Source organism: Molossus molossus, unplaced genomic scaffold (genome assembly GCF_014108415.1).
Source record: "Molossus molossus isolate mMolMol1 unplaced genomic scaffold, mMolMol1.p scaffold_m16_p_8, whole genome shotgun sequence".
Taxonomy (NCBI): Eukaryota; Metazoa; Chordata; class Mammalia; order Chiroptera; family Molossidae; genus Molossus; species Molossus molossus.
The window spans coordinates 6016398-6160576 of NW_023425402.1; the positions used below are offsets into that span (position 1 = coordinate 6016398).

Here is a 144179-nt window from a genome sequence, read left to right on the forward strand (position 1 = left end):
GAGGTGGGCACCACTATGATCAAACCCATTTTGCAGATGAGGAAACTGAGGCAGAGGAGAACCCTGCCCCCACATAGCACAACTGGCAAGTCAAAGCAGGGACTTGAACCAGGCAGCTTGGCCGAGAACCACGGCCCTCTCCCTCCCAGCACACATAAAACAAAGGGAAACAATAGTGGACAGGCAGTCCGTACCCACGAGCGGAACGGTGCAGCACACTCTGTCCGCCCCGGGGAAGCTGAGCCGGAGGGAGATCAAAGCCTCGGAGAAGAAAGCCCGAGTCCTGGCACTGAGGTGTTGAAAGGGGAGGGTCAGGGTTGAGGCACAGTCTCCTGGCAAAGGGGTTTGCTGCATTCCAGATACCAGGTGCCCACCCGCGGCACTTACCCAGCCCCCACCAGCCCTGCCACTCCATTGCACAGATGGGAACACGGAGGCCCCAGCTCCTCCAGCAGGGCCCCCGAGAAGGGTGGGAGGGATGGGGCGGAAGGCATGAGGCCCCAGAGGGCCAGGAGCAGGGAACCTTGTCTGACCTGGGACCTCAGCTCTCCTGTCTTCCTGTTCCTGCCCACATGGGGAAGAATCACCCCTCCCCCACCGCCTTGCCCCTCCCCCACCGCCTGCCCTTCCCCTGGGGCCTCCGCACTCCTTCAGCCCTCACAGGCAGCCCAGCAAGGAGGCCATTTTACCAGGAAAAAGTGGAGCTCGAAGTTTCAGTGGCTTGTTCACGGTCACACAGCTGATAGGCAGTGGGCTAGTCTTCCTCTTTGAGAAAGGCAAGGAGAGAGGACAGAGGGTGAGGAGGCGAAGGGGGGGGCGGTCTCGGCGCCCAGGTCTGTCTCCTGGTCGGCTTCCCCTCCCTCTCAGGAAGGGCAGACCACAGCCTCCATCCTGAATTGCTGCCCCTCACACCTGGCCCAGGCAGGAGGCAGCCTGCTGCAGGGGGTCCCTGCGGGGAGGGCTCCAGAGGGTGTGGCCTCCTGGGAGGGGCTGTTTGTTCCTGGGCAGCCAGGTTCTGGGATGGCTTTATGGTGCCATCTGGAAGATGTGACATGGGCGGGCCTAGGTGGCACAGGGCCAGGGCAGGGCCAGGGGCACTGGGTCACAGTGGGTAGCTGCCCCCCAGCTGTTGCTGGCCCATGAGCCATCGCAGTCTGAAAAAGACCCTATGAATCGAGAACAAGCCTCATTTCATGGGTGGGGACACCAGGGCCAGCAATCAGCCAACTACCCAAGGTCACACCTGACCCGGTATGAGTGACATTGTCCTACCTGCCTCAGCACTGCCACATGGGTGCTGGGGGCCAAGGGCAGGCCTAGAACTGGAGGACCTGGCCAGACACCCTGAAGCGCAGGCAAGGGTCACCCCCCTCTCTAGGGCTGTTCCTTGTACTGTAAAATGGGGATGATATACAGGGCGGGGTTAAAGTAGGTTCACATCAGTGAGTATGGGAGACACAGAGTTTGTTCTTATACTATATTTATTAATTACTGCATTATTTTCCATACGAATAACTGTGAACCTACTTTGCCCACCCTGGTGGCTTGCAGGTGGAGTGATGGGAGAACAGCTGACAGTCTGGGAACCCTGTCAGGGGCAAGGGACAGCAGTCCCAGGTGGGCGTGTGTTCTCGCCGCGGGGGTTCACAGCTGACCCCCACAGTGCTCACTGGGGCCACAGGGTACAGTCCCAGCCTGGCATCCTACACCCTTGACTGTAGGAGCCACCTCTGCCCCCGACCCCGCCACTGCCCCTGTCCCTCTTGGGGGAGTTTGAGCAAATTTATCTCCTCTCTGACCCTTGGGCTTCTCACGTGTCAGAGGGTAGGAGACATAATATTATCCACTCAGGGTGCACGGGAGGCTCCAGGGAGCCCTGGATGAGAAAATGCATCACAGTCCTGGCCGGGTGGTTCAGTTGGTTACAGTGTCATCCTGATGGGCCAAAGTTGAGGGTTCGATCCCCAGTCAGGGCACATACAAGAATCAACCAACGAGCCCTGGCCAGTTTGGCTCAGCGGTTGGAACAATGGCCTGCGGACCAGAGAGTCCCAGGTTCGGTTCCTGCTAGGGGCATGTACCAAAAAAAAGAAAAAGAATCAACCAATGAATGCATAAATAAGTGGAACAACAAATCAATTCTCTCCCAAAAATCAATACATTAAAAAATTTATTTTTTCCTTTATTGATTTTAGAGAGAGAGGAAGGGAGAGGGAGAAAGACAGAAACAACGATGAGAGAGAACATTGACTGGCCGCCTCCTGCATGCCCCCCACTGGGGATTGGGCCCACAACTTGGGCATGTGTCCTGACTGGGAATCAAACCGGCAACCTCTGGGTGCATGGGTCAATGCTCAACCACTGAGCCGCACCGGCCGGATTCAATACATTTTTCAAAATGTTAAAGAAAATGCACCACATACACATAAAGTATTATTACTTAATAACAATAGCATCGACTTAGCTCAGTGCTCAGCTCCTTCCCCAGGCCTGAGATGTGACGGTGAGACCAAGTGTGGGGCAGCAGGACTTGCAGAAAGGAACAGCTGGGGAGCTATCGGGTCTCCTTCCTTCCCCAGCACCCTGAGGCAGTTTTCTCCAGCTTTTCCACCTTGGCGTGAAAGTTACCTTTTTCACATGGCCAGTTTTGGGGTAGGACTGGTTCCCCTCCAAGCCTGGTGAGCTGCCAGGAGGGTCTGCCTCCTTTGTCAATATTCCTGGGGTCCACCATTCACCTGCAGCCTGGGACACAACCCACAAGGGAGGATCACTCAGGGGACCCACTGGGATCACAATCCACAAAGGAGGATCACTCAGGGGACCCACCGGCACAGTATTGGACCTACAGCATTTGCTGGGTGTCTGGACCCTGCAGTTCCTCTGAACAGCCTCGGTGCTGGCACAGGATTCCCTACACGCACACCACTAATTTTTTTCGTCTCTTCTCTAGGCTTGGGCCAGCCCCTGGGCTGAAGACCCCAGCACCTGACACCTGCCCTGGGGCCTTCCACCTGGGGGTGTGTTCTATCACCTGCCCCTCAAGGGTCTACAGCCTTTGGATTCTGGGCCACTTTTCTGAGGGCTAAGTTCAATGTACATCTACCCAGTGCCAACTGTGTGTCTGGTGCTCTCCGACCAGCAGGTTAATCTCTATCTGCTGCCTTTCCCTGATTTATCTTCTTGGCACTGAGAGGAGCCTGAAATGATCTAGGTTTTGGTCTGTGTGGTGGCAATCTCGCTTCATCACAATATCAGCTCCTCAGAGGCAGGTCTGGACCTGGCCGTGCCTCCGGGGTCTGGACCTGGCCGTGCCTCCGGGTCTGGACCTGGCCGTGCCTCCGGGTCTGGACCTGGCCGTGCCTCCGGGTCTGGACCTGGCCGTGCCTCCGGGTCTGGACCTGGCCGTGCCTCCGGGTCTGGACCTGGCCGTGCCTCCGGGGTCTGGACCTGGCCGTGCCTCCGGGGTCTGGACCTGGCCGTGCCTCCGGGGTCTGGACCTGGCCGTGCCTCCGGGTCTGGACCCGGCCGTGCCTCCGGGTCTGGACCCGGCCGTGCCTCCGGGGTCTGGACCCGGCCGTGCCTCCGGGTCTGGACCCGGCCGTGCCTCCGGGTCTGGACCTGGCCGTGCCTCCGGGTCTGGACCTGGCCGTGCCTCCGGGTCTGGTCCCTGAAGAGCCAGAAAGTGGGAGGTCCCTCCCCTCCCCTTTGATGGACACCATAGGCTGGTATTCTGTGTTCTTACAATAACTCCACCCTCTACTTGAGCAACCCTGGGGGTTTCTGTTACTAGCAACTCCAACAGTGTCAGAAAATGTGCTGTGGGCTCCTTACCAGAGAACAGGTGGGTGGGCATGAGGCCTCAGGGCCTCACAGGCGGAAGGAACAGCATGAGTTTTTCAAGAAACAGAGATGGAAGCCTGCAAGGTATGTATAGGGAAGAGGGTGTGAGTTGTCTCTCCAATGTCTATTCTCTCCTTATTCCTTACCAACGGAATCACAATTTTCTTGGATGGAATAATGCCAGCATTTCTTGCAGATAGAAGAAACAGTTAACCAAGTTCTGGCCAGTGGGAGATACATGAAGTTTTTGGGTAGGGATTCCAAGATAGTTTCTTAAAAGGGGGACTAATTCACTCTTTCCTCCTACCTACCTGGAACTGGGATGTAACAGCTGGAGCTGTGGTGGCTATATGGTAACCATGAGGAGGCCTTCGGGATGAAAGCCAGAACTGTAATTATTTTTAGACTTTACATTTAATGACAGAAAAATAAATCCCATTCTTGGTAAAGCCACTGTCTTTCAGGACTGTTACCTGCAGTTGAATAAAATTTCTAATCAACTCAGTATCTCCTTTGCCAATTTCTTCTCAGATGGTCTTGGGTAATCACTTCCCTTAAGGAGGCCTCTGAGAAGCAAAGGGGATGAAGAGAAGGGAAACAGGGCCTAGTAGTGGAGCCAACTCTGGGAAGAGGTCAGGGTTATGAGGTCCTCTAAAGATATCAGGCCTAGGAGTGTCCAGGGAGGGTGGAGTTTGAAGAGACCCTAGACTCATCTCTCATCCACTGTTCCCTCAACAATAATTTGCAGATAGACATGATATGCAAATGCCCAGGAACGCCACTCCATTCTCCCGGTACTTGACAGTGCTGTGATTTCCAGGAACTTTGCCAGGGTCTCCCTACCGGCCACCCCTGGCCACTGCATCTAAAGCATCGGGGCCTTGAAGCTGTGGCCAACCCTGGAGTAAGGGTAGCCAGGCCTCAAGCATTGCTGTGGAACTCTGCCAAGCCCTGTCACTAAAGCGGGAGTGACCACAGAAACTCCTCTGTGGGCAAGGGCAGGCACTCGAGGACACAGAGGGTGCTCAGGTGGACAGGACAGCTCATTATCGAAGCTTTACTTTCTATAAGAGGAGTGGCTCCATCAAAGTCACACAGCACTGGGCTGGGCAGGGGCCCGAATCTGCACTTCACAAAACCCACAGTGGGCATCTAAATACAACAGGCACCTGGTTTTTTTTGCTTTGTTTTGGCCATTGTCCATGCCTGGAATGCTATCCTCAGGGATATGCACAATGATCACTCCCTCAGCTGCTCGGCATCTGGCCTCAAATGTCACTTCTCAGTGGGACCTTCCTGACCTACCAGGTAAAGTTCAATTTTACCCTCCCTTCCCCAGCCCCTCCTGATTCTCCACATTCCTCTGATCACCCAGCACACCACATAGCTCTCTGTACATCAGCTCCACGATGCACGGATATTTTTGTCTGCTTCACTGTTGCATCCTCAGCACCTGGGACAGGGCTGGGAACATGGTAGGTACATGCTCAATATGTATTTATAAACAGAAAACGAATGATTGAATGAATGAATATCAAGCTTCATCAACAGGGCTTCCAAGGACGAAGGGCACAAAGAAAATGCCTGAATGTCTTCTTCCAGTGCAGAAGCGGCCTCAAAGTGCCCCGCCCCCACGGACACACTGTGCCCCAGGGCAGGAGCTGCAGCCCAGGATCACAGACATCCATTTAAGGGCAGATTGAAAACAATGCTTAAATTGTCTCTGCTGCTTTCCTCATAGAAAAAACGAAATAGGCCCTTCCAGCCCTTTTGTGATCTTGGCCTCTATGAATGTAAGGGTGTGCAGTGCGCATGTACTGGTATTTATTTATGCAACGTGTTTGTTGGTCTGGAGTCAAGAGAGCTCCCAGTCTGGTCACTTGTTAGTACATGACTGTCTGAGCCTCAGTTTTCCCACCTTTTAAATGGGAATAACAGAACATTAGCTCCTCTTGTGTGGGCTGTGGATCAGGAAGGCACACCCGGGAGCCTGCTGAGGTGCTGGGCATGTTCTAGATCAGCAAATGTCAACCTTTTTCATGTCATGGTACACATAAATTACTGAAATCTGCAGCACACCAAAAAATATGTTTTTTGCTGATTTGACAAAAAAAGGTATAATTTTGATTCATTCACACTGGATGACTATTGTGTTGGCTGTTGTCATTTTTTTATTTGACAATCTATTTTTTTTATTTTTATTTATTTATTTTTCCATTTTTTGTTCAGGTAGAGTGGGAGGGAGAGAGAGGAAGAGGGAGAGAAACATCGATGTGAAAGGAACACACCGAGTGGCTGCCACCCGCAAAACCGACCAGGGCCGGGGACAAACTGCAACCGAGGTACGTGCCCTTAGCGGGAACCGAACCTGGATCTCTCAGGACCGCAGCCGACGCTCTAACCGCTGAGCCAAACCGGCCAGGGCTTATTTGACAATCTAAAGGATAAGAGGTCAGTGACCCTAAATAGTCAGGTATTGCATGTTTTAATTCTTACAGCACATCAAATGAAAATCGGTTCTAGACCTTGACCCCAGGTGATTACGCAGGGTATGCATCAAGCTGAACCCCAAAGTTTTGTGTTCTTCACTGTACGGAACGTATACATCAATAAGAAACAATACTTACTTCTGAAGGCTGTCGTGAGGAGGAAATAGAATTTAAAATACAGTTGACTTAGAAGGAAAACTGGTAACAAATGTCAACCATTATTAAGCAGGAATGTGTGCACGTGTGAGCACGTCTGGTGTGAGATTACGTGACCCGCAGGTGTGGTGGTCTATGGTGGTCTATGACGGGGCACCTCTGTCAGCCCGTGGATGCAAGTGTGTTGTGTGACATGATACTGCGTGAGTGGTTTACGGAACATCATGTGTACGTTGAACACATTTGTGAACGTGCAGGTGTGTCGAGGGTTCGGCTCATCTGTGTGCTCTACACAGAACAGAGCCTGAATGTGGAGCAAATGGCACTGGGGCTCAGCTGTGTCCTCGAACAGGTAAGGTCAGGCTGGCAGGCACAGGGCCTGCTCCCCCACCCCGCCATGGGTGAGGCAGGAGACTGCAGACTAGGTTAACTGCTCCCAGCGCTCTGCCCCTTCCCACAGCTGTAACTGCTCAGAGATGCAAATTCCTCTTCGCTCCATGCAAATGAGACCCAAGAGCCAAGCCTACCTCCCCTGGGGCCCCACCACCTTCACTAAGATTGGACTCCACTGGACCCCTCTCTGACTGGCTTGGGGATCGGGGCCAGCTGGAGTCTGTTCCCGTTTCCCAACGACTGATTGTTTCTCTTCCCTGGGGGACTTTGGCTCTCCCTGCTGGCTCAGGTGTCCTGGAGAGAGCCTGGTGGGAGTGGCCCACTGGCTCTGAGACTGTGGAAGGCCCTGCCCTCTCTGACTGAGATCTAAGGCCCTTCCTGGTCTCATGTTTGGGATGCTCTGAGTGGTTACTGTCCTGAACCCTGGAAAGAGGCCTAGCTCTCCCAGATGCTCCTGCATGGCCTATTCACTGTGGGCCCCACTCAGTGTCCTAAGCCTGCCCAATTCCCCACTGATGATCACTTCACCTCCCCGAGGCTCTGTCTCCCCAACAGGGACATGTGTCCTCATCAGTCCTGGATGACCAACATGGGGGGGAAGGCAGCAGGCCCTCAACATATACATAAATTGCCCTCCTGATCCATCTTGGTAACAAATGCCCCAAATCCACCAGCTCTGTGGGCACCCCCAACCCCAAGCCTTTCACCCCCATGGCTCCTGGTTAAACTGTGCTCAGGGAGCTGGCATGTGAGAGAGGTAAGTGAAGGGAACAGCATGAGAGCAAGAGCTGGAGACACTCCGAGGATCTGGGAGCCACCTGACACCAGCATGTGCCATGAAGATGGCACCTCCCCGCGGCCTGGCTCCACTCCTGCCCTGTATCGTCACAGGTCTTTGTGGAAACAGACGTGTCAGCCCCGGTGCTCCACCCTCGGAAGTGGTAAACCACAGTGGCCCAACCAGTTCCCAGGCAGTTTCTGGGCTGTCATTCTGAACCTCGGGCACACCTGTGCCCACCCCCACCCGACCCCTCCAGGAGCCTGCCACTGCTTGGGGGCTGAGCGGGCTGCCAGTCCCGCACAGGCCGTCTCTCCCGGTCTGACATTTGTTTTTACTTCACCCAACAAACACGCATGGAGTCTCCTGTGCACAGCCCGTCCCTCAGAGCCTCTTCTTAGAGGAATTGAGATCTCCTAGACTCTTCCAGCACGGTCCTTTCCTGCATCTCAACTCCCAGCCCACACCAAGAAATGCCCACATGGCAAGAATTTGCTGGAAAGATGGGCTGTGGTCCAGGGAGAGACATCTGCCCAGGCTACAGAATTTTTGGACCCCACCTCCCAAATGCCCAGCGTCCCAGCCCTCTCCTCAGGAGCCCGGGCCTCCACAGCTGGCAGCCCACGGAATACAAGTGGTCACCACATACGGACACTTACCATGAGCTAGGTATACGATGCTAAACTTTTTTTTAAAATTTAATTAACAGGCTTTATTCACTTTTTCTTGTATAAAATTATGTGGTGGCCACAGCTGGAACCTGGGTCCTCTGCACAGAAACTCTGGTGTGGGTCTTTACAAGATGGTCGGTGAATTCCTGATGGGGAGACTTGGTGAACAGTCTCCTTCCAGAGATCGGGGGTGAGATAACTGTAGGTCTTAGAGATGGCATCAAAGGTGGCCTTGGCAAAGTTGCCCAGGGTGGCAGTGCAGCCCTGGCCAAGGTGTAGCAGTCGTCAATACCAGCCATCATCAGCAACTTCTTGGGTACAGGGGCTGAGACTATGCCAGTGCCCGATGCTAAACTTTTACGATGAGTTTTACTTCTCATGATACCTCTGGAGAAAGCTGTCCTCATTCACAGATTAGCACACTGAGGTTATGAGGCAAGCAGCAGAGCCTAGATTCAAACCCACATTTTCCTTCGTGGAGAGGCTACAGGCCTGGCGTGGGGTTTGGAAAACATGCTTGCAGGGGGGAGACCTGAGGCCTGGGCCACATGGTGCCCTCTGCTGGCCTTGGGCCCACCCTGCACCAGCTCTGAGTTGGTCATACTCCCAGCACCAGCTCCTGACCCCAACCCCAGGGACTATGGCTTGTCTATACATTCCCCCTCTCACCCAAAGTGGCCCAGGACAGCCATATCCTGAGAAGGCATTGCTCACAGCTCAGCCGCAATCCCTTCCTGTTTCAGTGCCTGTGTGTGTGCGCGTGTGTGCGTCTCAGGACAGCCATACCCTGAAAAGGCATTGCTCACAGCTCAGCCCCAATCCCTTCCTGTCTGTGCCCAGGGGGTGGGGGTGGGGGGTAGGGTGGGAGTGTGTGTGTGTGTTGGGGGTTGTTCTCAGAGGCTTGGAGCAGTGACAGCCCAACCTTTTGGGGATCTTGGGTGTCTTGGTTGCTGACCAGGAAAGGGAGCATGGTGCAGGCAAGCATGGCCTCCACTCAGACACAGCCCCCCTTCTCTCAGCCTTTTCTTTCCCCCTACAGCCAGTAGGTAGAATTCCTAGAACTTGGCTCCAGGGCCCTAGACTGTCCTTGGGAGGACAGGGCACAGGAGCTAAGCTGCACATGCTGGGGCCCTGGCTTTATTTCTTTATGCCCTTGCATCTGGCTCCTGGCCGGGGGCCACTCCTAGCCTGGACAGCATACATCCCCATCTATAGAAATGACCCCGGGGAGAGGGCTGGGACACGGGGGTCTTGAGAAGGCAGGAGAGAGGTAAGCTGCAACCGTCGACTCTGAGTCTGAGAAGGGTCTTCTTGAAGCTGGGGCAACCAGGAGGCTTTAAGGGGTGTGTGACAGATCAGGTCAAACCCACTGACGCTCCTTTAAGAATCTCAGTCCTAAGACTAAATTACATCGACGGTGGACGACATCCCAATTTGAGCAGCACTTTCCCAGATAAGTGTCTCAGAAATAAGAGCTAAACGTGGTATTAAGAAGACCCATGGTTTCTAAACCAGTTTATCTCCATTTTATAGTCACCTGAAACCCATCCTTCAGTCATGCCAGCCTGTCAGAATCTGTCCTCTGGACACCCTGATCCCCAAGCTCCCTCACACTCTCCCTGTCTCAAAGCAATCTCGCCTGCTCCACTCCCTTTTTGAAATAAAGGGCTGCTGTGAGTGCCTTTGGTGTCTGTCCTCTTGGCCGCTAGACAGGGCTGGACACCAAGTGGTATGGAGTCTGGGAACGTGGCCGGGTCACAGCATGCAGCTGAAGGAGGGGCCTTCTCAAGAACAGGGTGGGAGGCACCCAGGTACAACCTGAGCTAGGGCAGGGAGGCAGCTTGAGACCTGTTTGCTTTGCCAGGAGGGCTGGGCCCAGACCACTGCCACTGCCTCCCCGACTTCTTACACCCAGACAAAAGCTCAACTGAGAGCCCCCTCCCTGTCACCTAGCCCCCGTGGGAATAGCCTGGGCCAGGAGCTACCATCAAACCTGCTCCCTTCTCCCAGGGTCTGGTGACTTCTTGACAGGTTACAGCCCCAAAGACAAATAGATTCTGCCAAGCAAATAACTGTCCAGCGTCAGGGCGGTTGGGGAAGGCCTGAGAGTGGGACTGGGCTGCCAGAAGACCCAGGTGACAGGTGGGGGCCCCGCTCCTGAGAACAAACAGCCGTGGGCACCTGGAAGGAAGCAGGATGCAGACACTGTCACAGTGGCAGGGATGGGCTGGGCATGCACCCCAGGGTCCCCAGGCCATTCTCCTAATTCCCTCACCTTGGGCTGTGCATCAGGCTACAGAGCAACAAGAGTCTTGCAACCAGGCCTTGGGGAAGTGGCCGGGTCACAGCATGCGGCTGAAGGAGGGGCCTTCATTTCTCTCACGCTATCTGTGGACACAGGTCCTCTCACTGAGCTGCCTACAGGGAATCCCCCACCTTGACCCTCACTCCCTAGAGACTAGCTCACATCCAGGTCCACTGTCATTTAGCACAGTTTTGCCAGCCAGGGTGAAGACCCAACGTGGGGGTATGCCACGTCGGTGACAACAATGCCAGCATCTGGGAGTTAGGGCACGGGTCTAACAGCCTGTTAGATCCAAGCAACTCCTCCTCCTCTGACCTCACTCTGCCATCAATGCAGAGGAGTGATGAGATGGAAGGCACACTGGAAGTCTGGGCTATGAATGCTACAGGCAGGAAGGAGTGGATCCAGGGAACCCACCATTTGCCAACTATGTTTCATGCTGACAACTACGTCCTCCTCTCCACCCCCGCTTGGCCAAGGTCATATATGTATGTGGACTAGGATCCAAGTTTGTTTGCCAACTGCATGAAGTGCAGTCCCTACCTGACTCTCAGGATCCCAGGCCAGTCTGTAAAACCTTACTGAATCCATAATATATCAGGAGAGCCTGGAGACCACCATGGGAAACACGTAGGGAAGATACATTCCCTCTTCTACATCTAGGATGCTGGGGCCCAGGGGACTGAGAAGGACTCCCCCAGCTTGGCCGTGTGCTTCCCCTGGAAGAAAGGTGCCCCGACGCTCTGCATTCTTGCTGCGCGGTGTGCCACCCAGTGAGGCTGGGACAGAGTAGTGCGCAATAGGCACCTGGGACCCTGGGGTGCCGAATTATAACTCCAGGACTGATTTCCCAAATATATAACGAACCCCAGGGTCTCAGTTTTCCCAACTGCAAAAGGGAGAGACCCAGAGACCAAAGAGTGCACAGCACAGAGCCCCCGTGGGGCTGTGCAGGCTCACAAGGCTTCAGGGTACCACCGAACCCACGGACACACATGAGAATAGTTTTTTTGTGTGTGTTAATTTAATCATACAAATATTCATTTATACAGTAAGGAAAAACCTCCTCATCTTCATCTCCTCCCAGGCACCCCGAGGCCCCGCCACAGACACCCACCAGGCTTACCACACACCCTGTGCAAATGCAGGGCAGCTTCGTGGCTCCTGCATTCACCCAAGGAAACAGGAAAGGAAAGCAGGGCAGGTGGGGATCAACGTGCCTTTCTGGGCCCTGGCAACCCCACCGTCCTCTCCTGCTGGGGCTCAGATTGAATTTGGGAGGTGTTTATTCTCACGTCCATTTCCCACCTTGGCCACCCTTAGGCCACACCAGCTGTCTTGCTTAGGTTCTCTCTAGGCTGGAAGTGCCTTTGACAGGCTTCAGGTTTACAGCCAGTCCTTATGGAGGGAGAGAAGTCTGTTTCTTATAGAAAAATGCCCCGAATTCAACTGTCCCCATGACAGAAAAAAAAAAAAGCATGCACGCGTGCACACATATCCACACACACCTCACTCCATGCACACAGACAGGCTCTTCCTGAGCCCGAGCCCCTCTGCCTCCCACACTGGACTCAGGCCCCTAAGGATGGAGCCTGTCTCACCTTGTGGGTATGACACTGGTGGTCCTGCCCACAGGCAGCTGCTGTTTGGTGAAGAGCAGAGGCTACTGGGGCTGAGAGAGTAGCCTCCACTACCCACTAGCAGGGAGGAGGGGCTCTAAGCACTCAAACCTGTGAGAGGAGGCAGAATGAATGGTACTGCTAGCCCCCTGGTCCTGGGGAGCAATGGACTCCCTGCCCCTACTCCATGGCTTACGCTTGCTCTGCCCTCTGCAAGGATGTATACAGAAATGGTTTGTTCTTGGGAGAGAAGCCAGCGTGCTTGGGACAGTTACCTTGCCAGGTCAGGTTACCTACAAGCAAGAGGAGCAGGATCTCTGCTGAGTAACGGTAGCAGCCCCTCCTGGGAAACAGTGAAGCGGCACCTTGCGTGGGGCAGATGAGAAAGCCAGGAAACCAGGGGCTGGAAAGCCCCACGAGCCTGCCAGAGGAAGCTGGAGATGTGCTGCTTTGAGGGCTAGCAAATAAGAACGGTGGGCATGGGTGGGCTCCAGGGTGGCGGTGTCCCAGGAGGTTGGCACCAGCAGTAGTTGCAGTTTGGGCCTAACAGGGCCCTCAGCCAAAAATCTATCGTGAGCCCCTGGCTTGGGCACCTGACAGGGACTCCCCTCTGCTCCGCTCAGGAATGGGGGCCCTCTTCGTGTGCATAAAGTGTGTGCTCCAGTGTGAGCCCTAGTCCAGCCCCAGACCTACCCGTACTGCTCTGAAGCAGACTGGCTCCACCTCCCCCAGGGCTTCTCCAGTGGACCAAAATATAACCCCCCTTTTATTTTTTGGGAGGTAGGAGGCAAAAGGGTATTTCATACAAGCTTATCTCCCACAATCAAGCTTTTAAAAAACAGTCTCAGAAGAGGATGAGGAGGAACAAACAACACACATTTTTGGAACTCACACACCCAGACAGAGACAGACAGGCAGACAGACCCTCACCACACCCAGGCTATATGACCCCTTGCAGCCACTCATCACCTGGTCTCCTTCCTTGACTCTCACCCCTGGCATGGGTTGGGGTGTGGTAACAGGCAGGCAACTGCACCCTAGATCCATATTCCTGGCTATCAAACCAACCAACACTCGAGGGAAGGAGGGGGGTGAGAAGAGGGACTTTGCATATTCTTGTATCTTTGGCAGACAGCTGTTCTAGCCTGGTTCAAGCTTCCCATGGAGATATCCACATATCTCACCAGCTCGGAATCCACAGGATGCCAGTGGGGCCACCTGTCCAAGGGAGCAGCCAGCCGATCAGCCTCTGCTCTGGCTGGGTGGCCCCTTGCCCACCACCTCCCCAAAACCAGGCATCATGGCCAGGATGGGGGTCCTCTTACTTCCTTCAAAGTATGGTCTCCAAGATCACACAATAACTCTGGCCCTTCCCCATGGCAAATTCCTCATTTGTGGTTATATTTTCATACTTTGACAGCTCAGCCTCCACTAACAGGCTGTGAAAACACCACAAAAGACAACTGAGAGGAAACAAAGGGAAGGGAGCTGTGTGACAACAGAGAAGCATGGGACCCTCACTTCACACTGCGGGGAGCTGCTCCCACATGAGTGTGTGCACATGGCAGACGAGCACAGAGGCACTGTCCCCGGAGTGAGCAGGGAACCACTGTGGGTGAAGAAGCCAAAAAGCAGCAAGCATGATGGCATTTCTGCCAGGAGAAACACGGGAGAAAAGCAATCTGAACTGTTACAAGTGTGTGCAAAAGGACACCTCTCAGCCTCAGCCACTCCCACGTCACCCGAGACCTGTCCTCAAGGCTTCCTCTGTTGGCTACACAGGGAAGTTTGGTCTTCAGAGAGGTTCTGATGGTAACAAGCCACAGGGTTGACTAATACAAATGTCAAAGGTGTAAATCAACAGAAGATTAAAGAGAAAGAAGAGGAAAAGGGCGATAGCGTAATGGCTGATGCTATTAGAGACTTCTGGGTCACGTGTCACAGCAGATGCCCTCCTGCAGCACCGCCCACGGAGGCCCCAAACATGCCACACCAACTCTGAATCTGAATCGCTCCCAGAGCAAGCAGCTATTCTATAAAGAGTATGTTATCCCTTATCTAAAAAAAATAAAATAGAAGTGCGGAAAGGGGAAAAATTAACGTGTGTTCAAAACTACAACCTGTCTGTAGGCAAAATAATTTTTGTTTAAAAAGATGGCTTTTTTCCCCCATTTTAAACGTTTTTCCCTTCCCGAGTGACCTAATGACTGTTAGACTGACGCCTAATAAACAAAACCCAAGGTGGCTGCATGGATTTCTTCTTGGTAGCCTCAACACCACTCCAGCGATTCAGCATTCACACATGCACACTGAGTTTACTCAAAACTAGTCTGTTCTGCTTCTTCCTCTTCTTCCAGGATGGACGGTCAGAGCCAGAGGTCCGTGCGATGTGGTCTGCAATCCAGAGGAACCCCTTGCCCGCCCCCCACCAAAGTCAGACCTTCTGTCTTTTGTTAATTTTTCTTCTTGCTGACACCCGTTTAAGACTGGCCGAAGGGGTAAGGCCCGTGGAGCCCCTGGAAGAGAGTGAACACAGTCAGTGATGGTAGACACAGCAGGTACAATTTGACAACCAAAACCAAGGAATCTACAGTTCCCAGTGAGCCACAAGGAAGCTCCAAGGCACAGACAAGGCTTAAAAGTATCCTTGCCATGCCAAATATCAGCACATTTCAAGTTGCTAAGTGTTTTCACTCAATCACATCATCCAGAGAGTGGAGAGACTCATCTTTCAACTTCCATCTACCTAGGTCACAAAGCCTTCTTCCTTCTTGATAACAACGTTTCAACCTCTCAGCTAAAGATCCACTTGCTGCCTCTTTAACTTCCATGATGTAGGTTACTGCTGGCTAATGGCACATCTATCAACAAAAACTCTGCAGTAGCAAAGCATCTACTGAGCAGCTACATACCAGGCACGGGACTAGGAGCTTCGAATACATTTTCTTTAACCCTCATCCCAACAGCCAGGTGAATGTTATTACACCCATTTGACTGCAAAGACTAAGACCTGTTTAAAGTCAAAAAGGTAAAGAGGCAGAGCCAAGGTTCAAATTCAAGTCTGATCTTTGTTCTCCCCACAATGCCTCCCCCCTTGCCACATGATGGTTAAGGTTTATTCCAGATTCTCAAAGGCATTTTCTATGCCGCTTGGCTGGGTGGAGAAGGCGTCACCCTTTGGTAAGATGTGCCAAGACCAAAAGCAGCCACATGAATTTGGTGCAGGGTGACCTGTGCCTCTCTCCACTCCCATGCCCCTCCTGGAGTGTGAGCCTTGAAAAGATCTGGTCAGTGGCAAGACCAAGAGGACAAAGGTAACTTGGTGATCAACCTTATCAGTGTCCTACACCCCAAATTGGCCCAGAAGCAGCAGGCCCTTGAACCAAAGGGACCAAATGGGGGCAGAGAGCAGGCACCTCAGCCATAACCACAATACTATAATAAAAATCCTGAATCTAGGCATAACAGGGGGGAAGGAGGCATGAGAATGTCAACTGAGATGACATTTTCCATTAACTTGATGGAATGTGGGCAGTCAAAACTTGATTGCCTTAAAAAATGACACGTTCCTTTGAAAAGACATAAAAGTGCTTTGTTATAGGGCTGCCAGTGATTAGAATCCCCTTTCAGTGTGATTGTTTGTTGCCATCTCCCCAGCACAAAGCCTGACTCTTAGTAGGCTCCCAGTATTTGAATTAATGACTGAAAGAGGACAGGTATTTCTCAGACTATTACCTGGTGTCAGACCCTTGTAAAGTCACAGGAATACGAACCCTTTCTCTAAAACCAAGTTTTTAAACAGCTGCTGAGGCCCAGGGATACAAGAGTCCGGAGTCTCTGAAGGTGGTTAGCTGCACAGGCCTCAGTTCCCACTGCAGTGGATGCAGCTCACGGAGAAATAGGAGAGGAGATCCGGGTTCTGCCTTGAGTAAGATCCTTTCCCCTCACAGGATCTCAGGTTCCCCCCTAAATCCTTCCAGATTTAAGGTTCTAGAAGTTGACACAAAAGCCTTGGGCTCAGAAGGCTGAAAAATAGCACTGCAAGAAAAAATGCCCTTTGGTCATACTTAGGCCAGAAGTCAGAAGCTGTCAAGAATAGGGAAACATGCTCTGGCTGGATGGCTGTTGGCTGGAGCATCGTCCCATATACCAAAAGGTTGCGGGTCAATCCCCAGTTGGGGCATGTATGGAAAGTGACTGACTGATGTTTCTCTCTTACATCAGTGTTTCTCTTTATCTCTCAAAACTCAATAAAAACATATCCTCGGGTGAGGATTAAAAACAAACACACACAAAAAATAGGAAACGTGAGACTCAGGTTTCGCATTTTTTTCAGTGAAAAGCATTGTAATTGCTTTTGCTTCTGCCCCTCACCCCCAACATAAAGGCACCCAAGACCAGATAGAGAGCTGCGCGGAGCTATCACTGAACAAAGAGCCCTAGTGCATTTGGAGGTCGGGCAGGCCAACACCGATGGAGCATCAGCTATGTGCCAGCTGCTGCGCTAGCACTGGGACATGTTCTTTTCAACTTTTATAAAGATCCGCTGAGACCAGTAGGATCCAAACTCAGAAAGGTGTGGTAATCTGATCAAGGGCACAGAGCTGGTGAGTAGAGCAGTGGTGTTTAAAATGCCAAAATGCCCTATCTTGCCAGCCCAAAGCCAATCAAGCCTCCAGCAGGCAAGCTAAGGCTGTAACCATCTCAGTAGTCACGGCACCTATCCACTCAATCAAGTGGGGGTCAGGGTAGCAAAGGGCTTTCAGACTCCACTTTGTGGGGCCTGGTCAGAGAGGGTCACACACAACACAGGTGGCAAATAAAGAAGCTTAAAACAAGTGCTGTCAGCACTTCCCAACAACATTCAATCATCTGGAACAATCCAAGGAAAGCAATAATAAGGCTCAAAGTTTTCTACATGGGAGGGGAAAAAAGGCATAGAGGAAAGAAAACCCCAAAACAAACAACATTGGTTTCTATGAAATATTTTCCCCTTTACCCTATACGAGACTGATTTCCAGACCAGGCTCCACACGCTTCACATGGGCCATAATAAAGTAAGTACCAGCCTTCAAACTTGTCTGAAATGCTTTGAGAAGGGAATTTTTGACTTTTCCCAGGAGTTGTTATACATTCCTATTTTACAGATAAATAAAATAGGTCCTTGGCTATTGAAAGAGATAGAAATAAAGACATGAGCATTTTCAGATTTACACTTGAGTGCCCCAGCCCTTAGACCAGCGGTTCTCAACCTGTGGGTCACAACGATCCTTTCACAGGGGTCACCTAAGACCATCGGAAAACACATATTTCCGATGGCAATTTATAACAGTAGCAAAATTACAGTTATTTATTTATTTATTTTTATCCTTATCTGAGGACACTTTTGCATGTATCTTCAGATAGAGCGAGAGGGAGAGGAGAGAGAGGAGGGAAGAGAGAGAGAGAAACACTGACGTGAGAGACACATCGACTGGTTGCCACTCACATGACCCCAACTGGGGCCGGGGACAAACTGCAACTGAGGTACGTGCCCTTAGCGGGAACCGAACCCAGGTCTCTCTGGTCTGCGGGCCGACTCTCTAACCATTGTGCCAAACCGGCCAGGGTGCAAAATTACAGTTATGAAGTAGCAACAAAAATAATTTTATGGTTGGGGGTCACCACAACATGATGAACTGTATTCAAGAGTCATGGCATTGGAAGGTTGTGAACCACTGCCTTAGACCATTCAGTGTGGTATTTACCTACCTTAGATTCTGGAGTTATCACTGGTCCTCTATTTACTGACTTAGGTTCCATGCCTTTTAGAAAGAAAAATGCTACCTAATTCCCTTTCACCCAGAGAATGGCATATTGGAGTTGCTGATGTTTAACTGGTACAGAAAGGTGACTTCAGAAGCTCTTTTCCTTCCCCCCAAACTAACTACCACCACTTCAATAAGGGAGAGAAAACCAATTCCATTTCAAAACCACTTTATCATCCAGACTCCCCACATGCAGGATTATAGTGGATCACAGAGCACAGGCAATGCAACACCAGTTGTAAAGGAAAAGCCTGGCGGAGATTCCAAGAACAGCTTGTTCAGAGTGTCCAATGGCAGGAGGCCAAGCGGGAAGTGCCTTTCCTAACAGTGGGATGGAGGTATATTAGAAACAGGAGGCCCACCCACATTTCAGGTTCCACTGAATTTCCAAGACCTTGTGTAACTGGTTCTGGTGGTTATGTCTCCAGCTCCAGCCTAAAAGCAGGGTTCGGCAATACAGATAATGTTCACTCTCTTCTGGGGCTTAGCAATTCTACTTTTATCCACAGGAAAAGCAAATGCCAAATATTTTAACTAACCTGGCATCACCAACATCTCTGCTGTAACAGTTGCACCACTACTAATAAGGAAAACAGATCAAGGGGTAGATATATCAGATGGTACTACAGAGCCCTGAATTAAACTCTGACTCAGGCAAAACGGAGGCCATCAGCATGATTACAAAACTCAGTAAGTTTAACATAGAAGGCCAGCCTCCTCTCTATGAGGAACCACTTCTCACCAGACACAGCACTAGCAGCAAGGCTGGGTTTACCCATGCCAACAGGGTATGAATAATCAGACCCAGGATAAAATTCCTGTATCTGACTCGAGTATGAAGGCCAAGTTCCCAGCACCTACCCAAACTTACACAGAAATGGGTTTTCTAAAGCTCCATTTCTTGGAGCAGCTTCACATCTGTTAGGGGGCAACAAAGTGGTCCTGGTGAAGAAGAGACAGTCTTTATGTCCACAGAGGTTGAGGTGTTGCCTGTTTACCTCAACCTTCCTTAAGCTTTCAGTGATCAGCTGTCATAGCTGAGAGCCCTGGGACTGGACCTCTACTCGGCTATAGGGCTGGTGAGCCCTCTTTAGGCACAGAAGCTCCATCCTCACCAGCTAAGACACAGGGGCCTCCCTGCTCCTTGCTGCCTGGGAGGAGACCTGGCCTTGAGCAAGGTGAAAGACCATAGTAGTTGGGCCAGGTCCATGATGGAACAATTACTGCAAGCTACACTTGGCTAATTTTCTATAACATTTTAAAAAGAAAACATTTATAGCCCTGGCCGGTTTGGCTCAGAGGTCAGAGCGTTGGCCCATGGACCAAAGAGTAATGGGTTCAATTCCCAGTCAAGGGCATGTTCCTCAGTTTCGGGTTTGATCCCAGGCCCCAGTTAGGGTTGGGGTTGTGCAGGAGAGGCAACCAATCAGTGTGTCTCTCTCACATCCATGTTTCTCTCCCTCCCTCCTTCCCCCTCTATTTAAAAAAAAAAAAATCAATGAAAAAATATCCTCAGGTAAGGATTTAAAAAAAAGAGAGAGAACATTTATATTGCCCTGGCCAGTGTGGCTCAGTTGGTTGAAGCATCAACCTGTGAACCAAAGGGTCTCAGGTTTGATTCCCAGTCAGGGCACATACCTAGGTTGCAGGTTCAATCCCTGGTCAGGGCATGAATGGGAGGCAACCAATCAATGTTCCTCTCTCTCTCTCTCTCCACCTCTCCTCCAAAATAAAACAAAACAGAACATTTATAGACATAGAAGAAAAACTCAGTCTTGTTAAGGACAATTTAAGATCCAGTACCTGTGATTCTGTTCTCAAAAGCAAAACTAAAAAACAACAACTATGATATGTTTCTCACAGTGGTTTACAGTTGCCCCATGGAACAGCAGGGTTGGTCCCAGCAGTGATTTGATTAACACTGATCTTACATGAGTGTGTACCTGCAGTATCTTAGTTCTTCCTAAAACTTTGCAGATATCAAAGAAACTTTTCCAAAAAGGAGTACTAAATAATTGTTGCAGAGGGAAAACATTAACTGTATGTTAAAGTACTAAAAAACAGAAAACGAATTCTATTTCAGCTAGACTTTTTAAAAAGTGTATCCATCAATTTTCAATAGTAGCAAGTATAGTGTTATTGAAGAGCAAGCTGTCCCTCTAGAAGGGTGGAACCGGCTTTTGTCAACTATCTGTTAAACTCAAATATAAAGTGTGAAATGCTGTGCATCAGTGAGCCAGCTCTGTATTTAACCTTCCAGGGGGAGAAAAAGGCTGAAATTCCTATGGAAACAAGGATGTCTCATGAGGGCTTTCTGGGTTTGCTTTTACTCTATGAAAGCTTGTTGTTTAGAGAAAGCAACACAACACGAACCTTTCATATACCTGTCTTTATTTTGCTTCTATTTATGATTTGATTTAAATAAATAAAAAGGTTCACACAGGTTAACAAAAGACAGAAGCGTTTGCCACATGGTTGGGAAATAACATGCTCTGCCCTGTATGCTGATGGCAGATAACACAGGAGGGCCCTCCTCATTTCCTGGGCCAGTCCCATCTACCTACTGCTCCTTTTCTATTACTTCTGTGCACGGAATACAAACATAGAAGAATACAGGATTTAGTACTAAGTTCTAGCCTGATCCTGTACTGCAAACACGGTGTGATGAGGCCCTGCTCATGGGGTGGGAGGAAGGGAGGGCACTTGGCTGACAAGGGCCAGAGACTTATAACTAAGCCTTGATGAAACTCATTAGTCTCTCATTAATTAGAAATAAAGTCTGGGGGGGCTTCTCGTGGTGTCACATCAGCATGATGAGAAATTCTGCACATGCCTTAACCCTGGTGTTCAAGTCCCTTCCATGTGACAGTCCTCAAAACTTCTAAGATGTGTTTTATGCAATGGCTGAGGATGAGCGTGAGAATAAGCGAAAGAAAAGAAAAGAAACCTACTTTTATGCATGAGGGCTGAGGGAGGGGCAGCTCAGTTCAAACTTCTGGTTGTGCCAAAACTGTACTTAAAAAGCTTGATTCAGTGATAAGCGTGCTGAATAGATTTCTTAAAAGCCCTGTCATTTTTTATACTTACTTCTGTAACACAGTTTTTCTGTTGCTCTTTAACTTCTATAGACCTGTTGGGGACCTTCTCATCTATCCATTCATTCTACCCCTGCCCACCCACCCCCAATCGTTCACCATGCATCCCTCATTCTTCCTCCCTTCATCCCCCATCTTCCTGCCCATCCACAGCTCCCCCTGACCAAAAGCCTCTCCTAGAGTCTTCACCTACCCCCTGACAAATCAAGAAAGTTACCGTAAGGAGTAAAACTCTAACATAATTGTGAATGACAACACATTATTTAAAGTTCTACCGGGAGAAGGACACTGGCTGAGTTTGACTTCCCCTTTCAGTAAAGACTTCAGAAAAAGCTATTTGTAATTCTAGCATCCAGGTGGGATGCTGGCAGACAGAGCTCTCTCATGGCCATGTCTTCCAGTAGAGGAGATTCCTACAAAGGAAGAACTGGCAAGAGTCTCACTGGGGAGGACACCCAAAAGGAGAGAAACTTATCCAACTTCCTAGCCATGTGGCCACTGATGCTGCACTGCGGGAGACCTGCTGAGGCACAGGGCAAGGCTGCTGGTCCCATCTCCTCTCGGAATTTCCATCCGGGCCTCTGGAATCATCTGTCCAACTACCCTTTCCTCACATGACATTGCCTCCTCCATCTCTTATAAATTACACCCTCAACCCCCAAGTGGCTGGCTGGTTGAGAATAAGTTATCTTTCCTTGGTCCCATTCAGCCATATTTGGTTTCATCTTGTCACTCCCCTGCTCAAAAGCAACGTTGGTACTGCTTCCTTTCATGTTAAAAGTAAACTCTCCTTTGCTTGGCTTTCAAAGATCTTCCTCCAAAATTCGCCCCACCCTCTTTAAGCACATCTCACTCACCACGTCTGACTGGCCAGTGTCCCGTGAACACACCTTGCCTGTGGTTGCCTCTGGGCCTTCCTGTATGTGGTTCCTCTTCCTTCCAATTCAGCTTGAATCTAATATCCACGAAGGCATCATTTTTCTGGCTACTCCAAACTTCCCTGCTTTTTCTCTCCTCAAAACTCCTATGAGCCTTATAAGTCAACTGAGACTCAATATATTCTATCTTTACTGACTCTCATTCTTTCCTATGAGCTAGACATGTCTTTGTAGTTAGAAAGTAAATTCTTTGAAGAAAGGGATTAACACAGGCTGAGCATCTAGGAGGCCTCACTAACTGACTAATAATATCGAAGCTATCTCTGTGTAAAGCAGTTTTAAGTGACCCTTGAGCAATGAAATCACAATAAAATACCCAAGACCCTCTTCCTCTACAGGTGAACGACCGCAGCTTTGGAAAGGGTCTCACTTTCAGCTGAGCACTAACAAAGCCCATTTTCCCTGTAACCTTCCATTCTGCACCTGGTCCTGCCAGAACGCAGTTACAGCAGTCTTAGCTGAGGACAAGTCATTTGAAACCTGAGCATCTAGATCAGGAGACAAATTCTCACACTTGTGAATTATACTTATCGCTTGGATCCTGTAATTTCACTAGTCCTGCTTTGAGAACTTTCATCAGAAATTAAAATGCTAAATTCCGAGTATAGACAACAGCATGTATCCTTACAACCAAAATAAAACATCCTGACATTGGGAACAGTAGATCTGTTTTAGCTCTAAGACTACCCAGCATCACATCAGTCTAAAAACAATGCTCAGAGCCCCCAAAACAAATAAAAGGGAGCTAAACAGCTTTGAAGCTTTTGAGGTACAAAAGAGAGTTCCTGGAGATAATTTTTATTCTCAGACAGTAATGTTATAAACAAAAGACATTTTCTAAGGCTCACAGTGTTTAATTTATTTTTAAATGCACACATGACCCATGCCAGTTCAAACACCAGCAAGGCTGGCAGGGCTTTACTGGTTCAAAAGAGATTCATCATAGTATCATTAAACCAGAGCCTCCTGGCAAACCCCTTCTGGTACAGAATGTGCTAATCTGCCAGAAAACTTAAGGTGGGGGTGTGGCGGGGGGCACCCACATGCAGGTTCTTCAGTTGCTTTGCATTGCTTCCTCCATGGCCATAAAGTGTTTTGTAGCCTGAAGATGAACAAGGAGATCTGTCTCTACAACCTGACACTAAGTATATAAACTACCCTTAGAGAACAGCCAACAGACTATGCAAACCTCATCACAGTGTGGTCTATAAGAAAATTAGACTCGCCCTGGCTGGTCTGGCTCAGTGGTTAGAGTATTGGTCCTCGGACTGAAGAGTCACAGGTTTAATTCCCAGGCAAGGGCATGTACCTCGGTTACAGGTTTGATTCCCAATATGCAGGAGGCAACCAATCGATGTGTCTCTCTCACATCAATGTTTCTCTCTCTTTCTCTCTCCCTCCCTCCCTTCCACACACACACACACAAAGAACATTAGACTCAAACTGGGTCCCTGGGTTCCGGTCCATGGCTCACCCCCAATTTGCTGTATGAATGTGAGCAAGTCATTTACAACTTCCTGATTAGTTTGTCAAATGAAGAGTATAACTACAAAACTCACAAGAGTGTTGTGAATTAAGAATAAGAATAGCCCTGGCCAGTCTGGCTCAGCAGTTAGAGCGTCAGCCCACAGACCAGAGAGTCCCGGGTTTAGCTACCGCTAAGGGCATGTACATCAGTTGCGGTTTGTCCCTGGCCCCAGATGGGGTTGTGTGGGTGGCAACCACTCGATATGTCTCTCTCACATCGATGTTTTTCTCTCTCTCTCTTCCTCCCTCTCTCCCTCCTGCTCTATCTGAAGATAAATGTAAAAAAATGTCCTCGGGTGAGGTTAAAAAAAAAAAAAAGAATAAATGCATTAAAGATGCTCTGGATAACATGAAGTGGTGTGTCTACACATTAGACATGATATTATTATGTCAGTTCTCTTTGCTATCTATATCAGTGGATCACTGGTAGGGAAATTCCCCTCACTCCCACAACCCCCACACACCCCCTAAGACATTTGGCAATGTTTTGAAGACATTTTCAGTAGTTAAACTTGAAGTTGGGGAGGTACTACTAGCCAAGGATGTTGCTAAACATCTTACAATGCATAATCCTCCTCACCTATCCATGACAAGCCAGCAGTGTTAGTTCATTGGCTGAGACACCCTGCTCTAGATTCATCATTCAGTGGACTGTAACCAGTCTTATAGCATTAGATACTATCCATACAACATGTCTCCCAAATTTACATTTCCGCCCAGACCTCTCTCCTAAACGCTGTACCCAACTTGGATATACAACAGCCCACTTGACACCTCCATTTGGATGTTCAGAGAAACCATCCATATGGCCCAAAAAGAACTCCTGATCACTTTCCACCTCTACCCCAGTCTTTCCCGTCTCCTCTGATGGCAATCCATTCTCGATTTTAGTTGCTCAGGCCAAAAACCTTGGTGTCATCCTTTACTTTCTCTTACATCCCCCCTTCCAACCTACTATCAAATCCTGTTGGCATTAGCTACAAACCAGATCCAGACTCAGACCTTCTCCTCCACAGCCACCACTCTGGTCCAAACCTTCCCCCCTCTTCCCCGGAATGACTGTGCTAACGTCTCTACTGGTCCTCTGCTTCTATCCTTGCCCTGTGTTCTCCACACAAGAGCCAGAGTGATCCTGTTACAACACTAAGACAGACCACATCACCCCTCTGCTCAAAACCCTTTCATGGTTGTTCTGTCCATCAGAACAAAAGCCCAAAGCTTTGCAAGGGGCCATAAAGCCCTCCACAACTTGGTTTCTGTCCTCTAACTTCATTTCCCTCATTCTGTTCCTTGAAGGTAAACTTCCACTTCAGAGCTTGTGCTGGCTATCCCTTTGTCTAAAATATTATTTTGAGAGCCATTATAGAAACAAAATCTGACTTTAAAGGGAGTAAGATAGCCCCTAAGTATGTTCTAGTTCTATCATACTAAGTACATTCAAGAGAGATTTTACATTTGTTCCAGAAAAAATAAAATTCTAGAGACTACCTTTTGGCAACAATCAAGGAATACAAACAGGTTTTGTGACCGCAAAAGGCATAGGTGTTGCCTGTCACAAGAGTGAGTTAATGGAAATTTCAATGTCAACAAAAATCTAAACCCAAGTGACGAGGGAGGTTCTAGCGAATCTTTTCCCTTCCTGGAGGCTAGAGATAGAAGCTGATTTCTGTAGCTTCCATTGTACTTGTAGGGAGAGGGGAGTTAGTAAGCAGAGAAGTCACATAATACCTTGTCAATAATTGGCTTGCACCTCATTTGAAATGCAGCAGTAAACTATAGAAAGCATGCTCCCCCTAGCCTACAACTGTTAGCTCAGCTGATAAAAATGTGTGCTTGAACACTCTTTATGATTGAGAAGCAATGGAATGCACTGTTAGGAGAGCAGCTCGAGAGTAAAAGCCAACTGCTTTTGTTCATATCCTGGTTTCACCACTTTCTAGCTATATGACTTTGGGCAAGTCATGGAATCTGTGTACCCCAAGTCTCAACAACTGTAACGTAGAGATAATAACAGTAGTTGTATCATGGCACTGTTGTGTGGACAGAATGAAGTAACACACGTCAAACACTGAGCCTACTGCCTTGGGGAACAAATACGGGGCTGGGAGGCAGGGAGGTGACTAGTATTTTTTGTAATAAGCTTTGTACAGCTACTTGGCTACTTAAATTATGTACACTGGTAATTTTGACAATAAAAATTAAATTTAAAAAGTCCACAGCATAGTGCCTACCACATAGTAAGTGTTCAATAAACGGTAGTTTTACAGCTCTGATTATTGTACTTTCTGTGGACTCTGCCTGGGAGTAGCATGCTTTTGCTACCTGTCCCTTGTCAGAGGAGAACACAAGCCAGATAAAATATCAAATGAGACAAGTTTTCCTTCCAGCTTCTCCTTCAGCCATCTTTAAACCTTTCGTGGAAAGGGTCTGTATCTGAGAACACTCAGGTTTCACGGCAGTGGGAAGATCAGTCACACTGCCCTCTATCGCCTCACGTCACTATTGGCCCAGCTAAGAACACCAACCAGCTGCTCTCTGGTCAAATTCAGTGCCCTCTAAAATGGATGAATGATGAGCCTAATTCCACTCTCACTCTAAACCTATCCCTTATTATTCTGTTACAATGACTGGCTACTTCAAAGTAGATAATAAGATTCACAAGCCATTAGTTATATCCTCAGGCCCATACAGCAAAAGGCTTGCTTTTTTCCAAAAGTTCCCCTGTAGTAGCCTCGACTATGATTTTTAAACCCTCACCTAAACAGAGGGAAAATAACTCTTCTACACTTTACTCAACACAAATAAGTAGCAGGTTAGACAGAAGTCAGCTGATTTCTTAAGTAATAAAAACAGACTGACTTCTCTAGCTTCAGATCCAAAACGTACTAAAGAGTGGCTGTCAGAGAGAGAGGAAGAGGAGCAGGTGGGAATGTGGGCAGGCAGGGCAGATGGCATCCGACAGTGATGGACGCTGGAGGAGTGTGAACCTCCCCACAAAGATAATAACACGTTTCTCCTTCTGAACCAGCAATTGGAGGAAGTAATAACAGTGGCTCAGACTGTAATCCAGTTTAAAGGAAGAGTATATGACATATACCAGTTTTTGTGTATGTGTTTTTTTAAGAGAAACTCTCTCTCCCTCTCTCTCCCTCTCCCTCTCCCCCTCTCCCTCTCTCGGCTATAGTCCAAGTAACAAAATAAATAAATTTGGGATTCTTTTCAGCTCCCCAGTGTAAACTGTTACTTAGAGATCTGGCTGAAGATCCTGAAGAACAGCCCCTTGGTTTTTACCAGCCACACTCTTATTACCAGCTGTCCTGAATCAGATCATTTGGTTGGTGTCTTATTCTTCTGTAAGTCCTTCTTAGAAAACATTTAGAGATTTAAAAAAAGTACTGGCAAGTAAGAAAAAGGGGTTTCTAATTTTAACAGGACTTATTTTCTCCGTCTACATCTCTGAAAGTTATTTTTTTCACTACTTTCACATTGTCCCAGCAGAAGCTATCCTGGCCTCCAGAGATAAGTCAGAGAGCTACAATTCATGACAAGACTAGCCTTGAGTCAACAGAGTGAGCATCTACCCTACTGTGAATGTTTGTCCTCTGAGATTCTTGAGCTAATAACATAAAAATGGTTTCTTTAAAACAGCACCTGACTGTCACCAATACTTGATGTGACTGTTCACCTAGGACAGGTTAGCCACAATTGAGCTGACAATGAGGCCAGCCAATTTCTAACAAAAGTGAGGAGTCAGATTTATGAATCTTTGGAGCTGGTCCACATATACTTACTTTTCAGACTCCCTCTGACAGCTTTCACACAGGGAGGGGCCAGGCCCTATGGGCTGAAGGATGGAGCTAGGGCTGGCGTTCCCACCCAGAGTTGCCCCCAGGCACAAAGCACTGAGTCCAGAAAGCTAATGGTTATTCAAGGGCAGCTGGGGAAGGGCTCCATAGGTGTCCAGTTCCTGGCACTGACAGATGTGCCATTATGTTGACACATCCACCCAGCCCTCATAGAGCAGGTGCATGAAGCAATCTTTCCATTTCATCCTACCAACCTTAGCAAGTTAAACTGTAACTATGGAGGCAGCAGGAAACTGTATTGGCCTACTAAAACTGTGGTCATGGGCTTCCAAGGGCATTGTGTTCTTTCCCAGCTTAATGGCAGGCAGGGAATTTCTTTAAAGTAACTCAAATCTTTTGCCAACTCAGTGATCCCTAACACGAGGGCATCAGGTACTCTCCTATCCACCCAATAAAGATGGCACCTGGGGTGAAGTGAAAACACTTGTCCCAACTCTAGAGCCCAGGGGTTTCATTATCCTTTCTACTCATTCGTAAGTAAAAAGGTGCTATTTATTATAAACAGCACAAGGTTTATGTACTCTGAGAGTTATAAAAATCGTTTTTATTTTTATCAAACAGGAAAAGAAGTCAATACTTTAAAGACTCAACAAACAGGAACTTTTCAAAAAGAAGATGCAAAGGCAATCCTCAGTTTACATATCAGAGCCATATACTGACTGTTTATTTCAACTCTACTGCCTTCACGCCTTGATAACTGATACTCAGTTAAATGCTTTCGCTCAACATATTTTAGTAACATGGCACCTGGATTTGAATCCCAATTCTACCTCTTACTATGTGTGTGATACTGGGCAAGTTACTTAGCCCCTTGAAGCTTTTCTTATCAAAAATTGAGATGAGGCTTGTAAAGTACCTGGCAGCACACCTGGCATATAGGAACAGTTAAAAAATATCTCTGGCCCTGGTCAATTTGGCTCAGAGGTTAGAGCGTCGGCCCGCAGTCCAGAGAGACCTGGGTTTGGTTCCCACTAAGGGCACGTACCTTGGGTGCAGTTTGTTCCCGGTCCCAGTTGGGGTTGTGTGGGTGGCAGCCAGTTGATGTGTGTCTTTCCCTACCTCTGCTCTCCCGGCGTGGCTCAGTGGTTGAGTGGCAACCCATGCACCAAGAGGTCGCCAGTTCGATTCCTGGTCAGGGCACATGCCCAGATTGTGGGCCAAATCCCCAACATGGGATGTGCAGGAGGCAGCCATTCGATGTTCTCTATCATCGATGTTTCTCTCTCTCCCTCTCCCTTCTTCTCTCTCTAAAATCAATAAAGGAAAAAAAAACAAAACTCTGCTCTAAACTTGATCTCATCACTTTGTAAAGTATATCATACAGAACCTCAAAATTGAAGGCTTTTCTTATACAACAACCAAGTGTGATATATGGTCTTGATTGGCTCCTGGTTTGAACAGACAAACTCTAAGAGCTATTTATTTATTTGTTTATTTATTTATTGTTAATCCTCACCCAAGGATATTTTCCATTGATTTTTAGATAGAGTGGAAGGGAGCGAGAGAGGGAAAGAGAAAGATTGATGTGAAAGACACATATCAATCGGTTGCTTCCTGCAAGATTCCAACTGGGGCTAGGGATCAAACGTGCAACCCAGGTATATGCCATTGACCGGGAACCGAACCCTTGACCCTTCGGTCCTCGGGCCGACGCTCTAACCGCTGAGCTAAACCGGCCAGGGATCTAAGAGACATTTAGAGGCAAAGAAATCTGAATGTGAACTGATATTAGATAATATTAGAAAATTATAGTTAATCATTAGGTAAATTAATGGTATTTTTTAAAAGTCCTTATTTCATAAAGAAGCATATTAAAGTGGCATGATGTCATGAGATATATATAATTTCCTTTAAAACATTTAAAATATTTCAGAAAACAAAGGATGGTATATTAACAACAGTTAAACCTAAGCAATGAGTATACAAATGCTTCTTATACACTATTCTCTCCATTTTTCTGTACATTTGAAATTTTTCATAATACAAAATTCCAATAAAGCCGTTTTCTAACATAAAAAAGAACCTCAAGCATGTCCACTTTTATGAATAAATCTATATTCTGAAGCCAAAACAAATGTTTAGAATTATTAATTATCCCTGCTTTAAGATATCCAGTAAGTGTGGTCCCAATTTTTTTCAAAGCCATTATTTCATCCACTGTCCCTCCAAGGAACACAGTGCAACCAGCTGAATCTATCTCCCATTGTCTGTTACCCATAGGACCCTTCCTCATTCTGCCCTCAGCAGTTCAACTGTTCTGCAAACCATTGTTCTTCCTGTCTTTCCAAATCTACCTATTCTCTGAAAAGCCCTTTCCATCCACTCCAGCTCTGGTTCTCTATGTAATCTCCAGGCATATACACAAATTATACATTTGACTGTTATTCTGTACTGACCAAATTCACACTGGTCTTGACTGAACTCTATGCATGTTTTGTCATTCCCACTGTACTGTAAGCTACTGGTAGGCAGGGGTCACTCCTTTTATTCTCCAAGTCTCCTGTGGAACAATGTACCACTGCTCTAAACAGTGCAAAATTCTGTTAATAAATACCTACTGATGACTGTTTATACCTGATCCCACTCCTTAGGAGCCTAAGAGGCAGAGCTGACTCAACTTTAACCAGAAATGCTTACAGAGAACTTCCTGGATGTTCACATAAATGCTTTATGAATGAATGAGATTCTACTTAAAGTAAGAAAAAAGGGAGGCTCCAATATCTCTATAGGATCTTAGTGCCACATTCTCTCTTTTTTAAAATATATTTTTATTGATTTTTTAGAGAGGAAGGAAGGGAGAGAGAGAAACATCAATTGGCTGCCTTCTGCATGCCTCCTACTGGGCATAGAGCCTGCAACATGGGCATGTACCCTGACTGGGAATTGAACCGGGACCTCTCAGTCCATGGGACAACTCTCAATCCACTGGGCCACAATACAGGCTAAGTGCCAAACTCTCAATGCATTATAGCTGATAGTTTCCTTGGATACCAACTCCAAAGAGAACCTTACTCTGTGGTTCACGCAAGTGCTACTTCTAAACGATCCTACAGTGTACATGAAAGGAAATTTAGGTAACACACCAAGGAGTTCATCAACCTTAAGAAATCTTAATAGCCTCACCACAGCCCAGCCCTTCCAAAAAAGCAGTATGCTGGGATCTCAATTAAGGCTAGTAGATAATCCATTCTGACACTGTACCACCCCCCACCCCTTCACTAAACACACCCAGGGTTGGTTAAAAGGTATCAGTCCCTAAAGCCCTAAAGGAAAAAAACAACAACAACTAACAGATTCACAATTCAGGAAGATGAGTACAGTGCCCTAGCCAGGAATGCTGGCCCTCCTCTAAGACTACAGTGATGGCTGAGCTAAGCAGTTCACAGTAGGTCAAGGGACTTCCATTATAGAAAGCAGTGGAGCAACTAACTGGTTCTGCCTCAACTCTCCATTAAACTCAACTGCCTCAAGTTCCCATTCTAACAAGGCATTCTAGAGCTGGTACCACCCAGAACAGTCATACTCTGAAGGGTTAAAATTAAGAAAGACAAATATGACACAATAGGAACTTAGAGATAAATCTTTGATTAAGTGTTAAGATGTGAAGTCTTTCCTCAAATACAGGCAATTTATTGACTTATCAATTTACTTCTCTTATTTCCTGGAGAACTATCGTAACTCCATAGAATCTTTTATGACTATTCAACCAACCAATAAATCAACCCTTTGCTACACTACTACTAAATGAAGTCCCTCTTACTAGACCATGTGACGGAAGAGAATTCATATCACCTGGTTTCTTTTCTTAAATTACCTCTTGATCTAGACCATATATAAAGCATTGGTTAGAAAAATACCCTTCTTACAACAAAGCAACTTGTCCCTCAAATACACATCAATTTTATTTTTTTTAATTTTGAGGGTGAATGCCAATATGAAGCAAAGACAGACCTAACAGTTATATGGTTATTATATAGGTGGGTGCAGGGCCTAACATGCAGCATTATTAATCAGAGAAGAATGCATGGGAATGCTCACAGGCTCCCACCACATGAACCACCTACAACAGTCAGCTCTTAGTACAGGACTTTATTCAACCAACCAAAACCAACAACCAGGAACCATCATCACGTTAGCAGTATGTAAAGGTACTGTCAATCAACTAGCATAAAGAGAAATAGATCAAGAAATCAAACACCTAGAAGAATGTCTCAGAACAATTATAAATTTAGAATCATGGTTAAGCAATTCTCTCACTTATTCCTCACACATGAAAAGTCAAAATATCACTTGGGCCACTCTGGGTTGTGGATGAGGAAGTAGATGGACCACATAGACTGAAAAGACATCAACAGGAAGACATGCAAACAAGGCAAATTAAGTGAAATCCCAACAATAGTTAGGATAAATAATTGAGCTTGCCTTTTTCCTCAGGGAAAAAAACAAACAAAAACAAAAAAAACACCCAAACCCAAAAAAATCAAAGTAGGAGCCAATTCCAAAGGTGTGTTGTTGTTGTTCTAAGCTCAGTATTCATTTAAAATGAAAGCATGGCTGGCGATATTTTGACTTTCTTTTTTTTAAATGTAAAGGTAAAGAATTTTGTTTTTTCAACACCCAAACCAGAGCAGAGAGACAGTAGTAAATTATAAATGTGGATGAAGTAATATCCACAGGACATGAAGATGGGGGGGTGGGGGGAGGGGAGAAGGGGTAGGTTTTGTGTTGTTGCTGTTGGCAGGAGAGCTAAGCAGTCTTAAAGAACATTCTAGAATTCTAGGTTTGCCATGAAGGGGTATCACAGATCCCAAGGCCCACCACCTACCCCTTCTCCTCTTCTCCAAGGGCACCTACCTTACTGTAAGTCACTACTGATAAGTTGTTTGCGTGACTGCTGGGGGACAGATTTACAGAGTTCTGTGAGAGTCTATTCTCATCTTGCTCGGTTTGGTCAGGAGCAGGAGCCCATGTGTTTTTGCTGATCGAGTCGAACTCGGAACCCCCAGGGTCTTTTAAGTTGTTTTCATCTGATTGTCGGTTCTTTTGGGGAGAGGCAAACGGGTTGAAGTTTCCTTCTACCTTGCGATGTGGCTGTGTGTTGAACTCCGTTTCGAAAGATGACAGCTGCTGCGTTACTCCTAAAAGTCCACCCACCTCCACACTGAGAATCACCCAGATGACATCTGAAATAAAAAAAGGCAACTCATGTCAATGAGTTGGGCCAGATATATCCTCAAGGCCCAAAGCAGCTACCTATGAGAACCTCAACCACCACCCACAACAGACGTAACTGTTCTTCTATATGCTAGTTTAGAAGCTTGCTGACAAAGTAGTCCAGTACATTTGCATTGCATAAAGTTCTACATTTTTGGTAATGTCAAGTTCAAACTCTGGCACAAATTTAGTAGAGGTTTGTGGTGAGAACATAGAAACTATTTGTAAAAAGGTTACTCGTTGATTCTGATACACAGCCATCTCTGAAATCATTACTCCAGAGAACAATGATCAATAGAAACCTAAGAGCTATTTTCCCAGAACTGCAAACTCTTGGTGGTTTTTGCTTTGTTTTACATGTGTTTAACTCAGAAAACTCAGAGCAGGTATAATTCTTGAGTAAAATAATTCTTATAATTATAAAATTGGAAATTACAATTGCTCCCACCACCTGGGCAATTTAGACTGACCATACTGTTCAAACTAGGTCAACTAAGAGTGAAAGAAAGAGGTATTAATAATTGCACCAAGACACGGGTGTAAACCAGCACTAACCCTGACATATTAGTACAGATGTCCCCCAGCTATTCCATAATCAATGTGAGCAAAAGATACAAAAAATTTAGGACATCTCAGACTTTCTAAAATAATCCCATTTAACACCAACTTTTCCTGTCAGATAGGGATGCCCTACTACTTACACTGAAACCAGAAGATATTTTGTTTTTAAAAGATACACCACAGAACGTTCATCCTAATTATTTTGTCAACTACCAAAGCTAAGGATTCAAAAGAAGAATAAAGAAAGTGGTAGTTTCTTCTATGTTCAGCATCTAAATTCAGAGAATAGTGGCATCTACTTTCTTGATGGAAGTTCTTCAAAACACAAGCTACAGAAAGTTCAAAAAGCATTTAAGTGTGAACCCTGTTGAAGACAAATATAAAAAATTGTCCAGGTTCCTAAATAATTGCTGTAAGGCTGATTTAAAAAAAAAGGCAAATAAACCTCATCAGTTAGCTACATGAAAATACAGACAATATATAAGTAAAGAGGATAGTGAAGGAATTGAAGAAAATGCTCTTAGGCTGTGTTTATTCTCAATTTCTTTTTTCTTTCTTTCTTTTTTTCAATTTCATTTTTTTTTTTAGTCCTCACCTGAGGACATTTTTCCATTTTGTGTTCAGATAGAGTGGGAGGGAGAGACAGAAACATCAATGTGAAAGGGACACATCAAGTGGCTGCCACCTGCATAACCCAACCAGGGCCGGGACAAACTGCAACCGAGGTACATGCCCTTAGCGGGAACCGAACCCAGGTCTCTCCGGACCACAGGCTGACGTTCCAACCGCTGAGCAAAACTCTCACCCGAGGACATTCTTCCATTGACTTTCAGGGAGAATGGAAGGAAAGAAGGGAGAGAGAGAGGGAGAGAGAGAGAAACATCGATGTGAGAGAGACACATTGACTGGATGCCTCCTGCACAACCCCAACCAAGCTAGGGATTGAACTTGCAACCCAGGTATGTGCCCTTAACCGGAATCAAACCCTCAACCCTTCAGTCCACAGGCCAATGCTCCAACTGCTGAGCCAAATCGACCAAGGCTATTCTTAACTTTCAATTTGGGTTCTGTATCTGAGAAAGGGGATTTTTGGGTGTCAGAGAGCCATAAATACTCAAGCTGAAGTTAGTGGTTTGAGAGCTGTATTAAGTAAGAACTGGATGGGTTGCATCCAAACAACTATGAGCCAGAACCCTAGTTAGTGGAGATGCAGTGACACCTGCTGTTCACTTCTAGAAATAGCAACTCGTTTCACCTCAAGAATAGGAAGCTAAAGCCACTAGCAGCACTAGCACAACTTCTTCTTCTTCTTCTTTTTTTATCCCCACCCAAGGACATTTTTCCATTTTTTGTTCAGGTAGAGTGGGAGGAAGAGAGAGAGAGAGAAACATTGACGTGAAAGGGACACATTGAGTGGTTGACACCTGCACGACCAACCAGGGCTGGGGACAAACGGCAACTGAGGTACATGCCCTCAGCGGGAACCAAACCTGGGTCTCTCTGGACCGCAGGTCAATGCTCTAACCACTGAGCAAAACTGGCCAGGGCAAGCACTAGCTCAACTTAAAGCAGCAGTTCTCAACCTGTGAATCACGCGCGACCCCTTTGGGGGTCAACCGACCCTTTCACAGGGGTCGCCTAAGACCATCAGAAAACACATATTTTCTATGGCGATTCATAACAGTAGCAAAATTACAGTTATGAAGTAGCAACAAAAATAATTTTATGGTTGGGGGTCACCACAACATGAGGAACTGTATGAAAGGGCCGTGGCATCAGGAAGGTTGAGAACCACTTACAGGAATGGGCATCCATTCCAGACACACTCGTCATGAAAGCAAATGTGAAGCCTCATGGAAACTAGTACCATAAAAGATCTACCTGTTGATTTAACACTGTAAGGCAGGATATGCAGTGTACCACTCCACTTAGAAACCTGGAACAGGTATGGTGGGTCAGAGGACTTTCATTCAGGGCTCTAAGTCAATCTCAAGAACCAGTATGATGTGGGCCTTAAAGAACAACTCAATGGCAGGCTGCCTGAGAGAGATTTATTCCATGCTCTTCTAATCTAGCTTTCTAATAAAAACAACATTCCTTCACTCTACTTTTGTTTTTCCCAAATGAATATGCCGTTACATAGCACATTAATTCCTACTTCTTGTCCTCCATCCATCTGTTTTCCAAATCTTTTTGTAAGTACATGATACGTTTAACATACTTAGCTACATGCTTCGTTCTCTTAGCTCAGGAAACTAAGTGCTTATGAGAAAGGACAGTCTTCTGAAGGCTGCTATCAATATATGACCCTAATGACATTCTTCCCCCCAGCCCCTCTGGCTTTGAGAACCAAAGCTTCTTTTCTAGAACTCACTAGGCCTTATCATACTTAAGGCACTGCACTCTATTCACCTTGGCTACTTTGCTATACTGTTCTCACACTCTACACACAGTAGCTGTAAAAGGAATGTCATTTAAGAAGCCACTGACTTATACATACCAACACTAAACACTCCAGTTCCGATCCTCCAAAGTTATTACCATGAAGGGTCATTAATGAACAGCAAAATACACCTTCTACACTATACAGTGAGTCCTCTAGGCACTACCTCTAGACCTCACATTTCTGAATATGTTCATCCCATACACTGTGTGTGTGTGTTTAATCAAATAAATATAAAGGATGATAAAGACGAACCAAATAAGCTCGTTTCAGAGAGGCTGGCCATTCCCAATTCGTGCCTTGATTAATGAGATGAGAACTACTAGCCAGATATTTCAAATAATATATACAGAATTTCAAATAACATATACAGATACTTCCCCTTCCAAGAGGTGGGGCTTAATTCTATACATCCCCCAACTCACCTACAAGGTGAGCTAGACTTAGTGATTTGCTTTTAAACAATAGAGTAGGAAACTTATGGTGGAGAAATTGACAAACTACTTGACCAAGTGGTCATGGTTAACATCTCCAATGAAGTTGTAAAAATTTCAAATATCCCATAGGGCACTTCCCCTCTACAGTATTTTCCCCCAAACCCGTAACATCAGTGTAATCATGAGGAAAATACCAGACAAATTTAGATTGGGGGAATTATAAAGGACACATCATGGTATTTCTCAAAACTATCAGAGGTCATGAAATACATGGAAAGACTGAGAAACTGTCACAAAACAGAGAAGATGGAGACACAACTACTAAGTGTAATGTGGCACCTAGACTGGGTTCTTTTTTTTTTTTCCTTTTAGAGAGAGAGGAAGGGAGAAGGAGAAAGACATAGAAACATCGATGAGAGAAACATCGACTGGCCAACTTCCGCATGCCCCGCACTGGGGATTTGGCCCACAACCTGGGCATGTGCTCCGACCAGGAATCAAACCAGCGACCTCTTGGTACACAGGTCAACGCTCAAACACTGACCCACACCGGCAGGGCTAGACTGAATTCTTGAACAAAAAGAGGGATGAGTGGAAAAACTGATAAAATCTAAATAAAATCTGAAGTTAACAGTAATGTTTCAATGTTGATGTCTTCACTCGAACAAGTGTGCAATGGTTATGTAAGATGCTAATGGGGGAAACGGGTATATGGGAACTCTGTATCATCTCTGAATGAAACTACTGTAAGTCTAAAATAAATTCAGAGTAAAATCTACTAAAAGAAATTAGTATAGCCCTGCCTGGTTTGGCTCAGCAGTTAGAGCGTCGGCCCGCGGACCACTGATCCGGGTTTGGTTTCCACTAAGGGCACATAGCTCAGTTGCAGTTTCTCCCTGGCTCTGGTTGGGATTGTGTGGGTGGCAGCTGTCAATGTGTCTCTCTCACACTGATGATGTTTTTCTCTCTCTCTCCCTCCCGCTCTATCTGAAGATGAATGCAAAAATGTCCTCGGGTGAGGATAAAAAAATAAAAATATAAACAAACAAAGGAGAGGTCTTTAATCCAGTAGTGGGCAGAACAGGTTGTAGCAGGGCAGGGACATGGAGCCCATCACAAAGTCAAGTTCTTCAGAGGCCTCAAAAAACCTACCTTATCAACTGTACACAAGTCACTCCTATCTACAAGGAGATTGCTCTTTTCCAGTGCAACTCATCAGTACAACAGTAAGGGCCAATTAAGTCTTCAAACAGGGGCAACAGTACAAATAAGCCATCGCCTTGATGTGAATGTTGGGCTGAGGCTGCTTAATTCTACAGTCTACCCCTGACCTATGCAAGAGGCAAACAGAAGCCACTTAAAGCAAGTAGTAACTGTGGCATCAATAGGTTCTATCTGGTCTGGACTTCCAAAGGGGAAAGACCAGGTGACTTGGGAAAGCAGCACTGTCACAAATCTTGTTTATGAGGAAAATTTAAAGTAGTTCAAATTGTGGCTAGGACTAAAATCTTGCAGGCTTCTGATCTCTAGAACCACCACCACAGGCTTATCCCCAGGAGCTTAAGACAAGAATGCCATAGCACCAGTAGACACAGCCTGGCTTAGTTGGCATATACATGGGAGATTACCATGGAGGCTACTTATAGATTTGGAGGCTAGGGATTCTAATCCTTCCTAAAACTCAATTCACCTTCAAAGCACAACAGGAACCTCACATTTCCCCTGAAGATTAAGAAACAACTTGTGTCTGGAGAGGTAAACAGAGACCAATCTTGCTGGGCCACAAGCTATGGGCTTACATTTCTTCTCTGGAGGAAAGCTGGGTATGTATTGCCTAGCTTCAGTAAGAAAGGCTTGAAAGGAGAAAGTCTGAGCACTAGTAATCTCGTGGACTGAAACAAGACCTGACAGTGCATAGATCAATACTATGAGTAGGTCTTGACATCTTTGGGTCTCTCTTGGAACTACCAAGGTAACAGTGTGTTTATCACTGTAAGGAGGAGGCACTTCCGACTGTCCTTGCACTAATCTGCCTAGTCTCAACTTCCAGCCTGCATTTCCACATTACTCACTCAACACAGTAGCCTTGCACCCATGACACATGCTTGGGCAGGCACTCAGATGCTTTTACTATGTCTACCTCAGCATCTAAAGGAGAAGAGACTGGAGACAGATACTACCAGTCATCCGATTCTCAGAAGACAGACAACTCATGATTTCAGGGGCTTAGGCCCCATTTATAGCAGAGTGACTATTGAAGGCCTGACCTCTACTCAAACACTGCTTCCTACCTATCCTCACTCCCCACCTCATCTTGCCAGAAATGTACATTAGAAACATGTTCCTTGGTTGCAGTATTATTCTCAGGAATTTCCTTTTAAAATGCAAATGTCCCTCAAAAAAACATAAGCTGCCTTAACCTCATTATCGGGTCAACCAATGGGCACAGATTCACAGACGGGAGAAGAAAGAGCACTGGAAGCCTAGGCGAGATGAGACAGTAAAGGGCCCAGGTGTCTGTAAGAGGGAGAGGGTCTCAGACAGTAAAGTGGAAATAGTAACAACAAATGAACAATTCCTACTTCACAATTTTTTCAAATCATGCTCTATTTTAATAATCATGAGCTTTTATCTTAAATGGTGTATGTGTGTGTGGGGGGGGGGATTAAGTACAGCAGTCATTTAATCACTTATTCATTTGCTTCAGGTCTTAAGATACAATGATTCCCTACTTCCCAAATCCAGTAAAATCAGTGCCATGAAACTGAAAGAGTAGAAACATGTCTGAGACAAAACATAAAAATCAGCTCAGAATGAAAAAGAAAAAAATAACCCTGCCATTAATTGGGCTGGGAGAACACACACAGATAAAGGCAGATGCGAAGTTAACAGGACACTACTTCTGCCAAGGTCATAAGCAGCTGTAAAATGGCTATAACAGCCCTCTCTGAGTGGCTACTGCCTTCTTATCAATGATGTTCCCAGATCCACTTTGTATGAGGACAGTACCCAAACCCTACTACTCCCTGCCTCACAAACAGCGGCCAACCAAAAACAAATCCCCACATGCCTGAAAGTCTCTTCAAAATCATTCAGCAGACCTAAGGCAACAGAAACAAAGGAGAAAATGAACACATGGGACTACATCAAACTCAAAAGCTTCTGCACAGCAAAAGATACAACCATCAAAATGGAAAGGCAACCCACTGTATGGGAGAGCATAACTGCCAATGATGTATCAGTTAAGGGGTTAATTTCATATATATATATATATATATATATATACACACACACACACACACAGAGAGAGAGAGAGAGAGAGAGAGAGAGAGAGAGAGAGCGTGCTCATACAACTCAACAAAAGAAAGACAAAGAACCCAATTAAAAAATGGTCAGAGGAACTAAATAGACACCTCTCCAAACAGGACATACAAATGGCTAAGAGACATATGGAGAAATGTTCAACATCACTAATCATCAGAGAGATGCAAATTAAAACAACAATGAGGTATCACCTCACACCTGTCAGAATGGCCACCATCAACAAATCATCAAACAACAAGGGTTGGCAAGGATGTGGAGAAAAGGGGACTCTAGTGCACTGCTGGTGGGAATGCAGACTGGAGCAGCCACTATGGAAAACAATATGGTGTTACCTCAAAAAATTAAAAATTGAACTGCCATTTGACCCAGTGATCCCACTTCTAGGAACATACCCGAAGAAGCCTGAAACACCAATCAGAAAGAATATATGTACCCCCACGTTTGTAGCAGCACTATTTACAATAGCTAAGATCTGGAAACAGCCCAAGTGTCCGTCAGTAGACAAATGGATAAAAAAGCTGTGGTACAAATACACAATGGAGTACTATGCAGCTGTAAGAAAGAAAGATCTCTTATCCTTTGAGATGACATGGAGGGACCTGGAAAGTATTATCCTAAGCGAAACAAGCCAAACAGAGAAAGATAAGTATATGATCTCACTCATCTGTGGAATATAATGAACATAACAGTCTGAGGAATGGGGTAGTCCCAGAAACGTGAAGTGGGGTACAGAATGACAATCCCCAGAAGAGGGGGTGGTAGGGAAGAGAGAAACCACAGAACTTATAGGCATGCATGCATGAACAATGGACATGGACAACAAAGCTGGGGACAGGCTGGGGGGTGAGGGGGGAATCAGTGGGGGGAAAAGGAGAAACATCTGTAACAAAAATAAATTAGTTAATTAAAAAATAAATAAACAAACAAACAGAATCTTCTCCGAGTAAAAAAAAAAAAAGAATCATTCAGCAGGAACCCAAATCTTACAAAAGCCTCTTCCTGCCTTCAATGTGGGAGAGAAACATCAATTGGCTGCCACCTGCACAACCACACTGGGGATCGAGCCTGCAACCTGGGCACATGCCTGACCAGGAATCAAACTGGGACCTCTCAGTCCATGGGATGATGCTCAATCCACTGAGCCACACTGGCCGAGCTGGTGCTTCTTGATACCTGTAGTATTTTCATCAAAGTGTAATTAAAAATGGAATATTCAAACAGAAGTACTTCCAAATATCTTCATTTAAAAAAAAACAAAAAACAAAAACACCACTCCTGCCCTGGCTGAATGGCTGTTGGTTGGAGTGTCATTCTGTACAAAAGGTTGTGGTCGATCCCCAGTCAGGGCGAGGAGGCACCAATCGATGGATGTTTTTCTCTCTCTTTCCCCCTCTTCCTCTCTAAAAATCAACAAAAAAACATATCCTTGGGAGAGAATAAAAAAAGAAGACTGCTCCTCTTGGTACACATGCTTCTAAGGTGAGGTTTAACTAAGGACTTCCGACACCTTTCCATAGTTAACTACGTATGTTTTGAATATTTAACAGCATAAATAAGATAGAAGCCCTAATTGGTCTTTTTTTAGCAACTCAAAATCCTAACTTTAACACAAATTAGGGGCAAAAGTATGAAACAGCATTGCTGATGGGAGTCATTGTGAAAGCTTTCTGACTTAGAGATTTCAGATCATGTACACTACATTAACTCTGTTCTCCCTTCCCCCTCCTCCTAAAAAGACCAGCTTTGTTTCTGGCTTCAGGGAAACTGCTCCTGGTCAACATCATCATCCTAGTTGGGCCAAGGCTGGACCAATGCAAGAATCACTAAAACAAAACAGTAACCCCTCCCCCTCAACATTCTTACACATCACATTCACAGATAAGTCACAGTCAAAGATAGCAATAAAGTGGAACTTCCTGAATGTTTCATTTTTCTCCCCACCCCACCACCCTCGTTTTTTCACTTTCTTCTTTATTTCTTTGGTCTTAAACAACTTTCCCAAATACCCCTATTCCTCATTTCTACTGTATGCTTTTAACAAGCCAAAATATTTTCCAGGCTTGAATATGAACATTGAGTTTCGGGGAAATGAATGATTTTTCATCCCTAAACTGAAGTAGGTCTAGCAACATGCACACTCAAGGTACCTTAGGGCTCACTCATAGCCATCTGGACGTCTCAATCCTACAAAAGGAAGCCAACCTCACCACTCACTCACACTGGAAAGTGCAGAGCACACAGATGCCCTCTTGAACCTCTCAGTCTGGGCTGTGATACTACTCATCTTTCTTCCAGATGACCTGCGGGTATAAATATTCCTCAGAGTACTAACACTTCAAATCTATCTCCCAGTTTTTCACAAACAGAACCCACAAATTATGCCAAAGTGCACTAGTCATGCTCAACCAGAGTTTATGCTTATTTACTGCAATCTGAAAATGTGGAACCTTCTCTGTCGCCAATCTGAGTCAATTTAGTTAAAATATTGCATATTTGCAAAAACCCTTCTAAGACCATTTGAGCTAGAAAATTATTTCCTAATGTTCATTGTTTTTCTCATTGAAGAGATGCCTTACTCCTTTTAAGATTTTTAGAGCAGTTACAGGTTTACAGCAAAACTGAGAAGATACATAAATCCTCTGCCTCTACAAATGCACAATCTCCACTATCAATATCTCACACCAAAATGATGTATTTGTCACAACTGATTAACCTACAGAGACATATCATTATTACCCAAAGTCCATAGTTTACATTAGTATTCACTCTTGGTGTTGCACATTCTGTGAGTGTGAGAAAATATACAAAGACATGTATCCACCACTATAGTATCACACAAAATAGTTCCACAGCCCTACAAATCCTCTGGGCTCTGCTTATTTGACTGTCCCTCTCCCAGATCCTGGCAACCACTGATCTTTTTACTGTCTCCAGTTTTCCATTTTCCATGTCATACAATTGGAACCAAACAGTATGTAGCCTTTTCAGACTGGCTTCTTTCAGTTAGTAATATATGTTTACGTTTCCTCCATGTCTTTTCATGCATTGATAGCTCATTTCTTTTTAGTGTTGGATAGTACTCCATTGTCTGGATGCACCAGTTTACTTACCCATTCACCTGCTGATGAATAGCTTGGTTGCTTCCAAGTTTTGGCAATTATTAATAAAACTACTATGAATATAGTAAGAGTATTGTAGTTTTTTAAGACCTATGATATTCAGCATCTTTTCATAGATGCTTATTTGCCATCAGGTATCTTTGGTAAGTTTTCCGTCCAACTCTTTTGCCCATTTTTTAACTGGGTTTTCTTATTCTTGAGTTTTAAGAGCTTTCTGTACATTTTGGATAACAGTTCTTTTGCAAATTTTTCTCCCAGTTTGTGGCTTGCATTCTCATTCTTTTTTTTTTTTTTAAATCCTCACCCAAGGATATTTTTTTCCACTTATCTTCAGATAGAGTAGGAAGATGGGAGAGAGAGAGGAGAGAAACATCAATGAGAGAGAGACAGTGACTGGTTGCCTCGTGCATGACCCCTATCAGGGCCAGGGACCGAACAGCAACCGAGATAATGTGCCTTGGCCGCAATCGAACCCACAACTCTGGTCCAAGGGCTGACGCTCTAACCGTTGAGCCAAACCAGCCAGTGCATATTCTCATTCTCTTTTTGACACTGCCTTTCAGAGATTAGAAGTTTCTAATTATAATGAAGTCCAGCAAATTCTGTCTTTTATAGATTATGCCTTTTGTGTTGTATTTAAAAAATCATTGCCATACCCAGTTACTGAGATTTTCTTCTCAAGTTTTATAGTTCTGCAGTTATGAATAGGTATAAGATCCATTTTGAGTTAATTTTTGTGAAGAATGTAAGGTCTGCCTGTAAATCCACGTTTTTGCAAGTAGACATCTGGTTATCATTTGTTGAAAAGATTATCTTTTCTCCAATGTACTGTTTTAGTGCCTTTGTCAAAGATTAGTTGAGCCCTGGCCAGTTTGACTCAGCAGTTAGAGCGTCGGCCTGCAGTCCAGAGAGACAGGTTTGGTTCCCACTAAGGGCACGTACCTCAGTTGCAGTTTATCCCTGGCCTTGGTTGGGTCGTGGAACTGGCACCCACTCTATGTGTCTCTTTCATGTCAGTGTTTTTCTTCCTCTCTCTCCCTCCCACTCTATCTTAACAAAAAATGGGAAAGTGTCCTCGGGTGAGGATACAAAAAAAAAAGATTAGTTGACTACATTTATGTTGGTCTATTTCTGGATTTTCTATTCTGTTCCATTGATCTATTTATTCTTTCACTGTTATTGTACTATATTGATTAATGTAGCTTTATGTCTTGAAGTTATATGCCCCTTCATATAAAATTTAGAATTGCTTATTAGTTTCAAGAGTTTTTGTTCTTTCAGATTTTCTATATAATCATGTCATCTGTAAAAAAAAGAGACAGTTTTACTTGTTCCTTTCCATTCTGCATAACTTTTATTTCCTTCATCTTACTGCATTAGCTAATATTTCCAGTATGATGTAGAAAAGCAGTGGCCTTCCTTTGGCTTATTTCTGATTTTAGCAGTAAACTTCTAATTTTTCACCTTTAAGTATGATGTTAGCTGAAAGTTTTCTGTAAATGTTCGGGAAATTCCCCTCTATTCCTAGTTTACTGAGAATCTCATCATGAATGGGTGTTGGATTTTGAGAAATAATTTTTCTGCATCTATTGATATGAACATGTGATTTTTTTCTTCTTAGCCTGTTGATGTCATGGATTACATTAATTGATTTTTGAATGTTGAACCAGCTTGGCCATGTATACACAGAGGCATACAAAAGTAGGTTTATAGTTGTGAGGACACTAAACAGTTTATTCTTGTAGTCTTTATTACTGTAGTATTTGCTATTATTAATTTACTTTTTGCCCACCAGTGTATAATTATTTTCTGTTGTTATATTTAACTTGCTAATATTTTGTTGGGGAGTTTTCTATCTATGTTCATGAGAGATAATGGTCTGTGTTTTTTTTTCTTATAATGTGTATGTCTGGTTTTGGTATTAGGATAATGCTGGCCTCACAGAATGAGTCAGGAAATATTCCTTCTGCTTCTATTTTCTGGAAGATTCTAGAGAAGTTATATAATTCCCCTCTCTCTTTTTTAAACGCATTTATTTATTTAATCCTCACCCGAGGACATTTCTCAGTATTTTGTTCAGATAGAGTGGGAGGGAGAGGGAGAGCAAGAGGGAGAGAGAGAGAGAGAGAGAGAAAGAGAGAGAGAGAGAGAGAGAGAGAGAGAGAGAGAGAGAAACATCAACATGAAAGAGACACATCGAGTGATTGCCACCCACACGACCCAACCAGGGCCAGGGACCCAACCGAGGTACGTGCCCTTAGTGGGAACCGAACCCGCGTCTCTCCAGACCGCAGGTCAATGCTCTAACCGCTGAGCCAAACCAGTCAGGGCTATAATTTCTCTCTTAAATGTTTGGTAGAATTCACCAGTGAACTCACCTGAGCCTTGTGCTCCCTGTTTTGTATGGTTATTAATTACTGGTTCAATTTATTTCATAGATACCGGCCTATTCAGATTGTCTATTTCTTCTTGTGTGAGCTTTGGCAAATTGTATTATTTCAAAGAACTGATCCATTAATCTAGGTTATTAAATTTCTGGGGACAGAGTTACACATAAAATTCCTTTATTATCCTTCTAATGTTCATACGATCTGTAGTGATGTCCCCTCTTTTATTTCTGCTATTAGTGATTCGTGTCTTCTCCCTTTTTTCTTAGTTAGCCTGGCTACATGGAGGCTTATTGATTTAATAGATCTTTTCATTCAAAGTACCAGGTTTTGGTTAATTTTCTCTACTGATTTATTTTGCAATTTCATTGATTTCTACTCTAATTTTTATTATTTCTTTTTTTTTCCCCCTGCTTACTTTGGATTTAATTTGCTTTTCTTTTTCTCATTTCCTATGGTAGAAGCTTAAATTATAGATTGCAGGTCTTCTTTTTTTTCCAATACAGTCATGTGCCACATTAATGACATTTTAGTCAACGGACTGCAAATATGATAGTGCTCACCTAAGATTATAATGAAGCTGAAAATTTTCTATTGCCTGCTCAAGTTGTAGCTGTCATTATGTCATAGTTCAATGTACTACTCATGTGTTTGTGGTGATGCTGGTGTAAACAAACCTATTGCGCTGCCAGTCAAATAAAAGTATAGCACATACAATTATGATAATACATGACTGTTACTAGTTTATGTAGTTATCATACTATTCTTTTTATCATTCTTTGAGAGTGTATTCTTTCTACTTCCTAAAGAAAAATTTTGCTCCTGGCTAGTGTGGCTCAGTGGTTAAGTGTTGACCCATGCACTAAGAGGTCGCTAGTACAATTCCCAGTCAGGGCACATGCCCAGGTTGTGGGCCAAATCCTTAGTGGGGGGCATACAGGAGGAGGTCAATCAATGTTCTCTCTCATCAATGTTTCTCTCTCTCTCCCTTTCCCTTCCTCTCCCTTTAAAATCAATAAACAAACATTTTTAAAAAGCCCTGGCCAGTTTTGCTCAGTGGTTAGAGCATCAACCCATGGACCAGAGAGACCTGGTTCCTGCTAAGGGCATGAACCTCAGTTACAGTTTGTCCCCGACCCTGGTTGGGGTCGTGTGGGTGGCAACCACTCGATGTGTCTCTCCTGTGTCGATGTTTCTCTCTCTCTCTTCATCCCTATCTGAAGATAAAAGGCAAAAAAAAATGTCCTCAAGTGAGGATTAAAAAATAAATAAATAAAAAATTTGCTGTAAAACAGTATGCCATGTTATGCTAGCAGAAGCAGCCTCCTACACCTTCTGCTTGCCTCATCTCAATTGCACCATCTTCTCTTGTGCTTGATTAAATCTCATGCTCTGTAGTGGCATGATATACCAGTTTGTAGCCTAGGAAGAATACGTTATACCATATAACGTAGGTGTGTAGGAAAGCTATACCACCTAGATTTATGTAAATACACTCTATGATGTTCACACAATAACAAATTAGCTAAATCCCCCATTGCTAAGTAGCACATGACTATATACACTATAAATTTGTCTTTAATCACTGTTTTTGCTGCATTTCACAATTCTGATAAGTGTATTTCTACATGGTTCACAGTATTTTTATTTTATTTAATTAATTAATTAATTAATTAATTTTTACCCTCACCCGAAGACATTTTTTGGCTCAGATAGAGTGGGAGGGAGAGAGAGGAAGAGGGAGAGAGTGTCGACGTGAAAGGGACACATCGAGTGGCTGCCACCCACACAACCAACCAGGGCCAGGGCCAAACTGCAATAGAGGTACGTGCCCTTAGCGGGAACCGAACCCGGGTCTCTCTGGACCGCAGGCCGATGCTCTGACTGCTAAGCCAAACTGGCCAGGGCAGTTCACAGTATTTTTAAATTTCCTTTAGATATTTTTTCTTTAACCCAAGTGTTATTTTGAAAGTGTTGTTTAATCTCCATGTATTTTCCTGTTGTTCATTTATAGTTTAATTCCTTTGTGGTCTAAGGGGATACATCACATGATTTCTATTCTTTTAAATTTGTTAAGGTATTTTATGGCCCAGAATGTGGTCTACCTTGATGAATGCTTCATGTGAGCTTGATTAAAATGTATATTCTGCTGTTGTTAGATGAAGTAGTATGTAGATGTTAAGTATATCCAGTAGAGTGATGGATGCTGTTGAGTTCAACCAAATCCTTAATGGTTTTCTGCCTGCTGGATCTGTCCACTTCTGATAGAGGACGGTTGAAATATCCAACTACAATAGTACATTTATCTATTTCTCTGTGCAGTTCTATCAATTTTTGCCTCACGTAGTTTGACACTCCGTTGTTAGTGCATATATGTTAGAAATTGTTATATTTCCTTGGAGTACTGATGCCCTCTTTATCCCTGACAACTTTCTTTGGTCTGAAGTCTGCTGTGTCTAGATAAAGCTACTTCTGCTTTCTTTGGATTAGCATTAACATGGTTTCTTTTTCTCCGTACCTTTATTCTTATTGTATATGAATGTTTATAATCAAGCTACGTTTCTTATAAACAACATATAGTTTGGGCCTTTTTGGTGATCCACTCCAATAATCTCAAAAAACTGGTGTATATACACCATTGAGGTTTAAAAGTCATTGTTGATGTAGGTGAATTCATATCTATCATATTTGCTACTGTTTTGTATTTGCTACCCTTGTTCTTTGTTCCTGTTTTTGTGTGTCACTACTTCTGCCTTATATGATTTTAAACATTTTATATGATTCAATTTTGTCTCCTTTTTTAGCGTATCAATTGTGCTACCTTTTTTTAGTGGTTGTCAGTTTGCAATGTACATTCACAACTAAACCAAGTAAAGTCTGAAATGACACTATACTACTTCACAGGTAGTACAAATATCTTTTTTTTTTTTAATCCTCACCCGACGATGTATTTTTACATTTATCTTCAGATAGAGTAGGAGGGGGAGAGAGAGGAAGAGAAAGAGAAACATCAATATGAGAGGGACACATCAACTGGTTGCCTCCTGCACGACCCCAACCAGGGCCAGGGACAAACCCCAACCAAGGTGCGTGCCCTAGGCTGGAATCAAACCTGAGACTCATTGGTCTGCAGGCCGACGCTCTACCGCTGAGCCAAACCGGCCAGGGCACAAATATCGTATAATAACAAAATATTTGTAATTTCAACCTCCTGTCCTTGTATCACTGCTGTCATTCATTTCACTTATATACCTGCATACATACACACACAAGCACACACAACTGAACAGAATGTTGTGATTATTTTGAACGAATTGTTCTCTGTTAAAACAATTAGGAAGAAAAAAGTTTTAGTATTACCTTCATTTATTCATTCTCCAATGTGCTTCCTTTCTTTGTATAAATCTGAGTTCTGACTTAGATAACTGTCCTTCACTCTGAAGAACTTCCTTTAACATTTCTTACAAGATCTACTGGCAACAAATTCCCTTAATTTTGGTTTGTCTAAGAAGATAAATACCTCTCAACTTCTGAAGGATAACTTTGTAGGGTATAGAATCCTAGGTTGGTAAGGCTTTTTCTCTCAACATTTTAAATATTTCACTCCACTCTCTTCTTGTTTATATGGTTTCTGAGAAGAAATCATATGTAATTCTTATCTTTGCTCCTCTTTTGGTAAGCTGTTTTTAACCCTCCAGTTTCTTTCAAGATGTTTTATTTTATTTTTTAAATGTTTTTATTGGTTTCTTTTGCTTTTGTTTTTTTTTGGAGAGGAAGGGAGAGAGAAATAGAAACATCAATGTGAGAGAGAAACATTGATCGACTGCCTCCTGTACGCCATTCACTGGGGATCAAGTCCACAACCTGGGCATGGCCCCTGACCGGGAAACAAACTGGCGATCTCTTGGTGCGTGGCTCAATGCTCAAGCAATGAGCCACACCAGCTGGGCCATTTCTGTTAGTTTTTTATCTCTAACATTTTTAGAATATTATCTCTCTGCTTACATTATCTACCTGTTCTTAAATGTTGACTTCTTTTTACATTAAAGCTCTAAGCATATTTATCATAGATTTTTTAAAATTCCTGGTTTGATAATTCCAACACTTTTGCATGTCTTGACTCTGGTTCTGAGTTTACAATATTAAAACTATTTTGCCTTTTAGTGTACCTTGTCATTAATGTACAAAAGGAACGCAGAAAAGAGCCCTTTAGTAATATATGATAAGATACAGGGAGAGGGGAAGCATTCTATAGGCCTATGATTAGGTCCCAGTCTTTTGGTAAGCCTGTGCCCCTGGACTGTGAACTTCACCAATGCTTCTTAGGTTTCTTTCCTCCCTTTAAAGGGACAACATGGCAGCTGGGTATGTCTCTCCTCTCATATGGAAGGGTAGAGCCAGCTGGAATTTGCTATTTCCTTTTTCCCAGGTCAGTTAGGCTCTTATAAAACCACAGCAGGTTAAGTTCTGATAAAATAATTTCTCCTGAGGGCAGGCCTTGATAAGAACAGAATGCTCTGGGTAATTTCAAAACAGTTCCTTTCCCCTTCTCACTGCCAAAAGAATTAGGGGATTTTGTCCAATATTATCCACTGAACCTGGTACCGATCCTTGAGGTAAAACACACAAAAGTGTGGGAACAGCCCTGGAGTTTTCTCTCTGGGTTTGTCCACACTAAGCCTCCAGCAATTTGTCAATTACACTTTTGGATTTTCTAGCCCATTACTGGTTCCTGCAGAGGTTTCCACTCCAGTAAACTGTGATCCTCTGTGTAATTTTCAGTGCACATTAAGCTGTATATTCTTCCACCTTGGGTACTCCATACAAGCATTAAACACCATTCTGGTTTTATGACCTGGAATCTTTGACTCTACTCATAAGATCCCACCAGGACTCCAAACAGATCACTGGTATTATTCTGAGACTGAAAAACTTCAAAGAACCTTTAGTAAGAAAAGTTCATACAAGACAAGTTAACAGTTGAGGAGGGATTACTACACAAGGATTCATGATATAGTTAGATCTTTAAATGATAACAGTAAGAATGTTAATAATAGTAATCATCATCATCATCATCTAACAATTATTCAGTGCTTACTTATCACGCACGCCAGATGCTCTTCTAGAAGCTTTTGCAAGGCATTAACTCTTAATTCCCTCAAAATCCTATGAGATAAGTATTGGTTTCTTCTTCTTCTTTTTTTTTTTTTTTAAAAAAAAAATGTTTTCATTGATTTTTTAAGAGAGAAACATTGATGTGAAAGAGACATATTGATTAGTTATCTCCCACATGACCCCGACCAGGGCCAGGGATCCAACCTGCAACCAAGGTAGGTGTCCTTGACAGGGAATCGAACCCAAGACTCACTGGTCTTCGGGCTGACGCTGTAACGGCTGAGCCAAACAATCTAGGGCAAGGACTGGTTTCTTTATTTTATAAGTGGAAAAACAAATTTCTGAAAGATAAAATAATTTCCTGCCCTGGCTGGTTTGGCTCAGTGGTTGGAGTGTCGGCCTGCGGACCAGAGAGTCCCGGGTTCGGTTACCGCTCGGGGCATGTACCAAAAATAAAAATAAATAAATAAATTGTTTGCCCTGGCCGGTTTGGCTCAGCGGTTAGAGCGTCCACCTGCGGTCCTGAGAGACCCGGGTTCGGTTCCCGCTAAGGGCATGTACCTCGGTTGCAGTTTGTCCCCGGCCCTGGTTGGTCGTGCGGGTGGCAGCCACTCGATGTGTCCCTTTCACATCGATGTTTCCCTTTCTCTCTCTTCCTCTCTCTCCCTCCCACTCTATCTGTACAAAAAATGGAAAAATGTCCTCGAATGAGGATTAAAAAAAATAATAATAATTTCCTAAAGGTCATACTGACTGCTATTACAGTGTTAAACTAGAAATTAAACCCAGATGAAACGATTTCAAGAGCTCATGCTGTTGCTCTAATGTCTTTTTTTAATTTGGAAAAAAAAAATCTTTAAGAATTTAACTATAAACGAGCCAAGTAAGTTATGGTTTGTTCTTTCTTAGCAAGCAGGCCAGATTGTGTTTTTGAGCTGTCTAACACATTTTATTATTTGATCACTATTTATATATCTTGCCCCAACAAGCAAAAAGAATTACTGACTCATAAAGACAGAAAACACATTAGTGGTTGCCAGGGACTAGAAAAATGGGGAATGACTACTTAATGGGTATGGGGCTTTCCTTTTGGGGTGATAAAAATGTGTTGGAACTAAAAAGATGAGGGTTGCATAATACTGCAAATGTATTAATTACCACTGAATTGCACACTTTAAAATGGTTAACTTAGCCCTGGCCGGTTTGGCTCAGCGGTTAGAGTGTTGGCCTGCAGACCAGAAAGTTGCAGGTTCGATTCCGGTCAAGAGCATGTACCTCGGTTGCAGTTCATTCCCAGACCGTGGTCAGGGTCATGTGGGAGGCAACCAGTTGATGTTTCCTCTCTCTTTCCCTCCCTCCCTCCCACCCTATCTGAAGATAAATAAAAAAATATCCTTGGGGAAGGATTAAATAAATAAATAAAATGGTTAACTTACTATATATGAATTTTATCTCAATTTAAAAAAGAATGATCAGCCCTGGCCAGTTTGGCTCAGTGGTTAGAGCGTCGACCTACGGTCCAGAGAGACCCGAGTTCGGTTCCAGCTAAGGGCGCATACCTCGGTTGCAGTGTCCCCGGCCCTGGTTGGGATTGTGTGGGTGGCAACCACTCGATGTCTCTCTCTCAAGTTGATGTCTCTCTGACTTTCTTCCTTGCTCTCCCTCCCACTCTATCTGAACAAAAAATGGAAAGAATATCCTCGGGTGAGGATTAAAAAAAAAAAAAAGATTTGTAAAAATGAATGATCCTATCTATCTATCTATCTATCTATCATCTATCTATCTATCTATATTTGGTTAATCCTCACCTGAGTATTTTTCCACTGATTTTTTTAGAAAGAGTGGAAGGGAGGGAGGGAAAAAGAAAGAAACATTGATGCAAGAGAGAAACATCAACTGGCTGTTTCCCGTCCAACCCCAAATGGGGCTGGGACCAAACCTGAAACCTAGGCACGTGATCTAACTGCTGAGCCAAACCGGCCAGGGCTGATCTACAATATTTGGTTAATAATAATTCAACAGAATGGTATGCAACTACTAAATATTATGTTTTTCTAAAATAATGACAAGGGAAAAAGGTTCTAAGATATGAGTAGGAAAAAAAAGTAGATTATACAACTAAATGTAGCACAATGACAAATTTGAAAAACAAATTTTTTTTTGTTTTTAATATTTGGATACATACATTAACAGTGTCTGTATCTGCATCCAGAATAAATTTTTTTCTTTATATATTCTATGTCAAAAATTTCATTCATTATCAGAAATACATTTTTAAAATAATTTTTTTTTTTTATCCTCACCCGAGGACATTTTTCCATTTTTTTATTCAGATAGAGCGGGAAGGAGAGAGAGAAAGAGAGAGAAACATTGATGTGAAAGGGACACATCGAGTGGCCGTCACCCACACCACCCAACCAGGTCCGGGGACAAACTGCAGTCAAGGTACATGCCCTTAGTGGGAACCGAACCAGGGTGTCTGTGGACCGCAGGCTGATGCTCTAACCGCTGAGCCAAACTGGCCAGGGCCATTTTAAAAATAATTTAATCACAAATATCTAGTAAGTTTAGTGATGTAACTGATTTTAAAAGTCCAAATAGGAGAACAAACAAATACTATGGTCAAATTAAATTCAAATATATCAATAATTATATTAAATGTGAGTAGTATAAACACACCAATTAGAAGACAGAAATTATCTGAATGGAAAAAACAAATGGCTGGGGGAGCAGGTCGCTCAACCATATGCTGTGCACAAGAAACTCAAAACATAATGCTTTAGGTAGGATGAGATTAAAAGGCTAGAAAAAGATAATATGCAAACCCCAATCAAAGAAAGGTAGAGTGGCTATATTAGTATCAGACAACACAGACTTCAGAGAGAAGGAAACTGCTAGGGAAAATATGAATACACACTAATAAAATGGGTCAATTCACCTAGAAGACTTATCTTAAATGTGTATGCACCCAACAACAGATGTTAAAAATACACTAACCAAAAACTGACATAACTAAAAGGATAAAGACAAATCCAAAACTGAATGAAGTTGGAGATTTCAACATTCCTTTCTCAGTAATAGATACAACTAGTAGACCCACCCATACAAGAAATCTATAAAGATATACAGGAAATGAACAATAGTACCAACCAACTGGATCTAAATGACATTTCAAGAACACTCCACCTGCCCTGGCTGATATGGTTCAGTTGGTTGGGCTCCTGTGCATCTAGGAGTCACCAGTTCAATTCCCTGTTGGAGCACATGTCTGGATTGCAGACTCGATCCCTGGTGCAGGATGTGCAGAAGGCAGCCAGTTGATATTGTACTGTCACATCTATGTTTTTCTCTCTCTCTCCAAAAATCAATTTTAAACATCTCTAATAAAAAAACACAAAAAAAAACCACTACCCAGCATTAGCAAAACACACATTCTTTTGAGGTACACATGAACTATTCACCAAGATAGACGATATCTCCTGGGTCATAAACACCTTATCAAATTTAAAACCATCTAAATCATACAAAGTATGTCTGTGACCATAATGAAATTAAACTAGAAATGACTGATTCAACAAAATTAACAGAAAAACCATCAAACATTTGGAAATTTAACAACACACTTCTATATAATCTATGAGTCAAACAAGAAGTCTTGGGGGAAATTAGAAAAGATTTTGATATTAATAAAAATGAGCCCAGCCAGTGTGGCTCAGTGGCTGAGTGTCGACCCATGCACCAAGAGGTCACCAGTTCAATTCCTGGTCAGGACATATGCCCAGGTTGTGGGCTAAATCCCCAGTGGGGGGCATGCCAGAGGCAGCTAACTGATGTTCTATCTCATCAATGTTTCTCTCTCTCTCCCCCCATCCCCTCTCTCTAAAATCAATAAAGAAAAAAATTTTTTTAAAAAATGAAAATACAGTATTTTAAAATTTGTAGTATGCAGCTAAAAGCAGCGCTTAGAGGGAAATTTATAATTGCTATTGACTAAACTGCTTGTGCCCCATCCCAATTCTTATGCTGAAACCTAATTCTCAATTGTATTTGGAGGTGGGGCCTTTGCAAGGTAATTAGATCATAAGGGGAGGTAGGGGTTCTCATGAATGTGATTAGTGCCCTTATTTAAAAAAAAAAAAAATCCAGAGTGCTCCCCCACCACTTCCACCAGGGGAGGAACATAAAAGAAGTCAGTCCTGTACAAAATAGGAAGCAGCTCCCACCAGACACCTAATCTTCCAGCATCTTAATCTTAGATTTCCCAGCCTCCAAGACCATGAGAAATAAATGTCTGTTGTTTACGACCCACCTAATCTATAGTAGTTTGTTATAGCAGCCCTAACGGGCTAAGAAAATAGTATTAAACACCTACATTATAAAAGAAGAAAGATCTCAGATCAATGACCTCAGCTTCCATCTTAAGAAACCAGCCCATGCCGGTTTGGCTCAGCGGTTAGAGCGTTGCGGTCCAGAGAGACCCGGGTTCGGTTCCCGCTAAGGGCACGTGACTCAGTTGCAGTTTGTCCCCGGCCCTGGTCGGCCATGCGGGTGGCAGCCACTTGATGTGTTCCTTCACATCAATGTTTCTCTCTCTCTCTCTCTGTTCCTCTCTCTCCCTCCCATTCTACCTGAACAAAAAATGGAAAAATGTCCTCAGGTGAGGATAAAAAAAAAAAGAAACCAGAAAAATAATGAAACAAACAAACCCAAATCAAGCAGAAGGAAGGATATAATAAAATTAAGAGCAGAAATCCATGTAATTAAAAACAGAAGAAAAAAGCAATAAAACCAAAAGCTGATTCTTTGAAAAGACCAATAAAATCAAGAAATCTATCAATAGTAAAGAAAAAAGAGAGGAGACACAAAATATTATCAAGAATAAAAGAGAAAATTATCACTACAGACACAGAAGCCATTAAAATGATAACAAATGACACTATAAACAACTCTATGCTCATAAATTCAATAATAATGAAAAGGACCAATTCCTTAAAATTACCCAAAGTCACCCAAGATGACCCTGAGCAGATTTGTAACTATAAAAATAAATTGAATTCGTAATTAAAAACCTTCCAAAAAAGAACCCTCCATCCAAGGCCAAACGGTTTCACTGGCAAATTCTTTAGAACACCACCACCAATTCTACATAACTTATTATAGGAAAAAAAAGTAATACAAAATGCTAGAGTTTATAAAGCTACACTGCCGAACAGGGCAGGACACTAGTAATATGCAGCTAATGAGTACTTCAAATGTGGCTAGAGTCACATGTTGAAATGATAATATTTTGGCTATGCTGAGTGAAAATAAAGTATATTATTATAATTTTTAAGTCCTCAAATAAGACTTAGGTAAAAAATAAGAACTGCTTTATCAATTCTGATTTCTAAATATACAAGAGAAACTGTAAAATGAATAGTTTCAAAGGAAATTTGAAAATATTCTACTAAGGAAAAATGACTTTGAAGTGGCTACTAGCCAAAGGCTAACCCACTCTAGAATTCAATTGTTTTCAAGACTATCTCAAAATAAACTAAAAACAAAACTCTTAAATATTATAAGAAAAAAATGGAAGAACACTGATCACACAAAGCAAAATCCAGAGGTTAATAAGCTCACAGCACTGGCATTCTCCTTACAAAGAAAGAAAAGTTTAAGCTCTTCAAAGATAATAGGATAAAAATAAAGAGAGCTTTTAAAAATAAAGTGCTTAGAGGGAAAATTATGAAAAATATTTTTCAAGATAAAGATTATACATAGAATGAACTAATTTCTAAGTGATAAATACCTTAGAGCATTATGTGGCTAGTGTCAAAGCATCATTTCAGGAACAGAATGCAATTTGCTTTTTAGTAAGAAAATATCCTCTTCAATGACTCACATTTCACTACAAGACTACTGAGAGGTTTCTAAAATTACACTTCCTTATTTCCAAGAGATATAATTCAGTGGCAAGGGTACACAATGGCATTTACCAAAAATTCCCATCATACAACTACTCAGTAAAACCTTAAGAATTTCTCATCTGAAACAATTTCAGCATACATGTAAACATCTTTCTGTAAAGGGAAAATGTATGGCATTGTCAATCTTACTTTCTTCCTCATTTTTAATATTTCTGAAATCAAAATGTATCATATAATCAAATGTATTCATTTCATATGATAATGGCTCTACTCTTCCTCCCACAAGAAAAGTGGTAATTAAACCAATTAATACATATTAAAATTACTGTCACATAAGAATCAAAGAAGTGCAGGAAGTTTTGTGTGTCAATGTTTTACTATGATAGGGCTATACTCTCTAAATAACTGAACAATTTTAAACTACATCCAGCCTCAGCTATAACCCTTACCTCACAATGCAAACATACAAAAATTAAGGATGGGCCCGGCTGGTGTGGCTCAGTAGTTGAGCATCGACCCATGTACCAAGAGGCCACCAGTTCGCCCTGGCCAATTTGGCTCAGCAGTTGGAGCGTCGGCCTGTGGTCCAGAGAGACCCGGGTTTGGTTCCCGCTAAGGGCGCGTAACTTGGTTGCAGTTAGTCCCAGGCCCTGGTTGGTTGTGCGGGTGGCAGCCACTCGATGTGTCCCTTTCACGTCGATGTTTCTCTCTCTCGCTCTCTCTTCCTCTCTCCCCCTTGCACTCTATCTGAACAACAACAAAAATATTATTTTGTACTAGTTTCAGGTGTACAGTGTAGTAGTTAGACAATCATATATTTTACAAAGTGTTCCCCAGTATACACCTGACACCATACAGTTATTCCAATATTACTGATTATATTCCCTATGCTGTACTTTACATTCCCTTGACTATTTTGTAACTACCAATTTGTACTTCTTAGTCCCTTCACCTTTTCACCTAATCACCTTACCCTACTCCCCTCTGGCAACCATCAGTCTGTTCTCTGTACCTATGAGTCTGTTTCTATTTTGTTTGTTCATTTATTTTTGTTGTTTAGATTCCACATGTAAGTAAAATCATGTGGCATTTGTCTTTCTCTGACTGACTTATTTCACATAGCACAATACCCTCTAGGTCCATCCACATTGTTGCAAATGGTAATATTCTGATACCTGATTACATGTTGATTTGTTATACAACAAATAGTTCACAGTCTAGTAGGAGAAAAGGATAAGTAAACAAACACCTAAAATACCATGTGTGAAGTATAACAGTAAGCATGTGTATAATTTAATGAAAAAGGGAGGGATAAATTTCCTTGGAGTGGTGGGAAGAGTAAACAAGGGGAAAGAAGGGAGGAAGGAAAGGTAACTTTAGGGCCTTGAGGATGAGCAGGAGTTTATTAGGAAGAAGAAAAAAGATGTTTCAGGTAATGGGAACAACAGGAACAAAGGAGAAGTGAAAGCAAGTGGCATCTTCGGAGACTGGCTGTAGGGGAGTAAGGAGGTGACTGAAGATGAAAGTAAAAATGGGGTCAGGCCAGATGGTGAGGCGCTTTAAGCCCCATGCCAAGGAGTTTGATTTTATTACAGTAGGTACAAAGGTTTTAGGCACAGAATGATGTCACATAAGCACTACAAGACACCTTTTCTAACATTAAACATTTTTGAGGTCGTAAAAAATATTTAAAGTTCCCACTGTCTGAAAACATTAATTCCAGGATTCCTTCAAATAATTCCAGAGGTCCCACTGGTCATGAGTCCAGTAAAAAGCTCCCTTAGGGCAAGAACTATTTACTATCTATTTTTCTTTGGATTTCCAGGACATGGAATATAGTGAAACCAACAAAGATTCATCTGTGATTAAGGATAATAAGAATACAAACGATGACTCCAAGGTTTCAGGCCTGATCATCTTACTGAGGTGCTGATCAGCAGAATGTAAGTTTGCCTGGGAGATGTTAAAATTAAGAATCTACAGAATATCGAGGTGTTCTGCACATAAGCAGTTAAAACACAGGTTTGGTGCTCCAAAAAGAGTTGGCAGAGCTCTGGCTGGTCTGACCCGGGTTTGGTTTCCACTAAGGGCACGTACCTCGGTTGCAGTTTGTCTCCGGCCCCAGTTGGGGTTGTGTGGGTGGCAGCCACTCTATGTGTCCCTTTCACGTCAATGTTTCTCTCTCTCTCTTCCTCCTTCTCTATCTAAAATAAATGCAAAAATGTCCTCAGATGAAGATAAAAAAAAAAAAAAAAAAAGTTGGTAGCCACAGATGTGAATTTGAGCATCACCATATATGCTCTACTGATGACAGCTGAAGCCATGTGGGTAGATGAGGCCACGGAGCATAATCAAAGCCCAGATCAGAATCTAGTAATCCTAAAGCAAAGATGAGACTAGAAAGAGACAGAATAAGAACATTCAGAGGGGGGAAGAGAAACAAGAGAGGTATTATGTGACTCTAGGAAGGTACACATTTCAAAACACATTTCGAATATGGTGACAAATGATAGAAGGTCAGTTAAGTATGAAGACTGTTATATCTGCTAAATGGACAGTCACTGATGAACATTTCATTGGAGTGAGTAAAAAACAGGCTGCACTTTGGCCAGATTGGCTCAGTGGCTGGAGCAATGGCCTGCAGACCAGAGTCACGGGTTCAATTCTGTCAAGGGCATGTACCTCGGTTGTGGTCCCCAACCCCGGTCAGGGTCATGCAGGAGGCAACCAGTGAAAGTGTCTCTCTCATGTTGATGTTGTTCTTTTTCCTTTTCTCTTTTTCTTTCTTTCTCTCTCTACCCCTCCTCCCTCCCACTCTACGTGGGAAAAAAGAAATCCTTGGGTGAGGATTTATAAGAATTGATTGGGTTGAGCCATGGCCAGTGGCTCAGTTGGGTGGGTGTTGTTCTCTGCATCCAAAGGTAGCTGTTCTATCCTTGGTCAGGGCACGTTCATGGTAGAGAGTGTGCAAGAGGCAGCCGATCAATGTTTCACTCTCACACAGATCTTTCCTTTCCTATCTCTCTCTAAAAATCAATAAAAAAAAAAAAAGGACAGATTTGGTTGAAGAATAAATTGAAAACAGAAAGAGGAGATGGTGAGTATATACCACTTTGAAAAGTTTGGCAATAAAGAGAAGGCATGAGCGGCATTAGTAACTTGACAGATCATCAGGTTGAAGGAAGTATGCACACTTTGTGCATTATTTTTTTTATATGACGTGTCTAGAGATTCTGTAAACAAAGACTACCTTCAGTGTTCTCATAGCACCTACTATATTATATAATAAAAACAGCAAAATTACTAAATCATTGTTTAGAATGCAAGATATATCTCATACAATTCACTAAATTTTAACTAAAACTCTAGTGTAAACGGGAGAGCACTAGACTGAACCAACGAGACAGTCATTAATTTCAAGTCATTCACCTGCATGGAGTGACTCTTTAAAAGAGGCCAAGCCCTGTTATGTAATTTACAGGCTCTATGAGCAGCTCTGGGAATGCAGTAACAGTAAGTAAGATGTTACATTAATTCCTTCACCATGGGCTGCACAAGGATATACTCACCTCCATAGTAGAGTCCTGTAGCAGTGCACATCCGCCACTGTCCCTGATACATTCCTGCTCTGCTGGGACTGCACATCTGGACGCTGACATCTGCAATCTCCTGGGGCTCTAGCGATCTCACCATCACCATGTTCACGTGTCCAAACTGGTCTCCCCCGACATATTTAAGACAAACCCCTGGAGGCCAGGCCTCTGCCCCTGAGTTCAAGCAAAAGAAAAAAATGTTAGGCAATCAGTGGTCCCTTGCTGGGTGCAATTCATTACAAAGCCATAGAAAAGGCCTCTTTCTTTGTCTCTCACACATGTAATCCTACCAACATATCCCTAAGCTATAGAATTATCTCACATGACTAGTTAGAGGGAATCATCAGAGTAAACAACCTCTGACCAACAATCTACCCCTAAGTGAAGGCACACACAGCCTTAAAAGCAAGGTAGTTCCTTAAGAAGCATTTCATGTGACCCCAGGGAAGGTAGGTCACACATCTCACTGAATCTGCAGAACTTAAAAATGATACATGTAACGAGCCATGAAAACAAACACAGGGCCGCAGCATCTTTGGAGGACTGCTTTCTCTGCTAACAGTTAACACACAGCCATTTTCACTTTTACTTTTTAAGCTAAAATTCATGGTAAAAATATGTGTGACTCTCCCTAGTTTTTTCATCCAGGCAAGAGGATGAAACACATTAGAAGTAATTTCTACGACACTGTTTTCTTTTTTTTACTTATTTATTTTTTTTATCCTCACCTGAGTACATTTTTTCCATTTTTTGTTCAGATAGAGTGGGAAGAAGAGAGAGAGAAACATCGAAATCAAAGGGACACATCAAGTGGCTGCCTCCCACACGACCCAACCAGGGCCAGGGACAAACTGCAAGCGAGGTATGTGCCCTTAGCGGGAACCGAACCTGGGTCTCTCTGGACCGCAGGCCAACGCTCTCACCGCTGAGCCAAACTGGCCAGGGCTTTTTTTACTTATTTTTTAAAATAATTTTTCTTTATTGATTTTAGAGAGACAAGAAGGGAGAGGGGGAGAGAGACAGACATCAATGAGAGAGAACATCAACTGACCGCCTCCTACATGCCCTCCACTGGGGATTGGGCCCACAACCCAGGCATGTGCCCTGACCAGGAATCAAACTGGCGACCTCTTGGTGCATGGGTTGATGGCTCAATCACTGAGCCACACGAGCCGAACTACATTACTGTTTTCATTTAAAACTGCTTTTTCACCCAGCCAGAGTGGCTTAGTTGGTTGAGCATAATCCCATGCACTGAAAGTTGCCAGTTTGATTCCTGGTCGGGACACATACCTGGGTTGCAGGTTTGATCCCCGACTGGAGCGTATATGGGAGGCAACTGAAACAGCATCAGCCTGAGGATCAAAGGGTCACAGGTTCAATTCCAGTCAAGGGCATGTACCTTGGTTGCAGTTCGATCCCCAGCCCTGGTTGGGGTCATGAGGGAGGCAGCTAATCAATGTCTCTCTCTCACATCAATGTTTCTTTCCCTCTCTCTCTCTTTTTCTCCCTCCCTCCCTACCACTCTATCTGAAAATCAATGGAAAAGTATCCTCAGGTGAGGATTAAAAAAAGCAACAACAACAAAACCTGACAGCAAAGTGTCCTCAACACGACAGAGAACTGTGGCTAGTGGAAAGGTTGTAGGTGATACACTGCGAACATATGCAAATTCTGTTTTTCATTTCTGGGGCCTATGGTCTGGCAAAAGCATATCTCTTTTACGTCCAGAGTAGTAGCAGCTGACATGAAGCATCTTGGGAAAAAATGCTGGTCTCTTTAAAGACCAAGATCCAAGAGAAAAATTTAACTACTGTTAAAAGGCTGAATTCATAATTATGGTTTAACACACACACACACACACACACCCCTGTAACAAGACAATGTCTGCTCATATGAAAACCCAAGAATATGCCTGTTTTTGAACCTCTAAGAAAATAAGAAAAACCAAGACTGTCTGGGTATAAGAAATACTTGGCTATCCAGAGCAGAAAACCACAAGCAGCTGAGAGGGTCAGATCTCTCGGCTATGCAAAAGGAGTGCTGCTATATTCCAGGGAGAATAAGCTGGTTGATAAAATGTTAAATGATTTTTATGTTAAAGTATGCAGCTACAGTCCTGATATTTTTAGTATGCTAGATATCCTATTGATATGGTACTTGAGAGCCTTTTGAAAAAAATGGAAGAGCATCTACCATCTAAAGTGTTAATTTACTATGAACTGAAGAACCATCATCAACCTTCTGAGAGTTACCAATAATTCAGTATGATATACAGTCCTCACAGACCCAACCATTAGGTCAGGTGACTCTGAAGAAGTAAACGATGCTGATTCTTTATACAGAAGGAAGGGAAAGCCATCCAGGCCACCTGGCTAGGTATACCTGAAACCAAGATTTGAGAAGTATAATAAAACATGTATAAAATTAAGTCTGCTACAAACTGGCTTAATGGGAGATGAATATATCTATCAGAAAAGAAAGACTAATCTGTGTTTTATGACTTTCCAATATAAGTGTCACATGCATATGATTAAGTCTGTGATTCTCCAGTTATCATGAAATATAATTTTATTTTAATAAAAAGTAAAAACAAAAAAACCCTGTTATATTGTGATTTTGAGATGAGAGAGAGCACAGCAAAAATGAAATAAAAGCCCATCAGTTCCAGAAAGCCTGGGACTTACTAGGTATGTGATTATAGAAATAATTTGGAGAGCACTGGCCAGTTTTGCTCAGTTAGGCCCGCAGAACAGAGAGTCCTGGGTGCAATTCCATCCAAGGGAATGTACCTCAGTTGCGGTTCGTCCCCAACCCTGGTTGGGGTCGTGCAGGAGGCAACCAATCGATGTGTCCCTTTCACATCGATGTCTCTTCTCGCTCTCTCTTCCACTCTATCTTAAGATAAATGGAAAAGTATCCTCAGGTGAGGATTAAAAAAAAGAAGAAGAACTTGGAGACAGTAAGGAACATTCAAAGAGCAATGCAGAAGTCAACAAATCTCAATGAAGATCCCCTATTGTTTTAACCCCTATAAGTTTAGACATTGCATTTCAAAGTAAGTGACATAAAAATAGGGATCTTCATTGATTGTCACCATTTTCTCCCTATATCTGAAAAAGTGACAACATAATACAATTTGTTGAATGAATGAAGCAGAATGATCTTCCCAATAATCATACTAAAGAGAAAGAAAAAAAACTTATGATTTTAAGGAGCCAAAAGAAAAATGGAGGAAGAGTTATTCTTTCTGAAGTTCTTTTCCCAACTCTTGTTTTATATTCACTTCTATGTAGTTCAAAAACTAAAGATGCCTCTAAAGGCACTCTCCTATAATAATCATATCTACTTCACCAAAGTCAGAGAAATACCAGTCATCACTACATGCTCAGCTTAACATTTACTCCACAACAGAGCATGTTTGCAACAACTGAGAGGCTAGCTGCACGTGTTGGTAAAGAATACTGTTTATGTTCACCTTTAGAGGGACAGTTTCAAATTTTCACTTTAAACTCCAATGTAATTTTTCCTGCTCAAGTTCCCCAAGCTTCTAACACTTAAATAGTGACAAAAGTTTGGATGGTGGGATTCTGTATCTAAGTCATTAAATATCTCACTTCTATTTTCCTGTGGTCTAAATCTAAGGAGTTAAACAGTATTAGGAGTTTAATTTTAAACAATGTATGACATTTATCTTCTTTGGGGAAGCTGTTGGTACAGCTATGCAGTTCCTATTCATCTCTTCTGTTGTATATTTGAATGCCTGGCATGTCTAGAACATGACAGCAGAGAGCAATTATGAAAATTACATATGAAACCCTTGCAGTGAGCACTATCTCTTAGGGAAGATTGTGAATGAGAGTAAGAGAGCCAGAGGAGAAATAGCAAAGGCCTGCCCTACTTCTGTGTTACTACTCCAGTTCCAGAAAGAATTCAGGCCAGATTAGGATGATGCCAAAGAACCAGTGCACGTGCATGCATTTCCTCTCTCTCTTTAGTAACATACCTGTCAGTTATAGGAGGCCAGGTTCTCCTTAATCAAATGGAAAGCATTTAGCTTATAGATAGAAAACTATTTTACAACCGGCTGAACAAATTCCAGAAGAATAAATAAAACAACTATTTGTTCAAAGTAACCTGAAGTAAAATCTCTAGCAATTTTTTCCCAACTTCTCAGGAACAAAAATGCCATTTATAGGAAAGGCTGCAGATCCAGAAGCTGTTTTAAACTGGAGTTACTGCCTAACTGGTGTGGCTCAGTGGTTGAGCATCAATCCATGCACCCAGAGGTCGCTGGTTTGATTCCCAGTCAGGGCCAATGTCCAGGTTGTGGGCCCAATCCCCAGTGGGGGGCATGCAGGAGGCGGCCAATCGATGTTCTCTCTCATCAATGTTTCTATCTCTCTCTCTCTTCCCCTTCCTCTCTCTCTAAAAGGCAATAAAGAAAAACAAAATTCAAACAATAAAAATAAAAATAAACTGGAATTACTATGTAAAAACAAGAGAAAAAGGTGGCCAGGCTCACCAATACAGATTTTCTCCAAATCAAAGTGAAAGAGCAGTAGCTCTTTGGAGTTCTGATTTTACATTCTGGCCATTTTAAATCAATACCTTCCAAACCCTCCCATTAACCCAAGTGACTGTCTAGTGAGTGAGCAGAAATATCAAGAGGTCTTTCTGAAATAAATCCTATAATCTGCAACAAGGTAGTATTTAAAATATTTCAACAGTACTCTAATACCTTTCAGTATTTAAAAGCACTATAACAAACTCATGGAAGGACAGGCCATTTTCACTATACGTAAACAAGGTGTTAGTATTAATTTTTAACTAAAACTTTTGAATAGCTCATACTTTTCTTTTTTTTTTTAAGAAACTTTTTTTTAGCCCTGGACGGTTTTGCTCAGCAGTTAGAGCGTCGGTCTGCAGTCCAGAGAGACCCAGGTTCGGTTCCTGCTAAGGGCACGTACCTCGGTTGCAGTTTGTCTCTGGCCCTGGTTGGGTTGTGCGGGTGGCAGCAACTTGATGTGTCCCTTTCATGTCGATGTTTCTCTCTCTCTCTCCCCCTCCCACTCTATCTGAACTAAACATGAAAAAATGTCCTCGGGTGAAGAAAAAAAAAGAAGAAACTTTTTAAAAGTCTGTTTTTATTGATATTTTAGAGAGAGAAAGGGAGAAAAAGATAAAAATGTCAATGTGAGAAACGTCAATCAGCTGCCTCCTGCACACCCCCACAATGGGGATTGAGCTCTCAACCTAGGCAAGTGCCCTGACTGGGCATCGAACCAGGACCTAGTTCTGAGTTCATGGGAAGACGCTTACTCAACTAAGCCACACCGGCCAGGCTAAACAGCTCATACAATTTTTTGAAAAATATTTTTCTTTATTAATTTTTGAGAGAGAGAAAGGCAAAGGGAGAGAGAGAGAAAAAAAATCCACGAGAGAGAACATCAATTGGCTGCCTCCTGCATGCCCCCCACTGGGGATTGGGCCCAAAACCTGGGCATGTGTCCTGACCGGGAACCGAACTGGTGACCTCTTGGTGCATGGGTCAACACTCACTTTCTTTTTTTTTTTTTTTATTTATTTTTTATCCTCACCCGAGGATATTTTTCCATTTTTTGTACAGATAGAGTGGGAGGGAGAGAGAGGAAGGGAGAGAGAGTGAGAAACATCGACGTGAAGGGACACATCGCAACACTCACTTTCTAAACATACGTCACTCACTGAAAATTTTCATGTGTAAGTTTCAAAAGCATTTTTGGTCAGTAACAACAGGTTTTAGTAATACTACAAAGGAGAAACGTGAGAAACAGAAGCTGAACTCAAGAGATTGTTTTCATAAATTTATTTTTGTTACAAATGTTTCTCCTTTTTACCCCATAAACACCCTCCTCCCGACCCCCACCGCCCCACAGCATTGTTCTCTATGTCCATTGGTTATGCATATAAGTTCTTTGGTTTATCTCTTCCCTCCTTCCCACCCTCCTACTCTGAGGTTTGTCAGTCTGAACCCTACTTCTGTCTATGACTCTGGGTCTGTTTTGTTCATCAGCTTATTTTGTTCATTATATTCCACAAATAAGTGAGATCATGTGGTATTTATCTTTCTCTGATTGGCTTATTTCGCCTAGCATAATACTCTATTTTTTTTTTTTTTATCCTCACCGGAGGACATTTTTCCATTTTTTGTTCAGGTAGAATGGGAGGGAGAGAGAGGAACAGAGAGAGAGAGAGAGAAACATCGATGTGAAAGGGACACATCGAGTGGCTGCCACCCGCACAACCGACCAGGGCCGGGGACAAACTGCAACTGAGGTACGTGCCCTTAGCGGGAACCGAACCCGGGTCTCTCAGGACCGCAGGCCCACACTCTAACCGCTGAGCCAAACCGGCCAGGGCATAATACTCTATTTTTAAAAGCAGACAATATTAAGAAAGATAAGAAAGAAATTGGGCAAAGTAAAGATAATCAAACTTCGAACAAATAAGAATTTCAAGCCCTGGCCAGTTTGGCTCAGTGGTTAGAGCGTCGGCCTGCGGTCCGGAGAGACCCGGGTTCGGTTCCCGCTAAGGGCACGTACTTCGGTTGCAGTTTGTCCCTGGCCCTGGTTGGTTGTGCGGGTGGCAGCCACTCGATGTGTCCCTTCACGTCGATGTTTCTCTCTCTCCCTCTCCTTCCTCTCTCTCCCTCCCACTCTATCTGTACAAAAAATGGAAAAATATCCTCGGGTGAGGATAAAAAAAAAAAAAGAATTTCAAGAAAAACAGAAAATATGAGTATTTTCCCATATTATATCATATGCCTCTCAAACTTACAATGTACCACCCTGTTACAACCAAAAGGGAAAAGAAGCTAATGAAATTTTTACATAGCCACAGATGTCCCCAGTCACCTACAACACTAGGTCAATTCAAATTATGTGTGTTTCGCCCCGGCTGGTTTGGCTCAGCGGTTGGAACGTCAGCCTGAGAACCAGAGTCCTGGGTTCAGTTCCCTCCAGGAGCACATATCAAAAAAAAAAATTTATGTGCATTTGTTCTGTGACACACTGAACCTGACACACTGAACCTGTTACTTCTAAATAAGCCAGAAAAAGTAAGAATAACAACTTGCTTAGCCAATCTTTCCCCATCATAAAATAAACAAAGAATTAAAAAATAAAGTCAATAAAAAATAACTTTTATGAGGTTTGAGCCCCTAGAATTTTACATCATATCATATCAGATTGCTTTGCTAGCTAGGGTTCCCCCACATCTACCAATTTTTAGCTAAATATCCTTTTGCTTAGTTTCTCTGTCTCAGAATTTCTCTGTCTCATTAATAACAAGGATGTTAAAGCATCTTCACCCAGTCAGCATAAACTGTTATTGGATGGGACAAGAAATACTAAATCCACTCCAATTTAAAAAATTATTAGAAAATAATTTAATAATTAAAAGGTAATAATTAAGAGTTACCAGATACATATTCAGACATCATTTTCAAAGAACTATGGTTAGCTTAATTTTAATCTTTCTTAAAGTCAGCAATATACCAAAACAATGCTTTAAAAAAACAATTTCTCAATTATTCCATCTTTCCCAAATGAGCAAATCCCCATACTCATTACCCTATTTTTGAAAGTGGTACTAGTGTCTCAGATAGGTATCTCAATGAAATTTTAGACAGAATCATCCTCTGGTTGTAAAAAAGTGAGCTTTCAAAAAATCAGGTGCTCACAGCTCTTTCTAGCTACCTTGTTCTATTCACGGCTGTACTTCCTCTAACCTGCTGGAAATAACTGGAAGATTAAGAGCAGAATTAAAGTGACAGAGTAGAACTACCACACACAGGCCTATTTCCTGGTGTCAAATGAATACTGAATTGTGCTTAGATGCCATCAAGACCTAAACTGTTCTTCCTAATCTAGGATAGAGGATAAGTCATTGATGTTTGGTCATCATACCAATATAAGAAATGCTACATCATGTATAAGAAAAACCTCAGAGTTATACAATCACATTTCTAAAACATTGATTTATTTCTTTTAACTACTAAAAAAAAGAAAACTGGACAAGGAGAATTGCCCATTATACATTTACCAGAATTCTGGATCCGCCATGTTTTTATAAACTGAGTATCAGGAGGTATTGACTCCCCTTCTCCTATGGTGACATCTTCAACAAAAGACATAGAGGGCATACTGATGTTTGGGCTCTCGAAGTCATAATAGGCGCCAATTGCTGCTTGTAGGTTCCTACAAATAAAGAGAAAAGGTGAAAAAAACTTTAGTCCTGTCCAGAGCATATCATCCTGTCAAACAAAAGGAAAAAGCCAGTTTCTTAGTGTTTATAATAGAACCTAAGGCTCCTAGTATATAAATCTTCAGAGTCAATGATTCTGGCTGAGGAAACAAGAGGAAAAACACCAGGACCAACAAACCTGTGCACCACTTTCTTCCCAAGATACCCACATAAAAAGCAATAAACACTGCCCTGGGCAATGTGGCTGGGTTGGATAGAGCACTGTCCAGTATACTAAGAGGTAGCTGTTCAATTCCTAGTCAGGGCACATAGCCAGGTTTGGGGTTCAATCCCCAGTAGAGGCCCCACAGGAGGCAACTGATCAGTTTCTCTCTCTCCCCATTCCTCTCTCTAAAATAAAATAAAAAATTTAAAAGCCGAACAAACATTATCACCATCGGCAACAATATGAGGAAATTTCTGTCTTACCCACAAGGATAGCAAGTATTGGGTAAAGAAAGTCAATTAAAAGAGAGCTCCTCTGCAACTGCGACTGAAATTCAAAGCAGCTACACTTGTTAAAACACTCCAATAAAAAAAAAAAAAGATGCCCTGGCTGGTTTGGCTCTGCAGTTGGAGCATTGGCCCACAGACCAATGAGTCGTGGGTTCGATCCCTGTCAAGGGAACATGCTTCGGTTATGGTTTGGTCCCAGTTCTGGTCAGGGTCGTGTGGGAGGCAACCAGTTGATGTGTCTCTTTCACAGCTGATGTTTCTCTCTCTCTCTCTCCTTTGTCCCTCCCTCCCATTCTATCTGAAGATAAACAGAAAAATATCCTCGGGTGAGGATTAAAAAAAAACAAAAAACAAAGACAATAATGCATGCAAATTTCATTAGCTTCTTTAGGAAGTTTCATACAGTGAAAAACACCTATCTTACCTCTTCTTTCCTACACACAATCATTCATATAACTTGGAGAAGAACAAAACTATGAACAATAAAATGGCAATATATATATAGCTATCAACAATTGAATCTACAAACAAAATGAGCAAGCAGAACAGACTCATAGATACAGAGAACTTTTTGTTGGTTGCCAGATGGGAAGGGGACTGGGGGATGGGTGAAAAAGGTGAAGGGATTAAGAAGTACAAATTGGGCCAGGCCAGTGTGGCTCAGTGGTTGAACATCAACCCATGCACCAAGAGATCACTGGTTTGATTCCTGGTCAGGGCACATGCCCAGGTTGTGGGCCCAATTCCTAGTGGGGGGCATGCAGGAGGCGGTCAATCTATGTTCTCTCTCATGGATGCTTCTCTCCCCCCCCCTTCTAAAATCAATAAAGAAAAAAACATTTTAAAAAAGTACAAATTGGTAGACTGATGAACTTCAAAGGGAAGGGGAAAGGGAGGGTGGGAAGAGATAAATCAAAGAACTCTATGCATATATGCATAACCAATGGACACAATGTGTGGAAGGCAGGAGAGGGGTGAGATTGGGGAGGAAGGGTTTAATGGAGGGAAAAGGGGAGACATCTGTAATACATTCAACAATAAAGTTAATATATATATATATATATATATATTTTATATATAAAAACTTCCCTCAAAAGTTGTACACTTAATGATAGCTCTCACCAAGAATCTAAGGTTTATTTCCCTACTTGCTCATCAACAGCGTTTCTCCAACGTTTTGGATTTTTGTCCATCTGATAGGTAAAAAACAAGATCTCAATGAGCATCATAAACTGTTCTTCTCTCTCTCTTTTTTCCTTTATTGATTTGAGAGAGAGAGGAAGGGAAATAGGGAGAGAGAGAGATATCGACGCAAGAAAACATCAACTGGCTGCCTCCTGCATGCTCCCTTCTGGGGACCAGGCCCACAACCTGAGCATGTGCCCTGACCAGGAATGGAACCAGCGACCTCCTGGTGGCATGGGTCAACGCTCAACCATTGAGCCACACCACCCGGGCAGGGTTTTCTCTTTTTATGAGTTTAAGTATCTTTTACATATTTATGAGACATTTGTAGTTTCTTTTTTGGAAGGACATTTTTTAAAAGTTGATGTTTATTATTTTTTTGTTAATCTTCACTGAGGGATATTTTTTCCATTGATTTTTAGAAAGAATGAAAGGAGAAAGGGAGGGAAAGGGGGAGAGGGGGGAGAGACAGAGACATCGACTGGTTGCCTACCTCACACTCCTACACCTGCCCCAACTGGAGCCAGGGATTGTACCTGCAACCCAGGTACATGCACTTGACCAGGAATCGAATCCACGACCCTTAGGTGTGCGGGCTAATGCTCTAACCTCGGAGTCACATGAGCCAGGGCAGTGTTCTCTTTTGTTGTTGTTGTTAATCCTCACCCAAGGATATTTTACCATTGAATTTTTTTTTCAATAGAGGGAGAGGGGAGAGGGGAGAGGGGAGAGGGGAGAGGGGAGAGGGGAGAGGGGAGAGGGGAGAGGGGGACAATGACTGGTTGCCTCCCACAAGACCCTGACAAGGGCCAGGATCGAACCTTCAACCCAGGTATGTGCCCTTGACCAGGAATGGAACCTGAGACCCTTAGTCCTTAGGCTGATGCTCTAACCACTGAGCAACCAGCCAGAGCAGTGTTCTTTTTTTAATTACTCATAAATCCCCTTATGGCAGAAGGAACTACCAAGCACACAAACCAGAGTCCCTAATTGAACAGAATCACATGACTGACAGCTTCGTGTATAAGTGCCAGAAACTAAAGGCCACTAAGGGGTTTAAGTAAGCTGTGTTCATTAGGGAGATCAAAGAAACGGTCAGTAATTACATTAACTGCTTCTCTCCTGGTCTTACTCAAACTAGTGACATCATCCCCAGTCCAGTAGGCAACAACATAAATTGCATTTTTTCTAAACATAACCCAACCAAAATCCAATAGATCCAGTGAATTGTTTTTAATTATGCATAAACATAGCATAAAATAAGCTCTGACAGTATACAACTGTTCAACAGACATGCTATTAACAGCAAATATTTTTCCTGCTGGGGGAGAAAAGCCTGCCTGCTCCTCCAGGTGTTTGAATCAGCCAGAAGGCTGGCTATATTTAGAGCAGCTACCTCAGGTCAAGCCTCATGCAATGGTGGCCTGTTATATTAGTCAGTAATGACTGGAATTACACCACCACCAGCTGCAAGCCAGTCCTTTGTGTGCTAGATAAAATTTACATGAAACAGAGCTGGGCCAGGGGCCAAACTGTGCCCATTTGCTTGACCATTCATTAGGAAGGTTTGTACTTTAGTCTTCCTGGCAACTTCCTGATCCAGCTGCCGGTGATCCAAAGAGAAGACTATATGACTGGTCAAATTTGGGGAAGCCCAGCCCTTTCCTCCTACAAACAGGCTTAGGAGTGTATCTGGAATCAGCCTTACACTTAGGGATCAAAAAAGTTGTTTGCATTTTGTTCTTCTGAAAACTTTTTATAAAAGCTTGTCTCCAGCTTTTCTTTAATCCCCACTTAAGGACATTTTTGCATTTATCTTCAGACAGAGTGGGAGGGAGAGAGGGAGGAAGAGAAAGAGAAACATCGATATGAGACACATCAACTGGATGCCACCCGCAAAACCCCAACCAGGCACATGCCCTTAGCGGGAACCGAACCTGGGACTCTCTGGTCCACCGTCAATGCTCCAAAAACCGCTGAGCCAAACTGGCCAGGGCTGTGTCCAACTTTTTATAAAGATAACTTTTCTGCCCGGTTGGCTCAATTGGTTGAGCATCTTCCTGTGCACTGAAAGGTTGCTGGTTCGATTCCTGGTCAGGGCACATACCTGGGTTGTGGGTTTAATCCCCAGTCAGGAAAAGAAAGGAAGGCAATCAATTGATGTTTCTCTCTCACATGATTTTTTTCTTTCTCTACCCCTGCCCTGACCACAACCCTCTCTTAGCACGTCCTTAGGTGAGAATTTTAAAAACAATCATTTTTCTGCTTCAAGTCTCCAGCAAGTATCCTGCTGACTTGTTTTCTGTTCCCTTGGCTGTAAAATATACTTGGAAGGGAAGAAACTGTGCACTCAGGACAACTGCCAATTCTCATCCCCAGTCTGTGTCATATTTCACCTCTTGGCTCTGCCTGTTACCAGACAGGACTAAGACCACTGCAGTAGAAGAAACACTAACAAGTTGAAAAATCCAGCTACCCTACCTTAGGCAGATTTATTCCCCTTCTCAAATATTGCATACAACCCAACACACCCCAGAGCCAAGCCAACAAAACGGCTTATTTATACCTACATTATATAGGTAATTCAGCCAGAGAAAGATAAAGATAGATTTTTAAAGCCCAAAGTGAAACTGAAAGTAGTAAACTGGACTCCTGGCAGAAAGCAGGAGTGGAGGATGACAAAGCAAATTCATTTCCCTAGTACAAGGTGGAGAGTGGACTTTAGTCCAGTGGTGCTCTGATCCATCAGGCAGGTACAGAGGTCAAAATGTGGGTACATGGCTCCTCTGCACTTGGACCATTTCAATCACTAATTCACTGGGTCAAGAAACTGCAGGAAAAAAAGAAAGAAAGAAACAGCAGGAATACACCAAACAGCTCCAATTCAGTGTAAGAACAAATAGACATGATAGCATATATTCCCGTTCAAAACAACATACTCAGCTATTATTAGCCAACAAGGTATTCTACATGAAACAGAGCTGGCTGAGATGGGAAAGGGAAAACACTTTCTTCCCAGTCTGCAAGTTTAAACTTCCAGGTTCCTTCAGTGGTTTTGCTGAAGTTTTTAATCTGATTTCAGATAGTTAAAAAAGAACTAAAGGAGGCAGTACAACAGTAGAGAAAAAAGGCACAGGCTAAAACGAATTAAGTACATTCACAGTGATTGCACAACACCGTGAATATACTTAATGCCACAAAACTATACACTTAAAAATGGTTAAAAAGGTAAAAATATTTTAAATGGCAAAGAAAACAGATAAAATCAGGAAATCAGAATAATGAACCAATCCAATGAAGCAAGAACAATAGTGTCTCTGGGCTTCAAGCAATACTTAGAAGTTTCCCTCAACAGAAATCAAGATGGTTTTCCTATCTCTGAGTGACTGAAAAACTTGACTAAAAAGGCGATCAGCAAAACAGATGACAGTTCTTACTAGGGCTTTTCAACATCAACTCAACTGGAATCTAACATGGAAGACCAAAAAGAGGGACCAAAAAAATATGTATTTATGACTATTGTGAATTTTAAGACCTGAAAAGGAACTGAGAATTTCATTAAAACAAAAAGATGACTGCAGGTAGAGAATAGGAGTTGGGCTAAATAAGACTCTCAATATTTTAAAACCTAAATATTAACTCATGAATACTATTTAATATATAAAGACAGTAGCCCTGGCCGGTTTGGCTCAGCGGTTAAAGCGTCGGCCTGCAGTCCTGAGAGACCCGGGTTTGGTTCCCGCTAAGGGCACGTACCTCGGTTGCAGTTTGTCCCCGGCTCTGGTCAGTCGTGTGGGTGGCAGCAACTCGATGTGTCCCTTTCACATCGATGTTTCTCTCTCTCTCTCTCTCTCTCTGTTCCTCTCTCCCTCCCATTCTACCTGAACAAAAAAAAAAAATGGAAAAATGTCCTCGGGTGAGGATAAAAAAAAAAAAAAAAGACAGTAAGAAAAAAGAAATAACTTGTGGAAAATTTCATTATGAGGAGCAACAAAGTTCACATCAGCATTTTTTTAAACTGATTTTAGAGGGAGAGGAAGAGAGAAGGAAGAGGGAAAGACAAAGGGAGAGGGAAGGGGAGGGAGAGAAGAACATCAATTTGTTGTTCCACTTACTTATGCATTTATTAGTTGCTTCTTGTGTGTGCCCCAACTGGCGACTGGCAACCAGCAATCTTGGCCTATAGGGAGGACACGCTAACCAACTGAGCTATCCAGCCGGGGTCACACCATCATTTACTCACTTCTCAGAGACCTAGTAAATTCAAGATTATTTCTTCTCTCTTCCTGGCTATTTATTGACCCACAAATCTTATTATTTTGTTAGAACTGGTCCTTCTAATTATCATAGCAATTGTACCTTTTCCAAATAGAAAGTAAAAAACAAGTATTCCACCATGAAAAGGCAAGGTAGTGGCACTGTTCTAGATTTAAAAAGATATAACAACCAAATACAATATAGGACACAGAAATTCAAGACTGGCATTGTAGGAATTCAGTTTCTAAGTGCCTTTGATTAATATGTCAGAATCAAACTACTTTTCCTTTAAAACAAACTGGGGTAAAATACACATAGCATACAATTACTTTAAAAGTATTTAACTTAGTGGCATTTAGTGCATTCACAATGCTGTGAAAACACCACCTCTCTAGTCACAAAACTTTTTCATCACATCATACCTATTAAGAACACTCCAGCTGATCTCCAAAGACACAGGGGTGTTCGGAACCAGACGCCGGCCGGCTAATAAAAGGCTCTTATTTGGACTTCAATTCTCTAGTGGTCTTTGACTCTGTTGTGCCACAACAATATTTTCTCCATCTTTCACAGCCAGTCTTCTCTGAAAACCAATCTATTCTCCCTCTCATTTCCTCACCTCCTTTGTCCACTTTAGCCTGCCACCCACGACACCCCTCTCTTGGATACTGGCGACTGGCTCTCACCAAAATAACCTGTGAATTTCTCATGGCCAAACCCAGCAGACTCATTTGATCTTTGTAGGAGTCATGGTCCCAATAGGAAGGAGATGACCCACTTACATAGCTTTCTCTAGGGTCTCCTCTAGTTCCTTCTCAGGATGCTTCCTGCTTCTATTTCCTGTTGCCCCTTAAAGTTTGGCATTTCCCAGGAATCCACCTTCTGCCATAATGCTTCCTTCCTCATCACAGTTCCCCTTGGATGATCAAATAGACTTACCCCCAAAATAAAAAATAAAAAAAAAAGAACACCCTATTCCATTCCTTCCTCAGTTTTTCTTCTCCCCATCCCCTGGAAACAACTAATCTGCTTTCTGTCTCTATAAATTTGCCTGTTCTGGATAATTTGTATACAAGAAATCATACAATCAATATGCCTGTGCCTGGTTTCTTTCACTTAGCAAAATGCTTTCAAGATTAATTCCAAATGGAAGCATGTATCAATATTTCATTGCTTTTTATGGCTGAATAATATTCCATTGTATATACATACCATATTTTGTTTATCCATTCATCTGTTGATGGACATTGGGATGTTTCTACCTTTTGACTATTATGAGTAATGTTGCTATAAACATTCATGTACGTATGTCTGTGTGGGCATATATATGTGTTTATTTCTTTGAATATATAACCAAGAGTAGAACTGCTAAGTCATTAAGGTAATTCTATGTTTAACTTTTTAAGAACCACCAAACTGGCCCTAACCAGTTTGGCTCAGTGGTTGGAGCATCAGCCTGCGGTCCAGAGAGACCCGGGTTCAGTTCCCGCTAAGGGTGTGTACCTCGGTTGCAGTTTGTCCCCGGCCCTGGTTGGTCGTGTGGGTGGCAGCCACTCGATGTTTCACGTCGATGTTTCTCTCTCTCTCTCTCTCCCTTCCTCTCTCTCCCTCCCACTCTATCTGAACAAAAAATGGAAAAATGTCCTCAGGTGAGGATAAGAAAAAAAGAACCACCAAACTGTTTTCCATGGTAGCTGAACCATTTTATTTACATTTCCACCAGCAATGTATGAGTGTTCCTATTTCTCCACACCTTCATCAACACTTAATTTCTTTTTTTTACAGCCATCCTCGTGAATGTAAAGTGATATCTGACTGTGGTTTTGATTTGCATTTACTAATTATCTTAAACATCTTTTCATGTACTTGCTGGATTAAGAAATTCACACTTACTCCTAAGAGCAAAGAAGAACACCTAAAAGTTTAAAAACAAACAAACAAAACCACACACAACTTCACTGAAGTAAAACTTACATAGCATAAAATTTACCCATTTCAATTGTACAATTCAATGACTTTAGTAAAAGACTAAAACCATGACCATGTTTAGAACACTGTCATCACCTCAGTAATGTCCTAATCCCCATAACGTGTAAACATGTTATGCTACACGGCAGAGGGGAATTAGGTTTGCTAATCAGCTGATCTGAAAATAGGGAAATTATCCTGGATTATCCAGGTAAATTTGATGTAATCACTTCCTTAAGAGTGAGAGAGAGAACTGGAAGATAGAACCAGAGGGACAGCAATGAGGACTTGCACAGCCTGCTGGCTTTGATGATGGAGAAATGAGGCCATAAACCCAGGAATATATGTGGCCCCTAGAAGCAGGAAAAAGCAAGTAATGGATTCTCCAGCAAGAACAGACATGATAACACCTTCATTCTGGCCCAGCGAGACCAATTTTGAACTTCTGTACTCTATAACTATAAAATAAAAAATTGGTGGGTTTTTTTAACCACAAAGTTTGTGGTCATTTATCACAATAGCTAAAAAACTAATACAATGGCTATTCATTGTATTATTCTTTCTACTTTACTGTATATATGAAAAGAAAAAACTGAATATGCAGGCAGATTAAAGAAAGATTAAAATTTTAAAAGGTGCTGTTTTCTGCTGAGTCATTTCCTTCATCATAATTCTGCTTTCAAGAATTCATATATCCATTAAAGATACATGTTTAGAAATAACTTCCATTTTTGTTGCTTCCCCACAGTGCCCCAGAATTTAACTGCCACAGATACTTCCTGAAAATCATTAGGCTCAGTGGTAACTAAAATTTTTAAAGTTACTACAACACTAGCCTAGAGAAGACATGAAAATATATATAACCCAAAATGTGATTCAGACAAACCTACCTTCATAAACAAAAAACACTGTGGTTTACTGCTGTTCATGAAACTTTCATTACTTTTTTTCTTATTTTTTAAAGAGCGAATGGAAGGGGGAGAGAGAGAGAAACACTGATCTGTTGTTCCTCCTATTCATGCACTCACTGGTTGTTTCTAGTATGGAACCCACAACCCTTGGTGTATCAGGACAACTCTAATCAACTGAGCTACCTGATCAGGGCCATGAAACTTTCTTTGGGACATAATTTGAAGCAGCAGTTATATGTCCAGCCGGTGTGGCTCACTGGCTGAGCATCGGCCCTTGCACCAAGAGGTCACTGGTTCAATTCCCCATCAGGGCACATGTCCAGATTGTGGGCCCGATCACCAGTGGGCATGCCAGAGGCGGCCAATCGATGCTCTCTCTCATCGATGTTTCTGTCTCTCTCACCCTCTCTCTAAAATCAATTCAGTAGGAGTTATGAAATGATCCAGTAAATTTATAAATACAGTTTACACAACTGTTCTCACCTAACAAGGAATTTACTAAAAAGATCTTATCCAACAAACTAGTCAGAAAGCTATTTTCTAACAAAAACATAGCTTTTGATTTTTAAAAAAGATAAAAAGTGCCCTAGCTGGTGTTGCACATCAGCCAGTGCACTGAAGGGTCTCGGGTTCAATTCCCCGTCAAGGGCACATACCTGAGTTGCAGGTTAGATCCCTGGCACTAAGCATGAGGGAAGCAGCCAATAGATGTCTCTCTCTCACATTGGTATTTCTCTCTCTCTCTCCCCCCTAACGCTCAAAAATATTCTCAGGTGAGAATTAACAAACAAACAAACCAAAAGATAAAAAGTGCAAAAAAGCTAAACTATAGCCCCGTCAGCCCACAGACCAGAGTCCCAGGTTCAGTTCCCTCTAAGGGCACGTACCTTGGTTGCAGTTTGTCCCCGGCCCCGGTTGGGATCGTGTGGGTGGCAACCAGTCGATGTATCTCTCTCACGTCGATGTTTCTCTCTCACGTCGATGTTTCTTTCTCTCTCTTCCTCCCTCTCTCCCTCCTGCTATATCTGAAGATGAATGCAAAAGTGTTCTTGGGTGAGAATAAAAAAAAAAAAGCTAAACTATAGAGCAAGCACTCCATTCATAAATCTAGCTGTTGAGCCCAGTCAGTGTGGCTCAGTGGTTGAGCATCAACCCATGCACCAAGAGGTCACTGGTTCAATTCTCAGTCAGGGCACATGCCCAGGTTGTGGGCCCAATCCCCAGTGGGGGGCATGCAGGAGGCAGCCAATCGATGTTCTCTCACCGATGTTTCTAGCTCTCTCTCTCTACAATCAACAAAGGAAAAAAAAATCTAGCTGCTGTTTCTACATACATTTAAAAAGAAAGAACGGGCTTTGAAAAGAAATACCCCACACCTTTTACATATACCTTTGATTAAAATGCTCCACACCTGTCTAATGTGTCTTGCCTCTGAGATTTACTGATGGTGTGCTACCGGGGTCAGCTTCAAACCTCTTCAGTTTCATCTCCCCTAGAGAACAACGGTGACATCATCATCTTTGGAGATAATACAAAAGTATACCTCAGTGTATTTCACCTCCAAAATTGCATACTAGGGTACACATATAAAATAATCTAAGGCCCTATGTTATCAATCTTATTCTCTGAGAACAAAATGGTAAATAATCCTTGGTCAAGTTCTATTTAATATGATGAGCAAAACCAAAACAATGTTACCATCACTACCAAATAATGCCACATGGCATTAATGCCAACTCTACTCATTCTGCAGCCAACCCATCTTCAAATACTCTGTAGCTATATTTGTCTGGTACATGTGAGATAGGTACCTTTAAAAAGCTACATACTTATAACTAGGGGACTATATTAAATCAGACTTCACTTGGAGAAAGAATATGATAAGTCAGACTATGACAGTTCACAAACCTGGATACCACTTTTTCCTTTAAAACTAATAAAATTACAGTATAAATACATCAGAGATTGCTGTCATTTTTAGTAGCAAATAATCATTAAGAAAACAAGAAAGACAGTAAAGATTTCCTCCAAAACTACTGTGATACTTGAAAACAATCTCACAAACTCTGTTAACGTTTTCATGTTCTAGACAACCAGCAATAGGGATGATAAGAAGACAGGTTTAGACACCTCATTCAACTATGACATTTCTTATACATTACCAAAATCATTATTTTAAAAAATAGCTACTTTGGCCCTGGCTAGTTTGGCTCAGTGTTTGGAGTGTCAGCCCACAGGCCAAAGGGTCCTAAGTTCGATTCCTAGTTAAGGGCACGTATGTGAGTTGCAGGTTCGATCCCCAGTTCTGGTCAGGGTCATGTGGAGGGAACCAATTAAAATGTCTCTCACTTCGACGTTTCTCTCTCTCACCCCCCACTTCCACTCTATCTAAAAAAAAAACCAATGGAAAAATATCCTCTGGTGAGGATATTTTGTCATGCCAAATAGCTCTTTTGCATGACACCGCATAATTAACACCAGTTAAATTACTACCAAAAAAAAAAAAAAAATCACAAAACCATCCAAAGAAACATGGGGGAGAACAATCCAATTTGGTTTATAAAGAAAAATAAAGCCCTGGCAAGTTTGGCTCAGCGGTTGAGCGTTGGTCTGTGGACCAGAGAGTCCAGGGTTTAGTTCCTGCTAGGGGCACATACCACAAAAAAAGAAAAACTGAGAAAAAAACAACTTATCTGTAGCCTTTTCAGATTCTTCCTGAAAAAGAGTAGTCTCTCAAAGAGAAAAAGCAGCAAACATCCCAAATAATGGAAACACAGCAAAGGAGTTTCTGTATTTCAAGCTTCACAAACTCAAGATCTCTTTCTTCAGATGGTAAGGCAAATACACTTAAGTCTACGCTATTAAGATATACTAAAAAAATAACCAAAAGTTTGCTTCTTTCACCATAAAATCCTTCATGAATCTAATTTGATAAATTCCATTTAAAAAATTAGCAGTATCTTTATAGGCGACCATCAACTAATAAATAAAGAACAACAGAATTAGCCCTGGCCGGTTTGGCTCAGCGGTTGGGAGCGTCGGCCTGCGGTACAGAGAGACCCGGGTTCGGTTCCCACTAGGGGCTCGTACCTCGGTTGCAGTTTGTCCCCGGCCCTGGTTGGTCGTGCGGGTGGCAGCCACTTGATGTGTCCCCTCACATCGATGTTTCTCTCTCTCTCTCTCTTCCTCTCTCTCCCTCCCGCTCTATCTGAACAAAAAATGGAAAAATGTCCTCGGGTGAGGGGAAAAAAAAACAACAGAATTAGAAAATTACTTTTTTTGCAACCACTTATGCAATAAATGACCCAGAAAGGATGGTTAATGGATACTAAAAAAGATGGAAGAAATATTACAGGGGGGAAAAAAAACGATACCCTCACAGTCTCTCATAGATTACTTATTACAAAGGAGAAAAACAGGTGGACATTATCTTAACCAAATACTCTAATTTAGCACATGCCTCCTGATGTGATACAATGAAAGACACAGAATCATCTATGTATTATTTCTAGCAACAACAAAAAAAGTTAAACCTGAATCTAATTGTGAGAAAATAATCACACTAATCAACAATATGGGACACTCTAGAGAACTGGCCTGGACTCTTAGAAAATGTTAATGACATAAAACATTCAAATGACAAAAGTGAGGGAACTGTTCTAGATTCAAGACAGCTGAAGAGACATGACAACCAAATGAAACATGAGATGCTTGAGAAGATGCTGGATTGGGGTGAGGAGGTTTTAAAGGGCATTGTGGGAACAGGAAATCTAGATATGGACTGTATATAAACAATACTATTGTTTACATGCTAAATTCCTTGGGACTGATAATGATAATGCAGTTATGTAGGATAACACCTTTTGCTTAAGGGCCAACAGGTCAATGTCCTGATGTCTGCAATTTATTTCAAATGGTTCAGGGGTGGGGGAAATGTATTAAATCCAGAGAGAGAGAGCTCGCATACATTGCTGGTGGGAATGTAAAATGGTAGTTACTTTGAAAAACAGTTTGGCAATTTCTTTAAAAAGTAAACACAACTTTGCTATGCAAATAGTAACCCATTCCTAGGTAGCTACCCAAAAGAAATTAAAACACACATCCACACAAAGTCTTGCAAGAGAATGTTCACAGCAGTTTTATTAATAATAGCCAAAAAGCACAAACAACCTAAATGTCCATCAACTAGTAAATGGATAAACAAATTGTAGTATATTCATAAAATGAAATACCACTCAGCAATAAAAATGAGCAGAATACTGATACATGCTAAAACATAGATGAACCTCATAAACATTATGCTAAATGACAGAAGCCAGATACAAAAGATCACATAGTATATGATTCCACTGATATAAAAAATGAAGAAAAGGCAATTATTTAGAGACAGAAAAAAGATTAGTGATTGTCTAAGGTTGGAGTGAAAATAGTGATTAACTGTCAATAGGCAGAAAACATCTTCCTGGAATGATGAAAATATATTACTGGAGCATAGTGATGGTTGCTCAGCTCTATAAACAAACAAAATTCAATTATCCCATTAAAAAGGGTTAATTTATGATATGTAAATTATAATTCAATAAAGGTGCTTAAAAATAAAGCAAATGTAGTAAAATGTTACTTATACAGGCATTGCACTAGTCTTTCAACTCTTCTATAGTTTTGAAATTTTTCAAAATAAAGAATTGGGGGAGATAGATCAGAATGATCTCTGCAAAGCACACACACCCCAATATTAGTGTTCCTAGATGCAGATGACTTTAAAAGGTAAAGGACAAGCACAACTCTGACAGATTAAGGATAAAAGAGCACCTAAGACCAATTTTTTTTTTTTTATCCTCACCCGAGGATATTTTTCCATTTTTTGTACAGATAGAATGGGAGGGAGAAAGAGAAAGGGAGAGAGAGTGAGAAACATCGACATGAAGGGACACATCAAGTGGCTGCCACCCGCACGACCAACCAGGGCCGGGGACAAACTGCAACCGAAGTACGTGCCCTTAGCGGGAACCGAACCCGGGTCTCTCTGGACCGCAGGCGGACGCTCTAACCGCTCAGCCAAACTGGCCAGGGCCTAAGACCAATTTTTATCCAAGGATATGATTAATAATTTTCTCTCTACTTAGGTATTATTTTTTCTAATTACAAAGTAATTCATATTCATTGTAGAAAATTTAAGAATTAAAGTATAAAAAAGAAAATAAAAACCAACAATAATTCCATCAGCCAGAGTTAGCCATTTATAACTTGTTCTTTATCCTTCAAGTAAAAGCAGATCCATTTTGGTGAAGGAAAGCTATCTGTATATATTATTATCACAACTTAATCAATAGGTAGCTCAGATTGTTAGAGTGTCATCCCAATACACAAGGTTGTGGGTTCGATCTCTGGTCAAGGAACATACAAGAATCAACCAATGAATGCATACATAAGTGGAACAACAAATTAATGTCTCTCTCTCAAAAATGTTTTTTAAATTATTCTATTGGCATACAGAAATTTTTACCATATCCAATCACATAAATCATGTAAAATATAAAAAATTTTAGATGTAACTCCAATGTTTTCAGCTTCCAATTAAAAATTGCATCACTGGGCCCTGGTTGGTTTGGCTCAGCGTTTAGAGCGTCGGCCTGTGGTCCGAAGAGACCCAGGTTCAGTTCCCACTAAGGGCACGTACCTCAGTTGCAGTTTGTCCCCGGCCCTGGTTGGGTTGTGCGGGTGGCAACCACTCGATGTGTACCTTTCACATCGATGTTTCTCTCTCCCTCTCTTCCCCTCTCTCCTTCCCGCTCTATCTGAACAAAACATGAAAAAATGTCCTCGGGTGAGGATAAAAAAAAAATTTGCATCACTAGTCTCAGCTCTCTCCCCAAACCCTCCTAAAATAGTGTTATTGGCTGAATGAATGTTTTTGTCTCCCCAAAATTCACTGAAATCCTAAGCCCCAGTGTGATGGTATTAAGAGGTGGGGCCTTGGGGGTAATTAGGTCATGAGTGTGGAGACCTTATCAATGGGATTAGTGTCCTTATAGAGAACACCCCAGAGAGCTCCCTCAACCATTCCGCTATGTGGGATTACAAGAAGAAGTAGGTCATCTTTGAATCAGGAATTGAGCCCTCACTAGACATCAGATCTGCTGGCACGTTGATTTTGGACTTCCCAGCCTCCAGATCTGTAAGAAATAACTTCCACTGTTTATAAGCCACAGGCTGTGGTGTTTTTATTACAGCAGTCCAAATGAACTGAAGTAAAATTTTTTTTAAATTCATAAATTCACAAGGACAGAGTGAACAAGTGAGGAAACAACATTTGGGGCTCTGGACAGTAGACAAGTGATAGTGACTTGGCCAACCTGAACAAGCTGAATCCTCCTCAACCAACAATGGGAAATGGTAGAGAAATAACCCAATTTTAAATGAGGATCCCCACCCTGTCTGGTCATTGTGGCTCAGTGGATAGAGCAGTGGCCCATGCACAGAAGTATCGCAGGCTCGATTCCCAGTCAAGGGCATGTACCCGGGTTGCAGGTTCCACCCCCAGAACTGGTCGGGGTCACACGGGAGGCAACCATTCTAAGTCTCTCTCTCTCACATCGATGTTTCTCTCTCTCTCTCCCCCTACCCTCCTCCTTTCCACTCTCTCTAAAAGTCAATGGGAAAAAATCCTCAAGTGAGGATTAACAAAAAAGTAAATAAATAAATACATTTAAAAAAATGAGGATGCCCCAAAGGTTCAGAAATTAACAACACCAGGTTACCCTTCAAGTGAAGGTGAAGATATGCATAAAAATAAAAGAAGTTATGCATTTGCCTAAACCCAACAGTTAGACCTCAGATCCCCTAATATAGTTTAAACACTGCAGGGCCTAGTGACTTCCCCACCCTGAAGGAAATGGGTGGGGCTGTTAAACCCTCAGCTAACAAGCCCTACAGTCAGACACACAGTTTCCAATCCACTTGTGTCCCCTTCTTAAAATAGGAGTATGTATCAAAGAACCACCATATTTTAAGGGAAAGCATCTAAAATGAAAGAAATAGACCAAATTGAGCAAACAGAAATGCAACTTGAAGAACACTGAAGAGATCTCCCTGAAAACTGAGCAAAAAAACTGTCAAAAAGTGAAGAGAAAAGAGGACTAGACCGGAAGGTCCTGTACCTGAAAAACGGGAGATCTAAGAAAAGAGAGCAGAGAAAATAAAGAGGAGGAAATCAAAGGATTGATTCAAGAAATATTGCAAAAACAAGAAGACAGTTTCCAGACTGAAAGGGCTCCCCAAAGCTGAGCACAATGTTAAAAATACATGCTTAAATGCATTAGCATCAAGCCCTGGACAGTTTTGCTCAGTGGTTAGACCACTGGCCAGCAGACCAAAAAGTTGCGGGTTCAATTCTGGTCGAGGGCACATACCTCGGTTGCAGTCCATCCCTTGCCCAAAAATATTCTAGGGTGAGAATTACAAAAAAATGCATTAGCATCAAATTTAAGAACTCTGGGGACACAGTAAAGTTACCAAAAGCTTCTAGAGAGAGGAAAAAACAGGATTTATTCAAAGAACAAAGAATGAAAACAGCATCATATTTCAACATTTCCACTAGGGGGGAAAAACAGACAAAGAATCAGTGCCTTCAAAATCCTGAAAAAAATGTATCCAACCTTGAAACCTGGGATATCAACTAAGCATTAGAATAAAATATAGTTTCAGAATACTAAAGTCTCAAATTTTATTTCTTCTGAACTGTCAGAAAAAAATTTTAAAGTGGGGTCCAAGAAACAAAGGTTCCAAAAAATGTGAAAAAACAATCCCCAGTGTGCCTGAAAGACCTATCAGAGTAGGTCAAATGCTCTAGAAAAGACTTTCAAAGATAAAGCTGATAGGCCACCTAAATATCTGCACCTATTAAGAAATTCATAACTGGTAAGGAGTTAGAGGATAACTTAGTAAAAACAAAAATAATGTCAGAGACTGAGCAAACCAAACATCAAGATAATGATTACACTGAGGCCAGCAAAAGATTGCAAAGAAAATGAATCAAAGTACACTAAAATGGCTCAAATATCATTAAACATTTAAATAGTTAAAACAACATAAACACTGAAAACTGACTACCAAATTACAAATAATTAAAATGGGAGAATGGGAGATGGGTGAGTGAGACTAACAATTACCGTGCACCAGGCACAGCTCTAAATCTGCACACACATTAATTTACCTAATCCTCAAATAAACACTGATATTATCCTTCTATGTGAGAAAACCAAGGCACAGAGAAGGTAAATAACTTGCCAAAGGTCACACAAATAGTAGTAACAGAAGCTCTGAACTTTGTTCTTCACCACACTGGCTCACCCAGAACAAAATCCTCACTGCCCTGTGGGAAGTCAATAGACAATTAAAACTAGGGAAAAAAAAAAAAGCCCCAAAAATCAGTTGAAAGAACTAAAACAGACTGCCTCTGGAGTGAGATAATGAAAAAGGGGTCTAGAAACCCTGTTCCTTTTAACAAGCCTATAGTAGTACTTTACTCTTTAAACTATGTGCATTTATTTATAACTTGGATAAAACAAAAATTGAATCACAAGAAGAAAATGTACTTTACTTTAAAATCACTTTTTCAGTAAATATTAAAACTCTTACTTCAACCATAGAAAACCAGACACACATACCAATACAACAAAGGAAAAAGTACAAAAACAAGTCCAAATGTGTGTGTGTGTGTGTGTGTGTGTGTACACATAGCAAACCAAAAATCAAAGCAATTATTACCCTTGGGACAGCAAAAGGTTGTGCAGAAAAGGAAAATGAATCCAAGTACACTAATGGCTCAAAGGTCAATAAATATTTAAATAGCTGAAATAACATAAACACTGAAAACTGACTTAACCAAATTACAAATAATTAAAATGAGAGACGGGTGAATGAAACTAAAAGTTACCATGTGCTAAGCAAGCTCTAAATCTTTATATATGCATTTGATACGTGACAAAGATAGCAATATCAAATCATGGGGAAATGCAAATTTCTCAATAAATGATGGAAAACTGACTAATAATCTGGAAAATATGTTAAATATCGACCTTCAACCACACTGCCAAATGTTTATTATATCAAGATTTATATGTAAATCATGCAATTATAAAGATAACCAAGGGGGGAAAAGGAGAAACATCTGTAACAAAAATTAATTAATAAAAAAAAAAGGTAACCAAGGTAAATAATTATATAACAGGTAGAGAAGAATATTTCTGAAAGAACAGCAGCTACTTCAGGAGAGTGGGATGAGGGAGGGAAACACAGGGATTTACATACTATCTAAACTTTTCACAAGAAATATGTATTATTTTTATGATTACATATCCAAGTAAAATTTTAAGAAATTAAAACAAATTAGAAACTGGAAAAACATATGCAAAATGTAACTTATAAATATCAGTCTTCAAAAATGATAAAGATGCCCAAAAAAAGGACATTTACAAGTGTTAAAACTAATACATAGCCCTGGCCGGTTTTGCCCACGGGTTAGAGTGTCAGCCTGGAGACCAGAGAGTCCCGGGTTTGGTTCCCGCTCAGGGCACGTACCTTGGTTGCAGTTTGTCCCTGGCCCCAGTAGGGGTGGTGTGGGTGGCAACCACTCGATGTGTCTCTCTCAAGTCGATGTTTCTCTCTCTCTCTTCTTCCCTCTCCCCCTCCTGCTCTATCTTGAGATAAATGCAAAAATGTCCTCGGTGAGGATTAAAGAAAAAAAAACTAAAACATAGAATAACATCCAGAAAGGTGCACAGGAGACTGATAGTCATTACAGCCTCTGGCAGGCTAGAGACAAAGTCTAGAATAGGGAAAAACTACTGTTCATTGAAAAATCTTTGGTACTGTATGAATAATTATTTATTAATGATAATGACTATTTTTAGATGTATGCAGAATAATATTCAGCAATAAAATAGAATGAATTTCTATATATGATAAATGCTACAACATGGATGAACCTTGAAAACATTATGCTAAGGGATAGGAGCCAGTCCCTAAAGGGATAAAGGCCACATGCTGTATGTTTATATGAAATACCAGAAAAGGCAAATCCAGAGACAGAAAACAGATATGTGATTGCCTGGGGCTGGAGATGAGTGTTGGGACTGACCACAAACTGGCATAAGAATCTTGCTAGTGTGATAGAAATGTTCTAAAACTGGATTGTGATGATGGTTGTACAAATCTATAAATTTACAAAAATCACTGAATTAAACACTTAAAATAGGAGAATTTTATGATATTATGAGGTAAATTATACCCCAATAAAGTTGTTATATTTTAAAAGACAAAACAAGTAGTCACCATGAAACTAGAATTTGCTTTAAAATACTGTTCTGGTGGAGAAAAAAGATGGGAGAAAAGCCAAAATATTAATGATAGTGAAACCAAATGATGGGAAGATGGGGTTCATTTTACTTTTATTTTTTTTACAAAATAAAAATGTCTAGCCTTGGCCAGTTTGGCTCAGCAGTTAGAATGTCAGCCCACAGACTGGAGAGTCCTGGGTTCAGTTCCTGCTAAGGAGATGTATCTTGGTTGCAGTTTGTTCCCCGCCCTAGTTGGGGTCATGTGGGTGGCAGCCAGTCAATGTGTCTCTCTCACATCGATGTTTCGATGTTTCTCTCTCTCGTCCTCCCTCTCTCCCTCCTGCTCTATCTGAAGATAAATGCAAAAATGTCCTCGAGTGAGGATTTAAAAAAAAGTCTATAAAAAATAGTCAACACACACATTCCCACAAAACATAAGACTTCACCAGTCATCAAGGAAATGCCAACTAAAACAAGTTAACACATTTTATCTGTCAGATAAATCTACCCAACAATAATTAAAAATTATAATTCCCATAAAGCAGGCTTTCTAATGCCTGTTAAGATCACTGGTTGCATCCTTCATGGAGGCAACCTGGCAATGTTTATCAAGAACCTTCAAAAAGTCATACCCTTGCCCTGGCCGGTTTGGCTCAGCGGTTAGAGCGTCGGCCTGCGGTCTGGAGAGACCCGGGTTCGGTTCCCACTAAGGGCACGTACTTCAGTTGCAGTTTGTCCCCGGCCCTGGTTGGTCGTGCGGGTGGTAGCCACTCGATGTGTCCCTTCACATCGATGTTTCTCACTCTCTCTCCCTTCCTCTCTCTCCCTCCCACTCTATCTGTACAAAAAATAGAAAAATATCCTCGGGTGAGGATAAAAAAAAAAAAAAAAAAAGTCATACCCTTGACCTAGCAGTTCCACTGCTAAGAATTTGTCCTAAGTTAAAAAACACGGGCTATATGTCACAATTTTATTTTAATTAAGAAAGAGAGAAGAAAATAATTAGGCAAGTGAGCAGATATTTATAATAGTGAAAAACAAAAATCAATAAATGGCTGCTTAAATAAGTTACAGAATATACTCAAGTAATAGAATTATTAGCAACCATGAAAAACAGACATAAAAGATAGCTATGTTTAGTGAAAGGTAGCCTATAAAGCAACATGTATTATATTATTATATTTTAACTTAAAATATGTAATAACATGCATATATAAATGTCTATATCTTTACATATATGAACACAAACTAACAACAGTGATTAGCTCTGAGTTGTATTTACAAGTGGCTTTATTGCCTTCCAATGACATTTCTGAATTTGCTGGTTTTTTATATTCAGTATTATTACGTTTACAGTGAGAGGGGAAAAAAGGGTACTTCCATTTCCCAAAAAGGCAAACCTCCCTATGGAAAAATGGACAAAGGGCATGTTTAGTCAATTCATAAAAAAAATACTATGGACATTTAGCACATAAAACTATTCATTAGAATAACAAAATATAAATTATAACAAGATCATATTTTTTAACCTACAAACTAAAAATACTTTAATTATAATATGATGCACTGATGAGGTATGAAAGAAATAGTCACTATGTAATAGTAGTGGTGGTAATACTAATTAGTCTACCTGTATGAGGAAGCAATTCGGCAATTAAGTATTAAGAGCATCAAAAGTTATGTTTATCTTCAGCCCAGCAATCTAATTCTAGGAATAAATCCTAAAGAAATAATTAATGATGCAAGCAAAGATTTAGCTACAATGATGTTCAATACTGAGTTTATATTAGTAAAACACTAAAAACAACCTAGAACAACAAGGATTAATTCTCTATCAATGTAATGGAATACTGTGAAGGCTTTAAAAGTAAAAGTGTAAAATCTTATTTATTAAGAATGAGAAAATGGCCCTGGCCAGTTTTGCTCAGCGGTTAGAGCGTCGGCCTGCGGTCCGGAGAGACCCGGGTTCGGTTCCCGCTAAGGGCACGTACTTCGGTTGCAGTTTGTCCCCGGCCCTGGTTGGTCATGCGGGTGGCAGCCACTCGATGTGTCCCTTCACGTCGATGTTTCTCTCTCTCTCCCCCTTCCTCTCTCTCCCTCCCACTCTATCTGTACAAAAAATGGAAAAGTATCCCCGGGTGAGGATAAAAAAAAAAAAAAGAATGAGAAAATGTTCATAAGAGATTAAGTGAAAAAAGACTACAAATAGTATATACTGGTTGAAGAGTGTCCCCCCAAATTCACATCCACCCAAACCTCAGAACATGACTTTATTTGGAAACAGTCTTTGCAGATATAATTAGTTAAGATGAGGTCATGCTAGATTGGGGCCCTAAATCCAAATGACTGGTGTCCTTCGAAGGAGCAGGAGATTTGGAGACACACACAAGGAAGAAGGTCATGTGACTACTGAGGCAGAGATTATGAAGTGGTGCAGCTACAAGCCATGGGACACCAAAAAAAAAAAATGCCAGTAGCCATAGAAGCTAGGAGGTAAGGAAGGTTTCTTCCCTAGGACCTTCAGAGGAAGCATGCTCTGCTGATGTCTTGATCTCGAATTTCTAACCTCCAGAACTGTAAGAGAATAAATTTGTTTCAAGCCACCCAGTTTGTTGGAATTTGTTATGGCAGCCCTAGAAACCAGTGTGTCAGAAACACAGACTCTGTTTCCAGGTTGCTTACATTTGAATCCTATTTCTACCACTTATTACCCATGTGACTTTAAATAAGTTATTTAACCTTGCTGAGCCTCTTTTCCTTTTTCTATAAAATGAGGATAACAGTATTTATTTCCTACAACTATTATGAGCATTAAATTATATACTAAATGTCATCACTGAAAACAGTATCTGGAATACAGTAAATATTCCACTTTTGTAAATCAAGCACAAGCATTCAAATACCCACACACACAATAATATTAAGATATAGATCAAAAAGTTAAAATTGTTTATCTCTCGGTCTTGTGAGTATGGTTTATCTTTGTTTTCTTTTCGCTTATTGGTACTTTATTTTTTATCCTCACCAGAGGACATTTTTTCATTTTTTGTTCAGATAGAGTGGGAGGGAGAGAGAGAGAGAGAGAGAGAGAGAAACATTGATGTGAAAGGGACACATCGAGTGGCTGCCTCCTGCACCACCCCAACCAGGGCCGGGGACAAACTGCAACCGAGGTACATGCCCTTAGTGGGAACCGAACCCGGGTCTCTCCGGACCGCAGGCCAATGCTCTAACTGCTGAGCCAAACCAGCCGAGGCGGTACTTTTTAACTTAACTATTTTATTATGACAGTTTTGCTATGACACACTATTATAAATATTATTTTTAAATTTTAGAAAATTTTAAAAGGTAGTCACTACCAATTATAGTTGTATGCAAACCCTATCCCCTCAGCCAGTTATTTCCACTCTTTCAAAGCCTGTTATCAAAGTATTAAAAAGCAAAATTTACTTCAGAAAATAAATGCTGATGACAAAGCACTTTAGAAGGACATCGTGTATCATTCAATCAATCATTAGTAGGCTGTTGCTCCATAATAGGCTGTAAATCACTGACCTCAATCATAATAATTCAAGTGTTAGAACCCTCAGAAACACTTTACAGACCTAGGGCTCAAACACTAAGAAAATACAACTGTTTGTGTTTTAAAATGAGTCTTTTAGTAAATTCAGTGGGGTTGTGTTCCATATTTGAGATAAGCTGTTCCCCCTCCCAAGACATACATTTACTTTGGCAATCATTAGAAAAACCACTTACAAAATTAACTACCCTTCCAACAAGTGAAAAATGTATTAATTTCATCTGCACAAGTGATTTATTAATAAGAGTTAAACCTCTTCAGTTAGTTTCAGTCTTGATGTAATTTGGGTCCGTAAAAAGTTCAACTTACCTGACAGATTCTCTTAAGTAAATTCAGATGAACTCATTACTAGATAGTTTATTTAACACAATTTGCTCTTAACACAGCAAAACAAAGTTCAATAATTATATGTAATTACTGGATGACAGCCTGTTGCTTAATACAGTGAAGGAATTCTACTGTATTTGAAGAGACCAAAGTCCACCTCTGCATTGTTAATTTTAAAAATCTATTTGATCAGCCTATCCAAGTACCTTGACAACTAATTTCCCTTCCCACGGAAGCAAGGGAGGTACAAGGGCCATGGTACCCACTACTCTAAATAGGAAAAACAATTATTCACACTGCAATACCATTGTTGATAAAATAATTTTATAAATACATATGAAAAGACAATTCTCTAAGTGTGTGTGTGTGTGTGTGTGTGTGTATACCATATATATGCAGAATTCTATAGGCATGGAAATTCTCTAAAAGGTACAAAAGAAATAGTAGTGGTCATATCAGGAAAGGAGAGGAGATTTTTGCTTTTCAGTTTTAGTCCAAAGGTTGCAAATTACTGGTCCAAAGACCACATCCTACCTATGGATATGCTTTATTTTGGCCCACACAGTGTTTTTAAAATATTTAAATTGGTTGTCAAAATTTGAAAATCAGGAAATTTCCCATAAAAATCTGAATTTCTGGCTCTTGGAGGTGGGATCTAAGAACACAGGGCCCCCATTCCAGCATGACAATATTTGACTTAAGGCAAGAATCAGGGATCCTCAATTGTTCATGTTCCCCACCTGGCAACTATAGGCATCTTGGTTTGCAATATCTGTTTAGAATCTTTACACTTTTTGAACTTATTATGTGCTTATATTACTATTTAAAGTTTTTCTTCAATGAAACTCACTGGCAAAGATCAAAGAGAACTTTAGAGAGCTTACAAAATACTATTCTCCATTCACACCTAAAGAACAAAATGATACCTAATTTTTCTGAATAATAAATTCTCTCATAAACTAAATTACAAAGAAAATTCAGTACAAGAAAAATAGGTATATAAATAAGACAGGGCCAATCTTCAGAGGGCTCAAATTGCTTCCAGACAGTATTCTTATTGTTACTTAAATTTTAATTTCCTTTCAAGTCATTAGAAACTATTAGCAACATTTAAATCTCATGCTCAAATTAAACCTACAAACAAAAAAAACTGAAAAAGGAGCTTAATTTGTAGGACTTTGTTTCTTTTAATAGCACTAGACTTCAACATTTCCATTAAAATGACACCTTTACTCCCATCTCCTCATTCACTACCTCAACAAATATCTGCTGAGCATCTACTATATACAAAGCATTGTATCGGATACTAGGAAGAAGCAAAGGCCATTAAGGGGTGTACATCACATAGGATAAATGTTATAAAAAGCAAAAGGATTTCATGACATAAAGAGAGGAAAGGGTAGCATTCTAGATAGAAGAAAAAAAGTTTAATATTGGGGAAGCAAAAATATATGTGGGAAATGAGCAGCAGACCAGCTTTAATGGGACACAGAAAAGCAGGAATCCAGCACAGAGACAGAAATGTAGAGGCAGACAAGTTGGAATCAATCTTTGGAGGACACTGAATGTCAAGCTAAAGCTCTCTTGTTCTCTATCTGGTACACAACTGTTACAGGTTTCTGAGAAAAGAGCCTAGATCAAAGCTGTGACTTAGAAAGACTGTTCTGGTGGTGATATGTCCACAAAATGGACTAGAAAGATGAAAGCCAGGTGTAGAAAACCAATTTGTGACATTTCCTATGTTACCTTGTTTAAGTGGTAACACAATCTACAAACTCAAGTGGCAGCACGAGGAATGGAAAAAAAAACGGTTGGGAGGTGTACTGCAGAGTGAAAATGAACTGGGTTTAGGTTGGCAAGTGATCTGGGGTGTCCAGGAAAGAGAAGGCATTGGAAATAACTCAGTTCAAGCCTAATGTTTGGGGCAACAATGGAACTATTAATAAAACAGGGAAAAGTCAGAAAGAAAAGCTGGTTGAGGATGGGGAAGAGGATAAATTGACCTTTTAAACACATTTAGTTTGGGGTACCTAACAGACCATCCATATGTTCTTCCTCCCCATCAGAAAATCTGCAGTCTTTTCTGGCCCAATTTTTAGTGACAGCTAAAGAAACTAAAATATACACTTAATACAAGTGAAGAATATGTTTAATGCAGAGTTAATGAGAAGCCAGTCCCAGAGCATATACCATGACCAAAATTAAACTCCATAGAATGAAGTTGGACTCCTACCTCACACCATATACAAAAATTAACTCAAAATGGACCTAAATATAAGAACAAAAACCATTAAACTCTTAGAAGAAAACACAGAAGCAAATCTTCATAACCTTGGCTTGGCAATGGATTAAATATAATACCAAAAGCACAAGCAACAACAAAAAATTAGATAAATTGGACCACATCAAAATTAAAAACATTTGTGTATCAAAGGACATTATCAAGAAAATGAGAGACACCTACCAAATGGGAGAAAATATTTGCAAATCACATATAGGAGTCTAGTATCCAAAATATGTAAAAAACTCTTACAACCGAGCAACAAAAAGACAAATAATCCAATTTAAAAGCATGCAAAGGGCCCTGGCCGGTTTTGCTCAGTGGTTAGAGCATCAGCCCATGGACTGGAAAGGCCCGGGTTTGGTTCCCGCTAGGGGCATGGTTGCAGTTTGTCCCCCGCTCCGGTTGGGGTCATGTGGATGGCAACCACTAGATGTGTCTCTCTCGCATCAATGTCTCTCTCTCTCTCTTACTCCCTCTCTCCCTCCCGCTCTAGCTGAAGATAAATGCAAAGTGTCCTCAGGTGAGGATTAAAAAAAAAGGAAAACAAGTGTTGGTGTTGGTAAGGGTGTGGAAAAACTGGGACAGACCCTCATACACTGCTAGGGGTAATATAAAATGATTCAGCCACTATGGAAAAGTTTGGCGGTTCCTCAAATGTTAAACATAGAATTACCATAAGACCCAACAACTCAACTGTTAGGTATATACCCAAAAGAACTGAAAACAGGTACTCAAGGAAATACATGTACACACATGCTCATAGCAGCATTATACATAAGAGCCAAAAAGTGGATTTAAATTACTTAAATAGCCCTGGCTGGTTTGGCTCAGCGGTTAGAGCATCAGCCAGATGGACTGGAGAGGCCCAGGTTCAGTTCCCGCTGGGAGCACGTACCTCGGTTGTGGTTTGTCCCCGGCCCGGTTGGGGTTGTGAGGGTGGCAACCACTCTGCGTGTCTTTCTCACATCAATGTTTCTCTCTCTCTCTTCCTCCCTCTCTCTCCAACTCTATCTGAAGACAAATGCAAAAAATAAATAAATAAATGGCTTAAATGTTCACCAACAAAAGAATGGACAAAATGAAGTATAACCATACACTGTAATATTGTTCACCAATAAAAAGAAATGAAGTACTAATACATGCTATACAACATAAATGAACCTTGAAAGACAAACATAAAATAAAAAATATCATCTGGTTCCATTTATTCTTCATATGAAATGTCCAGAATAGGTACATCCATAGAGAAAGCAATCAGATTAGTGGTTGACAGGGAAGCAAGTTGGGTTTACTTTTGGGGTGACGAAAAATGTTTTGGATACACAGAAATGGTTGTTACACTACACTATAAATACACTAAATGCCACTTTACCATGGATTAATTTTATGTCAATTTCACCTCAATTTTTTAAAAAAATCAATATTCCCAAGTAGATAAAAAGGCTGTGGTGGGCCCTGGCCTGTTTGGCTCAGCAGTAAGAGCCAGGGCCGGCAGATCAAAGGGTCTCAGGGTAGATCCCCATCAAGGGCACGTGCCTGGGATATAGGTTTCCCAGGCCCTGATGGGAGATGTGCTGGAGGAAACCAATCAATGTGGATGTGTCTTTCTCTCTGTCTCCCCCCCCCCACTTCCAGTCTATCTAAAAAAGCAATAGAAAAATATCCTCAAGTGAGGATTAACAACAACAAAAGAATGAAATAGCCCTGACTGGGTTGTTCAGTTGGTTGGAGCATCATCTTGTACACCAAAGGCTTGCGGGTTCAATTCTCAGGGCACATACCCAGGTTTCCAGTCCGATCCCTGGTAGGGAGTGTATAGGAGGCAATGAATGGATGTTTCTCTTTCATGTTGATGTTTCTCTCTCGCTCTAAAAATCATTTTTTTAAAAACCATATCCTCGCCCTGGCCGGTTTGGCTCAGCGGTTAGAGCGTTAGCCTGCAGTCCAGAGAGACACGGGTTCGGTTCCCACTAAGGGCACGTACCTCGGTTGCAGTTTGTCCCCGGCTACTGGTTGGGTCGTGTAGGTGGCAACCACTCGATGTGTCCCTTTCACGGCGATGTTTCTCTCTATCCCTCCCACTCTATCTGAACAAAATATCAAAAAATGTCCTCGGACGTCGGCCTGCGGTCCTGAGAGACCCGGGTTCGGTTCCCGCTAAGGGCGCGTACCTCGGTTGCAGTTTGTCCCCGGCCCTGGTCGGTTGTGCAGGTGGCAGCCACTCGATGTGTCCCTTTCACATCGATGTTTCTCTCTCTCTCTCTCTGTTCCTCTCTCTCCCTCCCACTCTACCTGAACAAAAAATGGAAAAATGTCCTCGGGTGAGGATAAAAAAAAAAAAAAAATGTCCTCGGGTGAGGATAAAAAATAAAAAAATACATAAATACATACATACATACCATATCCTTGGGTAAGGGGTGGAAAAAAAAAAGAATGAATGAAATACTACCATTTGCAACAACATGGATGGACCTAGAGGGTATATGCTAAGTGAAGTAAAGCAAAAAAAAAGACAAATACCATATATTTCACTTACATGTGAAATCTAAAAAACAATATAAATGAGCAAACAAAATATAAACAAACTCATAGATATAGAGAACAAACTGATGGCTGCCTGAGGGGAGAGGGACTGGGGGATGACTGGTGAAAAAAATAAAGGGATTAAGAAGTGCAAGCTGGATCATCAAACAAGTGTTGGCAAGGGTGTGGAGAAAAGGGGACTCTAGTACACTGCTGGTGGGAATGCAGACTGGTGCAGCCACTATGAAAAACAATATGGTGTTAACTCAAAAAGTTAAAAATTGAACTTCCATTGACCCAGTGATCCCACTTCTAAGAATATACCCTAAGAAGCCTGAAACACCAAACAGAAAGAATATATGTACCCCCATGTTTGTAGCAGCACTATTTACAATAGCTAAGATCTGGAAACAGCCCGTGTCCATGAGTAGATGAATGGATAAAAAAGCAGTGGTACATATACACAATGGAGTACTATGCAGCTCTAAGAAATAAAAAAAGATCTCTTATCCTTTGAGACAGCATGGAGAGACCTGGAAAGTATTATCCTTAGTGAAACAAGCCAAGCAGAAAAAGACAAATACTATATTTGTGGAATACAATGAGCATAACAGTCTGAGGAATAGGGTAGACCCAGAAACATGGAAGTAGGGTACAGACTGACAACCCTCAGAAGAGGGGGTGATGGGGGAAGGGAAGAGATAAACTACAGAACTTATATACATGTACGCATAACCAATGGACATGGACAACAAAGCCGGGGACAGGGCAGGGGGGATGGGGAGGAGTGTGTCAATGGGGTGAAAAAGGAGAAACATCTGTAACAAAAATAAAATTAAAAATTAAAAAGAAATAAATAAATAAAAGAAGTACGAGCTGGCAGTTACAGAGTGGTCATGTAAAACACAGCAGAGGAAATAGAGTAAACAGTGTTGTAATGACTCTGTATGGTGCCAGGTAGTTACTGAAAATATCAAGAGTGGGGGTTCTTGAACACTTTGTCAGTGTATGATTGTCTAACCACTATGCTGTATACCTGAAACTAACATAAAATAATACTGAATGTAAATTGTAACTGAAAAGTAAAATTAAAAAAAATTTTTAAACCATCAATAAGACTCCAATCCAAAAATAAAAATAAGCTCCATGTCCGGTTACCATTAATCCTGTTAACCATTTTCTAGCCAAACCAGTTTTCTAGATGGCCCTGCTCTACCTGCTCCTTCCTCCCTAATTCCACTCAGGAAATACTCTCTATCTATAACCTACTGCTTTTCCATCAATTCAAACCCCCCAACCATTTTTCAAAGCTTAACTTCTAAGAAGGCAATTTGCCCATAGCAGGCACTCAATCCTTATGAATCATTGGTTCTATTCCATTTGGTCCATTCCTATCTATTCTAACATTTTACTCATTTTTTAAAAAGGAATTTTTTATTTTTGGAGAGGGAGAGAGAGAGGGAAGAAGGGAGGGAGAGAGAGAGATGCAAGAGCAAAACATGGATCAGCTGTCTCCTGCATGCCACCCAACCCCCCACCCCAGGGAATGAGCCCAAAGCTTGGGCATGTGCCCTGACCAGGAATCAAACCAGCAACCCTTCAGTGCAAGGGAAGATGCCCAATCAACTGATCCACACTGGCCAGGGCACATTTTACTCACTCAATTCAGTATTTACATACGAATGTTTCCTTCTTATTATCCTGAAACTTGTTCTTTTCTTATTAGAGAACAAATTAAAAGAGAGGCTGTGGCCCTGGCCGGTTTGACTTAGCGGTTAGTGTCGGCCTGTGGACCAATGAGTCTCAGGTTCGATTCTGGTCAATGGCAGGTACCTCAGTTGTGATTCATCCCTGACCCTGGTTGGGGTCATGCGGGAGGCAGCCACTTGGCATGTCCCTTTCACGTAGATGCCCCCCCCCCCCACTCTATCTGAACAAAAGTGGAAAAATGAGCGTCAGCCTGCGGTCCAGAGAGACCCAGGATCGGTTCCCGCTAGGGGCACATACCTCAGTTGCAGTTTGTCCCCGGCCCTGGCTGGTCGTGCGGGTGGCAGCCACTTGATGTGTCCCTTTCACATCGATGTTTCTCTCTCTCCCTCCCACTCTATCTGCATAAAAAAGTGGAAAAATGTCCTCAGGTGAGGATAAAAAAAAAAAAGAGGCTGTGTTCTGCTTTTTACTGCACTATCTGCTAGGGTCTATCCAAAATACATTTATTTAAATATTGTCTGGTTGATAGTTTTTGCTGTTATGTGCTAGATACATCTGGGGGACAGGAGAAGAGTGGGAAGATGAGAAGTGGTAGAGAAATCACCTCCACTGACCCTAGCTATAATGGAGATTGGTTCTGGGTTGATATATGATCAGAAATCCAAGTCCCATTGCAATAGGACAGTAAAAAGACTTCCTGCAGGACAACAATGTACTTTTTTACTGTATTGCTTTAAAACTAAAATTAATCTGTACGCTCTATTTGTACACTATTTTATATTATACCCAGGGTCCGAATTTGTGTGTGGCACTAGACAAAGACCCCAAAAAAGTGGAAAGAATGTCCAGAGCAGCCCTGGCCGGTTTGGCTCAGCGGTTGGAGCATTGGCCAGCGGTCTGGAGGACCCGGGTTCAGTTCCCACTAAGGGCACGTACCTTGGTTGCAGTTTGTCTTCGGCCCTGGTTGGGTCGTGTGGGTGGCAACCACTCGATGTGTACCTTTCACGTCGATGTTTCTCTCTCTCTCTCTCCCTCCCACTCTATCTAAACAAAATATATCCAAAAATGTCCTCAGGTGAGGATAAAAAAAAAGAATGTCCAGAGCAAAAACTCCCAACCTTCTAAAAATGCAATGAAGTGTACAACACTCTATCACTGAATGTTATACAATCTTTCCCTACTTCCTTCCTCAAATTGCTGCTTGACACACATTTTTAAAGAAAACCAGTATTAATAGAAAATTTTATGTGTCAAAAAGGGACTTTTCCTAGATTCATACATGTAAACCAGAGTGTGAATCAGAAACTCATTTAGCATGCAAGTGACTGAGAAATGGATTAAGATCAGGCAGGGGAGGCACTGTGAGATCTGATAAGAGGTACACCAGATTTTCACATCTAGATTCTGATTTAGCTTCATTGCATAGTAGTTATAACTTTATTTTATTGCTTCTGAAAATGTTGATATAGTCAATAGGATACTGTTTTGCAAAAATGTTCTTTCCCTACTTTTCTAGAAAACACCTGTTCCATCCACGATGGGCACACATATACAGTATTCCAAAAACCTATACAATGCTTCCTGAAGATACCTGGAGGCAATCTAAGATGTTGCAACACCAAAACTGCAAAGCCCTAGCCTAATGAATAGAAAGGAGAGAAACAGTTAATGTTGTCTATACGCCAGTGAAAGACATTTTATTTATACCTATACTGAGAAATAAGGCCAGTATTAACTCCTAAGTTAATGTCCTCTAAAAATCTAGAGTATCACCTGTACTTGCCTCTTGTCATAAATGCCAAAGTATAACTCACTTTAAAAACATAACATAGAGCCCTGGCCAGGAAACTCAGTTGATTAGAGGGTCATCCCAATATACCAAGGTTTTGGATTCGATCTCTAGTCAGGGCACATATAAGCAACCAGTGAATGCACAACAAATCAATGTTCTTTCTCTCTCTCCCTCCCCTTCCTCTCCCGCTCTCTAAAATCAATAAACAATAAAATAAAAATTGTAAAAGACAAATGACTTTAAAAACCAGAAGTAAATTTAAAATCTTAATAATGAACTGTACACATACAGGTTTAAATGATATTTTATGTATATTTTACCATAATTTTTAAAAAATCATATGTAAGCTCTCCTCTGACTCCTGTTAGTTACCCCTGAAAAGAACATATATGTGTATTAGACTACGTTAAAGGGCAAGAAGCCATTAAATTAAATTTGTTTACATTATAAATGGTTGGAAAATTTTAGTAATTTGGTTTTTTTGTTTTCTTTATTGATTTTAGAGAGGGGGGGAGGGGGAGAGAGAGAGAGAGAGAAACATTGACGAGAGAGAATAACTGGCCACCTCCTGCATGCCCTCACTGGGTATTTGGCCCACAACCTGGGTATGTGCCCTGACCAGGTATCGAACCAGCGACCTCTTTGGTGCATGGGTTGACGCTCAACTACTGAGCCACACCGGCTGGGCAGAAATTTTTAGTAATGTGAATAGAAGCTTTCTGGACCCTTAAAGGTAGTGTTCATAAGATACTCTCCATCTCTAAAGTGAACATAAGCAAATAAAAAAAGCTTAAGTTGTACTTTGAGAGACTTTTTTTTTTACATAATTCTAACTAGAAAAGTAATTAAACACTATAATGAGGTATCAAGCAAATCTGTCCTCAGGGACACAAGAATAAACTGTCTTGGAAGGGGGTTCTATGCAATTCTGCAGGAGAAACTGGAATGAACTACAGAATCTCTTAAACCAACTTCCAGTGTTAGAATTCCAGGTTCTATATTCACAGCCCAATAGTGTCTCTGAAAGATATTCCACCTAGAGTGGAGGAAGGTAGAATAGAGTGTAGGGGGCATAAACAGTGATGGAAGGAGACTTGTCTTAGGATGGTGAATGCACAATATAATATACAGATGACATATTATAGAATTGTATACCTGAAACCTATATAATTTTATTAACCAATGTCACTTCAATAAATTCAATAAAAAAAGATATTCCAGTTATAGAAAGATATACTAATCTACAAGTTATTTCAGTTTGCATTCAGATACTGAGTTTTTTCACTATAGCATTTATTCATTATATGTACTTATAAATTAGGAACTGAAAATTGACTACTATTGTTTGAGGCAATTCCACCCATTTTCAGCAGTATAGTTGTCAGCTTAAGCATAAACTCTACAAAAATGTTTATTTTTTTCACTTAATTTAATTTTTTTTTGGTATGTGCCCCTAGTGGGAACTGAACCCAGGACTCTCTGGTCTGCAGGCCGATGCTCCAACCACTGAGCCAAACTGGCCAGGGCCAAAAATGTTTAAACTGAAACAATACTTGGTTCTAAATTAAATAAATAGAAATATCTACATAATGCATATCCAACCTAACACTAAGAAAAAAATAATCTGTGTTTACAGGGTAGAAAATTTACAAGGCCAAAACATTCAATTTAAGTCAGTTTTTCAACAACTTCTTAGAAAGTTATCAACAAAAGTCTTACTTTGGAAAACAAAAACAGTCTTTCCACTATTTTAGAAAACTCATGGCCTTCTTTTAAAAATATATATATTTTGCCCTAGCTGGTTTGGCTCAGTGGTTAGCATGTCAGCCCTCGGACTGAAAGGCCTCCGGTTTGATTCCCAGTCAAGGGCATGTACCTGGGTTCAATCCAAGCCAGGGTCTGGGTTGTGCAAGAGGCGACCAACTGATGTGTCTCTCTCTTACATCAATGCTTCTCTCTCTCCATCCCTCCTCCTTCCCTCACACTCTATCTAAAAGAAGAACAAATCAATGGAAAAATATCCTCAGGTGAGGGGGGGGGGGGAATGTATGTACACACACACCCCACCCCCTGTATATATTTTTTTTAGTCCTCACCTGAGGATATGTTTTCTATTGCTTTTTAAGAGGAAGGAGGGAGCCCTGGCCGGTTTGGCTCAGCGGTTAGAGTGTTGGCTCGCGGACCGGAGAGTCCCAGGTTCATTTCCCACTGGGGGCATATACCTCAGTTACAGTTTGTCCCCGGCCCCAGCTGGGTCGTGCGGGTGGCGACCTGTCAATGTGTCTCTCTCACATCGATGTTTCTCTCTCTCTTCCTCCTTCTCTGCCTCCCACTCTATCTGTAGATAAATGCAAAAGTGTCCTCGGTTAAGGATTTAAAAAAAAGGGGGGGGGGGGGACATCCAGACCGGGTGATTGAACCTGAAACATTTTTGGTGTACTCTCCAATCAACTGAGCCACTTGGACGGGGCTTAAAATAATTTTTAATTTACCACATTATTTTAATATGTTTTCATTGATTTTTTAGAGAGAGAAGAAGGGAGAGAGAGAAACATTGATGTGAGAGAGATACATTTATCAGCTGCCTCCTGCATGCCCCCTACTGGGGATAGAACCAGCAACCCAGCCATGTGTCCTGACCAGGAATCTAAGCCAGACCTCTCAGTCCATGGGAGGATGGACGCTCAATCCACCAAGCCACACCGGCCGGGCCCACATTACTTTTTAACAGTCATCAGACAACTGAATAGTGGTTATTTATTACAACCAGAAGCAGGCACTTATGAAGTCATAGGAATGTTAATTATCTTAAATTCAACAGGTTAACCATAGCAGTTTGAGAGCTTTTTTGCCAACCTGTATTAGGCCATCTCAATAGGTCCCAAAATTATACATTAAATGACACTTAAAAACAATACATTTCTAGATTCTAGAGATTTACTTAAACAACACAAATATTTTAACCAAGTATGCATCCATGCATGTATTTGTTTTAACTAGATTTTATTAATGATACTGTGTATTTGTTTAAAACAGAAGTCTAACAAAACAGATTCAGTCAGGTCAACATAAGAATCAAAACAATACTGGATTATGGAGCTAACTGCTTTGATGAGAAGAGAATAATAAGCATTAACTGCTTTCAGTTCGCAAATGATCTTTCATTTTATAATCAAAGAAAATAAAAAACATGACTTCTACAACCAAAAAATAATGTAGCCTAAAACTGGGTGATCACTTAATTGTTTGGATTCCTAAGAAGCTACTTACTGACGTCTAACTGCTTTAAAACCAGAATAATTTTTTTTCCAGAATACATTTTCTTAATGGTTCGTTCCTTTGTTCAGAAATTTATCATACCTTGTTTTATACAGAGATAACAGCTCATCAGAATATATGCTACTCTGTGTCTTTGAGTTTAATAACTTTTATAATGCAAATAATTTTTGTTATTTTTTTTCTCATCCACACTGGGCCCTCATCTTTCACAACACCTAAAAACAATCTTAGTTGTTACACACACACACACACACACACACCTCAAGCATATAAAATTCATTACACTGGTTTTGTAGCCATAATAATTGTACTAATAAATACCAACTCTAAAGAACTGAAAACTTATTAAGGCAGGGTTTAAATGGTAAGACGCACAAGGGGATGGGAGAAATAATAATCCTCCCCCTTTGAGACTGGCAGAACAATATGCCAAGTTTCCTATACTCAAACTAGTGTAAACAAGGAAGAAAAAGAGCTAGGGTGGGAAAGAAAGCAGGCGAGAGAACAACACTCTTTAAGACAGCTTTATTTCTAAATTTCACCAGAGTAATATCTCCTTAGTGTTTTCAATAATCCCTGTCACTCTATTTAATAAACACCATAGGTTAGTGTTCAGAAAAGTACTCTTGGTTATAGTCCCTGCTTGAGATCACCCTGGACATAAAAGATACAAGTGGTGCTGACAAATGCTTCTTTAATTCTAAAGACTATCTCCTGCATTCAATGCCTGAGTTTTCTAAACAACTAGAAATTCAATCCCACTCTTGCTATAACAATCAACTTTAAAGATAAAATAAAAGGACTGACCAATGATGCTGCACAGAAAAAAATTCACACATCACCTTTGGTGCAGTCACAGCTACAAGGCTCCCATTAGTAAAATGAGCATCTTTCAGGAGAGGACTAGATGAGGAATGGGATAAAGACTAGACTTACAGCTTCTTTTTTCTGGCAGTGCCTGAGGCATTCAATGGACATGGAATAAAGGGGAGGCTAGCTGTACAAGTGATGCCAAGAGAAACAAGATTCCACATGTCAGGGGACTGCCCAACACAGAGAGCAAAGGGCATTCATCCCATGGCTTTTTGACCAAAGAAAGATGAGTTGCTTTACTAGAAATCTTTTCAAAGGCAGTCTAATGGTCTCCACTTTCTCACTCACCCTGAGTGAACCCAACAATCCCTCCTCAGAGAACAAGAGGAAGCCTTGCTTATCAAAAACAGCAAGTGCTATGTCCAAAGCCCAGAAACACTCCTTTAGTCAAAGTGCCATGGTCTTCTGACCCAATTTCAATCTTCTACAGGAGACTCAAAGCTAAAAACACTTGATTCCCGGCCTAAATCAAATTCTGTTTTCCCAAACATCTACCAACCCAGCTTTCTTTCGGATAAGCCCCTCTCCATTCCAGCATTCTGGAGCAGAGGGCCCCAGTCCCCTGAGAAAGTTCCCTTCCCCAAGATAAACTCCTTTCCTTCACTTTTCCTAAGGTTTTTCCCAGACATGACCCCAGGTCTAACGCTCCAGTCCTCCATTAGCCGATCTGCTGGTAGATCCCACCCCTTCCTTGGCACAACTGTTCGGAGAGAGTCGTCTCTCTTACCATACTCACTAGTCCTCCCCCATAATATCCTTCCCGTTCCCCTGTCGGTCCTCGCGTGGACGGACGGACCGATACGGACGGACGGACACACACACACCCCAGTTCTTCTCAGCAGCTAATTCCCAAGTCTTTCCCGCGCCCCAGGTTCCTCCCTCCACAGCACGTAACACTCCACCGGAGTTTCACCTCATCCCTGTCTTTCTCAGCCCCTTACTTCACACCCGAAGCTTTTTCCACTCCCCAATTTCAGATTTCCTGTGCTTTCTACTCTTAGTCAACACCACAGCCCTCTTCCTCCCAAGTCTACTCCTATGCCCCCAGGCTCGTCTTTCCCCCTCTTCCCACGTTCCACAGCCCCTACTACTCCACACAACCTCGGGACCCTAACCCCAACCTCTCTTCCGCCCCTCCTGCCCTCCGTGGCCCCAACCCTCTTCGTATGTCTTCTCAAGCCTGCTTAGCCCCCAAATTTCTCCCATGCCCCTGGGGCACCCCCACACGCCTTCCCGGCCCCGGAAAGAGGGTGCCCCTCAGAGCCCGCCCGGCCCGTCCTGCCGCGGGGCTCGCGTGTCCCTTCCCTTCCCCTCGGGGCCCCGAGGCCGCTGCCAGCGCTGGCGCGGCGGGGCCGGCTCACCAGTTGGTCATGTCCAGGAAAAAGGCGCAGCCGGCCGGGTTGAGCTGGAAGCCGAGCAGCCGCTGGAACTCGGAGATGAGCACGTCCTTGTCGGTGGTGCCCAGACAGCTGAACTTCTGCATTAGCTCGGGGTCCAGGTCCACGTCCATGCCCTCCATGTCTGGGGCCGGACACCCGCTTCCCCGCCTCCTCACAACCGAGCCGCCGCGCCGCCGGGCCCGGGGACCAGAGGGGGCCCGCTGCTAGCTGGCGCCGCGGCGCCGCGACCCCGCTCCTTTGAGGTAGGCCCCGGGCCTCTCACCGCCTCATACGGGTAAACTCACTCAGCCACTCTCGCGCGCGCGCTCCCCCCCCTCCCACCCCCCCCAAGCCGCCACCTCCGCCGCCGCCGCTGCCGACTCTCGCTTCTCCACCGCCTCCGCCTCCACCCGCGCCGCGCCCACTGCGCAAGCGTCGCCCGCCTAAGCCCCGCCCCTTCCTCTCCCGGAAGCCCGGCCCTCAGTGGCGTCACAACCCCGTGACGTCCCCCGCGTGACCTCACCGCGGTGAAGCGAGGGGGTGGGAAGTGAGGAGGAAAGGCACCGCCCAGCGGTGATGGGGGGAAGGGTGACTCCTGGATTGACCATCGCCTCGTCCCGCCCCTATCCCCAAGGGGCGGAGTTAAAGCCCGGGGTTGGGGGACAAGCTTCCGGTTCGCAGTCGAGGACAGCTCCACCATTTTGGAGGAGAGGAAACGGCTGCTAGAAGTCCCGGGAAGAACCGAGACTGTGGCAAGGTCAAGTACCAAAGTGTACCCCGGGACCCATCCCTCCCAGCCAGGGCTTTGCCCTTCGCGCTGGAAGGACTTGTTTGCCTAAGTTTACAGAGCTGCTTTCCCAGAGGGATTCTGCTGTAAATCCTTGGTTTCCCGGCCACCCTCGGTGGTGGTTGCCACAGTTTATCGGAGCTGTTTCTCTTACGCAACGGTACATAGTCGGGGGAGTAAAGGAGGCCTTGATGCAAACGTCAGTCACAGGTCCAAACGAACACCACACGTAATTGGTTAAGACCAACCCTCTCGTAATAAAGGTTAAGTCGCAAGAATTTGGACTGCAATGTTCTGTTTTAAAAAAGGTACACCTACCTGGTCAAGCCCCGGGTTCAAGATCAAAGAATGAGAAGGTAAGCATAGGGACCACCTTGTCTACCTCCTTACAGTCCTTCTTTCAGGAAGTGGTTTTAAACACTATTTGCCCCACTCTGCTACATCCAAAGGGGAAAAGGATGAGAGGAAATGGTCTCCTGTTTCCTGCCTTGAGGTAGCTGTTTTACAAGTAAGGAAAGAGATCCAGAAAGCTTATTTCCTTGTCCAAAAATACAGAACAGCAACTCTAGAACCCAGCTTTCAGATTCCTAATGGAGTATGTTTTCAACAGACAGAAGAACTAGAATAAGTGATTGGTAGTGTCTAGAATGCTAGGAGGTTTTGGAAAGGGAAAGCATTCTACCTCCTGTCCTCACTACCAAATAAGAATTAGTAAAACATAGTGGCTTTAAAAGCCTGGGTTCTGGGATCACACCCATTGGAGATTCAAATTCTCATTCTGCCAATTATTAATAAACATAATACTTGCACAGATAGATTATTAAGTGAGGTAAGAATATATGGGCTCAGTACTGTGCCTGCTCCAGAAGAAGCCCTCAAGAAATGTTAACTGGCCCTAGCAGGTTTTGGGTCAGCGGTTAGAGCCTCCGCCTGCAGACTAAAGAGTCCTGGTTCAGGCTCAAAGGCACATACCATGCGGGTCGCAACCAATGGATGTTTCTCTTTCTACCTCCCTCACTCCCTCCCGCTCTGTCTGAAAATAAATGTAAAAGTATCCTCCAGTGAGGATTAAAAAAAAAAAGAAATGTTAACTGTGGCAATAAACTTGAGGGAATTGCTGAAGGGTTAGACTCTGATAAAAGTAGGCAGGAATTACTTCTTACCCTGGCCCCTCTTCTAAGTTCTGGCCCCCTATTAGAATATGAAATATGTGTCCTTTGTCTTTTCCTAATAAAAGACTGTCCTTTCTCTCTCTGGTGACTTTTTTTCTCCCTCCAGTGTGAATATCTTATGGAAAACCCCTTGCAGTAATACTATTTACAAACTCATACCATACAGTAGTTGTAAACACTATAAGAAACTGTTCTTGGGCCTCTGAGATCTGTGTGAAAGCCTAGATCATTGCCAGGGCCTAGTTTTTCGGTGACCACAATATTGGTATATTTCACTAATAGTAAGGAAAGTTCAGTCTCCCTCAGAGGTAAGCACATATTATCCCAATCTTATGGATGATGGAATGGGGACAAAGATTTAAAAATCATAATACAAGAGCCAAAAGAAACAAGTAAGGAAAGTGAGATCCAGAAAGTTTATATTCCTTGTCCAAAAATACAGAGCAGCAACTCTAGAACCCAGCTTTCAGATTCCTAATGGAGTATGTTTTCAACAGCAGACAGAACTAGAATAAGTGACCGGTAGTGTCTAGAATGCTAGTCCAACCTCTCCATTTTGCAAATGAAATTGAAACCAAAAGGGCTTCTCCGGACCATCTCAGAACTATGTCAGGGGCTATGCTTGGATATGTCACTGCCTGGTGTATGCCCAGGGCCAGCCAGTTTCTTTCTGAATTTCTTAGGCTGGTGATCTTGTGTAAGAAATTTAAATTAATTCCAAATCCCAAGACAGGGTTACATTCAAACTGTGATGACCTCCTTTCTCTGTGAATCATTAACAACCTCTTAAGTAGCCCCCAGCAGCCATATTTGCCCCACATAAACCTATCCTTTAGCCCCCATTGACTGACCAAGAGAGAGATAACTGGCTTAGGATCAACTAATCAGGGTCTCTTTCTCAGAAACTTGAAATTGGAATTCAATGAGTGGGTGGAATAAATTGGCCTATTCTGTTTACTTGAAAGTGACTGATAGAAAGTAAACCTTTGTGGGGCACCCATGAAAAGGTGATATTGCCTGTCTAAAAATGAAGCAGAGAAAAGCAAAGATGTTAGACATGAAGGCATGGAAGAGACAGATCCCTGCCATCCTGAGTCCTGGTTGGTCGGCTTCCCTTAGATTCCAGGAGATTCTCCAGATTCTATTCAAAATAAAGTATCTCCTGGATAAAGTCAAAGAAAGAATCAAGTCATAAAATGAAACCAAAATAATTTAGAATAAAATAAAGTGAATATTTGGTTTGTAGTTAGGGATGAACATCCTACTCTTAATTTTTATTTTGATTTTGTTTTATCCTCACCCGAGGACATTTTTGCATTTATCTTCAGATAGAGTGGGAGGGAGAAAAGGAGGGAGAGAGAGAGAGAGAGAAACATCGATGTGAGAGAGACACATTGAGTGGTTGCCTCCTGCACGACCCCAACCGGGGCCAGGGACAAACTGCAACTGAGGTATGTGCCCTCAGTGGGAACCGAACCCATGTTTCTCTGGTCCACTGGCCGACGCTCTAACTGCTGAGCCAAACCGGCCAGGGCTGGACATCCTACTCTTAAAATAATGGAAACCTCTGTAGAAAAAAATGAGGACACAAACAGGCAACTCACAAGAGAAGCAATACAAATGGCCAATATACAGATTAAAATATGAATTGTGGCCCTGACTGGTTTGGCTCAGCAGTTAGAGCGTCAGCCTGCGGTCCAGAGAGACTCCGGTTCAGTTCCCTCTAAGAGCGTGTACCTCGGTTGCAGTTTGTCCCCGGCCCTGGTTGGTCATGCGGGTGGCAGCCACTCGATGTGTCCCTTTCACATCGGTGTTTCTCTCTCTTCCTCTCTCTCCTTCCCACTCTATCTGAACAAAAAATGGAAAAATGTCCTCGGATGAGGATAAAAAAATAAATAAAAATAAAATATGAATTGTGTCACTCATAGTTAAATAAATAGATTAAAACAACAATAAAGTATCACTTTCGCCTAATCAGACAGGCAAAATATATTTTGGAGATTAATCCTTATCAGATGATTCATTGGCAAATATATTCTGCCATACTGTGGGTTCCCTTTTCATTTTGTTGATTTCTTTTGCTGTGCAGAAGCTTTTTAGTCTGAGTCCCATTTGTTTATTTTTTCCTATGCTTCCCTTGCCCTTGGAGACATATTGGCAAAATATTGCTCCGAAAGATGTCTAAGATTTTACTGCCTATGTTTTCTTTTAGGATTTTTATGGTTTCATGGCTTACATTTAAGTCTTTTACTTTTTTTTTTTGTACATGCCCCTAGCGGGAACCGAACCTGGGACTCTCTGGTTCATAGGCTGATGCTCCAACTGCTGAGCCAAACTGGCCAGGGCAGTGACATGTTTTTAAACAAACACAAGAGATCATAGTATATATACTGTTTAACAGCTTGCTTTTCTCTAAGTCAGTCTTTTATACCTTTTTGTGTTACAGAGGGGACAAATTATGACAAAATAATTTTGGCATGTTTGTTGTTTTAATTGTGATTAAGAACACATACACACAACTTTCCATCTTAATCATTTTTAAGTGTACAGTTTGGTATTGTTAAGCATATTCACATGGCTGTACAACCTACTTCCAGAACAGTTTCATCTTGCAAAACTGAAACTCTGTACCCATTAAACAACTCCCCTTTACCCCGCCCCCTAGTCCCTGGCAACTCTCATTCTATTTCCTGTTTCTATGAATTTGACTACTCTAGATACCTTATATAAGTGGAATCATACAGTATTTGTCTTTTCACTTTATACAGGCTCACTTCACTTTACACAATGTCCTAAAAGTTTATCTATGTTATTGCCTATGTCAGAATTTCCTTCCTTTTTAAGGCTGAATAATATTTCATTGTATGTAGGTACCATGTTTTGTTTATCCGTTCATCTGTTGATGGACATTTGGCTATTGTGAATAATGCTGCTTATGAGTATAAATGTGCAAATATTTCTTTAAGACTCTACTCTCAATTCTTCTGGATATGTACCCAGAAGTGGAATTTCTGGGTCATGTGGTAGTTCTATTTTTAATTTTTAAAGGGACCTCTGTACTGTTTTTCATAGTGGTTGCACCATTTTACAATCCAATCAACAGTGCACACGCATTCCAATTTCTATACATCTTTGCTAACACGTTATTTTGTTTTGTTTTTTGACAGTAGCCATTCTAATGGATGTGAGGCAATATTTCATCATGGTTTTGTTTGCATTTCTATGGTGATTAGTGATGTTGAGCATCTTTTCATATTCTTGTTGGCCATCTTGTAAATTATCTTTGGAGTAATGTCTATTCAAGTCCTTTTCCCATTTTAAATCAGGTTATTTGATTTTTTGTTGTTGAGTTATAGGAGTTCCATATATATTCTAGATAGTAACTCCTTATCAGATATATCATTTGCAGATATTTTCTCCCATTCCATGGGTTGCCTTTCACTGTGTTGATCATGTCCTTTAATGCACAAAAGTTTTAATTTTGATGTAGTCCCATTTGTCTATTTTTTTCTTTTGTTGCCTATGCTTTTAGTAGAGTTATATCCAAGAAATCATTGTCAAGTCCAACATCATGAAGTTTTTTCTTGATGTTTTCTTTTAGGAGTTTTATAATTTGGGTTTTATGTTTAGATCTTTAATTCATTTCTAATTAATTTGTGTGTATGATGTAAAATAAGGGTTCAACTTCATTTTCCTAAGTGCATTGGGAAGTTTTGATTGATTGATTGATTGATTGATTGATTGATTTTAGAGAGAGAGGAAGGGAAAGGGAGAGAGAGCTAGAAACATTGATGAGAGAGAACATCGATTGGCCGCCTCCTGCATGCCCCCCCCCACTGGGGACCAGGCCCACAACCCAGGCATGTGCCCTGACCAGGAATCGAACCAGCAACCTCTGGTGCATAGGTCGATGCTCAACCACTGAGCCACACTGGCTGGGAGCATTGTGAAGTTTTTGACCACTACAAGACCCAGGATCCACTTTACTGCCTCTGATTTTCTGTACTGATCACAGAAACATATCTAGAAGTGATTCCAGGAAAAGGACATAAAATCTAAGGTGTACTTGAGGGGACATTTTCTCTGGAAAGTGAATAGGTAAGGATGAAGAGCAACCTACTGCAGTGAGCAGTACCACCCTTTCAACATCTACTCAGAGAATGATGGGTAAGGACTAGAATCTCCACATTTAGTTTTGTTCCAGTGCCTCCACCCTATTCACACTACTCAAGAGATGCAAAAACAGGAGGCACCAACCTATTGTACTATCTTTTCCTCTGAGCAGAGCATCTGATGACCTGGGTCTCTTTTTTCCTACTGTAGTGACTGGGACAATGCAAAAGAAAACCTGATTGTCTTTATCTCTTGTCTATTGGTCTTTCGACCTAGATACATCCTGAAGCAGTCCATTCTTTTCTTGTTTTTTCTTCTCTTCCTGGCCCCTTTATCTTATCAGAGCCAAACATCTTACAAATAAACGCCAACTTCTTACCTCTCCCACATGTTAAAAAAAACATCTTGCCCTGGCCAATTTGGCTCAGCAGTTAGAGCCTCGGCCCACGGACCAGGAGTCCCAGGTTCAGTTCCCACTAAGGGCACGTACCTCATTTGCAGTTTGTCCCCAGCCCCAGCTGGGGTTGTGCGGGTTGCAGCCACTTGATGTGTCTCTCTCACATCAATGTTTCTCTCTCTCTCTTCCTTCCTCTCTCCCTCCCACTCTATCTGAAGATATATGCAAAAAAAATGTCCTCGGGTGAGGATTAAAAAAAAATTGAGAAAAAAAACAAAAAAACAGGAGGAGGGGGTCAATAGAAGAAAATCTGTAATATATTCAACAATAAAGATAAGTTTTAAAACTTTTTAAAAAACAAAACAAATAAAATAACACCTCACCCTGGCCAGTTTGGCTCAGCAGTTAGAGTATCTTTGTCGGCCTGCTGACAAAAGACCCTTGGGTTTGACTCCAGGTCAAGGGCATGTACTTGGGTTGCAGGTTTAATACCTGGGCCCGGTCGGGATCATTCGTGACGCAACCAATCCATGTGTCTCTCTCACATCGATGTTTCTCTCTCTTCCTCCCTCCCACTCTATCTAAAAAAAATTTTTTTAATCAATGGAAAAATATCCTCGGGTGAGGATTAAAAAGAAAAAACAACTTATAACCTCTCTTGTTTTATTATAATCACTCTTTTCCCAACTGGGTCACAATATGTAAAACATCTTTCTCTCTACATCCTAGGTAGAGGAAAGAAAGAAAAGGAGATAAAGAGGAATAATGAGCCCTGGCCGGTTTGGCTCAGTGGTTGGAGTGTCAGCCTGTGGACCAGAGAGTCCGTCCTGGGTTCGGTTCCCGCTAGGGGCACGTACCAAAAACAAAAGAGGAATAATGATCCCCTATAATGTGCCAAATAAACATCACTTTAAGTAATCTGTCATTGAACCCTCACAACAAAATGAGATCAATATTATTATTATTCACATTTTGCAGATAAAGAAATGGAAAGTAAGAGTTTAAATGATGTGTACAAGAAGACACAAATGTTAACAAAGCCAGGATTTAAGCCCAAGGTTCAGAAGGAACCTCTTTACTCCAGATTTCTTTCAGTTTTGAGGAGTTTACCTTTTCACCATCTTCATCCTAGTTGTGTTTCTGTGGAACTGTCATTACTTCCACCATTATTGTGGAGCCATTACTTTGTTCCTTTGATAATTTCCAGGATCCTGCCAGAGGAGATTAGGGTAATAAATACTAATATTAATACTAATATCTTAAATGTACATAGTAACACCTTACAGTTTTTCAACGTAGCCATTCATTCTCTAATCTCATTATCTGATTTTTTGGAAAAACAGGTTGCATTCGTTTGTTTTTTTTATTATTATTACTATTACTATTATTATTTTAACCTTACCCAAGGATATGTTTATTGATTTTTAGAGAGAGAGAGAGAGAGAGAGAAACAGCAATGTGAGAGAAACATCAATCAGTTGCCTTCCAAACGTGCCCAGACAGGAGATCAAACCTGTAACCTGGTATGTGCCCAGACTGGGAATTGAATCCAAAATCTTTTGATTTACAGGACAACACTCCAACCTGCTGAGCCACCTGGCCACGGCTTGTTTTTGTTTTTTTTTAATAGCTTCATTATTTTGCAAAGACACATATTTGTTGTAAAAAAAATTAAACAATATAGAATATTATATAGAAGAAAGTAAAAAAAAATCACCCCAAATCTCACTACATAGAAATAGTCATTATTTTAGTAAATATATTTTTCGTATAACTGTCCATTTGTATTATTTGCCTCAATGGCATCATACTATACCTACCTCTAGCCTGCTTCTTTATTTCATTCAGAGTATATTGAAAATAGCTTTCTCCATCAATAAACATAAATTTACATTTTCATTTTGAGTGGCTATATCATATTCCAATTTAGGAATGCATTTTCTTTTTTTGTTCAGGTAGAGTGGGAGAGAGAGAGAGGAACAGAGAGAGAGAGAGAGAAACATCGATGTCAAAGGAACACATCGAGTGGTTGCCACCCGCACAACCGACCAGGGCTGGGGACAAACCGCAACCGAGGTACATGCCCTTAGCGGGAACCGAACCCGGGTCTCTCAGGACCGCAGGCGGACACTCTGACCGCTGAGCCAAACCGGCCAGGGCGATTTTCTTTCTTTCTTTTTTTTTTTTTTTTCTTTACCGATTTTATTTTATTTATTTATTTATTTTTTATCCTCAACCGAGGACATTTTTCCATTTTTTGTTCAGATAGAGCGGGAGGGAGAGAGGGGAAAAGAGAGAGAGGGAGAAACATCGATGTGAAGGGACACATCGAGTGGCTGCCACCCGCATGACCAACCAGGGCCGGGGACAAACTGCAACCGAGGTACGTGCCCTTAGCGGGAACCGAACCCGGGTCTCTCTGTACCGCAGGCCGACGCTCCAAACCGGCCAGGGCTCTTTACTGATTTTAGAGAGAGGGAGAGAGAGCTGGAAACATCGATGAGAGAGAACATCAATTGGCTGCCTCCTGCATGCCTCATACTGGGGATCGGGCCCAAAATCTGGGCACGTGCCCTGACCAGGAATCTAACAGTGACCTCTTGGTACATGGGTTAACACTCAACCATTGAACCACACCAGCCGAACTAGGAATGTATTTTCTTTAATCAGTCTCCTATTAATGGACTTCAAGACTACTTCCAGTTTTTTATTATTATATGAAATTATTAGCCCCAATGTTAAGATTAGGAAATTGACAAACTTCACAGAGGAAAATAAAAAGTATAAACACACACACACACACAGATTAGGGAATTGAAGCTCTGAAAAGCTAAATGGCCCCTTTTTTGAAATCCAGTTCTGTCCTGGCTGGTTTGGCTCAGCGGTTAGAGTGTCAGCCTGAGGTCCAGAGAGACCCGGGTTCGGTTCCCGCTAGGGGCACGTACCTCAGTTGCAGTTTGTCCCCGGCCCTGGTTGGTCGTGCAGTTGGCAGCCACTTGATATGTCCCTTTCACGTCGATGTTTCTCTCTCTCTCTCCCTCCCACTCTATCTGAACAAAAAATGGAAAAATGTCCTTGGGTGAGGATTAAAAAAAAAAAATAAGTGCTCTCTTTCTAACTAAGCTACAGGAAGCTGGAACTCTTGGCATATGATATGGACTTGACAACTAAAAATAAAATTTATTTTAACTGCCCCATTTTCTTTTCTTTTTTTTTTTGGTTAATTCTCACCTGAGGATATTTTTCCATTGACTTTTAGACAGAATGGAAGGGAAGGAGGTTGGGGGGGGGGGGGAGAGAGAGAGAAACATTGAGCGAGAGAGAAAAACATTGAGTGAGAGAGACACACATTGACTGGTTGCCTCCCGTACCACCCGGACCTGGGCCAGGGATCGAACCTGCAACCCAGGTACGTGTCTTTGACCAGGAACCAAACACATGACCATTGTGTCCACAGGCTGACACTCTAACTACTAAGCCAAACTGGCCAGGATGCTGCTCCATTTCTTTAAAAGTTAAACAGCCCTGGCCTGTTTGGTTCAGCGGTTAGAGCATCGGCCCGTGGACTGGAGAGTCCTGGGTTTGATTCCCACTAAGGCCATGTACCTCGGTTGCAGTTTGTCCCCAGCCCTGGTTGGGGTTGTGTGGGTGGCAACCACTTGATGTGTTTCTCTCACGTCGATGTTTCTCTCTCTCTTCCTTTCTCCCTCCCATTCTATCTGAAGATAAATGCAAAAATGTCCTCGGATGAGGATAAAAAAAAAAGTTAAGCATATACTTATCATGAAACTCAACCATTCTAATACCATTAACAACCTGGTTTATTAACAGGAAAGGAATAAAGGGAAGACTAGATAATATAGGCATGCCATTTATACAGCTTTGCCAGGAAGCTGCAAGTTAACACTCTCCAAGTCTCTTCCCCATGAATCGATGAGGAAAAGGACTGAACAAAGACAATTTAGATACATGCCCTGTAAGGTCTTGGTGATGTGGGAAGATGCTTACCTGTCAGTCACACCTGGGAACAGGTGATTGGCCAGAGTAGGCATGGCCACTGCAACAGCATGAAATCTGAAATACATAAGCCCCTAAACAAGGGAAGCTCTCTCTCTTTATGTTCTCTTGGTTCTTCTGGCTCTCTTGGGACTCTGGTTGCAGGGGTAGCATTCTGCTACATTTGCCCATGTGGAATACGCCCATGTGGACTCTACACAATGGACTAATGGATTGAACTGGCTTGATGACTGATGCTCTACCAGACCTAGCTCCACCATGGATCGGAAACTCTGGACACTGACCCTGCTTCTAGGTTTTCTGAACCCACAACTGTTCCCTTTTTAGGACTGGTTTAAGGTAACTGGGATGTTAGAACCCCAGGAAAGTAATTTCACACAAATAAAGACCATTCATTCTCCTGTGTTAGTCCTAGAAAATACCTTTCCTGAAGATATCACGGGAGCCCCACTCCCACTAGTGATGGAGAAATTTGGCCCACTGATTTCTCCTAAAACAATTCTACTCCTTGTATTTACCCAAAATAAATGAAGGCATATCTCCATATAAATACTTGTTCATGAATGTTTATAGTAGCTTTATTTGTAGTATTTAAATAATGTAAACAACCTAAATATTCATCAACAGGTAAATGGATAAACAAATTGTGATATAGCTATATAATGAAATACTACTCAACAATCAAAACAAATGAAATATTGCCCTGGCCAGTTTTGCTCAGTGGTTAGAGCGTCACCTTGCGGACCAGTGAGTCATGGGTTCGATTCTGGTCAAGAGCTCATACCTAGGTTGTGGTTTGTCCCCAGCCCTGGTCAGGGTTGTGCGGGAGGCAACCAATCAATGTCTCTCTCTCTCTCCCTCCCTCCTACTCTATCTGAAGATAAATAGAGAAATATCCTCAGGTGAGGATTAAAAAAAGAAAAGAATGAAATATTGATACATACAACAAACAACATTTCAAGATGACTCTTGAAAATATTATTGTGAGCAATAGAAGTCAAACAAAAAGGACATATACTGCATATTCTACTTATACAAAATTCAATAGGCAAATCTAAGTTATAACATTGGAAAGTGACCAGTAAGGCCTAGGGTAGCAGGACAACCGGGGGGATGGTGAGGTGTTGACTATGAAAGGGCATGCACGGACTTTTTGGGTTGGGTTGACGGAATTGTTCTATACCTTAATTGTGATAATGGTTAGATGGGTGTATACACTTGTCAGAACTCATCAAATTGTATACTTCAAATGAGTGAATTTTACTGTATATAAATTATACCTCAGTAAAGATTTTTTTTCCTTAAAACTGACCCTTTGGGCCCAGCTGGTGTGGCTCAGTGGTTGAGCATCAACACGTGCACCAAGAGGTCATCAGTTTGATTCTTGGTCAGGGCACATCCCCGATCCCCAGTGAGGGGCATGCAGGAGGCGGCCAATCAATGTTCTCTCTCATTGATTTTCTAGCTCTTTCTCCCTTTCCCTTCCTCTCTCTCTAAAATCAATACAGAAAAAAAGAATTAAATAAATAAAAGGATAAAAGACACTTATCTGGTCCTTCCCCATTGAAAGGGTTAGTAACCTTTCAAAGGGTAAAGGTAAAAGCTGCAAAAAGTGAAAAATGCGTTGCTTGCATGACCTTTGCTCAGCCTTCTGTTAGGTACAGATTTGACCTTTGCTCAGCCTTCTGTTGAGTATGGATTATCGGATTATTCACAAGACCATGAATCACCCAGCAGATGGTTCATTGATGCAGGACAAGATACTAGACCAGTCCAACTGCAAAGTGGACAATGGGCCAGGCAGAGTATGTCAGCAGGAACTGCCAGAAGCTGGAAGTAGATTATATAATCTACACCCCAACTGTTATTGGAGGCTGATTCCTTTTCGGGCTCAGCCCTCCTACACCCAGATGCATGCAATAAAATTGTTTTGCTGTACATTGGCCTTGCGTTGTGGATGTGATCTCCTGCCAGCTCAGACTTTTTACCCATTGGCAGGGATTTACTTATCAGGTAAGTTGTCTTCATGGACTTGACCCAGAGATCAGCCCTAGGTTCCTGTAGGTGGTGCTGCTCTGGGTGGTAAGGCAGAGCTAACTGGACCCTAGGTAGTAGAACCCTCAACAGTGGGCCCCAGGCAGGCATCTGGGTAGGAGCAAGGCCTCAGAGATAGAACCCTCCCCTGGGCACACATTTCTCGAGGGCAGACCTGCCTCTGGAGGTCACATCTGAGGCCCTCGCCATGCCACCACACATGTAAAAGTTGAAAGGTTCCATGAGAAAGAAGTCTTTGCCTTCAAAATAGATCTTCAAGGAGAAAAACAATAGCTGTTTCCTGACGCTGGGCAAAGGGGAGCAATTCCTAGAAAGGTAAGTGCTTGGAAAGCTAGTTTGAATTTCAAAGGACCTTGGTAAGGGGTGATAACAGCTCAAGGGCCTGCCTCCTCAGAGTCCCAGTAGAATGTGACTGGCCTTCAGTCTATCTCCTCCCACCACAAACCTCTGAGACCACGTTAAAAACTATCTCAGTTTCTAAAGAAACGGGAAAATTAAGTGACTTTTAGGTGTTCAGTTGGTTAAGGATGTCAGAGGTGTGTGCTTGGTAAAGAGGACAAACAAAGCAAAACTGAAAGCCCTAAAGAAGAATCTCTATAAATCAAATATATGTCTGTAACTGACATCTTCAAAAGCAAAATGTTTGTCTTCTCCTCAAAAGTGTGGCGTGTGTATATGGGAGAGAGACAGAGACAGAGACAGCGAGACAGGGACAGCCAGATACTGATATGAATGAGGCCAAGACAAGAGAGAATGTTAACAAGAAACAACAGCCCTGGCCGATTAGGCTCAGCCTTTAGAGCATCAGCCGTGGACTGAAGAGGCCTCGGGTTTGATTCCCAGTCTAGGGCACGTACCTGGATTGCAGGGGCAACCAATCCATGTCTCTCTTGTATCCATGTTTCTCTCTCTCCTTCCCTCCTTTCCACTCTAAATGGAAACTATCCCTGGGTGAGGATTAACAAAAAAGAAACAACAGGGCACATGTAGCTCATTTGGTTACAGCATCATCCCCATACTCCAAGTTTATGGGTTTGATCCCCAGTCTGGGCACATACAAGAATCAACCACATAAGTAAGTGAAACAGCAAATTGATGTTTCTTTCTCTCTCTAAATGTAAATTTAAGAAAAGAAACAACAGGCCCCAAATGGGGCCACTTTTGATAAGCACCCCTAACACTGAATACACTTAATACCTAGCCTGATTAGTTTCAGCCTCTCCCGGTAGTGGAATTTTTAAAAAACCATTCTGGAATTTCTTGCTGTGCACTAGTGAGGTAATCTGCCTGATAAGACCCCTTGTCTTCTCCTAAGGGAAGGTAACCTTGCCTGAAATAATACACTCTTTTAATTTCCTGTTCCACTCTCTGTCTATAAAAACCTTCCATTTTGTACAACTTCTCTGAGCACTTTTCTGTTTAATAGATGGGATTCATGAACTGCTCAGTAAAGCCAGTGATATCTTTAAATTTACTCAGTTGAATTTGTGTTCTTTAACAAGAATAAGTGAATGTTTTATTCTTACCAGACCGCACATGACCAAAGGTAATAAAGTCCATAATCAGCAAATTCTCATCCAACCCCATGTGTATTCTTTTTTTTTTTTTAATCTTCACCCAAGGATATGTTTATTTTATTTTATTTTTGTTTTTCTTTATTGATTTTAGAGAGAGAGGAAGTGAGAATGAGAGAGAGATAGAAACATCAATGAGAGCCTTGGCCAGTTTGGCTCAGCAGTTAGATCATCAACCTACAGTCCAGAGAGACCGGGGTTTGGTTCCCACAAAGGGCACGTGCCTTGGTTGCAGTTTGTCCCCGGCCCTGGTTGGTCGTGCTGGTGGTAGCCACTCGATGTGTCCCTTTCACGTTGATGTTTCTCTCACTCTCTCTCTCTTCCTCTCTCTCCCTGAACAAAAAAATGGAAAAATGTCCTTGGGTGAGGATTTAAAAAAAGAAACATCGATGAGAGAGAACATCAATTAGCTGTCTCCTGCATGCCCCCCACTGGGGATTTGGCCCACAACCTGGGCATGTGTCCTGACTGGGAATTGAACTAGCGACCTCTTGGTGCATGGGTCGATGCTCAACCACTGAGTCACACATGCTGGACAGGATATGTTTATTGCTTTTAAAGAGAGAGGAAGGAAGAGAGAGACGCGCCTCAACCAGGCACCGGGGAATGGAACCTGCAACTGGGTATGTGCCCTGACTGGGAAACAAAGCACACAGCATTTTAGTGCATGAACACTCCAGAGAATCTTCCAATCAACTGAGCTACCCAACCAGTGCCCTGAGTGTATTCTTTAGCTAGTGTTTCCTTGGACTACCAACATCAGTCACTTGGGGTAGGGAACAGGGGCCCTTGTCAAAAATACCCATTCCTGGATCCCAGGCCCCTAGAATCTAAATCAGTGTGTTTAGGGTAGAGCCCAGGAATCTCCAGGTTATTCTTATGTGCACTAAAACTGAAAGATTACACTTTAAGCAAACACAGTCATTTAATTGATGGTTTGCTTAATGGTTCAAGCTGATTATAGGTTAACAAATTAAACTCTGTATTTCTACTGGGATATCTGAATTATATCTGTTTCAAGAAAAGCAACTATGAAATGGTTAAGAAACAAAACAAAAAAAACCCAGGATGGTTTGGAATGTAAATATAACCTTTCTGAGATTGGTCAAAATATGTATCAAAATTCTTCTAAATGCTTTGACCCAGATTTTCCATTCCTAGTCATGTATCTTAAGGAAATAATTTAATAAGTAAGCTAAGAAGTATTTACAATAATGTTTATATTGTCATTTTCATAATAGTGAAAAATGTCTAACAACAGATTAGTTAAATAAGTTATGATAGCACCATGCAATAAATGCAGGTTGATATTTATCAAAATGGAAACATGTTTACAATACATCGTTGTTAAAAAGAAAAAAAAGATTACAAAACATTTTATCATATTTCATTTTTGTAAAAAAAATTTAAAAAAAGATTTAGAAGGATAAAATATAAAATGTTAATAGCACTTACCTCTGGGTGGTAGAGTTACAGGGAATACACATTTTTCTTCTTTGTAACTTCATAACTTTTCTAAATTGTTTTAAAATAAGATTACTTTTACAGTCAGGAAAAAGGCCACCCAATGTCGGTCGTGTCAGAAGACTGGGTTAGAGTCCCAGACCTACTGCTTTGGCCTTCACTTTTCTTTTCTCTGAAATAGGGATGGTAATATCTGCCCTGTCCACCTCAGAGGGTAGTTATAAAATAAAATGTGGAAATGCTTGGTAAATTATAAGATGTTTTATAAAGTGAGTGTATTATTGTCTTGATTGTCACATCGTAGACCCAATTTCATTCAATACCGAAATACAGTATGCAAAGATCGGTCATTAAAACATGCTAGATTAAAAAAAAAATTTTTTTTCTTTATTGCTTTGAGAAAGAAAGGAAGGGGGAGAGAGAGAGAGATGGAAACATCAGTGAGAGAGAACATCGACTGGCCGCCTCCTGCATGCTCCCCACTGGGGATTTGGCCCACAACCTGGGCATGTGCCCTGACAGGAATCGAACCGGTGACCTCTTGGTGCATGGGTCAATGCTCAACCACTGAGCCACCCGGCCAGGCTAAATCTTTTTTAACAACTACTTTACTTTTCATTACAGAAATTTTAAAACACGTAAAAAGGTCCAGCTATTGTGGTTCAGTGGATAGAGTGTCATCCCAATGATCGAGAGGTCCCAGTTCTATTCCTGATCAAGCCACATGCCTGGGTTGCGGGCTCAATCCCCAGGACAGGGCTCGCAGGAGGCAGCCGGTCGATGTCTCTCTCTCACATCGATGTTTCTATCTCTGTCTCTCTTCCTCTCTCTCTAACAACAACAACAACAACAACAACAAAAATCAATAAAAACATATTTTTAAAAAATAAAACACATAAAAAGTAGAGAGACTAATAAAACAAATTGCCATGTACCAGTTTGGCTCAGCGGTTAGAGCATCAGCCTGCGGTCTGGAGAGACCCGGGTTCGGTTCCCGCTAAGGGCACGTACTTCGGTTGCAGTTTGTCCCCGGCCCTGGTTGGTCGTGCGGGTGGCAGCCACTCGATGTGTCCCTTCACGTCGATGTTTCTCACTCTCTCTCCCTTCCTCTCTCTCCCTCCCACTCTATCTGAACAAAAAAAAAGTGGAAAAAATATCCTTGGGTGAGGATAAAAAAAAAACAAAAAAAAAAACAAATTGCCATGTATACATCACCTGGCTCAATATTACCAGTCTTGTTTTAGTTGTACTCTTCATCCCACCCTCTCCCACCTTAACCTGGCGCCAGACTTGAAGCTGACATTAAGCCTCTGTAACTTTCATATAAACAATAGAATATTTCACTTCATAATTCCTCCCCTAAAAAGATAGACTCGTATGCTTTGAAAGGGTGAATTTTATGGTATTTGAATTGCATTTGTATAACATTAACATAAATCTGTGGCATTTAGAAATGGCTCATTATGGGTAAACTCTCATCCATGGTGTTGCCATCACTTCAAGCTTTAAGGTGGCTACAAACCCTCCTTAAAAAAGAGTCACTAAGAAACTAGATGATTAACAGTGACAATATTGTGTTGTGTTGTCATGGGATTGTGGGCAACATTTCCCCCCTCAGTTTGTGTGAAAACTTTCCACGATTTATATTAAAACAACCTCTGAGTCATAATATATACCACATAACATTGAAAAAAAATCAATATCCAGCCATATTATGTCTCTAGTTTGGTCATTCTCAGATGGCTTCTAGTACTCGCTTCAGCAGCACATGTACTAAAATCAGATGGCATTCTTCCAGAAATGTAATGCTACTATCAAGACTTGATTTAATGTTGTTTCTAAAGATTGTGTATGCAGCTCAGCATTAGGGCAATCATAGGGGCCCTGAAGTTTGAAAAACTTGAGTTCAAATCCCAGCTCTGTCACCTACCAGCCATGTGACATTAAAGAAGTTCATCACACCTAAATCTTGTATTCTACCTCTTATAGTCAGGAGGAGACCCCAAAAAGAGAATGTATATAAAGCACTTAGCATGATGTCCAACACATAGTGGATTATCAATAACATCCTACAAGATATTCCCTTTCTTTACTCTGTAGAAGACCTTTGAGAAGCATAACCATGATACTAATTTCCATTGATAGATGAAGAAGCTCACTAGCTAACTGAGTATTCCTGAAGATGTGAAGCCAGAGGACTGTTCATTCTCTACTGGGAAAGTGGAAATTAGGACGACCATTTGGCACAATTTGTCAATGTCTAGGGAATCTGAAGCTTCCGTACATTCCAGCAAGTCCATTTCTGGGTACATGCCCTAGAAAATTCTCACATGTGTCGTAAGGAGACAGACATAAGAATGGTCATTGAAATAATTCTTATGAGAGCAAAATAGTGGAAGCAATCTAAATGTCCATCAACAGGAAAATGGATAGATCAATTGTGATACAGTTATGAAATAAAACACCTACAGCAATTAAACTGACTGAACTCCATGTGGCAACATGAGTAAATCTCAAAACCATGAGGTAGAAAAAAGTAGTAGGAGGGGATTCATACACTATGATACCATTTGCATAAGGTTTACTAAAGTGAAACAATATTTTATAGTTTTTATGGACTCATATATCAACTTTTCAACAGTAAGTTATGAATTAAGGAGAATGGTTATCTCAAGAAAGAAAAAGAAGGGAGTGTAATAGGGAGGGATACCTGTGTGTGTTAACTGTTTCTGTAATATTTTATTTAACAATATCTAAATGAATATGGCATATTAGGATTTGTATGTAAGGACTTGGATGTTTGTTATATGTATTATTCTTTATGTGTGTGTATGTATATATAAGAAGAAAATATTTTTCATGTTATAGGCATTGTTAGGTTCATTAACTGTATTAGTTAATTTAGTCATTTCAACCCTGTAAGGAAGTTACTATGATTATCCCCATTTTACAGATGAGAAAACTGAGGTCCAGAGTTAGAAACTTGCCCGATGTCATACATTTGGTAAGTGGTAACCCTGGAATTTGAAGGCAGTCGGGCTTCAGAGTCTGATCTCTTAACCACAACTCTTGAAACATTTCAATTTTTTTATTTTTATTTTTTGCTGCAAAAAGCTTTATTGTTTCCATTTGGTCCAATGCATGGGAGAGGGCTCCAGGGTGGTTAAAGGAATGGCTAGTGGTTTCAGGGAGGGGCTCAGGCAAAAGCCAGGCACCAGGGAATGCAAAGGGGCCCCTCAAAGGCCTCTGGGCTCCTAGTCGTGCTTGAGGGTGAGCCTCACCAAGAGATCCTCGCCCAGCCCAGCCTGGGGGTCGCCAGCCTGCCGAGGTTAGTCAGTGGTCGCCCATCTTCTTGATGACTGTCACCTGCCCCTCCAGGAGGTGGTTCTCCAGGAAGTCACAGAGATGAGTCTGCACGGGTAGAACCCAGGGCATGCAGATCCAAAAGGGCTTGGTTCGGGTTCTTCTCCAAGGCGGTGGTGGCTTCCATGGCTCCTGAGTTTGGGCCCGCACATCCCCGGAAGGCTTCAGCCCGTCCTGGAAGAGAACGCGGCCACCGCGCCGGGGTTGCAGCTTTAGGAGATGCTCAGCGCCCTGGCTGCTTCTCCGCCAGCTGGGGAAGAAGTGGCCGCGGCCTCCGGAGCCACGTCGCCACGTGGAAACAAGCCCAGAGGGAGGTGGGTGCAGGAGGCCCGCAGTGCGGGGAGGCCAGGCGGTTGCCCGCAGCCTCCACCTCGGTGGAATAGTTCTGACGAATCTGGGAGCTCGTGGTTGTTCCGCAGTGTTAAGGTCACACAACGGTGTTGGCTGGTCTCGGAGGCCGAGGCGGGTCCGAAGGTGGTGACTGGAAAAGAGGTTGGAAGGTGGTTAGAGGCTGGAAGAGGGGGCACCCTGGTTCTGTTCGTCCCAACACTGTTGAAGCAAGAGACAGATCCCGGGGCACCGAGGGCACTCCATTTCAATTTTTTTAAAAAGTAAGAGGGATGCCCTGGCTGGTTTGGCTCAGCAGTTAAAGCATCAGCTCCTGGACCAAAGAGTCACAGATTTGGTTCTGGTCAAGGGCATGTACCTCAGTTGTGGTTTAGTCCCGGTTGTGCGGGAGGCAACCAAATGATGTGTCTCTCTCACGTCGATGTTTCTCTCTCTGTGTGTGTACATATGTATGTATGTATGTATGTATGTATGTGTGTATCTCCCTCCCACTCTCTAAAGATAAATGGAAAAATATCCTTGGGTGACGATTAAAAAAAAAAGTAACAGGGAGGCAGGGTTGAACAGGGAGATTAAATCCTCTAGCATTACACAGGTCAGTGAAAGGCAGTTCAACAATCTTTCCTAACCTTATTTTGCTCCTGATAGGAAATGCTTCAATTTCTCATCAGACCATGTGACAAAAGCCAGAGAGCCCTGCCCAGACCTAGAGGCCATGACCACACAATGGTAAACTACAGTAAAAGCCAATTTACCCGTGACTTGGGAAGAGGAGGATAAATAAAGCAATAAACTTGGAGAAACTCTTCTGAGGCCTCAAGTCTTCAAGAAATTCTCTGGAAGGCAATGCAAAGCAGAATAATTCATTCTACGAGTGAAGAAGGATTTTCACTTAGACTCTGAGCTAATAATCCTGAGAGTTTTGATTGTTGCTAAATTACTATCTGCATTTGGGCTGAACCATTTGAACAGGCAAATTCCCAAGTGAGTCATAATCCACAGAAATGAAATAAAAATTGACTCCAATTTTCTTGCTGTGTTACACAAGAACAAAATTAAGACTAGATTGAAATCAAGTGTAATAATCTGCCTTAGATCTGTTGGTGGTGGCCTCCAACAGCCCTTTGCAGGTGGGTCAAAGGCCATTATGGACGTCTGGCCCATGGGTGATGGCTAACAGCCTCTTTCTAAGATCCTCCACAGCTCTGCCTCCATATTCCACACCCAGGCATAACATGGCTCAAAGGTTTGAGGAAGATTTATGACTTGGGCTAGTGGTGGCAAGTCTCGCGGTGAAGAGAGCTTAATTGAGCAAGCAGAAAGCTTTCAGGAAAAGGTTGCTGATCATTTTTCAAACAGACAATTTATTTTTATTTTTATTATTATTTTATTTATTTATTCATTTATTTATTTTTGGTACGTGCCCTTAGTGGGAACTGAACACAGGACTCTCTGGTCCGCAGACCAACGCTCCAACCACTGAGCCAAACCGGCCACGGCCAAGCAATTTATTTTGAAATAATACAGGATATTTTCAGTCCTGTCAAGTTTCTGACTTCTGTGATTTTATTTTCCTTCTAGGAAGTTCCAATGGGCATCTATCCATTCCCACAAAAGAGTGAATACCGCAAAGAATAAATCAATCTTCACATTTCCAGAGCAATTTCTTCTTTACAAAGAGATTCCAATTCCATTATGTCCTTTGGTTCTCATGCTATTTGAGTCATATGAAATAGAAACAACAACAAAACAATAATATTGAGTGTTTTATGATAATGAAAGTCAGTCACAAAAGATCACATTGTGTAGATTCCATTTATAGAAAATGTCCAGAGCCCTGGCCGGTTTGGCTCAGTGGTTAGAGCATCGGCCTGCGGACCAAAGAGTCCTGGGTTTGGTTCCCGCTAAGGGCATGTGCCTTGGTTGCAGTTTGTCCCCAGCCCTGGTTGGGATTGTGTGGGTGGCAACCACTCGATGTGTCTCTCTCATGTTGATGTTGCTCTCTCTCTCTTCCCACCGCTCTCCCTCCCGCTCTATCTGAAGATAAATTGCAGAAATGTCCTTGGGCGAGGAAGAAGGAAAGAAAGAAAGAAAGAAAGAAAGAAAGAAAGAAAGAAAGAAGGAAGGAAGGAAGGAAGGAAGGAAGGAAGGAAGGAAGGAAGGAAGGAAGGAAGGAAGGAAGGAAGGAATCCAGAATAGCAAATCCATAGAGATATAAAGTACATTTTAGTAGTTTCCAGGGGTGGGGGCAAGGGATAACCAAGAGTGATTGTGGACTTCTGGTCAAGATGGCGACGAAGGTAAATGCGGTATCATGTCCTCCCACAACCATATCAGAGTTGCAACTAAACTACAGAACAACCATCATTTAGAACCACCTGAAATCAAGCCGAATGGAAGTCCTACAACTACGGAATTAAAGAAGCAGCTGCATGGAGATTGGTGGGAGGGGCAGAGGCGCAACAAGCTGGTCCCAACCCACGTGTGGCGGATAAAAATCAGGAGGACACCTCAGCTGGGAAGGTCCTCCCTGAGGACTGAGGGGTCCTCGTCCCACACCAGGCACCCAGCTCAGGGTTCCAGTGCCAGGAAGAGAATCCCCATAACTTCTGGCTGGAAAAGCCAGCGGGAACTGAGGCTCAGGGAGGCTGCAGCTGCTAGAGCCCCAGGCAGCTCCTCTTAAAGGGCCCGTGCATGGACTTATCGTACTCACTCCCTCTAAGCTTGGAGGGGAGGCAGCTCCAGGGGCGCCAGAGACATACAGGGAAGAACTCAGCTGTTTGGCACTGGAGCGAGGGCTGGAGAGGGGGCTTTCTCCTGAACAAACGTGCTGTCAGAGGCCTTTGTTCCTTTGGTGAGCCCTTCCCTGGGATGGCAGATAGCTGCCATATCTGGGACACCAGCAACCTGGCTCACACTGGTTGCCCCGCCCTGGTGATTCCCTGAGGCCCCGCCCCACTCAACTTTCAGGCCCACCCAAGCTGTTGCCAGTTGCTTAACCATAGGATTGGCCTGTCTTGGATCCTGCTTCAGGTTTTTGTAAATTCTTTCAAACAAGCAGCATCTGGTCTCAGCCAGCCCCATACCTCTTGTTAAGTAATACATAGAAACAAACACAGGGAGGCAGCCAGAATGAGGAGACAAAGAAACAGGTCTCAAATGAAAAAACAGAACAAAACCCCAGGAAAAGAACTAAGTGAAATGGAGATAAGCAACCTAACAGATGCTGAGTCAAAATACTGCTTATAAGGATGCTCAATGAACTTAGTGAGAACCTCAGTGAACTTAGTTAGGGCCTCAAGAGCATAAAAAAGGAGCAGTCAGAAATGAAGGAGGCACTAATTGAAATAAAGAATAATTTACACAGATTCAATAGTAGAGTAGGTAAAGCCAAGAAGCAAACCATCGATTTCAAATATAAGGAAGCAAAAAACACCCAATCAGAACAGCAAAAAAGAAAAAAGAATCCAAAAAAAATGAAGATAGTGTAAGGAGCCTCTGGGACAAATTCAAGTGTGCCAACATTCGCATCTTGGGGGTGCCAGAAGGAGAAGAGGGAGAACAAGAAATCAAAAGGCTATTTGAAACAATAATGGCAGAAAACTTCCCTAACTTGGTGAAGAAAACAGACATACAAGTCCAGGAAGCACAGAGTCCCACACAAGATGAACCCCAAGAGGCCCACACCAAGACACATCATCATCAAAATGCAAAAGTTTCAAGACAAAGAGAGAATCTTAAAAGCAACAAGAGAAAAGCAGTTACTTACCTATAAGGGAGTTCCCATAAAACTGTCAGCTGATTTCTCAAAAGAAACTTTGCAGGCCAGAAGGGAGTGGCAAGAAATATTCAGAGTGATGGAAAGCAAGAACCTACAACCAAGATTACTCTATCCTGCAAAGCTGTCATGTAGAATTGATGGCCATATAAAGGGTTTCCCAGACAAGGAAAAGCTAAAGGAGTTCATCACCACCAAACCATTATTATATGAAATGTTGAAGGGTCTTTTTGAAGAAAAAGATAAAAAATATGAACAAACAAAATGGCAATGAATACAAATCTATCGACAATTGAATCTACAAACAAAATGAACAAGCAGAACAGAAACATTCTTATAGATATAGAGAACATTTTGTTGGTTGCCAGATGGGAGGGGGGATTGGGGGAATGGGTGAAAAAGGTGAAGGGCTTAAGAAGTACAAATTGGTTGCTAGACAGACAAACCTCAAAGGGAAGGGGGCTTGGAGGATGGGAAGAAATAAACCAAAGAATTTATTTGCATATGTGCATAACCAATGGACACAGACAATAGTGTGGGAAAAGGCAGGAGGGGGGCGGGAGTGGGGAGGAGGGGGTCAATGGGGGGGAAATGAGGAACATCTGTAATACATTCAATAATAAAGAAAAAAAAAAAGAGTGACTGTGGCTCAGTAGGCTGGGCATCACCCCATGCATTGAAAGGTTGTCAGTTCAATTCCTGATCAGGGCACATGCCGAGGTTGTGGACTCAATCCCTGGTACAGAACGTACAAGAGACAGCTAATTAATCTTTTATTCTCACATTGATGTTTCTCTCTCTCTCTCCCTCTCCCTTCCTCTCTCTCTAAATAATCGATTTTTTAAAAAAGAGTGTGAATGAGTACAAGGTTTCTTTTTGGAGTGATGGAAAAGTTCTGGAATCAGATAGAGGTGATGGTTGCACAACATTGTGAATATATTAAAAACCACTGAACTGTATACTTTAAAATGATGAACTTCGGCCCTGGCCGGTTTGGTTCAGCGGTTAGAGCGTCCGCCTGCGGTCCGGAGAGACCCGGGTTCGGTTCCCGCTAAGGGCATGTACCTCGGTTGCAGTTTGTCCCCGGCCCTGGTTGGTCGTGCGGGTGGCATCCACTCGATGTGTCCCTTTCACATCGATGTTTCCCTCTCTCTCTCTCCCTCTCTCTCCCTCCCACTCTATCTGTGCAAAAAATGGAAAAAATGTCCTCGGGTGAGGATTAAAAAAAAAAAAAAAAAAAAAATTAAAATGATGAACTTCGCCCTGGCCGGTTTGGTTCAGCGGTTAGAGCGTCGGACTGCGGTCCTGAGAGGCCTGGGTTTGGTTCCCGCTAAGGGCACGTACCTCGGTTGCAGTTTGTCCCCAGCCCTGGTCGGTTGTGCGGGTGGCAGCCACTCGATGTGTTCCTTTCACATCGATGTTTCTCTCTCTCTCTCTGTTCCTCTCTCTCCCTCCCACTCTACCTGAACAAAAAATGTCCTCGGGTGAGGATAAAAAAAAATAAATAAATAAATAAAATAAAATGATGAACTTTATGGAATGTGTATTTTATCTAGATTTTTTAAAATAGCAAAAGAAAAAAATTGAGTGCTAAGACTGGCTAAGCACTTTACTTGCTTCAAGTCTCTTATCTAATCATCTGGATAAACTTATAAAATACTGTTAGTTCCTTATTTTATAGATGGGAACACAGACTCAGAGAGGTGACTGGTCCACATTGATGGGGTAAACAAATAAGCACCAGCCAAAATTTAGATTTCTGGCCTCACATTCCAAATCAGATCCTTAACTGTTATCCAGTGATTTCTGTGCGGAACACATCTCATGGTATTTCCTCTGCTCAACTCTTTGTAAAAGGTCTTTGCAATGTTTTGCATTTACCTTTTATGGTGTCTTTCTTCCTTTATTTTTTTCTTTTCAATTTTTGAGCATTAATTATAACAGTGATTCCCCCCTGAAAGTTCTTAACTCTCTAAACCACCTTTCTTCTGATGAAAAACGAAGTTTCATTTCTCAACTCTTTTCCAGGGAAGTCCCTTAGGATCACACAACCACAGCTGATTTTAAGGAAAGCTGTGATGTATAGCCCCTACACTCATTCTGTTCCAAGGACATGATCACACTTGCCACACAGTTCCCCAAGGGTGTTTGTTTACTTCTTAGCATATGGATCACAAGTGAGTCAGGAAAAACACTAGAGAAGGAAAAGACATAGCAACAGTCTTGTTATGGGTGTATTCTCAGACATTCAAAGTTGGAGCAAACCTTATAGATGATTTCTTCTGACCTCCTCTCTAACATGGAGAATTCTAGGGTGGAGAGAGGTTGAATGACTTTCCCATGGCCATGGAGCTAACAGCAGACCTGAGCCTAAAATTCTGACACTGTATAGCATTGCCTTGGTGGATTTCTCAGTTGATTCTCAATCCAAAGAGAATCCTTAGGATAGTTCCATTTAGTGTTACTAATATTTCTTGTTCATATATTATTATGTGAACCTCACTAGTTAAAAAAGACACTCCTGGCACAACTATACAATGGACTACTTTGTAACCATTAAAAATTATGTAGCATGTCTATTTATTGATATTTAATAAAATATAAGTTTTAAAAGGTTAACTAAAAAATAAATACAGCCCTGGCTGGTTTTTCTCAGTGGTTAGAGCAACGGCCTGTGTACCAGAGAGACCTGGGTTCAGTTCCCGCTAAGGGCATGTACCACGGTTGCAGTTTGTCCCCAGCCCCAGTTGGGGTTGTGTGGGTGGCAGCCAGTAGATGTGAGGGAGACACATTGATGTTTCTCTTTCTCTCTTCCCCCCTCTCCCACTCCCGTTCTATCTGAAGATAAATGCAAAAATGTCCTTGGGTGAAGATAAAATAAATTTAAAAATAAATAAAGTGCTTGTTGCAAATTAAAATACACAAATGAGATACACATTCATTAGAATGGCAAAAAAAATTTTTTTATGGCAATACCAAGTATTGACCAGGTTGTAGAACTAGAACTCTCATATATTTCTGGTGGGAATTGGTACAACCACTTTGAAAACTGTTTGCTCTGCCTATTTAAGTTGTACCCATGCCTGCCCTCCATCCAACAATTTCTCCCCTAGGAATATACCTAAGAGAAGTGAGGGCTTATGTCCACCAACAGAAATATATGAGGATTGCCCTGGCCAGTTGCTCAGTGGTTAGAGCGTCGGTCTATGGACCAGTGAGTCACAGGTTTGATTCATGTCAGGGGCACAACCTCGGTTGTGGTTCATCCCTGGCCCTGATCGGGTCCTACGGGAGGTAGCAGGGGATGTAGCTCTATTGCGTCGATGTTTCTCTCTGTCTCCCTCTTTCCCTTCCTCCTACTCTATCTGATAATAAGTGGAAAAATATCCTCAGGTGAGGATTAATATATATATATATATATATATATATATATATATATATATGGATGTTCATAGCAGTGCTATTCATAATGACCCAAAACTGGGGACAATCTAATGCCAATGAACAGTAGGAAGGATAAATTGTGATCTATCCACACAATGGAACACTAAATGCAAATATGAACTCCTGCTACATGCAACATCATGAGGATTGAGAGAGCACAGGCAGAAGAGCATATTCTGTGTGATGCCATTTATAAAATTGGTGAAACTAATCTCTGTTGATAGAGGTGGGACGTTGATTGTCTGGCAAGGTGGGGAGTGGGGACAACGCCTGTTAACTGGGTACAAGCATGAGGGTGGGGGAAACGTGCTGTACAACTTGATCTGGAGTACCCAAGTGTGCATGCAGGTAAACAGTCATTGAGCTTAATATTTTCACACTTTGCTATATACAATTATAACTTAATTTTTTTTTATCCTCACCCAAGGACATTTTTTGCGTTTATCTTCAGATAGAGCGGGAGGGAGAGAGGCAGGAAGACAGTTAGTTAAGGGACTGGATTGAATATAATTTATACATACACATTTGCAAATGTGTACATATCACAGAGAGGAAACAAATGATTCCAATCCTTTGTATAGGAATTGGTACATAGAACAAAAGTGCTGAAAGGTGGTTCTGCTCCGCCCAGTTTTTCCCCTCAGCCAAATGAGTCTGCTTTCCACCTCCTCTGCTGTCAGGTCTCCAGGCCTCTTTGCAGCGCTCCAGCCGCCAAGTGGTCTTCCCGTCCTTCCCGGGCTCCATCCCACATCTCGGTCCTGAGCTGAAGCATTCATGGACTCAAAGTGTTACCTGCAGACTGTCAGCTGCGCCTTTCCCCCAGGGGCACTTGCACTGTGAAAGGGACTTCACCGGCACTCCGGACACAGATATACATGGGAGGAAGAAGGGGAGTTTACAAAAACAAGTTACATTTGAAATGACTGTCAGGTTCCCTAAAATTTTTAGAGGAAATTCCAAGAATTTCAGAAGCTTTTAGATAAACTGAAACTTATAATTCGTAACAAATCATTATCTTTTTAAAAAATCCTCACCTGAGGATATTTTTCTATTTATCTTCAGAAAGAGTGGGAGGGGAAGAGAAAGAGAGAGACACATTGATGTGAGAGAGACACTTCAACTGGTTGCCTTCCTTCCGACCCCAACTAGGGCTGGGGACGAACCGCAACTGAGGTACGTGCCCTTGACTGGAATCGAACCTGCAACTCTGGTCCGCAGCCAATGCTCTACTGCTGAGCCAAACCAGACAGGGGGCAAATCGTTATCTTACTGGAGCCTCACAACAACCTGTGATGTGGTCTGGGGCACTGACCCCATTTTAGGGACCTAGAGACCTACTGGGAAAGGTAAGCAATTTACAGGGTTAAGTAACTGGAACTTGGAGGACTTAGAATGTGAACTTGAGTCACTGGACTCAGGACACCCCACCCCTGCTTTCCTCTTCCAGAAAAGTCTTTTAACTGAACCGGTTTCAGGAGCCTTCCTGGAACCAGTAGAAAGGGATTAAGAGCCTCACATGCAGATTTGCTTCTGGCAAATTCTTTCTCTTTTTTTTTTCCTTGTCTAATTTTCATGTTAGTCTCACTTCCATTATGTCACTTCCTAACTTCTCGGAAGGTGCTGGTGGTAACTGCAAACTGCTACAACCTTTGATTTCAAAATTTCTCCACACGTTTATTTTCATGTCCGATCATGGATGGCAGTGGTGGCACCACGAGCTTCTTGGGAGAGCCTTCGCCTCCCTGTCAAGCCACTCCAAAGAAACACACAACAAGTAGAAACAGCGCTAGGGTGCAGCTTTACAACATGTCCTGAAATTCAGAGTCCCCAAGTTTCACAACTCCAAGGGGTTTTTTATATATATATTTTTTAATTTTTGTATTGATTTCAGAGAAGGAAGAAAGAGGGGGAGAGAGAGAGAAAGAGAGAGAAACATCAGTGTGAGAGTGAAACATCCATCGGCTGCCTCCTGTGTGCTCCGTACTGGGAATCGACCTGGCAACCCAGGCATGTGTCCTGACTGGAAATCGAACCAGTAACCTCCTGGTGCATGGGATGATGCTCAACCAACTGAGCCATACCGGCCAGGCCAAGGAATATTATTTATGTGATACATAGTGTAAGGGGTGGCCCTGAAATTCTGCAAGAAGGGAGACTTGCCTAACTACCTTCCAAAGAGGTTGCCCCTCCTAAGAACCCCCATTACAGAAACTCGGGAACGCCTTTGATAAGTGGTAGGAGAACAGGGCATCCCAGGATCTGGCAGATACCAGCAGAAAGGAGTCAAGTCCACAGAGATCACTAAAGTCACCGGGAAATGGAAAAGGACTATAGGTTGAGACAGGTGAGGTCCAGAGTGCAGGAGGTCAGGAGTTGGTCAGCAAACACAGCACAGTTGGGCAGGGCCCAGCTTCGATCCTGGGGGAAGACTATCTGGACTTTGGGTCTCACCTGGAGAATAGAAGAGCTCTCAACCCACTCCTGTTGATTTGAGCCACAAAGAAGTCCTAGGCTTACAATTAATCACCAAAAATGCTGGGTGGGCTTTTCACAAAATTACCAAAAGCTGCAAGTTTCACTTAAGACTTCAGTAAAAGTTGTTATTTTTTTCAGGTAGATTCACATTTTGTCTTGAATTTTTACTTTACTGTGTTCCCAAATCTGCTAGTTTATGAAACCTGGAGAATTCAGACATCTACTAATCTAAAGAGGATTAATGTGGCTACGTCATCATGAATCACATCATTTATCAAATTTGCTAAACTTCTCAACTCTGGTTACAAACTGGAAGATCAAACCACCCTCTGTGTTGGTGGGCCCAATCCTGGTTTGGTTGTGTGCAGAAAATGGAGTAAGGCCCCAGCTGCAGGTCCCAGATTCTGGCCCCAGGTGCCCATTTCCAGACTAAGAGGGACATTTCTATCTGGCAGAAAAGAAATGGTCATACATGAGTCTTTGGATCCCACTATTCTGTTTTTCAGATCACCGAGAGCCCAGAAGTGTCCCTAGCTGGGCCTCTTTGGACAGGCCTTAGCTGGGCCACCTGAAACTTCCAAGGCACTGAACGTGGGGAAGGTTGTGAACTCCCAACAACTGTTAGATCTGACCTCCCTGGATACCACTCCTTCCTTTCCCTCTAAATTCCGGAGTAGAGAATAGACAATTCAGCCAGCTTTGTTGGAAGTTTGCCAACACCTGTTGTTTACAACAATGAGAGGGGCCATCCTAGAACCCCTGTAGGCTCAGGGGTGCCTTCACTGCCTCCCCAGGCCTCTGCAATGAGGTGAATTTTGCAAAATGACCCATTGATCTTCATATTACATCTTGCCATGTGGGCTTGCTCTAAGGACTTGCTTTTCCTTTTTGATGAAACTAATCAATGTTGTGTTGTGGGCAGAGACCAAGGAACAAATGGAAACGTTCAACATGAATAGCTCCACCACTAGCCAGGGAATTGAAACAACCAGGACTAGAAGAGACATGAGAGTTAGAGAATACTAACAACAGGACTTATGGTTGGCTGTGTGCCTGGCAATGTGCTATGCATGTACACGATGTGCTTAATTTAATACAATAGCCCTATGTGGCATTATTATCTCATCTTGATAAATGAGAAAACCTAAAAGGGGTTTAAATAAATTGTTCTAGTTTACATAGCTAGTATGACAGAGCCAAAGCTGGGTGTTCACTGAACTGTTTAATTTTCCTATCGACCTCATAGAAAGACTACATTTCCCAGATTTCCAAGCATTTAGATGGGGCCATGTGATTGAATTCTGGTCAGAATGTCAATGTGATATACCCCATTTCCAGGTTTAAAACATTCCACCTGAACTTCACTTCCTTTTTCTCTTTTTCCCAATATTTTATTTATTGATTATATATATATATATATATATATATATATAGAGAGAGAGAGAGAGAGAGAGAGAGAGAGAGAGAAATATCAGTTTGTTCTTCCTCTTATTTATGCATTCATTGGTTGATTCCTGTATGTGCTTGACCAGGGATCAAACACAACCTTAGTGTATCAGGACAGCGCTCTAACCAACTGAGCTACACGGTCAGGGCTCACTTCCTTTTTCTTCTTCTTTTAAAAAAAATATATTCTTACTGCTTTTTTAGGGGGAGAGGAAGGGAAAGGGAGAGAAAAACATCAATCGGCTGCCTCCTGCACGTCTGCTATTGGGGACTGAGCTGGTAACCCGGGTGTGTACCCTGACTGGAATCAAACCGGAAACCTTTTGGTGCATGGGATGATGCTCAACCAACTGAGCCACACAGGCCAGGGCTCACTTCCTTTTTCTTATTTGCACAGCTGGAAGTTAAGGGCCCACCCCACCCAGCACTCCCTCCCAAGGACAGATCCTTGATCCCTGAGTAACTGCTAGGAGGAGAACCTCTCAAGGGAGCTAACTGGCCTATATTACACTGCAGTAGGAACCACAAACAAACCTTGGTTGTGCTAAACTGCTGTCGTTTCAGAGTTATTTGTCACTACTGCATAACCTACCTACCTGGAGTAAAACAGCTAGATGAGTTGTAGCAAGGATTTGAGTACAGGGCTGTTTTACTGTAGCCACTCTTGCAGGGGAATGAGGAGAGAGTTATTTCTAAAACGTCTAACTCTGCCACTGATCGCATGTGGGACCTTAGCTGAGTAACTTAAGTGACTCGTTGTTGTTGTTTTTTTATTTGTCCACTGAAAATAAAAATATCTGCCCTTCCAATCCCACAAGCTTTTTGCAAGGATCAAATAAGGCAATAGCTATGAAATGGCTTGGAAAATAAGCATCACTCAAATGCAAAAAAGTGTTACCTAACCTATTTTCCCATCTCTGTTGAAGAATCTATCCCACTGACCTTAGAACTGGCATGAAACATTAGTCTTATATACCTGCCTTTATTATCCCCAATAGTTATTATTTTGGTACCTTTAAATTTTAACATAATCATACTTACAGATGAGTTGTAAAAATAACCTACACACTTTTTTTTAATCCTCATCCAAGGACATTTTTCCACTTTTGTTCAGATAGCGTGGGAGGGAGAGAGAGAGAGAGAGAAACATTGATATGAAAGGGACACATCAGCCCAGCCAGTGTGGCTGAGTGGTTAAGCATCGACCCATGCACCAAGAGGTCACCAGTTTGATTCCTGGTCAGGGCACATGCCCAAGTTGTGGGCCAAATCCCCAGTGAGGGGCATGCAGGAAGCAACCAATCGATGTTCTCTCTCATTGATGCTTCTCTCTCTCCTTCTCATTTCTTCTTTCTCTAAAATCAATAAAGAAATAAATTTTTTTTTTAAAGAGAAAGAAAGAGCCCTGGCCAGTTTGGCTCAGCGGTTGAGCATTGGCCTGTGGACTAGAGAGTCCTGGGTTTGGTTCCCGCTAGGGGCACGTACCATAAAAAAAAAAAAAAAAAAAAAGAATGAATAAATAAATAAACAAAGTTAATCAACAGTATTTAAGAAAGAGAGAGAGAGAGAGAGAGAGAGAAAGAAAGAAAGAAAGAAAGAGAGAGAGAAAGAGAGAGAGAGAGAGAGAAAGAAAGAAAGAAAGAAAGAAAGAAAGAAAGAAAGAAAGAAAGAAAGAAAGAAAGAAAGAAAAGAAAAAAAGTAAGAGACACATCAAGTGGCTGCCTCCTGCACGACCCCAACCAGGGTCGGGAACGAATCACAACCAAGGTAAGTGCCCTTGACCGGAATCGAACCTGCGACTCATTGGCCTGTGGGTCAATGTACTAACCGCTGAGCCAAACCGGTCAGGGATCTTATACACTTTTATACAGTTTTCCTATTTGTTTATATTTTTGCCCCGTTTCACATACATATTTATAAATTGTTCAACAGCAAGTTGGAGACACTGCATGCTTTGCCACTCCAGGGGGAGGATAACTCTGCTTTTATTTCAGGGCAGTGAAACTGACTTCCAACTCCTGATGGCCAGAACGGTAAGAGAATAAATGTGTGTTATTTTTTGTTGTTGTTAATCCTCACCTGGGATACTTCACTGAATTTAGAGAGCATGAAAGGAAGGGAGGGAAGGAGAGAGAGAGAGAGAGAGAGAGAGAGAGAGAGAGAGAGAGAGAAATAGCATCATTCCTTCCAATTAGTAGATGCAATTCTGTAAGGAACAGCTCCCCCTTCATCCCAATTTCTTTATATCAGAATAGACTCACGGATCCCCCTCGCCCCTTTATTGATTTTAGAGAGAGAGAAAGTGAGAGGGAGAGAGAGAGACATCGATGGGAGAGAACTCGATTGGCAGCCTCCTGCATGCCCCCCACTAGGAATCAGACCCACAACCTAGGCATGTGTCCTGACCAGAACTCGAACCTGTGACCTCTTGGTACATGCGTTGATGCTCAACCACTGGGCCATACCAGCCAGACTCACAGATTCTTATTTAATTCACTGGGTTATAATCCACTACCATTATTATTTATTTTTGGTGCTCAAAGATTGTCCCAGACTTGGCCAGTGGAAGCCCTTTCAAACTGGCTTGTGTTCTTTTCACATATTGCTGTGTTCTTTGAGCACTTTCTTATTTCTGGCACAAGAAGACATGTCAGATTCATCTTATACTTTCTCTGCAGAAATCTGTTCTCCAAGAAACCCTGGTTCCCCCGTTGGAGAATGGTATTTAGAAACCAAGATATGGGTGTTCTGGATGCTCACTGCAACTAATGTGTTACTGCTTCTCTAGGCTCTTCCAGTGGACAAAGACAGGCAATTTGTAGAAAACCATGAGTTCGTACTGATACCTCCAGTTCTGAACCAGCATGACATGGTATGTTTTCCCGCTCCAGTTTTGTAACTCCTTTGTCAAACTGTGAGAAAACTAGCTCCCGTTACCCTCAATATATTTATTCATTTGCTCAAGCCTAATCTACCAAGCACAGGTCAATATTTATTTACAGAGGTTTTTGGGGGGCCGGGGAGGACAGTGTGATGCACAAATCTTAAGAGCGCCATCTGATAAATTTTGATAAATGCCTACACTTATGTAAGCTGCACTCTTATCAAAGCATACAACAGTGCCATCATTTCCATTGCCTGAGCAATTTGACACCCCCAGACACAACCACTTTTCCACCATCATTTTGTTTGGCCTGTTTTAGATGTTAGTATAATTGAAAAAACTGGGTGCACTTTTTTGTGTCTGTTTTCTTTCATTCAGCATGTTTGTATCCATGAAATTCATTCATGTTATCATGCAATATCAGTAGTTTGTTCCCTTTTATTGTTGAGTAATTTTCCATTGTATGAATTTGTTTAATCATTCTAGGGGAATGGACTTTTGGGTTGTTTCTAGCTTGAGTTTATTATGAACAAAGCTTCTTTGAACACTTTTACACAAGTCTGTGTATAGACATATAGAACACTTTTACACAAGTCTGTGTATAGACATATAGAATAATTATTTAGGAGTCAATTTCTTGGGTCATAAGGTAGGTGTATAAGAAACTTCACAAGAAACCACCAAACATTTATCCAAAATAGTTTTACCATTTTTCACTACTGTCAGCAATAAATGAAAGTTGCAGTTGCTCCATCTTTGCCAACATTTGGTATTTTTGGTCTTTTTAATTTTATTATAGTGGGTTTCTGATGATATCTTGTGGTGGTTTTAATTTGCCTTTCCCTAATGAGTAACGTTTTTTAGCACTTTTTTATGGGCTTATTTTTTCTTTTGTGAGTGTCCAAGTCTTTTACTCATTAAAAAAAATGTTGGTCCTCTTCTTATTGATTTGTGAGAGTTTTAAATATATTCTGGATGTCCTGGCCGGTGTGCTTTAGGGGATTGAGCATTGTCCCACGGACTGAGAGGTCGCAGGTTTGATTCCTGGTCAGGACACATGCCTGAGTTGCGGCTCGATCCCCAGTAGGGGGCCTGCAGCAGGCAGCCAATCAATGCTTATCTCTTTCCCTTCTTCTGTCTCTAAAAAATCAATACAAACGTATTTAAATATATTTCGGATGAAAGCATTCGTGAAATAAATGTTTTACAAATATATTCTCTCAGTCCATGGCTTTCCTCTTCATTTTCTTAACTATGTCTTGTCATGAACAGAAGTTTTAAATTTTGATGATGTCTAATTTATCCAGTTTTTAAATGGCTGGTTTCTGTGTCCTAAGAAATCTTTGCCTTTACGTGGTGAATCCCAAGTACTTTAAATTAGTGCTAGAATCAAATGAACACATTTTTTCTCTTTAAACTCAGAAGGCCAGGAGGCCAAACAGGTTTCTTTGGTGAGCAAATGAAGAATTTTAAAGGACATCCAAGAGATTAGGAACAAGAGCAGTGGTTGAATGTCTCAGGACTTAAGTCTCAGGACTCTCAAGCTGAATACACTCAATGTAGCTGATGGAGCCTGATTAGTGTCAACAGGGCTGAAATTACTTGCAATCTGAGCAGACCCAACTGAGCAGCCCTGCCCCTTTCCACAATGGCAAGAATTTGGGGGAGTGAGTTCAAGGGTGCCAGTTTGGAAGTCTGCCAGTTTGGAAGTCTGCCGGTTTGGAAATCTGCCAGTTTGGAAGTCTGCATGTTATCTGAGTCACGTCTTCCAGTGAAAAGTCTGTCTGCTGAAGAAGGTTGTTTGTAGGGTGTGGTTCCCAGAGATAGTTCCACAATACCACCAGGACATGTGGTGTGCCCCTCCCACCATATTCTGTTTCTTTTCCTTTTCTCTCTTTCTTTCTTCTTTCTTTTTGATTAACAATCATTTATGTAATTTTAAAATTTAATCAAGTTTAAACATCAAAATTTTGACAAGGTGTACTGTGAAATATATCCCTTCCACCTTTACATTCCACAACAAATAACCACTGTTACTAATTTCTTACATGTCCTTTAAGAAATGTTTAATGCATTTACAAGATAATACTAGTATGTAGTATCTCCCTCCTTTTTTTATATAAATGGTATCTTGCTTTTTTTCAGTCAATAATATGTCTTGGAGAGTTTTTCATATCAGTATACAAAGATATTTCTCATTCTTCTCTGCAGCTGCATTATTCCACAGTATGGATATCTTATAATTTATTTAATCAGGTCCTTGTTGGTGAACATTTAACTTTCCAGATTTTTGCTCTTTCATTCAAACATTGCTTCACTGGAAAAGCGTGTAATTTAGTGATTTCATACACCTGCAACTATAACTGTAGGATACATTTCTAGAAATTAAGTTGCTGAGTCAAAGGCTATCTATGTATGGAATTTTGGTAAACACTGTCAAATTGCCATCAATAGGAACTGTTTCAATTTATACGTACTGATGATGTATGATAGTTCCTGTTGCCTAATGGTTCCTCAATGCCTAATCTAAATATTAATAATTTGAATTTTTACTAAATTTTTTTTTTTTTGGTACATGCCCCTAGTGGGAACTGAAACTGGGACTCTCTGGTCCACAGGCCGACACTCCAACCGCTGAGCCAAATGGTCCAGGGCATTAAATATTATTAATAATTTAAATTTTTATCTCAGTGACTTTTCATTTGAATGAATATTATTATAAGTGAGGATGAGAATCTTTTTATATTTTGAAAGTACATTTATATTTCCGTTTCATTTGTACTTTTTAATTGAGTTGATGGTCATTTTATCATTATTAGGAGCTTTTTCTATGTTATACCCAAAATCCTTTTTTTTTTTTATCCTCACCCGAGGACATTTTTCCATTTTTTGTTCAGATAGAACGGGAGGGAGAGAGAGGAAGAGAGAGAGAGAGAGAAACATCGATGTGAAGGGACACATCGAGTGGCTGCCACCCGCATGACCAACCAGGGCCGGGGACAAACTGCAACCAAGGTACGTGCCCTTATCGGGAACCGAACCCGGGTCTCTCTGTACCGCAGGCCGACGCGCCAACCGCTAAGCCAAAGCGGCCAGGGGAACATCCTTTTTTTTTTTTTTTTTTAAGCCAGCTTAAATTCTGGTCCTTTATTTTTTTATTTTATTTTTTCTTTATTGATTTTAGAGAGAGAAGAAGTGAGAGGGAGAGAGAGACAGAAACATGATGAGTGAGATCAATGACTAGCTACCTCCAGTACATCCCCTACTGGGGGTTTGGCCCACAACCTGGGCATATGCCCTGACCGGGAATTGAACCAGCGACCTCTTGGTGCATGGGTTGATGCTGAGCCACACCGGCCAGGCCCAACATCTTTTTAAAAGTAGGGTGTATTGAAATATAAACTATGTACACTAAGATTCACCTTGAAGTGGAGCTGTCCTTTGTATGTATAAGGCCTTTCAGCAGGGGGCTGCATATTGGCAATTTGAAGTACTGGACTTCTTTTTAAAACTCCAGCTATCAATTGCAGTACGGGAGTTACTGGGAGCAGGTAATACTCAGGCGGAGATTTTGAAGGTCTCAGATATACATGCATTGTGTTCAAATGGAAAGAGAGTAAGCCCTGGACTCTGACTTTCTGGGCTCAAATCCTGCCTTTGCCATGTGTTAACTACATGATTTTGTTTTTTTAAGATTCTACATATAAGTGAAATCATATCTTCCACTTCTGGGTATTATTTGAAGACAATGAAAGCATATATTCAAAAAGATATATGTACTTCTATGTTCCTAACATCACTCTTTTGGTCTCAGTTTCCTCATCGGTAAAAACAAACAAATAAAAACCCCTCAAGGCCCTGGCTGGGTAGCTCAGTTGGTTACAGCATTGTATTAATACGCCATAGTTGCGGGTTCAATCCTCAGGGCACACACAAAAATCAACCAATGAATACACAAATAAGTGGAACAACAAATCAATACTTCTCTCTCTCTCTCTCTCTCTCACCCTTCCCCTCTCTCTCTAAAATCAATAAGTAAAAAATTTTAAAAACCTCAAAAATCAAATCCCATCAGATAGCATAATGAAAGTACACTGTTTAGTGCTGACATAAAATAGGTGTTTATTTTTTTATCTGTTCTTTTTTTCTTTATTGATTTTTAGAGAGAGGAAGAAATAGGGAGAGAGAGATAGAAACTTCAGTGAGAGAGAACATTGATTGGTCGCCTCCTGCATGCCCTCTACTGGGGATTTGGCCCACAACCTGGGCATGTGCCCTGACCAGGAATCAAACTGGCGACCTCTTGGTGCATGGGTCCATGCTCAACCACTGAGCCACACCAGCCGGGCCAAAATAGGTGTTTAATAAATGTTAGTCTCTTCTCTGATAAAAGCCAAGTCACCAAAGACAATATGCCCAAGAACTACAGAAGGGTGTGTGTGTGTGTGTGTGTGTGTGTGTGTGTGTGTGTGACATCCTCAGTCCTGATCTCAGATCTTGCCAAAGTATTAACCTACAAAGATGCCACTTATATTGCTGTTTCCAGCTTGGCATCCCTAGAGTCAGGCTGAAAGCTTCCTGTGCGAATACAACTGGCTCACAGAGAAAATATCTGTTTAAGAGAACCCAGAGTGCCCTGGCCAGTTTGGCTCAGCGGTTGGAGCATCAGCCTGCGGACCAGCGAGTTCCAGGTTCGGTTCCCGCTAGGGGCACATACCAAAAAACAAACAAAACAAAACAAAACAAAAAAAGAGAACCCAGAGTGAGTAATAACTCCTTTTCAGTAAGGAGTTACTCAAAACCACTTTGCCAAACCGGTTCTTCTGCCTTGGGGATTAGTGCCCCATTAGCTTTTTCCTTATACTATGACCTATTGATCCAACAGTCTTAGATTAATAAGAGAGTAAAACAAGAACTCGTGCTGTCTGACATTCCACTTCGCATAATTCCCATTAGATTCATCCATGTTTTCACAAATGACAAGATTTTGTTCTTTTTTAATTGCTAAATAATATTTCATTATACATATATATATGTACATAAAATTTCACATATTCTTTTTTTTAATCCTCACCCAAGGACATTTTTTAAATTTTTTGTTCAGATAAAGCAAGAGGGAGAGAGAGGAAGAGAGATTGACAGAGAGAGAGAGAAACATCGACGTGAAAGGTACACATCGAGTGGCTACCACCCGCATGACCCAACCAGGGCTGGAGACAAACTGCAACCGAGATACATGCCCTTAGTGGGAACCGAACCCGGGTCTCTCTGGACCGCAGGCCGACGCTCTAACTGCTGAATCAAATCAGCCAGGGCTAAATTTCACATATTCTTTATCCATTCATCTATCAATGGACACTTAAGTTGCTTCCATATCTTGAGTATTTGTAAATAATGCTGCAATGAATATAGGGGTGCATATATTTTTTCAAATTATTGTTTTCATTTCCTTCAAATAAATACCCAGAAGTGGAACATATTTTACTTATATGTGCAATCTAAAAAACAAAGGAAAATCAGACAGAAACAACTTCACAGATATAGAGAACTAATGGTTGCCATAGAGAAAGAGGGGTGAAAAAGGTGAAGGGGAATAAGAAGCACAAACTTCCAATTATAAAACAAATAAGTCACAGGTATGTAATGTACAGCATTGGGAATATAGTCAATAATGTTGTAATAACTTTGTATGGTGACAGATGGTTAACAGACATATTGTGATGATCACATTGTAAGGTATATCAATGTAGAATCACTATGTTGTACACCTGAAACTAATATAATATTGTATGTCAACTATACTTTAATTTTTAAAAATGCAAAACAACCCTAAAAAAAAAAACCTTGCTCCACAGGCCCTAGGACTTTGGTTTTTTCTATTCCCAGCAGTGAACTCTGTTTACTGTGAAGGAGGCAAGACTATGACAACAGAACTAATGAATCATTGTTCCCCCTGCTATTCCACCAGACAAAAACAAATGGGCATCCTCAGTGTTGTCCTAGTATTGTTCTCACTTGCTTTGTGGAAACTGAACCCGGGTCTCTCTGGACCGCAGGCCAACGCTCCAAACGCTGAGTCAAACTGGCCAGGGTATGTTCTCACTTGCTTAGGCTAGGTGTCAAAAGCCT

At 42.2% G+C, this 144179-nt stretch overlaps 1 protein-coding gene across 2 annotated transcripts; it reads right to left on the minus strand.

Annotated features, from left to right (window-relative positions):
- Positions 1 to 12096: 12096 nt before the first annotated feature.
- On the minus strand, positions 12097 to 105038 carry ILRUN (inflammation and lipid regulator with UBA-like and NBR1-like domains). Of its 2 annotated transcripts, none has more exons than XM_036248080.1 (5): positions 104716 to 105038; positions 67669 to 67823; positions 59560 to 59757; positions 32339 to 32667; positions 12097 to 14767 (listed from the first exon to the last, which is right to left on the minus strand). In XM_036248080.1, the coding sequence occupies exons 1-5, from the start codon at positions 104871 to 104873 to the stop codon at positions 14732 to 14734; spliced, it is 876 nt and encodes a 291-aa protein (XP_036103973.1). In that variant the 5' UTR covers positions 104874 to 105038; the 3' UTR covers positions 12097 to 14731. The 2 variants fall into 2 exon arrangements, with proteins under 2 accessions (XP_036103973.1, XP_036103974.1); XM_036248081.1 differs by lacking the exon at positions 104716 to 105038 and adding an exon at positions 73626 to 73648.
- Between the last annotated feature and the right edge of the window lie 39141 nt (positions 105039 to 144179).

Excerpts from the sequence above, each read along its gene's own strand:
- ILRUN (XM_036248080.1), bottom strand. The coding sequence starts at position 104,873 with ATGGAGGGCATGGACGTGGACCTGGACCCCGAGCTAATGCAGAAGTTC. Across the intron at positions 59,758-67,668 it reads ATGGCGGATCCAGAATTCTG|GGGCAGAGGCCTGGCCTCCA; the intron begins GTAAATGTATAA and ends GCTTGAACTCAG. Across the intron at positions 32,668-59,559 it reads TACAGGACTCTACTATGGAG|ATGTCATCTGGGTGATTCTC; the intron begins GTGAGTATATCC and ends TTTTTATTTCAG.